The sequence below is a fragment of the Schistocerca nitens genome, chromosome 8, assembly GCF_023898315.1.
Source record: "Schistocerca nitens isolate TAMUIC-IGC-003100 chromosome 8, iqSchNite1.1, whole genome shotgun sequence".
NCBI classification, from domain to species: Eukaryota; Metazoa; Arthropoda; class Insecta; order Orthoptera; family Acrididae; genus Schistocerca; species Schistocerca nitens.
Window position 1 is genome coordinate 36,467,269 of NC_064621.1, and position 144,179 is coordinate 36,611,447.

At 43.1% G+C, this 144,179-nt stretch overlaps 1 protein-coding gene across 1 annotated transcript; it reads left to right on the forward strand.

Annotated features, from left to right (window-relative positions):
* The first annotated feature begins 23,744 nt into the window (after window positions 1–23,744).
* On the forward strand, window positions 23,745–106,901 carry LOC126199124 (uncharacterized protein DDB_G0286379-like). The gene is made up of 3 exons (XM_049935879.1): window positions 23,745–23,870; window positions 27,448–27,682; window positions 106,816–106,901. Exons 1-3 carry the CDS (start codon window positions 23,745–23,747, stop codon window positions 106,899–106,901), a joined length of 447 nt encoding a protein of 148 aa, XP_049791836.1.
* Window positions 106,902–144,179: the final 37,278 nt, after the last annotated feature.

Consider the following 144,179-nt stretch of genomic DNA (forward strand, 5'->3'; position numbering starts at 1 on the left):
AAATCTATGTACTAGGTGTACATTCAGAATTTGTGATAGATTCAGGAAATGTTGTCAACCACCACCACAGAATGCACCAAATACAACAATAGACTCCACAGAACACCCGAAGTCAAAATAGTACGCATCTGAACAAACATGGCGGCACAATGCCAAGAAAACTGGTACTGCACATTGGAAACTTCTGCAACTTATTCAAATTTGCCCACTCAATGGCAAGTCCTGATCAGAGACTGTGGTAACATAGGAGTGATGCAGGGAACAGTGACAGAACTGTTGCTATTTTCTATATACATCAATGATCCAGCAGACAGGGTTGGAAGCAATCTGTGATTTTTCACTGATGATGCTGTGATGTACAGGAAGGTGTCAAAGATAAGTGACTGTAGCTTCATACAAGACGACCTATACAAAATTTCTAGCTGGTGTGATGAATAGCAGCTGGCTCCCAATGTTGAACAATATAAGTTAATGCAGATGAGAAGGAAAAACAAGCCCATAATGTTCATATATGACTTTAATAGTGTTGTTCTGACTTGCCAAGCGAAAGCACTGGCAGGTCGATAGACACACAAACAAACACAAACATTCACACAAAATTCAAGCTTTTGCAAACAATGGTTGCTTCATCGAGAAAGAGGAAAGGAGAGGGAAAGATGAAAGGATGTGGGTTTTAAGGGAGAGGGTAAGGAGTCATTCCAATCCCGGGAGTGGAAAGACTTACCTTAGGGGGAAAAAAGGACAGGTATACACTCGCGCGCACACACACATATATCCGTCCGCACAAACACAGACACAAGCAGACATTTGTAAAGGCAAAGAGTTTGGGCAGAGATGTCAGTCGAGGCGGAAGTACAGAGGCAAAGATGTTGAAATACAATCTGTTTTTCAACAACATCTTTGCCTCTGTACTTCTGCCTCGACTAACCTCTGCCCAAACTCTTTGCCGTTACAAATGTCTGTGTGTGTGTGTGTGTGTGTGTGTGTGTGTGTGTGTGTGTGTGTGTGTGTGTGTGTGTGTGTGTGTGTGTGTGTACCTGTCCTTTTTTCCCCCTAAGGTAAGTCTTTCCGCTCCCGGGATTGGAATGACTCCTTACCCTCTCCCTTAAAACCCACATCCTTTTGGCTTTCCCTCTCCTTCCCTCTTTCCCGATGAAGCAACCATTGGTTGCGAAAGCTTGAATTGTGTGTGTTTGTTTGTGTGTCTATCGACCTGCCAGCGCTTTCTTTTGCTAAGTCAGATCATCTTTGTTTTTAGATACATTTTTTCCACATGGAATGTTTCCCTCTATTATATTTAATAGTGTTGTGTTTGACATAGTCACATCATCTGAATATCTGGGCACAATGTTGTGAACCAATATGAAATGGAATGAGCATGAGAGAGAGAGGTATATGGTAGGGGAGACGAATGGTCAAATTCAGTTTACTGGGAGTATTTTAGAAAAGCATAGTTCATCTGTAAGAGACTGCATATAGGATGCTTGTGTGTCCTATTCTTCAGTATTGCTTGAGTGTTTGGGATCTGCACCAGGCTGGATTGGAAGGTGAAGCAATTCAGATGGGCACTGCTAGATTTGTTACTGATAGGTTCAATCAGCATGCAAGTGTTATGGATCTGCTTTTAGAGCTCAAGTGAGAATACCTGTAGGGAAGAAGCCATTCATTTCAAAGAACACTACTGTGAAAGTTTCCAGAACCAGCATCTGAAGCTGACTCCAGAATGATCCCACTGCTGCCAACATATATTTCACGTCAGGACTACAAAGATAAGGTACAAGAAAACACGTTTCATATGGAGACACATAGACAGTCAAAGTGGTCACAAGGATACAATTTTGTATCTTGGAGGTAAAGAACAGGTGGACACTGCAATTCCAAGGGCAGTCTTAATTCCTCCTTTTTGGATTTAATGCTGCGTACATTCCTGAGTCGAAACAAGGCCCCGGGAGTAGACAACATTCCATTAGAACTACTGACGGCCTTTGGAGAGCCAGTCCTGACAAAACTCTACCATCTGGTGAGCAAGATGTACGAGACAGGCGAAATACCCTCAGACTTAAAGAATATAATAATTCCAATCCCAAAGAAAGCAGGTGTTGACAGATGTGAAAATTACCGAACTGTCAGTTTCATAACTCACAGCTGCAAAATACTAACGCGAATTATTTACAGACAAATGGAAAAACTGGTAGAAGCCAACCTTAGGGAAGATCAGTTTGGATTCCATAGAAATGTTGGAGCACGTGAGGCAATACTGATCTTACGACTTATCTTAGAAGAAAGATTAAGGAAAGGCAAACCTACATTTCTAGCATTTGTAGACTTAAAGAAAGCTTTTGACAATGTTGACTGGAATATTCTCTTTCAAATTCTAAAGGTGGCAGAGGTAAAATACAGTGAGCAAAAGGCTATTTACAATTTGTACAGAAACCAGATGGCAGCTATAAGAGTCGAGGGGGGCATGAAAGGGAAGCAGTGGCTGGGAAGGGAGTGTGACAGGGTTGTAGGCTCTCCCCGATGTTGTTCAATCTGTATATTGAGCAAGCAGGAAAGGAAACGGAAGAAAAATTTGGAGTAGGTATTAAAATCCATGGAGAAGAAATAAAAACTTTGAGGTTTGCCGATGACATTGTAATTCTGTCAGAGACAGCAAAGGACTTGGAAGAGCAGTTGAACAGAATGGACAGTGTCTTGAAAGGAGAGTATAAGATGAACATCAACAAAAGCAAAATGAGGATAATGGAATGTAGTCGAATTAAGTCGGGTGATGCTGAGGGAATTAGATTAGGAAATGAGACACTTAAAGTTGTAAAGGAGTTTTGCTATTTGGGGAGCAAAATAACTGATGATGGTTGAAGTGGAGAGGATATAAAATGTAGACTGGCAATGGCAAGGAAAGTGTTTCTGAAGAAGAGAAATTTGTTAACATCGAGTATAGATTTAAGTGTCAGGAAGTCGTTTCTGAAAGTATTTGTATGGAGTGTAGCCATGTATGGAAGTGAAACATGGACAATAAATAGTTTGGACAAGAAGAGAATAGAAGCCTTAGAAATGTGGTGCTACAGAAGAATGCTGAAGATTAGATGGGTAGATCACATAACTAATGAGAAGGTATTGAACAGAATTGGGGAGAAGAGGAGTTTGTGGGACAAATTGACAAGAAGAAGGAACCGGTTGGTTGGACATGTTCTGAGGCATCAAGGGATGACAAATTTAACATTGGAGGGCAGCGTGGAGGGTAAAAATCATAGAGGGAGACCAAGAGATAAATACACTAAGCAGATTCAGAAGGATGTAGGTTGCAGTAGGTATTGGGAGATGAAGAAGCTTGCACAGGATAGAGTAGCATGGAGAGCTGCATCAAACCAGTCTCAGGACTGAAGACCACAACAACAACAACAACAACATTCCATTTTAGAAGAATCATAATGGGGATTGGGGAGAGGGAACAAAGGAAGGCTAGTCACCTTGACGGCTGCCTTAAAGACTTATTGCTACTGGGAGATCCTGTTCCATGAGATCTACAGAGGTGCCAGTATTCTCATTGGCCCAGTCTGAGGATTTGAGGACAGAACTGGTAGGCGATGCACACCAGCAAAATTGAGCTTGGCTGGATGAGGGTATCATGTGACAAAACTGAGGTTGTCCATGTGAAGGTGTCATGTGGCAATACAGTGGAAGAGGATCTCCAAAGTTGGGGAAGGTGAGGACCGTTTATTTGATTTCTTGGAGCCTTTGTAGTTGGCAGATAAAAACTCGGGTGTTTGTTGGCTCGAGCAACAAACAAGTCTTCATAGGGGGTATTCCTTCTGTCTTCTCTGGCTGTTCAGTTGTATATCAGGTCATTTTATCGCTTGAGTGAGGATTTGGTGGCTTGTTGCACAGCAGGTGTAGGAGTAGGAGGAGGAGGAGGAGGAGGAGGAGGTACTTCGATACAATACAATTTTACAACTGTAGTGCTGAATTTGAGGTCACAAGTTTGCATGGCCATGTCCTTCAGGGAGTGCAGAAAGAATGGTAAGGTGGTTAGCCCCAGGTGGTAAAACATATGGGTTTTGACTAATCAACAACTTACGAATGATGAGGTAAGGCACTTTCCCCTTCACCCAGATCTCTTGCATGGCCTGTTCATTGAGGTACAATAGACATTCTCAGAATGAGATTGCCTGGTCACCATTTCAACAGATACAACAGGGAAGAAGGAAAATGTTTACATCTCAGTCTACATCTTGTAAAAGTCAACAGAATAAGGCTAAGATTCTTGGAATCTCCCAGATGCACCTCATTTGCTAATGGATCACATACTGGAGGAGGTCTATCCTATGCTACAGTTAATCCCTTTATTATTCAGAAATGTGTTGATGCAATTGCAGGCACTGTAAAATCCTGCTTTTGTTTGTGTGATGGCACTTTGCTTATGGAGACCAATTGTGATTTTCAAACCCAATAGCTAATTGCAACTTCGCTCCTAAAGGGCTATCCTATTCACTTTAAGGCCTGTTGAACACTGACTTTGTGACCTTATTCAACAGTCAAATTCCTGTTATTACTAATAGCTTCAAGTCATGTGCCTTGCACTTGTCCAGGCCACTTCCTCTCCACCCTGTCACCTCCCTCAGTGCCACCCGCACCACACAGTGGCAACCATCACCCACATTTCCCCCTCACGTGAAACTTCATTCTCTTACTGCCAGCTGTATTCCCATTCCACTAGCCATGTAGGAGTCACTATTACACTTCTAGCAACATTACATGCCTCATCTGGCCAGCATACACCCACATCTGTTTATCTGTTTTGTGTGCATTCATGTTGCCTGAAGTCACACTCTGGACATGACATTCCTATGCTTGATGCATTCTCTCATGTCCTCAGTATGATGGCATTAATTATAACAAAGCAATGTCTGACCATGTCACTGAAGTAATACTGGGGTGGGAGTGGGGCTGCCGGCGGGGGTGGGGCGTGCCAATGTTGGTGGTGGGGGGGAGAGGTGGGGGGGGGGGAACAAGTGGGGTGTGGGGTTGAAGGGAGAAGTAGTGCATGGGTGAGGAGAGAAGAGCACTGTCTGGCTGAGTGTGCAGGTACCAGGCACAGTGTTGGGAGCTTTTAGCTTGTGGGGCAGGGAGGGAGGGGGCAGAAATGAGCAAGAATGGAGTGGAGCAGGGAAGCAGAAAGACAGCAGGTGCACTGGCAGACGGTAGCACATGAGAGGGCGGGAGATAATAGTGAGGAAATAATATGATAGAGGAGATGGAAACTGTTGGATGGAAGGTTTGAGTACAGTAGATTATCACAGATTGAGGCCACAAACTTTCAGGAGCTTATAGCCTTTAGAGAGCCATCTACGACTTAACTACTCCATCGGGTGTGCAGGATTTATGGTACTCATGAAATACCCTCAGACTTCAAGAAAAATGCAGTACTTTCAATCCCAATGAAAGCAGGTGCTGACAGTTGTGAGTATTCCTGAACTGTCAGTTTAGTTACTGAATACTGAACAAACAATTTATGAAATAATGGAAAACTTGGTAGAAGCCATCCATGGACATCAGTTTGGATTCCAGATGAATACACTGACATGCAAGGCTATACTGACGCTACAACTTCTCTTGGTAGAGAGGTTAATGAAATACACACCTACATTTACAGCATTTGTAGACTTGGATAAAGTTTTTTTTGTTTTTTTTTTTTTTTTTTTTTTTTTACAATGTTGACTGGAATACTTTGAAATTCTGAAGGTAGTAGGGGGTAAAACACAAAGAGCAAAAAGCTTATTTAAAATCTGTGCAGAATCAAAATGGCAGTTACAAAATCAATGGTTGAGCAGGGAGTGAGAGAGGTTCTACATTTACATCCACATGAACAAACATACTCCAGAAGCCACCATACTGTGCATGGAAGAGTGTACCCTGTGTCACTACTAGTTGTTTTGATTCCTGTTCCACTCACAGACAGTTAGAGGGGGGGGGGGGGGGGGGATGAATTACTCTACTCTCTATATGCCTTCATATGATGCCTAGTTTCTCATATGTTGTTATCTTCATGGTCCTTCCCTCCAGGAATTCTCATTTGGGTTACCAAACCATGTCTGTAACACGTACACTTGCATGTGTTTGAGCCTACTGGTAAGATATCTGGCAGCCTGCCTCTAAACTTCTTTGATGTTACTTCCTATACTTTGACCTGGTGCAGATCCTGAACACTAGCAGCACTTTATAACCAGTCGCATTAGCACCCTACATGCTGTATCCTTGCATTGCCAGATGCTGTCTGCTTTGCCGGAACATCATACCTGTCCTGCAGGAGAGACATACTGAAATCAACAGTTTTAATACAAGATGTGGCCCCACTGCACATGCCTCATGAAGTTCATATGATTCTACAAAACGCATTTGAAATGATCAAATTATCACCAATTGTTTCCAAATGCTTTGTCGGCATGATCAGCTGCTCTCACTCCCTGTGATTTATGGTTGTGGGACTACCTGAAGGACAGGGTTTACACATGTGCTGATCTGAAGCACAGCACATTGAGACAGGTAGCGAGTATACCTAAGAACATGCTTTGTTTTGCTGTGCAGAATACAATCCTGTGCTTTCTGACTCTTCTGGACACTGAGGGGTGCCATACTGAGCCCCCTTTCATAGCAGTAATGGTGCTGATCTGTAATGGTAGGATGTACCATAGCAGCACATGAAGTCTGTTTCAGTTGAATTGATTCTACATTATTTCTCTTCCCCATGTGCACGCATGCACGCACGCGCACGCACGCACGCATGCGCTCTTTAATAATGGAAGTTGCCACACCACTATGGAAAATACAGCAGGAAAAATACAGAAGCCACTAGAGGTCTGTTGCAATCTACAAAAATTGTGCCCCAGTGGTGGGTTTAAAAAGCAGAAAAAACTGCCCGTATGTGGAATGCCATTTACTAGGAGCAGCTACTCCTGTCAAGTTTGAAATAAAATATCACTGACAAGGCATGATACACACCTCAAGTTTCTGCTGGTTAGGTATTTTTAGAGTCATTGTTCATATGCTGTACTACAGGGCTGTAAATGGTCAGCATACTGTGGACACATTAGAGGGGACAGACTCCTTTTAACTACTTTGATTTACAGAAAACTATTTGGTTATTACTTCTCTTTATCTTCTATCAAATATATTTCATAACTATGTATTGATTACTGGACTTGCTCAAATCTGTTTTCACATTTGTCTTGATCCTTCATATCCAATGAAGCAAAGGTATACTACTTGTTTATGTACAACTTGCCACTACTCGAGTCAAATCATTGATTCACATGGAAAATACATTACACAGAAGTGCTCAGCCCGAGTTCTTTTTGAAGACTGATGACTTTGAACAATAATATACAGTGCTTTTCAATGACATTTAAGTACGGCATAGGGTTAGCTGTAATTTTAACATGTGTTCATTTATGAGTGCACTAAAGGTTGTGTTCTAAGCCACAATAGATTCTCATTTTTGGTGATGTTTAATTTCATCCTCACCAATCATATGTATAGATTTTTGTGTGGTTCCAAACTGGACAATGTTTATTACTTTTAATCATATATCTCATCACCTTCTTTACAACAATTGTATATCAGGTGCAAGCTGACTACATTATGGTTCCAGCACTATGTCTCCCCCAAAACAGTTTGCCTATCCTCACCCCAAAGGCATCTCTCCACCAGTAAATACTTATAAATACCTCAAAGGCATCGTATGTTGTGGACATGATACAGTACAAACAGTTTGTTGATATGCTAGTAGATACAGGCGCGCCCTGGTTGCACCGGTCAGGTTTCCGAGTAGCACAGGCTTCAGGAAACAGGTGGCACTGCTATTGAGGAAGCACACTCCTTCTGCATGTGACTTTGTAATGTACATACTTCCACCTGATGGATACTTAAGGTGAAGTGCAAGCTCCTGTGACAGTATTCAGTTGTTTCCTCAGTGCCAGGCCATGAACAGGCTATACCTCATAACCATCAATCTCAACTGCCAGGGACCAGCCCGGATGCTCCATTTTACATTGCACTACCACCACACTACTTCACAGTAAACCACACAGTGTGCTCCAGCACCCCTGCCCCACCCCGTGGACACCTCACCTAACAGTGACTCAGGATGAGGCTTCCCTCAGGATTCACATTACTCTCAAGTGATCATGAATGATCTTTCACTGGCTATCCAAACAAAATTTCATTGTGAAATTGTGCCATGAACAAATCATTCTTAAATTAAACATGGAAATTCTCATTCACTACCACATCTATTACCCACAACAAGTCTTTGTGATTATCCAATGTAATAAGCTTTTCACAAAAAAATAAGATTGAGTAAAATATAACATAGAAGTTACCTGCTGGTTCATTTAGGAACTATACCATTCAAGTGAATCTAACATAGCTAAAGTTTTACATTATTGTTTGCTATGATATGATATATGTTGACAAATTATAAATTATATACCATTATATCTGTGCAGTATTCATTGACCCAAACAAATTCTTAAACTGCAAGTGTCTGGGAAAAGACGGCCTGCACTTGAATAGATTAGGCTCTGTGAACCTTAGTAAAATGTTCATAGACGTGTGTAAAGTCCTAAGAAGCAAGGGAAACTAATTGATTGTGATAGGGGTGACAAAGAAAAAATTCAAACTGAAAATAAAAAGTTTAGGTACCAAACAAAGGATGCACACGGAATAACTGAAAGAAAAAATGATCTATTGATGCACTTGAATATAAATGGCTTAGGGGCAGAACTACCAAATCGTAAATTCTCAAAAATCGATGAACTAAAAATTCTGCTTTCAGAATCCGTAAATATTAAAATAATCTGCCTAAATGAACACTGGTTAACAGAAGATAGTATAAAAGTACTAAATAGTATTAATAATTTTAAGGTAGCTGCTAGCTTTTGTAGAATAAGCAAATCTCGTGGAGGCTCCTGCATTCTTGTCAATTCTTCCATAAGTTATACAGTAAGAGATAGTTTTAATTATTTAAATGAAGAGAGCGTGTTTGAAAGTTGCTCTGTAGAGCTGAGTGATCTGAATACATTGGTTATAGCAATCTACAGAATTCCTGGATGTGCGGTAACAAAAGTGTTTTTAACCAAATTCGAATGCCACCTGGAAAAACTCCAGAAAGAAAGTAAGAAAAAAGTTGTTATAGCAGCAGGCTTCAACTTAAATGTCTTAGTTGAAAGCAATGATTCCACAAAATTTTGTGACTTAATTCAGAAATCTGGTTTCAAGCTAAATTTTTCTGAAGGCACTAGGGAAAACAGCAGATCTGTGACCTGCATTGATAATATTATTACTAACTACATATTTGACAGTGGAAATAAGCACAAATACTGCTTAGACTTGGGTATTTCAGATCACTCAGCTCTGTTTATTGAGCTCCCAAAAGCAAATAACCTAAAGCCTCCAGAAGTGTGTATAAAAAGGGATCTCAGTAAAAGTAAAATGGATTTATTCCGCAGTAAACTAAGTATAATAAGCTGGCCTGTAGACTGCAATAGTTCAAGCTCAATTAACTATGACAAATTCTTAAATTGTTTCTTAGAGGTATTTAATGAATCATTTCCTCGTAGATATAAGCAAAAGAAGGTTAATGGTAAACTCAAATGGATTACAACAGGAATAAAGATCTCTAGTGCCAGAAAGAGAGAGCTCCACAATCAGTTAAAATCAAACAGAAATCCAGATTTTGTCATTTATGTCAAACAGTATAAAGCTGTATTTAGGAAAGTTGTAGCGGCAGCTAAAAAAATGGCAAATAATAAATTCATATGAGAACACAGAAATAAGACAAAAGCAGTGTGGTCAGTTGTTCAGTCTGAACTAGGAGCCAAAGTAAAAATTCATGAGATTTTGAAAATTAGACATGAAAGTGAAATTATAGTAAACCCTGTTCAGATGTCAAGTTGTTTCAATGAATTCTTCCTAAACATAGTAAAATCGGATGTGGATATAACATTCTATCAGGGCATCACAAATTTGGAAAACAGCCAGAACACATCTTTTAAACAATTTGAAAAAATAACCCAAAGGGATATGGAAAAGGAAATATTGTCTCTAAAAAACAAAACCTCACATGGGTGGGATGAAATAACAACATCTGTAATCAAGTATGTGTATGATATTATTTCCCAACCACTGTCAACTATTATAAATCAATCTTATGAACAGGGATGCTTTCCAGAGGTATTGAAATATGGTGAGATCAAACCTCTATTCAAGAAAGGATCAACAGAAGATATGGGGAATTACCGCCCTATCTCTCTCTTGCCGGTCTTCTCTAAAGTGTTTGAAAAGATTGCAGCAAAACAAATTAATAACTTTCTTACTGTAAATGATATAATTTTTAAAAACCAGTTCGGATTCCAACAGGGTAAAAGCACTGCGAATGCTATAAATGAGTTTATCCAAAAAATATGCTCCACGTTAGATAAAGGTAGAAAGGTCACAGGTATATTCTGTGATCTGACTAAAGCTTTTGATTCAGTGAACCATGCATTACTCCTCCACAAATTACAGATGTATGGAATCAGAGACACTGCTCTAAAATGGTTTAGCTCTTACCTGTCAGGTAGGAAACAAAGAGTAATTTTAACTTCAAATGGAACCAATTATTCATCAGACTGGAAAACAGTTCCCCAAGGAGTCCCACAAGGTTCGATATTGGGTCCCTATCTGTTTCTTTTTTACGTAAATGACCTACCACTTGCTATTGATGTTCATTCAGTCTTATTTGCTGATGATACATCAGTTCTAATTGAAAATGAGGTATCTGAAAATATTCCAGAAAAAGCCAAAAACACTTTAGCAAAACTTGAATCTTGGTTCTATCAAAATGGACTAAAACTAAATGTAACTAAAACCAAAATGATGCAATTTGAAGTTAAATCAGTAGAAAGGAGTGAAATAAAGATAACTTGCAATGATCAGGATATCACAGAAGCAAACCACGTGAAGTTCTTAGGCCTAAATCTTGACAAAAATTTAAATTGGAAGGTACACATAGATTACTTAGCAAATCAACTGAACAACTTAGCATTTGCAATGTGCATTTTGTCAGGTGCCACAAACATAGATACCAGAAAGTTAGTTTATCACTGCTACTTTGAGTCAGTTATTCGTTATGGCATAATCTTCTGGGGAAATTCAGCAAATGTCACTAGGCTCCTAGTATTACAAAAGAAAGTAATTAGAAAGATGTGTGTTGCAAAAAAACGGGAATCCTGTCGACCACTGTTAAAAAATTTAAAAGTACTATCTATCCCCTCACTTTACATATATGAGATGGTGGTGTTCCTATATAGAAATCAACATACACTAGACAATTTCTGTTTTGACCACAACTACAGCACTCGCCACAGAGATAACTTCAAACTTCCAACACATCGTTTAAAACTTTATGCCCAAACGCCAGAGTATATGGGGTTAAAAATTTTCAATAAAATAAAAGGCAGTAATATATTTAAAATGGAGATTGGTTCACTGAAAAGATTGCTCTTTACTCTCCTGGTGGAAAAGTGTTATTATTCTGTCGAATTCATTGAGGACAGCTTCACAATCTGAACACAGGGATTGTAATACATTTATTATTTTATGTACATGTGTAGCTGTAACTTAGAAATGTAAAATATAATGTAAACTTTTGTATTTCTCTTAAAAAAGTGAAAAAAATTTCTTTTGTAAACCTTGACATGTCTCCTGTACATCAAATCAAATGATTTGAAAATTGTATGTAATGAGATGAATAAACCACATAACATAACATAACATAACATAACATAACATAACACATATTGCAAGAACAGCATCCAGAAGCAGTATGGAATGGTGAAATGTTTTTGCTGCAGTGGTTTCTTTTTGTTCCTGATTATAGATTTTTCACCCTGATTTGCCAATTTCTAATGTAGGTCTTAATAGAAACAAGAACTAATACTGATCATGCTCACTTCTTTCTCCATCCCATAAATATTACCATATGGCTGTTGATAAAGGAAGACTGCTCCTACAAGAGCGTGTTCTTCAGTAATCAAAGGACTACTGAGTTAGCCTCCAAAATGGAGAGTGCCTCATATGTATGCACTATACTAATAGGCAAAGATATTACACACAAAGAAGGTAGATTTGAAAAGTTGCAGATGCAAGAGATCCAATGCGTACCTTAACACTTGCATACACACCATCGGTCTCCTTGTTCTGTTTCAGTGATGAACAAATGATAATTTCCCTTTGTAGTCAAGTAATGGCAGTTATTGTTAAATCTAAGATATTGCCAAACACTGTAAAATCACACCTGTATTTTTATTATCAGTTTGGATGTAAACAGACAAATGGGTACAGTGGAATTCCATAACAACAGACTCTTCTCCTTGCTGTAAGTAAGTGTTAGAAAAATCACAATATTCCAGAAAATTAGAAATATTTTTCCTTTTTTTCCCATGTTTTGACCTGAATATCCATAACTAATTATTCAAACATATTCATTTTGGTATGCGAATTACTTTTTTAATAGGTGGCATCAGTATTCATCATGGAACCCCAACAACGTGTGAGGCTCCTTTTGAAGAGAGATTAAGATTGTGATCAACTCAATTTTATTTTTGTCCACACAGCATCACAGTTATTTGTGATCTTTTTGAACATTGAAGCTAATCAGCAAAATTGACTGGAGGTAAGAAGAAAAACAGCAAGCATTTCTAAATACACATCTGTATCTAAGGGGAAAAGCAAATTTAAAAAAAAAATAATAAATGAAGAATGGTCATTATCAGATGTAGTGTCCTTTAACTATACCTGATTCCTTCCAAATGGAGTTGTCCCTCTATTAGCACTGGGCACCAATCCTGGAGGAGGATTTCGTATGTCTGAAACAAATTGGTTCTATATAAGTTATATGAAAAAAATTAGAAAACTTACAAAAATTACTTAATATTATACTATGTCACATTCAAATCAATTTGACAACCATTGCATCACTTCAAAAGTTTACTAACACCCGACAATATTTATGCAGTACATCACAGATAACTCACCAGTGAAAAGACAATGTCTATTAATTTTGTTTCTCTACTCATTACCATAAAATTTGAGGATCCTAACACATTCCCTTCATGCAAGCCAGAACTTATTTCCTTAAAAATGGTTCAAATGGCTCTGAGCACTATGGGACTTAATATCTGAGGTCATCAGTCCCCAAGACATGGAACAACATAAACCTAACTATTGTTAATTGTGATTTATTAGTCTCATAACATACACTTACAAATCATTTGATTATGGTACAGGAAACATATCAAAAATAAACTATAATCTAATATTAATTTTTAAAACTATATTTAGTCTATGTAGCAGTATCTATGTTTTCTTATTTTCCAGCTTGGGTAAATATCTTTCTTGATAATGGACAATTGTTTTTCCCCACTATATAATGCTAATTTGTGGTTGGATTCTCCTCAAATTATCAGTTCATCTTCCATGAATTCTTCTAATGAGTAATATCATTTGTGTAAAAGAATTTCATGTAACTTCTTTTTTAGTATTCCTAGTTCCATGTTTAGAATGTTTTTGCCTTTAAGTTCGTTGTAGACTTTCATGCCCTTATATCATGGGGTCTGAGCATATAATTTCAATCTATGGGCAGGAAGCATAAAATATCTTTATTCCTTGTACTGCATGGATGATCAAATTGGTTTTTAATGAACAATTCAAGTTTGTTGTGTAAAAATATCATTAGCTGGTATATGTATAGGGAGGGGACAGTCAAAATTTTTACTTTCTGTTATAATGGACGACATGACCCTCTTTGCTGTGCAGTGCACATATTTCTGATCATTTTCTTCTGGAGCTTCAGTACATGAGATATATTATTGGAGCTCCCCCAGAAAATAATGCCATATCTTATCACTCATTCAAAATAACTTAGATATGCTACTTTGTGAGTGGACATGTCAGTAGCACTTGATAATACATGCATGGCACATGCAAAGCTACCCAGTTTGCTGCACAGGTACTCAATATGTGTGTTCCAGTTTAAATTCTTATTGAGGTGTAGACCTAGAAATTTGGTGGAATGCACTTCTGTTAACTCTTCACTTTTATGATTTATACTAATTTCCTGGTATTTTAACTGTTTGGTTCTGAATTTAATCAAGTTTGTTTTTGATATGTTATGCTTCAGACCATTTAAATGGAACCATGACTCTAGCCTATCTAATGTACCAGTGACTATCAGGAAGTGTTTGTTTCTTCACTTTCTATCAACACAGTTTTTTTTTTCTTGTTGTGGTTTTAGGGCGCACAACTTCAATGGTCATTAGCGCCCAGACTACGTTAGGAATGCACCGCGAGGCACAAGTTTAAAACAGCAACTAAAAGGGAAAATACGATAAAAGATCAACAGGCATACAATTAAAAAAAAAAAAAAAAAAAAACAGCATAATTAAATGTCCTTAGACAGGTTGGTCAATTTGATAAAACGAAGAACACGAGCAGCTGCTCCTGGGTCATCTGTTAAAATGGCATCGAGAGTACATGGCAGGCCAAGATCAAGACGCAGTATAGTAAAATCCAGACAGGACGTTAAAATGTGGCGGACCGTCAGCAAGTGCCCACATGGGCAGAACTGCGCCGGCGCAGCCATCAGCAGATGGCGATGGCTGAACCAGCAGTGTCCAATTCGTAACCGGGCCAAAACTACCTCCTCCCGCTGAGAGGGATGTAAGGAGGACGTCCAAGCCGCGGGAAGAGGTTTCAAGGCCCGAAGCTTGTTGTCTGTAAGTGCAGCCCAATCGGCATGCCACAGCGATAAAATGCGCCGACAAATGACCCTGCTACAATCTGATGAAGAGACACAACAAAAAGCTGTCTGAGGCTGGAGGACCGCAGCCTTGGCTGCAACATCTGCAGCTTCATTCCCAGGGATACCGACATGGCCAGGAACCCACATAAAACTAACCGGAGAACCGTCGTCCACCAGCTGCTGAAGAGAGCGTTGGATCCAGTGCATGAAAGGGTGAACTGGATACGGATCACTGAGGCTCTGGATGGCGCTCAGGGAATCAGAGCAGATGACATAAGCTGAATGTCGGTGGCGGCAGATGTAAAGAACAGCCCGGTAGAGGGCAAAGAGCTCAGCTGTGAAGACCGAACAATGGCCATGGAGCCGGTATTTGAAACTTTGTGCCCCAACAATAAAAGAACAACCGACCCCGTCATTGGTCTTAGAGCCATCTGTATAAATGAAGGTCATATTAATGAACTTCGAACGAAGTTCGACAAAACGGGAGCGGTATACTGAACCGGGGGTAACCTCCTTTGGGACCGAGCTGAGGTCAAGGCGAATGCGAACCTGAGCCTGGAGCCAAGGTGGCGTGTGGCTCTCTCCCACTCTAAGGGTTGCAGGGAGTGAAAAATCAAGGTGTTGAAGGAGGCAACGACAGCGAACTCCAGGGGGCAGCAGGGCAGAGACATACAACCCGTATTGACGATCGAGGGAGTCGTCAAAAAAGGAACGATAAGGCGGGTGGTCGGGCATTGACAGTAGCCGACAGGCATACCGACAAAGCAGTATATCGCGCCGGTAGGGCAGTGGCAATTCACCGGCTTCAGCATGAAGACTCTCGATGGGACTAGTATAAAATGCTCCGATCGCAAGACGTAAACCCCGATGTTGTATGAAGTTGAGGTGGTGTAAGATAGACGGCCGTGCAGAGGAGTATACGAAACTCGCATAATCCAGCTTTGAGCAGACGATCGACTGATATAGGATGGTTCGAACCGCTCCCCACAACATACCACTGAGAACACTGAGGACATTTAGTGAACGGGTACAACGGGCAGCCAAATATGACATGTGGAGACTAGCTAAGTTTCCTGTCAAATGTAAGACCTAGAAATTTTGTTGTCTCCACGAATGGGAGAGCAACGGGACCGCGTCGTAAGGATGGTGGGAGAAACTCTTTATAGCGCCAGAAGTTAATACAGACCGTCTTCTCGGCAGAAAAACGGAAGCCATTAGCGACACTCCAGGAGTAAAGATGGTCAAGAGAATGCTGAAAACAGCGCTCCAGGAAACATGTACGCTGCATGCTGCAATAGATGGTAAAATCATCCACGAAAAGGGAGCCTGATCCATCAGCTGGGAGGCAATCCATTATTGGATTGATCGCTATGGTGAAGAGAGCGACACTCAAAACTGAGCACTGTGGCACCCCATTCTCCTGGCGAAAGTTGTCGGACAGGACAGAACCCACACGTACCCTGAACTGTCGATTAATTAAAAAGGAACGAATAAAAAGAGGGAGGCTACCGCGAAGGCCCCATGTATGCATGGTGCGGAGAATGCCCGCCCTCCAACAGGTGTCTTAAGCCTTCTCCAAATCAAAGAACACAGCCGCGGTCGGGCGCTTCCGCAAGAAGTTATTCATAATGAAGGTTGACAAGGTAACCAGATGGTCAACAGCAGAGCGGCACCTACGAAATTCACATTGTACATTGGTAAGTAGGCGCCGAGATTCGAGCAGCCAAACCAAACAAGAGTTAACCATTCGCTCCATCACCTTACAGACACAGCTGGTAAGCAAGATGGGTCGATAACTGGAAGGCAAGTGCTTGTCCTTCCCTGGCTTAGGAATCGGTACAACAACACTCACACGCCAGCATGTGGGAACATGTCCCTCAATCCAGATGCGATTATAAGTACAAAGAAGGAAACATTTACCCGCAGGAGAAAGGTTCTTCAGCATCTGAATAGGCATAGAATCAGGCCCTGGAGCGGAGGACCGTGACTGGGCAAGTGCATTTTCGAGTTCCCGCATGGTGAAAGGGGCATTATAACTTTCACGATTCGAGTAGCAGAATTTAGGTGGCCTAGCCTCCTCTGCCTGTTTTCGGGGGAGGAAGGCAGGGTGGTAATGAGCGGAGCTCGAAACCTCTGCAAAAAAGCGGCAGAAGGCATTGGAGACATCCTCAGGGGCCACAAGGACGTCATTCTCGACCGTCAAGCCAGAAACTGCTGAGTGGACCTTAGTGCCTGATAGACAGCGCAGGCTACCCCAGATAACAGAAGAAGGAGTAAAACTGTTTAAGGTGCTTGTGAAAGCAGCCCAGCTGGCTTCCTTGCTTTCTTTAATAATACGATGGCATTGCGCACGTAATCGTTTATAAGTGATACAATGCGCCACTGTAGGGTGGCGTTTAAAGGTGCGCGAAGCACGTCGACGAGCACGTAAAGCGTCTCTACATGCTGCAGTCCACCAGGGGACCGGTACGTGACTTGGAGAAGAAGTGGTGTGAGGGATGGAATATTCAGCAGCAGTGAGAATGACTTCCGTGAGGTGTGCGACCTGACTATTGCAGCTTGTGAAGGTTTGATCCTGAAAGGTCGCCCCGGAAGAGAAGAGCCCCCAGTCGGCTTTGGAGATATTCCAACTAGCTGAGCACGGAGAGGGGGGTATGATGCAGGAGATGGATAACACACGGGAAGTGGTCGCTCGAATATGTATCAAGAAGGGCATACCACTCAAACCGGTGTGCAAGTTGGGTAGCACATATAGAGAGGTCTAAATGGAAACAGGTGTGAGATGTGTCCGAAAGAAAATTAGAGGCGGCAGTATTGAGGCAGACAAGATTGAGCTGGTTGAAAAGGTCTGCTAACAGGGAGCCCCTTGGGCAGGATGCTGGAGAGCCCCAAAGGGGATGGTGGGCATTGAAGTCTCCAGTTAACAAAAATGGTGCAGGTAGCTGAGCAATAAGTTGAATCATGTCTGCCCTAGTAACGGCAGATGACGATGGAGTGTAAACGGTACTAATAGAAAATGTAAAAGTGGGGAGAGTAATTCTGATGGCAACTGCCTGCAGGCCGGTGGACAATGTGATGTGATCGTAGTAAATATCATCCCGGACCAACAACATAACCCCTCCATGAGCCAGAATACCTACCACAGGGGGTAGGTCAAAATGCACAGAGGTGTAGTGCGCCAAGGCAATGTGATCGCATGGGCGGTGCTTCATTTCCTGGAGGGCTACGACGAGGGGACAGTGCAAGCTGAGCAGCAACTTCAAGTCCTCTCGGTTGGAGTGAATGCCGCGAATATTCCAGTGAATAAGTGCCATCGTGAGAAGAAAAGAAAGATGAAAAAAGTGGTCACCTCGAAGGCCGCTGAGGGCCTGGCTTCGAGCGAGTACTGCCGCCGCTATCAGTAGGCAGACAGTCATCGTCCATTGGTTCTATAGGTTCATCGGCTATCTCGTTAAGATGGCCGGGAGGAGAAGCTTCCTCCGCCGATGGACGGCCAGATGTTCGGCTACCAGCGGTGCGGCCAGGCGAAACGGAGGACGGCCTGGGGCGGCAACCGCTGGGTGGCGCAGGAGAAGAAATGCGCCATGGAGGAGAAGGAGAACTCTGCTTCCTACGAGCCTTCTTGGAAGGTCGTTTGGTGGAAGTACTGGTCGATGGCTGGGAGGTCGAGGTACTTAGGAAGTCTGCATGGGACGGTTCCTTCTTGAAGGCCCCTGCATCTGATTTCTGGATCTTCGTCTTAGCAGAAGCTGATGAAGGCGCTTGTGTTGGAGGGGTGACAAGAGGAAGAGGAGACGTCGACCGCGCGATCTTAGCACTGCCCGAACGGACGACCGTGGTGCCGAATGTCAGATCGCATGTCTGCGTCGCCACCTCCCTGGTAGTCCGAGGAGAGAGAGGACAGTACTGTACTTTCCCGCTGGGAGCAGTGCGGGCTTCCTACTAGCAAATAGCTTGCGAGCAGCCAAGGTGGACACTTTCTCTTTGACCCGAATTTCTTGGATACAGCGTTCTTCCTTGTAGATGGGACAGTCGCGGGAGGACGCTGCATGGTCACCCCGACAGTTCACACAATGAGGAGATGGAGGTGGACAGTCACCCTCATGGGCATCCCTGCCACAAGTGACACATTTAGCCGCACTGGAACAAGACTGGCGAGTGTGATTAAAACGCTGACACTGGTAGCAGCGCGTAGGTGTCGGGACATAGGGGCGAACTGAAATGACCTCGTAGACCGCCTTGATGCGCGATGTTAGCTTAACACTATCGAAGGTAAAGAAATGTGTCCAGGTCGGTATAAGGTCATTGTTGACCTTTTTCATGACCCTATGGACAGCGGTCACGCCCTGCTCAGCGAGGAAAGACTGAATCTCCTCGTCAGTCAATCCGTCAAGTGATCGAGTATAGACCACACCACGAGATGAACTCAAAGTGCGGTGAGCCTCCATCCGGACAGGAAACGTATACAGGAGTGTGGCCCGAAGCAGTTTTTGTGCCTGAAAGGCGCTCTCAGTTTCTAGTAACAAGGTACCACTACGCAACCTGGTACACGACTTGACAGATCCGGCTATGGCATCTACGCCCTTCTGGATAACGAAAGGGTTGACAGAGGAGAAATCCTTTCCGTCCTCAGATCGAGAAACGATGAGGAACTGTGGGGGCAGGCGGTAGTACTTTTGTCACTGGTGGCTGGTCAAGTTTCCGTTTTTGGGCAGAAGTCGAGAGAGATGGAGAGAAATCCATTGCAGAGGAATCCCCCATGATTGCCAGCATCTCCGACGGCACGATCCTTCCTTGTGGGGACCCTCTCAGAGGGCACTCCCGCCTTAGGTGAATGTTTACACCTCAGGTCACACCTCCCAAGAAACAGACGGAGGGACCAATCGGCATGATCAGAAGGTATCAGCTCAGGCAACACCCCTCCCTGGGCCTGGCCTTTACCAGGGGGTACGTGCGTGTTTTACTTGTCTACCCAGGGCAGGGAATTACGAGTTACCCCATCACCGGCTACACGAGCCAACATGTGGGTTGGCCTTCAGGCATGCACAGGGAGGAAAGAAGAGGAAAAACGAAGGGAGAGAGGGAGAGAAAGGACAGACTGTCTCAAACGCCGAGGCGGAGACCAGAGGGTGAATAAGAAGGCAAGGAGAAGAAGGCAAGGAGAAGAAGGCAAGGAGAAGAAGGCAAGGGAAAAATTAAGGAAGACAGTGAGAGGGAGAAGGACAAAGAAAGGAACCAAACAAAGGAAGGAAGAAAGCAGAATAAGTGAAAAACCAAAATGACCACAAATATAAGTCGTGGAACCGTCCGTCTCCAGACGCAGGCGCAAACTACCCCCTTGAGGGGGAGGGACTCCTTTTAGTCACCTCTTACGACAGGCAGGAATACCTCGGGCCTATTCTAACCCCCCGACCCATAGTGCGGGGTAGAAACAATGTCGGTGGTGACCGAGTGTACCACCCCATTAATGGCATCATCGGAAAGAGGCTCAATAGTGGCAATGGATGTGAACAAGTCCCAGTCAGCCTTTTTCATAGTCCATCTGCAGGGGTGGCCAGAAGAGTGATGCTGTGGCAGTGACAGAAGGATAGGGAAGTGGTCACTACCACACAAGTCATCATGCACACCCCATAGGACAGACAGTAATAGGCTAGGGCTGCAGATCGGAAGTTCGATGGCTGAGGACGTGCCACGCACCGCACTGAAATGTGTGACGGCACCATTATTTAAGAGAGAAACGTCTAGCTGTGCCAATACTTTGTCAGCAATGCTGCCTTGACCTGTTGCCACTGACCCACCCTACAGAGGTTTATGGGCGTTGGAGTTGCCCAGTAACTGAAAAGGTGGTGACAATTGGGCTATCAGTGCATCTAGGACATGTTGTGGGACATCACCTTCTGATGGAAGATAGAGACTGCAGACACTAACGGCCTGAGTCATCCACACCCAAACACCGACAGCCTCTAAAGGTGGTTGTAGAGGGGCAGACTTGCTGTGAAGGGAGTGATGGAAACAGATGCAGACGCCACCAGATACCCTCTCATAAGTTGCCCCGTTCCTGTAATAATCCCGATAGCCACGGAGGGCAGGGGTTCACGTCACCAGAAACCAAGTTTCCTGAAGAGCAATTCTGAGGAAAGGGTGAAGGCTGAGAAGTTGTTGGAGCTCAGCAAGATGGCGGAAAAAATTGCTGCAGTTCCACTGGAGGATGACATTGTCCATGGCCGAGAAAGGCATGAAGGACCGAGGAGCAGATTACGCCACTGGGTCATCTGCTCCCACTGTTTGAGTATCTGTGTGAGTGACAGCCATTGCGTCAGATTCCAGCGAATCCTAGGTCCACAGCAGACGCCAGAATCTCTACCGCGCCCTCAAATGCAGAGCTTTTAGGTTGCAGTGGAGTGGGTGCCTCTGAAAATTCCTTCCTTAGAGGTCTTATTCTTGGTCTTTTCTCACTGCTCCTTGGGTTTCATTGGCTTGGAGGACTTCACGGATTCTGTCTCAGAGACAGAGGAGGATCGTGAAGCCCCACGACCAGCTGCTTGTGGGCTCTTATACCACTGCCGGGCATCATCCTACCCACTTGTGGAACTTGGCAAGGGAGTGACCCAAGGGTCCCCTCCTTAGCCTTAGCATTGGTCAGTCAGTCCAGGGTCTTATATTATCAGATGTAGTGTCCTTTAACTATACCTGATTCCTTCCAAATGGAGTTGTCCCTCTATTAGTACTGGACACCAATCCTGCTCCTTGCTCTTTCTGTAAGATCCTGCAGTCTGGTGAGCAATGTGAATGAGGCTCTCTGCAGTTGACACAGATGGGAGGCAGGGCACATAGAGTATTGGGATGTGATGGGCATCCGCAATCTCTACATGCGAGGCTGGAAGTACAGCAGGAAGACATATGGCAGAAGTTCCAGCACTTCAAGCACTGTATCAGGGGAGGGATATAGGGCTTGACATCACAGTGGCAGACTATCACCTTGACCTTCTCTGGTAATGTATCACCCTTGAATGCCAAGCTGAAGGCACTGGTAGCAATCTGATTATCCTTTGGACCCCAAGGAAAGCGTCAGACAAAAGGAACACCCTGATGCTCTAAATTGTCTATCTCGTCATCAGACTGCAAAAGAAAGTCCCTATGGAAAGTAATACCCTGCACCATATTTAAACTCTTATGGGTTGTGATGGTAACTGAAACATCCCCAACTTGTCACAACTAAGTAACCTTCATGACTGGGCAGAGGATGCTGTTTTTATCAATACTGATCCAGAGCGCATTTTGGACAAGCCCTCCACCTCCCCAAACTTGTCCTCTAAATGCTCCATGAAGAATTTAAGCTTTGTTGACATGAAAGATTTCCCATCAGCTCTTGTACAAACTAGGAGCCTGGGCGAATAAGTGTCACTGCAATCCTGAGCCTTACACTCCTCCCACGGTGTGGTCAGAGAAGGGAACGATTTGGGATCATATTTCTGAACATTGAATTAACTCGAGGATGCTTAGAGACTGCTGGTAGCTGGCCACCAGCAAGAGATGATATACCACCCTTCAGTTCAGTTCATCCGCCATGATGCAACCCACTCTGAACAAGGGCCCTCCCCATGGGTGCCACCCAGCCTGAGCAAGGGCCACCTGGCAGGATGGCCATTGCCAAGTGTCCGGATGCCCCAAGGAGATAGGCATCTACTCCTTGGCATATGTCGGGAGTTAACAGCACAAGCATCAGCAGATTAATCCCTGTGTTGTCAGTGGGCTACAACCAACAGGGCACATTGTGGTCCCACCACAACTGACTGGCTACCATGCTGGATATTAGGTGCAAGAGAGTCCATTATCGTCATCTCTGCAAGCAACACTGCACAGTGCATGGTGAAAATCGCATCCAGGAATGCATCCTTGCCCAAGAGATGGTGAATGAGCGGGACTACAATGAGATGACGAGAGAAAGCTGGCTAAAGGTCTGAATGCACGATGGACACAACACATCATGAAAGGTGCCCCTCGCCAATTGGCTCGCTCTTTGGAAGTATTTGGAAAAATGGGGGTCAAACCCGAGAGCGGACCATCACATATAACCCAAAACATTTGAGACTCCTTTTAGTCACCTCTTACAACAGGCAGGAATACTGCGGGCCTATTCTAACCCTGAACCTGCAGGGGGGCGTTCCAGTTCTCGGTGGTACTGAGACATGAGGGGAATGCTCCTCTGTGGCTGTACAGTGGGAGTTTGGGAACTGGTGAGCGACTGGAGACATCATCTTTACTACATCTCTTCAGTCACCCACCACCTCTTTGAGTCTCAGGAGCATTCACCTTGTTACTCAGTACCACACAGGACCAAAACAACTGAGCCTCATCCTCCAACATGACCTCTCACCATGGCTTGAAATGAGCTATGTCCTACCCACTATTCTTCCCAGCCCTCTAACAGCGGTATTCTGCCACCCACCAAACCTACAAAATACCTCCATCCATCCCTATGCAACCCCTGCTCCCAAACCCTTGTCTAATGGCCCATATACCTATAATGTAACTGGATGCTGGACGTGTGCCATACATCTTCCCACCACCACCTATTCCAGTCCTGTCAGAAGGATCACAGGCAAGGCTACCTGTGAACCAAGTACTGTGATATACAAGCTAAACTGCAAGAAATGTGCTGTGTTCTACTTGAGCATGACAACCAACAAGCTGTCTGACAGATGACCAACTGTGCCAAAAAACAACTGGATCACACAGTTGTTGAGCATGCTGCCCAACAATGTGTTATTTATTTTAAGGACTGCATCATAGCATTTGACATGTGCTTCCTACCAACTCTAGGAATGGCGATCATATCAGAAGCCACAGGCTGACTGGCCAAGGGTGCAGACAGTGAGGGCCACAAACCCATATTAAGATAGATATGGATGACAACCAGGACAATGACAGCAACCACAGACAGAAATGGCAAATGATAACAACAACCACCATGAATGCACATGGCAGTGGACAAGTCTATAGAGTAAACCAGATCGAGAACCGAAACATGGTGAGGTTCGAGAACAAACAACAGTGTGTAAGGTATACAAGACAAGAGCTCAGTCAGAACTCAACTGACAGAGCCACTGCATTGCCAGCATTACAGAGCCGCTGCGAGTACCAATAGGTCGGCACGGAAGCCGTGGCTCGCACACAGTATTGTGGCAGTGACAGAAGCACTCACTGGTTATGAAGGTGGCCCCTAGTGGCTATCATTTATGTCCTTGCCTTCTGATAGACTGTCCAAATTGTCTAAACAGGACACCATAGGCCCCCTCTCAAAATGGGTGCATAGGGCCCAAAGGGCCCCAGTGAATACTTTTGGAGGTCAACAGTTGGTCTCCCATCAATGGAAGCCACCAGCTGGGAGAAGGAACACTAGACATTAAGCACTGAGCTGGGGTATTGCAGTGTGGTTGGTGACCGAGGTGCAGAGTGATGCAGTGGTGATGTTTTAACCTCCATACTCATGCCTACGGGAGCTGCTAACACTGTTCTGGAGTGCAAATAGTACTCATGAGGAGAAGGGACGTGTGAGGGCAGGGAGACCAACTCAAAATTATCCTCTGTTGAAGGTGTAGGCTGGAGGCAGGGCAAAGGTGGTCCATGTGCCGACTCACCAAACCTCTCGGGGTATCAATCATTTCATGGTGCTGCACGTGAGTCACCACCACAGTAGCTGGCATCCATGAGGTATTTGTCCCATACGAACATGCCTTAGCAGATGAACCAGGAGGATGTCATCCAGTATGTCAGGTTTGGGGTTCCTTGATTTGTAGTGCTACGAGATGGAGGAGTGTACACATCTGTCAATTGTGAAGGAGTTCTGCTGCGCTGTGGTCATGGATAGGAGTGGACCTGTAGGTGGCTTGGGAACATTGTGAGAGCTGCTGCCTTGTTATATGCACCCATGGCCTTCAACATTTGTTGCATAAGTGTGTGCGTCAGCCACTCTGCTTTGCCATTCGAGAAGGGGTGAAATGGAGGGCTACACAGATGTTTGATGCAATTAGCAGTGCAGAACTGTTCCCATGCTGTAGATGTAAAACTGGGGCCCATTGTCTGCGACGATGGTGCAGAGAAGCCCTTCAATGGTGAGAATCTGTGGAACGGCATTGAGTATGGCCGCAGTGGTGGTGGCCACCGTGCTGACCATGTAGGGTAGTTTCAATAAGCATCTACAATAATAAGTCACATCTCGCCAAGGAAGAGGCCAGCAAAATTTAAATTAATGCAATCCCAAGGTGCCACTGGGAGTCAGCCAGAGGCTAAAGACTGGAGTGGAACAGCCTATGCTTAGCACAGACAGAACAGTAGCTCACCATAGCCTCCACATCCTCTGTCAGACTAGGACAGTGGTCATGTCACCTGGCACAGGCTTTCATCTGGGACATACCCCAGTGTCCACGATGGAGGAAGTCCAAGACGTGTGTATGTAAGGTAGTCAGGATGACCGCATGAGGGATACCTGTCCCTGCATCCAGCAGGAGGCCATAAGAGAAGATGGGAAAGCTGTGAGAGAGGCGAGCCCTCCCCACAGCTAGTGAGCAGCAGACTTTGAAAAATAAGTTGGATACCCATGCAGGACATAGTGTACGAAAAACTGCAAGATAGGGTTGTGGCATGTATTTGCCACCACATGAGTAGTGGCAATGGGAAACTCTCTCAAGTTATGTTATTGATCCATGTTGATGTGAAAACAGGAGAGTACCAGTTGGTCAAATGCCGGGTCTCATCCTGAGGGCAATTGTAAAGGGCATCTGCATTTGCAAGTTGTTCTGTGTGCTTGTAGCTGATAGTGTAGTTGTAGGAGGCAAGGAAAAAAGCCCAACACTGAAGCCTCTGGGCCATCCACTTGGGAAGCCAAGAGCAAGGCCCAGAGAGCGCTAAGAGTGGAATATGGTCTGCAATGAGTAACCATGGACCCAAATACACACACATGGAATTTCTTCACAGTTAAGTTGATTGCCAGTGCCTCTTTCTCAATCTGGCAATTATTGTGTTACACAAGCATCAGTGTTTTGGATACATAGGTGATGGATTGCTCCATACAATCATCATTACGGCACTGCACCAATGCCATAGTGAGGAACACACGAAGCCAAAACAAGGGGGCACGACAGAGAAAAAGGCAGGATGTGGAACTTAACATATGCTTCAGCTGTGTGAAGGCCTGCTCACAGGACGCTGACAGTGAAACAGAATGCCTTTCTTCCACAACTGGTCGAGAGTGTGCCTCATATGTGCTGCTTGTAGAAGGAACTTTGAATAATAATTCACTTTCCCCAAAAAATCCTGCAACTGCTGGAGATTTTTTGGATGCAGGAGATAATTAGCAGCAGAAACATTACCATCAGTGGGCTGAACCCTTTCTTTGGTGAGAAAATGTCCCAGGTAGTCCTGGAAAAACTGTAATTTGTGCAAATGGTACTTTAGCCCTTCATCACGCAGTGTAGTAAAGAGGGTATGGAGGCTATGGAGTTGGTTTTGGTGCATAGCACCCATAACAGTTAAGTCATCCAGGTATTTTTAACAAGCTGGGATGGACATAGTTATCTGTACCAGGAATCTCTGAAAGAGCACTCAAGCGGAAGAGATTCCAATAGGTGAACACTTGTAACTGTATAAGTCAAAAGGCTTATTGATGACGACAATGTATTGCAATTCCTCATCGAGTTGAATATGTAAGCAAGGATCAGTGAGGTTTATTGTAGAAAAGAATTCACCTCCAACAAGCTGAGAGAAGATGTTCTGTTGATGGAGTATGGTGTAGGTTTCCACGAGAGCTTGCGCATTGATTGCCAACGTAAAATCTCCACAAAGCTAGAGGGAACCATTTGGTTGCTGGACTACAGCCAGATGTGTGGGCAAAGCACTGGTTTTGATCAATTATATGACCCCAGCATCTTTAGGGCAATGAAGCTCTAGCTTAACGGCCGTCCATAAGGACACAAAGAGGATGGACATGACAGGATGAGGGCACTGCATCTGGATGTAAAGAAATGTGTGGCGCACCCAAAACCAGGCTCAAACATGTGCGAAAGCAGCGCAAAAGTCACTAAGTTCCTGGAAGGGAACAATGTCAAAGATGATGTGTCTTTATCTGTGATGGAGAACCTGTACACTGAAAAAGCATCCAGGCTAAAAATGTTGCCATTGGAATGAACTTTGACAACTTACAGCATTGGCAGCCATGTAACCATCTTATTTGTGGCTGTAGTGATGAATTGACCTTCTGAGGGGCATACAACTGTCACCATACACAACCAACTTGCAAAAGGGTAGGGCCAAAGCCTGGTAGCCCAGATGAGTACATTGTGAGATTGATCATATAAATACCCATGTAGACTTTGAAATCAATGCCCTGAAAGGCAATCCTGAGATCAATAAGAAACTTGGGGGTGCAAGGAATTCCCTGGTGAACCATGGCCCAAAGCTCATGCACTGTAATGTGTTGCAAGTTAGGAGTAGGGTTAGTCTGATCTGAAGGCCAATGGCAAACAGTTCAGTGATGTCCATCCTTGCCATAAGGTGTTCAGTGTGCAGAATGATCAGGGTAGCTTGCCCATTGGTGCTACACAAAACAGGAAGTGCAAGAAGGCAGACCTGCTGGTTGCACTGACGTGGCAAGACTGGCTGCTCAGGTGTCACTGATGCACCTGAAAGTGACCAATCACAACACCGTCATCAAGAAGAAGGCTGAACAGTTTGACTCAACAGTGGTGGTTGAACAGCATCGATCACTGGACAGTGCAGACAGGCTGGTGCAGGAGGTACAGCCAGCATGCAGTGCTTTGGTGGTTACAGCCAAGCTTGCACTTTGTAAGGGCACTGCCTCGCAACTGTTGTCTGGAAGGCTGTCCAAACTTTCAGACCAGGACACCAGACCAACACCAGTTTTTTGAATTTTACATGTGGGAACCCTCCCTCCACTATAGCCTATGTTTCCATAACTCTCCTGCAATCAACCTTCATTCATTGGTCATTATCCTTCACACACTTAACTGCTCCCCTGTTCCCACTCCATCTCCACACAACCTTCTATTTCTCAAGAGCACCCAAAGTATCTTGCCTTCTCTCCTTCCCCGCACCCCCTCCCACCCACCAGCTAAACTTCCTACTGCACCTAACTGCCCTACCCCCTCATCACCTTATTTTTGTGTGCTCCTACAAATAGCACTTTACCATCCAACACCTGTACTCTGCTCTCCCTCTTGCCCTACCTGCCCCAGCCTCCTCCTCATGCCCACCACCCAGACTGATTCACCCATCATGAGCAGTTACTCGCAGTATGGTTCAGCAGCCAGAGACGGGTGTGACCAGCATTTGCAGAAACAGATACATGCATGCTTATGCATGTGGTCTACTTCACAAGAAGGCCTTCTGGTGGAAGCTTGTGTGTTTAGTAGTCTTTTTCTTGTGCATATCTGTGATTCAGCACCTCAATTGCATGGTGAGTAGCAACCCATCCTTTACATAACATAGTTGCTACCCAGTCCTGGATTACCATTGTCTGAAAAAAGTTTTCTACCTATTTTTGTTACCCTTTGTAGTTTGCTGACCATTGTTTGTATTACTGCCTTGTAATCACAGAGACTAGTTTCAATGTAGGTACTGTACAAAGTGTCAATAGTAGAAGACACTATCACTGTAGTAATAGTGAATAAAAAATAATTTTCAAACTTGTCACTGTATCTGTATAACTCAAACCATTGTTACAATGCTTACAACACTTTGGCAAATATTTATTATTGACCAACTTCATAAACTCTCTTCAAGATATCTCGCTCTTTAGTAAAATGAAATGTTAGTATTATATGACACATTCTCTTTCTGTTAGAATAGGTTCCTTTGCATCAGTGTCTCCCAAAGAGCGGTTTTGATAACATTGAACTGTTTTAGTCAAATTATACCATTTCATTTCCTCAATGCAATTCAATGCTTCATTTGTTATTTGATCTATCCATCTAATTTTTAGCATGCTTTTGTAGCACCACATTTAACAACCTTCTGTTCACTTCTTGTCTTAACTGCCTATCATCCTCATTTCCATTTACTCCAGAATATCTGCATGGAAGTCCCTAACAGTGAAGCTCACATCAGATGTGAATAAATTCCTCTTTTTCACAAATGCTTATCTTGCTATTGCCAGTCTGCATCTTATATCCTCTCTATTGTGGTCATTTATTTTTCTGTCAAAATAGCAAAAAAAAAAATTCATACGGGGAAAAATTCACTAATCTCACTCACTCAACATCACCTCATTTCCCTTGTTTAACTTTTGTGGATGTTCAACTTTCAATCTCTTTTCAAGGACCTTAATATTCCATTCAACATCATCTCTAAATTCTTTGCTATCTCCGACACAATGACCGCGTCATATGCAAACCTCCAAATTTTTATTTCTTGTCTCTAACTTCAATTTTTTTTTTTTCAAATTTCTTGTTCGTTTCCTTCACAATTTGCTCAATGTACAGCCATTTGTCAATCTTAGAACATGTTCTGACTTACACAAAAATTATCTCTAATAGACTTGTCTCCTCCATGAAAATCAACACAGATTCCAGAAACAGTGACCATATGAAACCCAACTCTCAATTTATGCAACCAACATACTGCAAGCCAAGGATCAAGAAAGTCAGGTAGATGCAGAATTTCTGAGAAGTTATTGACTCGATACCACATCTAAGCTTAATATCAAAGCATGAACATGTGAGGAACTGAGCAAAATTTATGACTGGATTAGGGATTTTATGGTAGGTACAACACAGGAAGTTAGCTCGCTGTTAATGTTGTATTCTAATGAACTGTCACGTGTTATCAGTATTAACCTCAGATTGTGCATTTATCTATAGTTAAGTAGTCTGAAAGAAGCTGTAGAAGTATTCAGTCATATGCTGAAATCTTTTCAAAATCATGAAACCTTTGGTACATACTTTGAATGTTCAGTAATGTAAAATTATGCACTGAACAAGTAGGAAAAACATGGTATTCTGTAATATCAATGACTCAGTTGGATCTGTCAACTCTTCCAGACATCTGGGTGAAACAATCTGAAGGGATATGAAACAGAACCTGTCAGAGGTAAAGCAGGTGGCATAATGCAGTTCATTGGTAGAACAACAGAGGAAATGAAATCAGTGCAGAAAAGAGACTGCATACAAGAAACTCATGTAGCCCATCCTAGATTATTCCTCAAATGCATAGGATGAACAGTAAATATGACTACAGTAAGATACTGAATGGATATGAAGAAGGGTAGCACAAATAATCACGGGTTTGTTCAACCCACTGGAGAGTGTCACAAAGATGCTGAAAGAATTGAACTGGCTGATGCTTGAAGACATATAAGGACTACCTCATAAAAACCCTCTTAAAATGTTGCTAGAAAAATGTTACAACCTCTTACATATCACTACCATAGAAATCATGAAGACAAAGTTAGACTAGTTAAAATAGATGCATATGATTTAAGCAATCATTGTTCCCAAGATCTATACATGAATGGAACAGGCAAAAGCCATAAACCTGGTATAATGGAAAGTACCTTCCACCATGCACTACCCAGATTTTTGCAGAAAGAATAACTGTGGATGTATACTGAACAACATTAGGAGTAGGCTCTCTTATAATGTACAATGCCCCTCTTTACCTCCTTCTCTCATAACTACTGTTTGTTTCTGAAGTTGCAAATCAGTATTTGCTTGCTGTATTTTATCCCTGATACCTTCCAAATTTCAAGGAGTCTAGTCCCATCAACATTTTTTAAAGCTTTCTCTAAATCTATTAATGATAAAAATGTAGGTTTGTCTTCCTTCAAGTTACTTTTTGGGTAAGTTTTAAGGCCAGCACTGACATTTATTCAGTAACAAAGTGATCCCTCCCAGAGATAATGTTCTATCAGCTTTTGATTATTCTGTACTGTGACAGAGTGATGGTTCAGTATTATTGACATCTGTAAGCACCTAGCTAGCTCTCCTACGGGTCTCAATAATTTGGGTTGACTCACCTACTCCATGAACTTTGTTTCCATTTAGGTATTTCAGTGCCTTGTCAAATTCTTCTAGCTTCCGCATATACCTCATATCATGTTCACCTCCTTTCTTCTCTCTTTCTATAACATAATCCTCAAGTTTCTTCTCTTATGTACACACTCTTTTTGTCCCACCTGGAGTGGGGGGGCCACACGCTCCACACCAAGGTACTCAAGCAAATGCTTGGCACGAATCCCAAATGGTCTCGTTGCCCTGGGACAACTGTAGAAGAGACGTTCCATAGGCAGTCGGGTAATGGTAGGGTACGCAGGGGAGGTAGGACAGGCAAGGAATTGACACACCTGTCACACCATGAGGAGTTTCTGCCGGATGGCGAGTGGCAGTTCCCCTGCCTCAGCATACAGGCTGGGGATGGGACTGGTACGGAAGGCACCAGTGGCCAGCCTGATACCCTCATGGTGTACTGCGTCAAGGATCTTCAGATATGAAGGCCTTGCTGACCCATACATGGTGCAACCATAGTCAAGACGCGATCGGACGAAAGCCCTATAAAACTACAGCAGACGCGCCCGATCCGTTCCCCAGGACCGATGGCTCAGACACTTCAAAATATTCAGTGCCTTCAGGGCCCGCACCTTGAGGTCTTTAAGGTGAGGCAACCATGACAACTTGGAATCAAAAGTGAGGCCCAGGAACTTCACAGTGTCTCTAAAAGGAAGAATGGTGGCCCTCAGACGCAATTCAGGGGAGGTAAAAAGACGCCGAGAACAATTAAAATGCACACACACACACACACACACACACACATTTGTCTGCAGAAAAGGTAAAACCCGTCTTCGCAGTCCATGCCTCTAATCGCTTTATCGTAAGCTGCAACTGCTGACTAGCAGCGACAAGACTGGAGGAAGAACAGAAAACAGCAGAATCATCCACAAGCAAGGAGCATTGGGCAGGACTCCAGATAGTGGACGTGATACTGTTAAGGGCGACAGCAAAGAGGGTGACACTTAAAACACTTCCTTGAGGAACACCATTCTCCTGCACGTACAAATCAGATAGCACATTACCAACCTGATATCGAAAGAGGCGGTGGGAAAGAAAGGACCGAATGAAGATGGGGAGACGGCCACGAAAGCCCCACTGATGACGTTGATTGAGGATAAGGCGGTGCCAGGTAGTGTCATACACCTTATTGATGTCAAAGAATACACCTAGACAATGCTGGTTACGCAGGAAGGCCTGCTGGATGGCCGCCTCAAGCAGGGTCAAGTTGTCTATAGTGGAACAACATCTCCGAAAGCCACACTGAGAGGGGCTAAGGAGCTGCCTGGTCTCTAGCAGCCAAACCAGGTGACGATTGACCATGTGTTCCAACGTCTTCCCGACACAGCTCGTCAAAGCAATACTTCGATAATTACTGGGATGCATTCGGTCCTTCCCCGGTTTGAGGAGGGGAATCAAAATCGCCTCCCTCCACGAGTCAGGGTACGTGCCGGATAACCATATCATATTAAAACAATTCAGGAGAACTTCCTTGGATGGCAGCAACAAGTGCTGCAGCATGCTGTACCGGATTTGATCATGACCAGACGCAGTATCATGAGCCAAGTCCAAGTGAACCCGCTTGATGGCAGTGCAGTAGCGGCAGAAATCTGGATCACAGTTAATAGATTCCGCAAAACGCATGGCCAGTGTCTGGGCAATGTCTCTTGGCGCCGTGAGGAGACATCCTTGATGCAGCAATGCCGTGACAGGTAGCTGGCCGAGTTTCCCGGAAATCCTCCTGATGGATTCCCATACTTTCGTAGAACTAGTGGAGCGGGAGATGGAGTTCAAGAACGATTGCCATGACCATCGTTTGCTCTCTTTAATCACTCGCCGCGCTTGGGCCCTTGCCACCCGAATGGCCGCAAGATTGTCAGCTGAGGGACGGCAGAGTGGCACGGCAGGCTCGGATGGCTGAGCGGCACTCAGTGGTCCACCAAGGGACAGGACACCTCTTGGGATGATCGGATGAGCGTGGGATTGACAATTCAGCAGCATGGGAGATCACAGCTGTAACATGATCTACCCATTCGTGGACACTGGCACGGTGTTCCAAGACAGCCAGTTGGCTGAAAAGTGTCCCGTCAGCTCTGCAGAGGTGCCACTGGGGCGGCAGTGATAATGCCACAGCCTCATCCAGGAGGTGAATCCAAAGAGGGAAGTGGTCACTAGAATGGAGGTCAGCAGCAACCTCTCACAGAGCAGAATCCACGAGTGCTGGAGAGAAAAAGGAAAGGTCAATAGCTGATGACGATCTGGAAGCAGTACAGAAAAGAGTAGGAGCACCAGAGTTGAGGATGCACATTTCTTCAGACATCATGAGGCTTTCCAGAATGCGACCCCTGGGGCAAGTAGTTGAAGATCCCCATAAGACATTATGAGCATTGGAGTCCCCCAAAAGAAGAAGAAGAAATGGGCGGGGGAGTTGGCTAATAAGGTCTGTAAGAGCCTCAGAGTCTATGCATCCTGAGGCGGTAAATAAACTGAACAGACTGTGAGCCTCTGACCCACAAGAAGGTCAACTGCAACTGTTTGCAAGCCTGTAACGAGAGGGAGCTCAGATGAGTGGTGCATGTCACGGACCAAAACCACACCAGCACCCTTTGCCCTTTGTTCCGTCAGAGCATCTTTTCGATATACGGTATAGCCCCATAAAAAAGGAGCAGCAGTGGCCCGAAAATGTGTCTCTTGGAGACATAAGCACAAAGGGCACTCTTGTACAAGGAGTTGTAATTCGGCCACATGTGTCCTGAACCCATTCAGGTTCCACTGTAATATGGGCGCCAGTGATCAGGATCGCTGAACTTTCACCCTGCCTCTGTGCTTTGGAGGAGAGCCCGTACTGGCCAGAGATTTATCCCTGGGGCAAGAAGATCACCCCCGGTCGACATCAATGTCCATCAGCTCCGATGACGACCCACCACGGGAGATGTCAGTCAGTATGATGGCCTTGTCATCGGACCTACCCTGACTAGTCTCCTCGGGTGACAAAACCTTCACCTTCGGCATCTTTGTCTTGGGGGGCTTAGAATGCAGAGCCTTGTAAACAGTTGGAGTTGTACTCGCCTGGGCAGAGGGTGCCACATGGGGAGAGGCAGGAAGTACCCCAATGTCAGCAACCACGGCCTTCTCCGACGTTGCGGGGAGAGCCACAGGTTTCAAAACAACCGCAGCAGCACAAGTGCACTGGCAAATGCACATATTAGTGCTAACACTAGCAACCTCCATTTGCATAGCAACAGTGGCCATTTGCACCGGTTTTTTCAGAGCGGAAGCGAAAGATGTTGTAAACACAGGAGGTTGCATGGCCTTAAAGAGCTTCTTGGCCTCACCATAGGGGATGCGCTTAGATGTTTTAATCTCCTTTATCTTCTGTTCTTCAAGATAGATGGGGCAGACCCAGCTCCAGACAGGGTGACTCCCAGAGCAATTCAAGCACTTCACAGGCGATGAACAATTGGCTCCTTCATGGGCAGGCTGACCACATTTACCACAAGTGGCTATCCCATTGCACCCCAATGTAGTATGCCCAAAGCACTGACACTTAAACAGTGCATTGGGTTGGGGAAATATGGTCATACTGGCAAATGTAAGAACCCCGCTTTAACATGCTCTGGGAGTCTCGGGCAACTGAACGTGAGAATAAACAAGTCGGATTTGACGAGGTCCCCATTGACTCTTTTCATAATATGCTGCACGTCAACAACACCGTCGTCAGGCCACTCAGATTTTAACCCATCTGTGGGAATATCCACAAAGTCCCTGCATGTCACAACACCCTTACTATAATTCAAAGTGGAGTGGAGCTCGGTCTCGATAGCATACTCTTCGAGACCGGTTGCTTTCCGAAGAGAAGTGACTTGACAGAAACTAGAAGTCTCAACTAACAGAGTCCCACTGCACAGTCGCTTCACAGATTTCAGTGTTCCTGCAATTCCCTCAAGACCCTTGTGGATGTAAAAGGGAGAAACCCTCTCAAAGCTACCCTCCTTCTGTTTAATAATCAAAAACACATTCTGATTATCAGCATGTGCTCTGTTACGACAGTCTGATGAATCTCTAGCAACACCGGGCGCTGGAGGACTCTTAGCACGAAGTCGCTTTTTTGATGGGGTGTGTTTTCCTACCACTGGCCCACCCAATCCACTGGTAGGGGAAAATGTAGAGGTCGAGGGGGTCCATTGCGGTCCCACAAGCAGCTAGGGAACTAAAGGTCCGCTCAGACAGAGCCCCGTGTGCCTGAGTAAGCCTTATACAACTGGGGTGCGGCAGGTGCCCCAGACGTTACCCGCTTGCTACTGTTCCAGCCCAACAGCCATGCATCTTATAGGTGCGGAGCACACCATAAGATTGAGGGTTTTTTATAGAGGTTGGCCTTCCTCGCAATCCAGTTGGACAAGCCAGGATTACCATTCCCCGCAACACACAACATTCCACCGCCGCACCATACGGTGGTCGCTGAAGCATGTCCGGGGGTTACAGTGACAGGAGACTGACAGCGCTGACCAGTCCCCAGCTCAGGACCCCGGGGTCGCCAAGCCCGTACTCAGCAGATGAATGCTGAGCCCCTGGGGGCCACAAATTATGTGAAACATTGATTTCCAGCAACTATAAATACACATTTTATGTCCCAAAAAGAGGAGACACCATTCAGTAATACGCCAACAGTTTTTCTCCGATTTATGTTTTACACAAAAAACTGCAACTGAAGATACTGAAAAAATCAGATGCATAATCCACAAACAAGGCTAAAATAAGGAAAGACCAAACAAAGGCAAATGGAAGATAAGAGCTGGATAAAAATTTGGGAAAAGGAATTGAAGTGAAACAGGAGGCAATTCATTTCAGTTGATAAAACCAGACTCTGGCTGAAAATTTTGAGAATGATGAAATTACACATTTTATTGCACATGCTACCAAACAACATTTCACAGTATCTCTATCTACTACAGTATCACTACCAACATTACCAACATAGATCAACAATTTCTGTTATCAGCAAGACATGTCGGTATATTCGTAAGCAAATATTTGAACAATGGAAAATCCAGGATGGAATAATGATGATATTATGAAAACAGTAGATTGCTACTCACTAGAGAGTAGAGATGAATCAGACAGTCACCACACAGACTGATAAACATGTGAACTTTCAGCAAAATGGCCTCCTTCTGGAGCACGCGCACACACACACACACACACACACACACACACACACACACACACACACACACACACACACACACACACACAACTTACTTTACTCAGCCCCGAGATCATACTGCAAGCAGCTGTGCAGGATAGGAGAAGCAGTCTCGGTGGTAAAGGTACAGAGGAGGCTGAGCTGGGGTAGAGGTGGGTGACTGAAGTGCTGGTTGTGAGAGCATACAGAGATGTGCTGGGGACAGGGTAGGGCTGTTGAGGGGGGGGGGGGGGGGGGGGGGGGAGACTGTGGGTGCACTGGTGGAATAGAAAGTTGTGTAGTGCTGGATTGGGAGCAAACAAAGAGGTAGGTGGATGAAAAATTTTGGGATCATGGGGTAACACAAACACAGGATATATTGCTGACAACAGTGAAGTCTTTGAAAATGTGATCTTTGATGTTTTGGAGAAAAACATAGCAATGAAGATCAATCATACCAATGCATGTGACAAGGTTTCATTCGATGGTGGATCTGACTGGAGTACTTCAGAAGTACCATCAAGTTGCCCATCACTTAATTGCCACAATTTTATGATGATGTAATGCAGTTCAGCCATTTGTACAACATTTTTGTGTCTTGTGGTAAATAATGTGGAGTTACAGGATATTGCTAAGTATTATCACTCGCTTACATAAGTATCACATGCAGCTCCCAACATAACTGCTCATCTTTTAGTGACTAGCAATTATTTTAATGTGGCCTTTAATATGGTTTGCAACAGATACAATAAACCTCAATTTCTTGCATCAACACATGGGAGGAAACTTAGCACTCCCATCAATGACAAGGGCATGTGCAAGTGAACTTCATGCACTGCTTAACAAGGCTCCAAGCAACTGTGCATGCACTGGTGGCATAACAACTAGATGCATCCACGCAAGACATGATTATGTTACAGCCCCTGAAAGAAATAGTTGACCAGTCTGTAAGAACAAAATCTGAAGCTAGTTTGATCCCAATAGCTCCCTGTCATCTGAAGAGAGAGTGCTTTCCTCAAAAATAAATGTGAATCGTTGCAAATCACAAGACTACAGTACCACCATGGCACAGCACACCTGGGAACAAACAGCAGTCTCCCTCCAATGCCAAGCACTTAGGTCCTTGGAGACAAATCTAAGTTGCTATTAGAAGGCAAGGATTGTCTCCATAGGAAGTGATCATCCTGTGCTTCAGAATATGTCAGGGCAGTATCAAATGGTAGAGCACATTTCATCAGGGTATTCAGTCATGTTATGCTTTGCAAAAACTTACACTGATGCTCAAACTTCCTTGAACAGATTCTTGGAGACAGAAGAACTAAATCATGTTGTAATGATGAGAAGAGCAGCAATGCAAAAACACACAAATATAGATTCCACAGGCAGGTTCATTGTTTGTCTTCTGTTTTGGGAAGAGATGAGTCAGTACTCAATTCTTTTCACACTGCAGCAAAATGCTTCTCTCAGACTGAATAGAAACTAGTGAGACAACCACAGTTTAAAGAAAGCTATGCAGAGTTTATGAGGGTGTACAAAGACTTAGCAACCATTAGTCATTACAGATGCCATTTCGTATTACATGGTACATAGTACTATCTCTGAGAAAGGTAGATCGACTACTGAATGAGGGTGTGTATGATTTTTCTACCATATTGAACATGGATTAGTAACTGAACAGTTTGCTAATGACAGGACCAATCATTCAACAGGACTTCTAATCCATAATATTGTGTTCCTGCATGCACTGCATTGCCTTCACAGCAGATATAGAGAAGAAATGTTGACAAGTTCTGGTAGCAGGTGAAGATCATGCTTACCAACAAATATTGTGGAAGAGTGATATGTGCAACACATCAGCAATACCAATTGAAGACAGTCACATATTAAATGGCTTGTGCAACATTTCTTGCAGAATGGTGTCTGTTACAAGCAGCTCACAAAGAGAGTGACCACAGTGAAGCAGCAAACATTATCACTAATTGTTTCTCTGTGGACGATCTTTCGTTGTGATACTGTAGGGGCGGCAGTCAAGCTCCAGCAAGATCTCACAAGGATATTAATCAAAGGTGGATCCTCACTATGGAAATGGTGCAGCAACAATGTGACTACTTGAAAATATCCCCTCAGTGGTGCAAGGAACACAATTACCTCTACTGCTTGATAACAATGATGATGTTAAAACTTTAGGCTTCTCTAGTATCCAGCATCTTGTGAACAGCGTCAAACCAGCCCCTGCTGTCTATAGCTTCACAAAATGCACTGTATTGTCTGTCACTTCATCACATGTTTATTCATTTAGATTAATTAGGCCCTTTGTAACCACATACAAGATATTTTGCAATGACTATGGCAATGGAACTTAATGTGGAATGAAGCCTCACCTTAAGAGTTGCACTCATTGTGGCAGACACTATAGAGTGAAATTTGTATGACAGACAGTAGTTGTGTTGATCATAGAGTCATTGCTGGAGGGACACCTGTCAGCATAAAGAAATCAGTACAAGAACTGGCGGATTGTCAAAAGAATCATCATTTGATTCTGTTTCATGTACCAGAGACCTATCTGAATATTACATAGCCACAAAGTTACTTTTACATTACACTGCACAAGCTGTGATACATGAGCTTAAAACCATGAAGGCAGTTTTATTGAATTACTAAGCAACATGTGTGTGAAACTCTTGATACCCAGAGACAATAAGACCTGTCTATGAAGTGTGTGTGACATTGATTTAAAAACCAGTGAAGTATTTTAAGAAGATATTAGGAAGTTCATCTGGCACAATTGTAACAACAGAAGTGGCTCTTCTATCATTTTAGAATGGTACTTGGATGTGTAACGGCAATACATAGGCAATTTTTCGGAAGCAGACAATGATTGACGTGAGCTGTAGAATGAAACCTGTGCTGCTTATAGGAACAATGGTAGTGAGTATAAAGAAGCTAATTGAGAAGTGTCTATTAATCATGTTTGTCATTTGGTACAACCGCCTGCCCTTGACAATAAATGGTGTGATTTTGATGCCCTCCCTGAATTACCTCCAGTTGAAAAAGTGACGGATTCTGTTTGTTGCAATTATTTGATCAAAGAATGTTTGTAAAAGTAAAGTCAGAGACAAATATTTATGCTACTGATACTGTTTCTGAACTTCACTGTCAGAACAGAATCAAACTAAAATCTTTATGGAAGAAATGGACAGTAGAGGGGATACATGAAGTACATCAATTTTTTGCAATCATTTTAAGAAACCTAAATGTAGGGATTATTTGTCTGAAGACCCTGTGCTGCTGCATCATTTGCTTCTCAGCCAATGTCACAAGACAGAATTTTTGCTATATTCAGGAAGCTGCATGTGAATAATAATGCACTATGGATATCTCAAGTACCAGGAGATGACCCTCTGCATAAAATAAGATCTGTTTGGGACTTTTTCACAGAAAGATGCATAAAATTCTTACCATCTCAAAATCTGACTGTGGATGAAGCAGTATGTCCTTTTTGAGGAAGAATTGGGTGTCATATTTATATGAAAGACAAACCAGAAAAATAGGGGATAAATCTGTATCTTTTAAGTGATGCTCAAACAGGTTACATGTGCAATGTTGAAGTTTAAATGGAGGAAAAGGAAATGTTGATGATTCTATCAAATCCCTGCTGCAGAGGCTATGTTCCTCTTACTTGGGAAAAGGACATGTGGTATACATGGACAGATTTTATAAAAGTCAAGCAGTTCATGAACTATGGGAAAGAAATACATTGGGAGACAGAACTGTCGTGATGAACAGGATGGGCTTGCCTAGATATGAAATAAATCAAAAACTAAAGAAAGGAGAAATGACATTTTGTTGCATAGGACACCTTTTCTGCTTGAACTGGAAGAAAGATGTGATGTACAGATATTGTCAACACAGCATAAAATGACTGCTTTGCATGTCAGTGTAATATCCAAGAGAGGATATGTTACGGTATTAAAGCCAGACATTGTACTAGACTACAACTTGTCTGAAAAACATGTTGACAGAAGACCAGCTGATGAGTTACTATCCCTTCGAGTGAAAGACAAAAATGTGGAAGAAAATCTTTTTCCACCATTTTACAGAGGGCAGTAGTGGATGCCAACATTATTCACAATATCGAAACATCAAAAATTTGCAGATTTTGTCTGTAAATTAGCAAAGCAATTGGTCCAATAAAGAGGGGGGAAACTAAGAGACACACATTCAGCATCTGGAGTTGCAATGGCAAATAAGCTCACAACATGACATTTTCATTAGATACTGCCACCAACAGAAAAGAAAACAAACCCTGATAGAAGATGCAATGTCTGTTGGGAACAAGGGAAAGCTGCAGGAAAGGTAGTGACTAAAGAGACCAGATACTACTATAGCCCATGTAAAAGATGCATTTGTATTATAGTGTGTGTGGAAAGGTTTTATATCTGAGTGAAGTTCTCTCTACTTCATAAAAATGAGAGAAGTACTTCACAACAAAACACTTTACATATAACTGAATTACTTAGTATTTCCTGCTGACAAATGATTTTAAATCAATAGCCTATTATTTCCTATGAATTATGAAAATTTTGTCCACCTCTCAGAAAAATGAAATACTGAAAATTTGGTATCTTTAGACTAATATCTACAAATCCCTGTGTCATTTATTTGTGCTAACCATAGGCCTATACACATCCATAAAGAGGAAGGATGGTAGGTTAAGCTGATATACTGCCTAAAGAGGTAAATGGATTAGTAAATTTGAAAGAAAAAAAAAACGTATAGCAAATTTCCTCACTATATGGGTATCAATTGGCTTGCCAACACATTAGTCTCCAATGGGAAGCCTATCTCCTAAATGAAGAGTCAGTTTGTGGGTATTCTTTGAGAAACATTTTGGATTGTTCATAGAGAATTAAGGCATTAGGTAACATTTCAGTTACCAGTGCAGAAGGAGTTGCAAAGGTTGTGGGGCCAGGAAACCAACTGGAGTGCAGGACATAATGGTAAAGACATCGTGGTAAATAGGATGTGTAGGAAGGAGTTTACTTCATTAAGTAAGTTGGAAGTGTGCAGGGCAGCACACAAAATGAGGAAGTATTGTAATGGCTGAAACCCCTGGGCTGATGAAATTTGTGAGCACCCTGGAAAGAGGCCAGGAAGGAATTGAGGTGAATTATATGCTACAAAATCTAACTTTCTTTCTCCTGGTGAAACTCACATGTGCTCTGCCAGGCTCAGGGGTGCTGTTTGAACTTCCACTCTCCTCCAGTATTGGGGCCAGCTCCTCTTGAAAAGGTCCTGATTGACAGAAAAAGAAATTTTGAGTTATGTAACGAACATTTTATCTGCAAAAGTAAAACAACCAAATAAAATAAGATTGTTTCAACATGAAATGAAAGAGAATGTAATAAATTATTTCAGTATTTTCAAATCCCTACTGATAAGTGAATAATGAGCATATAATTACTCAATTATGCACAAGAATCAACATTACTAACAAACTTCCAGAAAGCCAGAACTTTACTCCAGTTGGAGGCTGGCTATCTGAAGACCTTCAGTGGCAAACAAACATTTACCGTCAACATTTCAAAACATTACTGAACAAATTTTAAAATTTTAAATCCTGTAGTCATCTGCCTATTAAAACATACAACCTTATGTTACAGTGTTAACTCACTGTGGCATGTTCTAAAGTTACAAACTGCGAGGAGGACTGTATATGCAGCCTCACTCACTGCAGGCATATACCCCCACTATATTAATCCAGTCTCTTGCAAAGAGAGCACATAGCAAGTACCAAAAGGCTTCACCCATAATTTCAAACTATCATGAATTTTTCTCAGGAATACCTGACACAAAGTTATAGGGAAAATGTTTATCGCTTACAACATTTTTGCTGTTCACTCAGTAAAATTGCCACACCAAACACATACAATGTAACTCTCCTTTCTTTACTTATAGATAAGTACATGCAGCCAGGAGAATGAGTGGCAAATGGGTGGGGTATATCTCAGCTGGATTGTTTGTAGATGTGGGGCAGGAAGAAAAGCAGATGGTTATGGCAACATGACGGAATAGGAGACACAATTGGATTAAGGTGCAAGTGGGTGATGTGGCATCTGGCTGCTGCCTTAAAATCCATCCTTACACCACACAACAGAGGGCTGTCTGTTGCTGCCATGTTAAGAAGCCTGAAACCCAAACTCAGTGCATATCATCTTGCCTGTGACAGCCACGGCATAGTTCCCATCCATGAGCCATGTGACACTGGACAACTTTCAAGCATTCCTCCAATGGTCAGTCTTTATAGGTCACTGCAGAGTGGAGCACCACCCAATCCAAGTTCCAGACATGACACCAATTATCTACTTTGGAGTGTCTTGACTATATTCCTAGGAGTGCTTAACACAATATTGGTATTTCAAGTCCAACCTATAATGATGGTGCCTACAGCAGTGATTGTCAGTTGTTAGATGACAGAGTGTGGGACTGTAAGCTTCAGCAATAGATCTCATATTAGTGCCAATCTTTTAGTGTATCAGGATAATGTCTACCTTGCCTTCACTAGAAAGCTGTTTCATTTGCTGCACTTCACCATGTACAATGTGTGTTGCAATGAAGTTCTATTCTTCTCCGCTACTCAGCAACATCTCTTCTTGTGCATTTTTCTTTACTTTTCCATCTCTGAAAATCTATTATCAGTGTCTTGTATTCCATCAGGTAACCTACTTATCTGTGTTCATGTGCTTCCACACCAAGTTTACATGGTTCTGCTCCATGTTTTAAAAACATTGCTTTTGTTTCCTTTGGGTTGCAGGTGACTATACACTTTTGTTTTCTCATGTTCTGTGATTCTTTGCCTCATTCTCACCTGTTTTATCTTGTGTCTGTCTTGTGCCACTTGATCCCTTTATTCTGGTATCTTTCTGCCAGTGTCATTCCACCACATAATCCCTCCTTCAAGATGTCCTGGCCTGATTGCTGTATTTTTCTTCCAGGTCTGTACCTCCTTGATGGCACTGCCATCTCCTCCATGGGGATAACAGTTTTCAAAGTTTTTGCTGCTGTTATAGTCACAACATTTCCTCTGAGTACAGCACACAACATTGGAATATAGGACACAACCAGTGCACATTGCAGTGCTCAACTTGCACCTTCAAGAATGATTCTCATTAGTGACAACCTTACAGCCTGTCTGGAGTATTCATATATTGCTTTCATTAGGAAGCAATTTCACTTGCTGACTATTATCATTTACCTTCCATCATTCCATGTAGGCTTTCACGGCCGGCGTCTTCACCAGTAAACACTTCCGGGCTAAGTTGCTGTGGTCGATCTGTTGAACTTCTTCTCCGTGACGTTTCGTTCTCAACTACGGGGAACATCTTCCGAGGTGAGTCGACTCACCTCGGAAGATGTTCTCTGTAGTTGAGAACGAAACGTCGGGGGGAAGAAGTTCTACAGATCGACCGTGGCAACTTAGCCCGGAAGTGTTTACTGATTTACCTTCCATATTACAATAAAGTTCTGATGTTCATGGCTACCTGAGCACATTTCTGTTCTTGTGCATGGATCATCCACAATTGGTGGTACATAGGACCATGAGTGTAGGTGACAGGTTGGGCAAAGGAGTTCCCTGTTGGACTCCTTATAGGAAGATGAGGCAGGATGACAAATACATTGGTCTGGTAACAGACTGTAGTGAAAGGCTGCTGCCGTTGGATAAGCAGCTGCCAGCAGCCACTCTTATACTCTTAGCTCACTAATTTGTTACATAGTTCAATTCTTAATTTCTTTGTGTGTTTTTTGGTACTTGCATTGTTTAATTCATAAATTTCAGGTGTATTATAGTATTTGAGAGTTGTAGCATCACGTTTTTGTACCTGAATAGTGTAAAATTGGGAAGTCTCCTTCTGCCACAAGGCAGTGTGTCAGCAGTGCTCAAGTAGCAGCATTACTGCATTCACTAGGCAATCTTGTATTTTGATAACCGTTTAAATTTTGTGTCGAATTGTTTGTGCTCTCTGTAGATTAGTTCAGATGTTCTTAGCATGAATAGGGACTGTAACTGCTGTGTTCGGATGCGGGCTGATTTGCCATCCCTTCGCTCCCAGCTTCAGGCAGTGTTGGCTTTGGTCTCACAGCTTTAAGCTGTTGCCAATGGGCATCACTGTAGGGGTCCAGATGGGAATTTGTCTGGGACGGCCAGCTCGTCCAATGCATCCCCCAATTTGACTATTGCTGTAGCTCAAAATGGCTCTGAGCACTATGGGACTTAACATCTGTGGTCATCAGTCCCATAGAACTTAGAACTACTTAAACCTAACTAACCTAAGGGCATCACACACATCCATGCCCGAGGCAGGATTCGAACCTGCGACCGTAGAACCGTAGTAGTCGCGCGGTTCCGGACTGAGCGCCTAGAACCGCGAGACCACCGCGGCCAGCGACTATGGCTGTAGCTGCCTGGGATACTGCCCACATTGAGGTTGACCCCTCACCCATAGTAGAGTGGGAGGTCGTCTCGAGGTGTGGCAGAGGGGTGAAAGACATTCCGGAGGGCTGAACGGAAGGCCTCTCCAGTTTGTCTGGCGAACTGGTTTCAGGCTCTGTCTCCAGCTGATACTGATCTTCAGCTGAACATAGCTGCTTGTCCTGTTCCAGAGGTTGCCCCTCAGTCTGCAAGATCTGGGCGGTCACATAGGTTGGGCTTACTGGTAGTTGGGTGCTCCAACATCAGGTGCATAATTGGGCCCCTTAGGGATATGGCAGCAAGAGAGGGGAAGAAGACCAATGTGCACTCCCTGTGCATACCAGGAGGAGTCATTCCAGATGTGGAAAGGGTCCTACCAGGTACCATGAAGGGTACAGGGTGCAGCCATCTTCAGGTGGTCGCTCATGTCGGCACCAATAATGTGTGTCGCTATGGATTGGAGGAAATCCTCTCTGACTTCCGGTGGCTATCTGATTTGGTGAAGACTGCCAGTCTCGCTAGCAAGGTGAAAGCAGAGCTCACCATCTGCAGCATCGTCGACAGGACTGACTGCGTACCTTTGGTACAGAGCCAAGTGGACGGTCTGAATCAGAGGCCGAGACAGTTCTGCGACCGCCGTGTGGGCTGCAGATTCCTCGACTTGCCCCATAGGGTGGTGGGGTTTCAGGTTCTGCTGGATAGGTCAGGAGTCCACTACATACAGCACGTGGCTACATGGTTAGCAGGGGTTGTTTGGTGTGGATTGGGCGGTTTTTTAGGTTACATGGCCTCGGGCAAGTATAGAAAGGGCAAGTATAGAAAGGGCAACAGCCTCAAACGGTGGGGGGCAAAGTCACGACATGCGGGGACCAAGCAGAAATCGGTATTGTAATTGTAAACTGTTGAAGTTGCATTGGTGAAGTACCAGTACTTCAAGCATTGATAGAAAGCACCGAAGCTGAAATCGTTATAGGTACGGAAAGCTAGCTGAAGCCAGAGATGAATTTTGCCAAAATTTTTACAAAGGCACAGACGGTGTTTAGAAAGGATAGATTGCATGCAACCAATGGTGGCATGTTTGTCACTGTTAGTAGTAGTTTATCCTGTAGTGAAGTAGAAGTCGATAGTTTGTCACAACAATGACGCTGTACTATTGTACATATAAATTATTTTTCTTCTGATTTTTCGACAAACTTGTGTAATTGATGTTCTGATTTCATTTCTGTTTTTGTTTCATGTCATTATGTTAAGAAAACTGTAAATAAGTTTCAATGTGAATATTAATGTTTATTTCAAATGTCAAGCAATATTGTAATAGAATTGAAATGTTACAAATGTTGAGACTGTTGTAAGATGTTTAAAATTGTAACTGTGCATCTGGTCCATATGTAGGCAATGTGTTAGGATATGTAGAATGCAAAACCTTGGGTGAATACCCTGTCTGTAAGGGAGCGGTAAAAGGTGGATGGCAGGCGAGCGCGGGTAAATGCACACGGGCACTGCACGCCACAACAGGCTTAGTTGGAGTTTAGCACCAGTTTGAGCAACTCCTCCTGGAGTGAGGAGGCTCTCCTGGAAGATCTAGTATCACTGAGCCTCGGGTATGCCATTCCAATGCTCACACAGCATGGTCAAATTCCATAGGTCCTAAATGGAAAAGTATTGCGACGCTATAAAGAATTAAAGTGCCGATACGTCAAGAGCCATAGCTGTGGTTGTATGTGTGCTCCATGCCTGGCCATTTCGCTGTCCGCCAACTGCCACATCGATACAAGCAGGTTGAAACTTTTAGTACTGTATTCGTATGGACCAGAGAGTGAACGGTTCAATAATAACCTAAATTTTACCAGAACTTTCCCATCATTTAATTATCCTCACAACTAACCTAGACAGGGTCCTTTCCAAATGTTGTGCAATCCGAGTGTCCCGAAATGAAAAATTGAATTTTGTGTTAATAATAATTACTTTGAGACTTAGCTATGTTAGAATGGTGTTTAAAGAACTGTTTTGTTAATGAACCAGTAAATGAATAACGAAGGTCTATGGAAATTGAAAGATAACTTTAATATTGATACAGTAATGAAGTTTAATTATTTCGAGACAGATATAAAGGTATTTAAATGAGCAGTAATTAAGATAAAAAGACTAGTAACTCATATACTGGAAATCTTGAATGCATAATAATTTCAGTAATCAATTTTTTTAAATACAGTTCCAGAAGCAGCGATCATGTGAGACCCAACTCGCTTTATTTGTTCACGAGACCCAGAAAATATTAGATACAGGCTCCCAGGTAGATGCCATTTTCCTTGACTTCCGGAAGTTGTTCGATACACTTCCACACTGTCGCCTGATAAAGTAAGAGCCTATGGAATCTCAGACCAGCTGCATGGCTGGACCGAAAAGTTTTTAGCAAACAGAACACAGCATGTTGTTCTGAATGGAGAGACGTCTACAGATGTTAAAGAAACCTCTGGCGTGCCACAGGGGAGTGTTGTGAGACAATTTCTTTTGTCTGAAGGTCCATGCAGCTTTTCGCGGATGATGCTGTAGTATACAGAGAAGTTGCAATATTAGAATATTGCAGAAAATGCAGGAAGATATGTGGTGTCACCGCCAGACACCACACTTGCTAGGTGGTAGCCTTTAAATCGGTCGCGGTCTGCTAGTATACGCTGGACCCGCGTGTTGCCACTGTCAGTGATTGCAGACTGAGCGCCACCACACGGCAGGTCTAGAGAGACGTCCTGGCACTCGCCCCAGTTGTACAGCCGACTTTGCTAGCGATGGATAACTGACAAATTACGCTGTCATTTGCCGAGACGATAGTTAGCATAGCCTTCAGCTACGTCATTTGCTACGACCTAGCAAGGCGCCATTATCAATAGATATTTAACTTGTGATGCCTGTACAGTCAGACTGATGTTCACCAATTGTGGATTAAAGTTAAGTATTATACCAGTTACCTCCTGTTTTGCTAGTCTTATTTCTCTGACCTGTTCCAGACCACACGTCAGTCTGCGTGTAATTAAACGCGTGAATTTCGGTCTCCTCTAGCAACACGGTGTTGGCTCTTCTGCCAACACATCAAGATATGCAGTGGATAGGCACTTGGTGCAGGGAGTGGCAACTGACCCTTAACATAGACAAATGTAATGTATTGCGAATGCATAGAAAGAAGGATCCTTTATTGTACGATTATATTACAGTGGAACAAACACTGGTAGCAGATACTTCTGAAAAATATCTGAGTATGCGTGCCGAATTATTTGAAGCAGAATGATCATATAAAATTAATTGTTGGTAAGGTGGGTGCCAGGTAGGGATTCATTGGGAGAGTCCTTAGAAAATGTAGTCCATCAACAAAGGAGGTGGCTTACAAAACACTCGTTTGGCCTATACTTGATTAGTGCTCACCAGTGTGGGATCCGTATCAGGTCGGGTTGACAGAGGAGATAGAGAAGATCAAAGAAGAGTGGTACATTTCATCACAGGGTTATTTGGTAAGCATGATTGCATTACGAAGATGTTTAGAAAACGCAAGTGGCAGACTCTTCAAGTGAGGCGCTCTGTATCACGGTGTAGCTTGCTGTCCATGTTTCAAGAGGGTGTGTTTCTGGATGAGGTATCTAATATATTGCTTCCCCCTACTTATACCTCCCAAGGAGATCATGAATGTAAAATTAGAGAGATTCGTGGACGCACGGAGGCTTTCCGGCAGTCATACATCCCGCGAAACATACCCGAGTGGAAGAGGAAAGGGAGGTAATGTCAGTGGCATGTAAAGTGCCCTCTGCCACACACCGTTGGGTGGCTTGTGGAATATAAATGTAAATGTAGATGTATATGAAAGGCATAATTGGAAAAATTTTATGAGCAAATCCAGTGGCATCCCAGATAAATCAAGATGGCAAGAAGTGTTACTGTATGTACATTATCTTTGGATACTTTTTATCAGTCATTCTCTTCTCATGTGTGAACACTTTTATCCTATGTGCGTCAGTTGTTACTACTATACTACTTACTCCCAACATCTTCATTTCAGAGGTGATGAGCTCTCATGAATCATAAGGTAGATCATAGATATCTTATTTCTTGTGATTGGATTCTTCATAACCCCTACCCATTATTCAAAAGACTGCTCCATAAAGGACTGTCAAGACTGATGCAATTCCAAGAAACTACCATGACATCCAAGACAAAATAATGGAAAAATACAATTGTCTCCACTACACCATCTCATAAGAAGAAAGAAAAATAGTACATTGGAGTACAGTATCCATACATTTGAGAGGGCTAATCTAAAACTACAGTCAGGATTTTCACATGGTTTTCATTAATAGACACATGGGTTAATTAGCAAGGTTGGTTTTTATAACCTATTACTGCAATGCCAGACATGTCCAGCCATTGTTACTTAGTGTTAGCTGTGGTAGCTATGAGAAATGTAGAAACAGTTTTGGATGTAAAGAAATGGTCAGAATGTTAATTTTTCTGAACAGTCTACTTACAAGACACAGACATAAATTCTCTTCCATAATAAGTCATCAGTGAACATATACATCCATGACTAGAAGTGTAGCAAATATTGTAGTATAATACCTTCACTGACTTTGCCACCCACAAAGAAGGGAAAGATAAGAAGCTCCTTCCACAAAACATACAGTGCTCGGTTCTGTAGAAATACAGCAGAAATATACATTTCTAACACCAACTGTCAGCCTGTGTGGTCAGAGAGTACGCAAACTTAACAACACATCACAGTACCACACAGAAATTGGACATTCCTTCAGATGTAGGGACTCAGAAACAAACATTCTGGCAGGTCCCTTAAGTCCAATGGTTCACAGAAGGTTTAAGGGAGCCTCTGAAAATCTTAGTAGCAAATAGTTCATAGGATAGTGCTGAAATTATCAGCTACAGCTTGTGATAAACTAGATTCACACCCCAATATTTCATTTCAGTTTCTACTCTAATAGGCTTTACAAAGGCATTCAGTTTTGAAATTCTAATCATCCCCAACGAATGAAAAACAAGTACATAGAATATATTTTTCATTCAAGAGCATGGAATACCTGCATTTGTAAATACTTTTCATGGAAGAATCTTGAAAGTGAAGGTATGAAATGACATGAAAGAGTGCTTGGTAATGGAGAGGTAATGTTTTCTGTTCATCTGTAAAATAGCCAACTTGCATTGGAGCTCTCATGTTACTTGATGCGATATTATTTCTTGGTTGAAGAGGCCTGGCATGCAAAGGTTCAGCTCAGAAAATTGAAGATACAAACAATAATCCAATACGTAAGCATGGTCAGATACCAACAAGTGCGTGGAAAGTGTTTACATGTGCATTATCTGATATGTGATGCTCACAATGAACTTATTTCTAGTTGTCATGTCACTGGTGCCATATTGGAACAGAGAGAAAATAAAACATATTTCTCAATTACTGTTGCTGCCATTCCTGATTCAAATCACACTGGAAAACAATATTCACCCTGAATTACCTTTTCTGTGATAAGGAGAGTGATAAATGTCAAACACTTGACTGGTTTTTGGAATTTGTAGATTGTAATCAGAAAACAAGAATTACAATTCCACACATATTTCAATCAACGCATGTGGAACATTCAATTCCTACTAATGAATGCCACAGACATGATTGTTTTGTTTTGTTTTAGGAAACTTAAAACACCTGAGGTCATAAGCACCCACGTTGAAACTATGAAACGCAAAAACAGAGGAGTTGCACCACTGAACATCTATTCCAAATGACATAGAACAAGACAGCCAAAAACATGGGCATGGAGAATGGGCTACAGAAGACACCTTACAGAAACAGAGGCCCTTCACCATATTGCTTTGATGGATAAAAAGTGAAACTCTGTTGATAGCCTGCACCTCATTTGCTAAAACGTCTTGGATGGGAAACACAAACGGGAACATAAATTGTTCAAAAATGAACATCCCGTCAGTAAGTAGGAGACAGCTGTACATAGTGGTGGGGCAGCAGTGCTTATCATATGACTATGACTAAAACGGCAGTGCCCAATATGAAAAGCAGGAAAGCTAGAGAATGCAAAACAGGAGATGAAAGCAACAGATTAGATGCCCTTTATTTGTGTGAAATGAGATGGGGAAAGAATGGGGAGTTTGGAAGTGGAGATTATAAGCTCTTTTACTCAGGGGAAATCAAGAGTGATGAAAACTAAATAGAAATATTGATAGGACAAAAGGTGAAAAACGTAAAGAAGGTACAATATATTGATGGAAGTCTGATGATGATATGACTGAAGGGTATCTCAAAAAATTTGGGGTTAATACAGATATATATTTCAACCAGCCAGCATTAGATAAAGTTGAAGAATGTTTTTGTTGTTGTTGTTGTGGATTTCAGTCCTGAGACTGGTTTGATGCAGCTCTCCATGCTGCTCTATCCTGTACAAGCCTCTTCATCCCCCAGTACCTACCTCAACCTACATCCTTCTGAATCTGCTTAGTGTATTCATCTCTTGGTCTCCCTCTACCAATTTTACCCTCCATGCTGCCCTCCAATGCTAAATTTGTGATCCCTTGATGCCTCAGAACATGACCTACTAACCGGTCCCTTCTTTTTGTCAAGTTGTGCCACTTATTCCTCTTCTCCCCAATTCTATTCAATGCTTCCTCGTTAGTTATGTGATCTACCCATCTAATCTTCAGCATTCTTCTGTAGCACCACATTTCAAGAGATTCTATTCTCTTCTTGTCCAAACTATTTATCGTCCATGTTTCACTTCCATACATGGCTACACTCCACACAAATACTTTCAGAAGCGACTTCCTGACAAATCTATACTCGATGTTAACAAATTTCTCTTCTTCAGGAACACTTTCCTTGCCATTGCCAGTCTACATTTTATATCCTCTCTACTTTGACCATCATCAGTTATTTTGCTCCCCAAATAGCAAATCTCCTTTACTGCTTTAAACGTCTGATTTCCTAATCTAAATCCCTCAGCATCACCCGATTTAATTTGACTACATTCCATTATCCTCGTTTTGCTTTTGCTGATGTTAATCTTATAGCCTCCTTTCGGGACACTGTCCATTCCGTTCAACTGCTCTTCCAAGTCCTTTCCTGTCTCTGACAGAATTACAATGTCATCGGCGAACCTCAAAGTTTTTACTTCTCCATGAATTTTAATACCTACTCCAAATTTTTCTGTTGTTTCCTTCACTGCTTGCTCAATATACAGATTGAATAACATCGGGGACAGGCTACAACACTGTCTCACTCCCTTCTCAACCACTGCCTTCCCTTTCATGTCCATCGACTCTTATTACTGGTATCTGGATTCTGTACAAATTGTAGCCTTTTGCTCCCTGTATTTTACCCCTGCCACCTTCAGAATTTGAAAGAGAGTATTCCATTCAACATTGTCAAAAGCCTTCTCCAAGTCCACAAGTGCTAGAAACATAGGTTTGCCCTTCCATAATCTAGCTCCTAAGATGAGCCGTAGGGTCAGTATTGCCTCACGTGTTCCAACATTTCTATGGAATCCAAAGTGATCTTCCCCGAGGTCGGCTTCTACTAGTTTTTCCGTTCTTCTGTAAAGAATGTGTGTTAGTATTTTGCAGCTGTGACGTATTAAACTGATAGCTTGGTAATTTTGACATCTGTCAACACCTGCTTTCTTTGGGATTGGAATTATTATATTCTTCTTGAAGTCTGAGGGTATTTCACCTGTTTCATACATCTTGCTCACCAGATGGTAGAGTTTTGTCAGGACTGTCTCTCCCAAGGCCGTCAGTAGTTCCAATGGGATGTTGCCTACTCCGAGGGCCTTGTTTCAACTCAGGTCTTTCAGTGCTCTGTCAAACTCTTCACGCAGTATCTTATCTCCATTTTATCTTCGTCGACATCCTCTTCCATTTCCATAATATTGTCCTCAAGTACATCGTCCTTGTATAGGCCTTCTATATACTCCTTCCACCTTTCTGCTTTCCCTTCTTTGCTTAGAACTGGGTTTCCATCTGAGCTCTTTATGTTCATGGAAGTGGTTCTCTTATCTCCAAGTCTCTTTAAATTTCCCGTAGGCAGTATCTATCTTACCTCTAGTGAGATAAGCCTCTACATCCTTAAATTTGTCCTCTAGCCATCCCTGCTTAGCCATTTTGCACTTCCTGTCGATCTCATTTTCGAGACGTTCTTTCCTTCTTTCCTGCTTCATTTACTGCATTTTTATATTTTCTCCTTTCATCAATTAAATTCAATATATCTTCTGTTACCTGAGGATTTCTACTAGCCCTCGTCTTTTTACCTACTTGATCCTCTGCTGCCTTCAGTACTTCATCCCTCAAAGCTACCCATTCTTCTTCTACTGTATTTCTTTCCCCCATTCCTGTCAATTTTTCCCTTATGCTTTCCCCAAAACTCTCTACAAGCTCTGGTTCTTTCAGTTTATCCAGGTCCCATCTCCTTAAATTCCCACCTTTTTGCAGTGTCTTCAGTTTTAATCTACAGGTCATAACCAATAGTTTGTGGTCAGAGTCCATATCTGCCCCTGGAAAGTCTTACAATTTAAAACCTGGTTCCTAAATTTCTGTCTTGCCATTATATAGTCTATCTGATACCTTTTAGTATCTCCAGGGTTCTTCCATGTATACAACCTTCTTTCATGATTCTTGAACCAAGTGTTAGCTATGATTAAGTTATGTTCTTCGCAAAATTCTACCAGGTGGTTTCCTCTTTCATTTCTTAGCCCCAATCCATATTCACCTACTTTGTTTCCTTCTGTTCCTTTTCCTACTCTGTAATTCCAGTCACCCATGACTATTAAATTTTTGTCACCCTTCACTATCTGAATAATTTCTTTTATTTCATCATACATTTCTTCAATTTCTTCATCATCTGCAGAGCTAGTGGGCAAATAAACTTTTACTACTCTAGTAGTCATGGGCTTCGTATCTATCTTGGCCACAATGATGCATTCACTATGCTGTTTGTAGTACCTTATTTGCATTCCTGTTTTCCAATTCATTATTAAACCTACTCCTGCATTACCCCTATTTGATTTTGTGCTTATAACCCTGTAGTCACCTGACCAGAAGTCTTGTTCCTCCTGCCACCAAACTTCACTAATTCCCACTGTATCTAACTTTAACCTATCCATTTCCCTTTTCAAATTTTCTAACCTACCTGCCCGATTAAGGGACCTGACAGTGCACGCTCCGATCCATAGAACGCCAGTTTTCTTTCTTCTGATAACGACATCCTCTTGTGTAGTCCCCACCCGGAGATCCGAATGGGGAACTATTTTACATCCGGAATATTTTACCCAAGAGGACGCCATCATCATTTAACCATACAGTACAGCTTCATGCCCTTGGGAAAAATTACGGCCGTAGTTTCCCCTTGCTTTCAGCCGTTCGCAGTACCAGCACAGTAAGGCCATTTTGATTAGTGTTACAAGGCCGGATCAGTCCATCATCCAGACTGTTGCCCCTGCAACTACTGAAAAGGCTGCTGCCCCTCTTCAGGAACCACATGTTTGTGAAGAATATTATGAGGAAACACAAGAACTCATCAATAAAGAAAATAGAAATGCCTGCTTCATCATCAAGGATGGACTGGAATGCAGTGGTAGGTAGAGGAAGAGATGAATATACAGTAGGAAAATTTGAATTAGCAATGTGAAATTAGAGGTGAGTGACTTATGAGTTTCTGTAAAGATAATTCATTAGTAGTGGACTAACACATTATTTGAACACCACAAAAGGAGATGTTACACATGGCTATCAAATTTGAATAGGGAAAGATATCAGTTGGACTACATCCTGACACAAAAGAGTTTAGGAACTGTTTGAAGAATGCCAAAGCTTATCCAGGAGCGGATATAAATTCAGACCACAACCTAGTAGTGGGAGAAATGCAAACGAAGTTGATAAATGTCTAGAGAGGTAAAGCAAAAGGTAAAATAAACATAGAAAGATTCAAAAACGTAGGAAAGGAATCAGATTTAAAAAACAGATTGATGGAAAAATATGAAAGAGGTAGTGTTGATGAAAGTGTTAATGACAAATGAATAAAAATGAGGGAAGGACTCATGGACTCTGCCTAAGAAGTACTAGGATTAGAGCATCCCAAAGTACCAGGAAAGAATGGGTAACAGAAGACATGTTGAAAAAAGATAGAAGAACGGAGAATGTGGAAAAATGTAGGGACTGAAATAGGTACAGGAAACTGAAGAAGCAAGGAAAAATGGATAACACAGAAATGGGACAAAATAGAGAAAATGGAGAAAGAGGGAAGTATAAAACGATGTATAGACTGGCTAGTGAGAGAGGTTTTGAACATAAGAGAAAGAGGAATAAGATGGAAATAGAAAGAGCAGATGGTACTCTAGCAGAAGAAACGCAGGAGGCTTTGAACAGATGGCAAGATTATATTGAATGTCTGTATAAAGGGTATGAAAAACAAAATGAAATTAAGTTAAAGAGGAGCAATATATGCCAGAAGATTGAAAGGGATTCCCAGTCTTAGAAGTGGAAGTAGCAAAGGCACTGAAGGAGATGAAGAATAGGAAGGCATGTGGAATTGATGATATGCCATCAGAACTGTTTAAGATTTTGGGAAACAAGGCAAGAAAAGAAAAGTTCTACGTCTGTAATGAGATATATGAGAAAGGGGAATGGCCTGAGGACTACCTTGCAACAGTTATGATACTAATAGAGAAACAGTAAAAAATGCAAAGAGCATAGGACAATCAGTCTAATTTCTCATGCAGCTAATGTGTTGCTGAGAGTGTTTAACAGAAGGGTATACGGCTAGCTGGATAAAGGGACAGCAGAGGAGCAATCCAGATTTAGAATAGGAAAAGGAACAAGAGATGCTATTGGTTTGTTAAGAACTATAGCGGAAAGATATATGGAGAATGGTAGAGAAATCTTTGCTGTTTTTATAGATTTAGACAACAACTTTTGACAGAGTTCAGTGGAACAAGTTGTTGGACATCTTCAAGAAGAAAGGAGCAGATTGGACAGACAGACAGACAGACAGACAGACAACTGATAAAGAATCTGTATTTACACAAGAGAGTAAGAATATGGATTGGAAATGAAATGTCAGAAGGAAGCAGCATTGGACAAGGTATTAGACAAGGTTGTTGCCTTTCCCCACTGCTGTTTAATTTATACCTTTAAGAGATTTTTGCATAAGTCTTAAATACGAAAGAAGAATATGTATTGGTGGAAAGAGAATAGAATGTGTAAGATTTGCTGATGACATGGAATTAGTTGGTTGGTTGGTTTTGGGGAAGGAGACCAGACAGCGTGGTCATCGGTCTCATCGGATTAGGGAAGGATGGGGAAGGAAGTCGGCCGTGCCCTTTCAGAGGAACCATCCCGGCATTTGCCTGAAGTGATTTAGGGAAATCACGGAAAACCTAAATCAGGATGGCCGGACGCGGGATTGAACCGTCGTCCTCCCGAATGCGAGTCCAGTGTCTAACCACTGCGCCACCTCGCTCGGTCATGGAATTAGTGGTAGACAGCGAGTGGACAGTGAATAATATGCTGAAAGATCTGTATGAAGCTTGTGTGGAATATGGGATGCAAATGAACACAGAAAAAGCAATGAGTATGGTCATCAGTGCAAGACACAGACTGTCAAATATTAAAATAGGACACTACTATTAGCCAAGTAAGTGCATTTAAATATCTTGGAAGCACAATAACTGAAGACTTCAGCTGTCACCAGGAGATGAAAACTCTAATTGCCATAGTGAAGGATGCATTCAAAAGAAAATGGAGGCTTATGTGGCAAACTAGGTACAGGTCTAAGGAAAATGCTTGGCAAATGTTTTGTCTGGAGTATGGGGCAAAAACATGGACACTGAGATGGGAGGATGAAAAAAGGTTATAAGCATTTGAGATGTTGGTGTGGAGTAGTATGGAGAGAAAAAACTGGATGAAAGAGTGAGTAATGAAAGAGTATTGGAGAGGGTTAGTGAGAGAGGATGTCTGCTGAACGTTATAAGAGAAAGGAAAAAGAACTTGTTGGGACAGTGACGTAGAAGGGAGCACTTGCTAGCAGATGCTTTGGAAGGACTAGTTTGTGGGAGAAGACAGTGGAAGGAGGAGATAGAAGATGATACATGACGAACGGGAAAAGAAGTAATGCGGACTTGAAGAGGAACACAGAAGACCGGACAGCTTGGAGAACTACAATGTGAAAACCTTCCTTTTGGCACAACACTAATGATGAATATGAAACCTACTTAAAATGATCTCCTCCTGTAGGAGGGCTGGGAGGTGGTTGTCCAAGCTCCTGGGAGAGGCTTACTAATACTGAGCTTATTCCCATGAAGGGAGGACCAATGGAAAAATCACCGACTGATTGACAGCAACACAGATATCATTGGAAAGAATACGGGAACTAGTGGGCTGAGGCATGAGGACTGCAGCATTGGCAGCAGTGTCAGCAGCTGCATTTTCTGGCAGACTAAGATGACCAGGAACCCACATAAACATTACAGTGGCTCCACAAGGAGTGAGGAAGTGACAGTTACCCTGGACCCATTGCACTAAGGGATGGTTGGTGTACAGGGCACAATATGTGCCAGAAGATCGGAAGGGATTCACAATCTTGGAAGCAGAAATAGAAAAGGTGCTGAAGGAGATGATGAATAGGAAGGCATATGGAATTGATGATTTGCCAGCAGAACTGTTGAAGAGCCTGGGAAAAATTGAAAGAAAAGAAAAAGGGAACTGAGATTGTCTGAGCAGAGAACAATTGAAAGCCCGTGTCACTGGATGTACTCCGTCACCTGATATAGGGCAAAGAGCTCTGCTATAAATACTGAGAAGTGTGCCAGAAGCTGATATCTAAAGATGTGGGTGCCAATAATGAAGGCACACCCAACACCATGGTCTGACAGAGCCATCAGTTTACGCAATGGAACTATTGCAAAATTCCATGCATAGGTCATAACACTGAAGCTGATAGAACGAGGCTGGAGTAGTGACCTTTGGAAGTGAATGAATGCCAAGGTTAACATGGGCCACTTCATGAAGCTGTGGTGGCGAAGGGTTCACTCCAACTGGGAAAGTTACAGGTAGTGTCAAGTTAAGCTAAGCTAAGCTGACTAAGCAAGTGCCAAAATTGGACTCCGGGATAGGGACCCAACCAATACTGGTGATCAAAGATATCATCAAAGAAGGAGGCATAGGATGGGTGGCCACACATAACAAACAATCGGCACGCATACCTGCTGAGGAGAAAGTAACGGCGGTAGAACAGTGGTACTTCAGCTGCTTCAGCATACAGACACAATTGCGCTAGTGTAAAAGGCATCACTGGCCAAATGAATGTCATGGTGGTGGATAGTGCTGAGAAGGCATAAGACAGATGGATGTGCAGATGCATAAACAAAACACACATAGTCGAATTTTGAACGGACAATGGACCGGAACAAGTGGAGGAGGGTGTTTCGATCAGAACCCCAGGAAGTACCATAGAGGACTTTTAGGATACTGAGGAACCACACACAGCAGGCTGCCAGTAAGACACATGGGAGGACCAAGAGTGTTTCCTATTGAGCATGAGCCCCAGGAATTTCACAGTTTCAATGAATGAAAGGACAAGAGGCCCAAGATATAAAAATTGACGGAGAAACCATTTTTTCCGACAGAAATTCGTGCAGACAGTTTTGTCAGTTAAAACTTAAAGCCATTAGCAATACTCCAGGAGTAAAGATGAACAAGACATCACTGAAGACACTGCTCAGTGACCCAACTCAGCGGAGAACTTAAACAGATGACAAAATCGTCAACAAAAAGTGAGCTGGAGATGCCCAGTGGGAGGCAGGCGATTATAGAGTTAATGGCAATAGCAAAGTGGACGACACAAAGAATGCGACACTGTCCTGGATAAAGGTGTCCAACAAGGCAGGACCCACACTCACCTTGAAAACACTGTCTTTAAAAACTTACTGTAGGAAACAGGGCAGGTGGCCATGGAAGCCCAACCTATGAAGTGTGTGGAGCTGTCCTAGGCCATCTCAAAATCTAAATACATGGCCACAGTCTGGGATTTCTGCAGAAAACCATTCATGACATGGGTGGACTAAGTAATGAGATGGTCAATGACAGAATACCATGCTCAAAATCCACACTGGGCAATCATAAGTAAATTGTGAGACTCTAGCCACCATACCAGCCATGTATGAATCCTATGTTCCATCACCTTGAAAATGCAGCTGGTAAGAGAGATGGGGTGGTGGCTAGAAGGGAAGTGTTTGTCCTTACTGTGCTTACGTATGGGTATGACAGTGGCATCACACCACCATCCGGGAAATGTGCCATATGCCCAGATGCAATTGTATGTGTTAAGCAGAAAGGGCTTGTCCATAAGAGTAAGGTGCTGCAACATCTGAATGTGGACAACTATTAAAATATCTAGTGAATTAAATCAAAGTTTATTTTGCTATCCTAAAGAATGTGACAACAGTCTGCACACATTTGTTTACAATGAACAGTTAGCCATCGTAGGATTACTTTCAAAAAGGCAGAGGATACGTCTCCGTGTGCAAATTGCATTGCAGCTTGCCTCAGTTCACCAAGGGAGTAGGACACGACGAGATAAAGACGAAGTGTGAGGAATGGGACATTCTGCAGCAGTAAGGTTAATGTTTGTAAGTCCTTATGGTAATCACATCTGGGAATTCCTGTTCTTCATAGGTCGGCAGGTAGGTGTGAAGACTCCAGTTGGCCTTAGTAAGCTGCAATTTGGGTGTGCACGCAAGTGGGGTAGGATTCAACAAATTTATAGCACATGGGAAATTGGGCTTGAGTAGGTGTCAGAAAGAATGTACCACTCAAGATGATGGGCAAACTGGGCAGTGCAGAAGGATAGGTCCAAATGGGAATAGATGTGTGAAGAGTCAGAAAGGAATATGGGTGCTCCAGTTCTAAGGCAGAAGAGGTTGACTTTATTAAGATGATCAGCCAAGAGGGCACCCCTCTGACAGGTTCTGTGAGAACCTCAAAGATGATGCACATTTATGTCACCAAGTAGCAGAAATGGGTGAGGTATCTGCCCAACAAGCTGAAGGAAGCCTGCCCTGATGACATTAAATGACGGAGGGTCATAAATGCTAGAAGGGAAAGAGTCAGGTGAGGAAGGAAAAGGTGAACTGCAACAGCTTGAAGATGGGTAATCAGTTAAATAGGTTGACTATGAACATCATCCAGTATGACCAGCATGACACCCAGCGAAACGTCAAAAGGAAATGGGAAGAAATGTGAAAGCTCAAAGCAGTCGTGAGGACACAATTGTGTTTCCTGAAGGCAGAGTACAAGGGGATGCTGTGTTGCTAAGAGTAGCCACAAGTCCTCTTTGTGGGACAAAAGGTCACAAACTTTTCATTGGAGGAGAGTCATGATAAAGGAGAGATGAAAGGGCATAACCTCAGTGACTACCGAGTGACAGCCTGCAAATAGTCGCTGCCACAGGGCACAAAAGCAGGAGGATCCTGCTCCATGGGGTCCACCGAAGCATCAGTATGCTTGTGATGTCAGTATGTAGAGTGCAACACAGGAAAGCATTTGGCAGTGCGCACCAGCAACACAGTGACCATCTGGACAAAGACATCATGTGGCAACACTGTCAAAGAGGATCTTTGAGTCTGAGAAGGATAAGGCCATTTGCCTTTGGTAGACTTCAAGCCTTTCCAATTAGCAGAAGAAGAACAGTTGTTGTCTGGCTGGAGGGACGGAGGAAGTCTTCACGGGAGAGTACTCATCCAGTCCCTCCGAGCCTACTGGTTGTGTAGAAGGTGAGTTTGATGGCTTGATGCACAGCTGGACAGCAGATGGGGATACTACCTTTGAACTGGGCGATTTCACAACCCGATAGCTGAACTTGACATCTCATGTCTGCATGGCCATGTCCTTCATGGATCGAGGGGTAAAAAGAAAAAACTGTAGGTACCAGATGGGAGACTGTACAGTTTCCGATTAGCCAAGAACTTACAAGCAACTGAGTAAGACACTTTTTCCATTACCCAGATCTCCCAGATAGCCCACTCTTCAAGATACATGGGACAATCTAGAGAGTAGGTGGCATGGCCACCATTGCAGTTTATACAGTGGGGAGAAGGGGGCAGACAATTGCCCTCATGCACATCCCTGCCACAGGTTACACATTTTGCTGGGTGATGGACAGCTATGATACCATGATCAGAAACGTAAGATTGGATTTCAGCCTCAATTAGACCACAGAGCAGCCTAGTGTAAATAGCACCAATGGAAGTATTCAGTTCTATGGGCCTGGACATGAACAGGATAGGTGTGGAGAAGTGAGGCGGAAGCAATTGTTGTGCTTCAAAATCAGAATTAGTCTCTAAAAGCAAAGAGCCATTCCATAAATGATAGCATGATTCACAGGGTTAACAACTGCATAAATACCCTTATGAATAATGAACAGATCTACCATGGCAAAGGGCTGATTGTCTTCAGTATGCGAGACCACGAGGTACCGTGGTGCAGCTGGCAAGGTCATTGAATCATTAGCCTCATTCTGTCTAGGTTTTTGTATACACTTATTGTGAAGATGACTGGCGCATTGTGACAAAATCCTGAATGACTGATAGCGTCTCCAATGGCATGCTCCTTCGAACTGGGGGGGCCACCTTCACAAGGGAGCACACCCGCCTTAGGTGATTGGTTGCACCTCAGGTCACACCTCCTGAACACCTTACAGATGGCCCAATCAGCAATTTGGGAAGGTTGCAACGCAGGCAATCACCCCTCCCTGGGCCTGGCCTGTACCAGGGTTTATGTGTGAACCCTTCCTGTCGACCTGGGAATTATGCAGTACCCAGTCACATGTTACATGTCGGATGCATGTGCTAGCGATCAGGAGCACACACAGGAGGAGGAGGATGAGAAGGAGAAGAAGAAGATTAACCTCAAAAGCCAAATCAGAGGAACGAGAGGGGGGAGGGAAATGAAGAAATGGAAAGGAAATGAAAAGCAGTGGTGAGACGGTTCTTATGTCAGCGACAAGCAATGAGGAACATTCCCAGTAACACGAAATAAATGTTCCCCAAGGGAGAGTGCAAAGAATAACAAGACAAGAGACATGCAGAACAGAAGGGAAAGAGACATTGATAATGCTGGGGCCCCGTGGTAGCGAAGCACAAACCCGCCAAAGAGTGGCGAGCCCCCTGGGCAGAAGACATGGTTATGGCAAGGGAAGTAATATTAGAGGATCGTATGAAGTTGCTCTGACATTTTCTTCAGTGAAATCCTCTTGTGAAATTTTCTTTATGTGCTTTTCTTAACCTTATGTGACTGAGTGTTGCCATTACCGTATACTTCATTTGGAGAGATCTGACATTTAAAACAAGTTCAGTAGCAGTTCACATTATTAGGGAATTCTGAAACACTATATGCCACATTTGATATCCACTGGAATGCTCAGTTTGACACTGCAATACCAATTGATGCTCACTTTGGTACACTTTCCATTGCTGTTTAAACTCTCAGTAAGCTAAATTTGTCAGCTGAAACATCTTGTGGTATGGGGAGTTCTATGTGAGATCTTTCAGGTGTTTGATCATGCCATCTGTTTAGCTAAAGTTTTGGCATCAACTGAGTGGAGAAGCTAATTACTAGAAGCTCAAAACATTGCCACTGATGTTGAGGTGAGACACTCCGCTCTTATTAATTGAATTTCAGTATCTTTGTGGAAACTTGGGCACCATTTCCCCTGTTCTAAAGTCGTTGCGAGTGCAATTCCTATCAATCTTGAATTACATTAGGCGTGCATTAAAGAAAGGAAATTATTTCTTGATAAAACCAGAAACTTATTTATTCAAGTTAAATATATTTTATGTCACTATTGACAATCTTCCCTGAACCCAATATGAGACAGTGTAAACTTTAGATTAAACATTTCCTGAAAACTTATCACCACTACTTTTCACATACATGTATTATTATTCTTTCTGACTCCTGCTACATGAAGGTATCATGGTGCTAGTATTCTTTGTCACCATATTTAACCTTTGCACATACCACAATTTATCCAGTGTGTGTTTTTGTCTAAACTGGAGATATGGTTTATGATTTTTTTTTGTTTTACTAAATTCCAAATATTTCTGATTGTAGTAACACATTAGACAAGACATATCACAATAGCTCTTACTAGTTTTCTCAAATGATGGGGGCATAAAATTAAACAATTTGTTTAGTAACACAATGTTAAATAGTGGCAACTATTTGTTCACAACTGATACGAAAGGGTTGCGTGTTTGCACCTGACCTAAGTAGTCACCAGCATCGTGTATCACCTGTTGCCAGCTATGCGGAAGGCATAGTATACTGTTTGAAGAGCCTGTTCTGTTGATGGTGTGAATGGAGTGGTCTACTGCCTGTCTAATCGCTGTAACAGTTCTGAAGTAAAAGCCACAAAGTGGTTCCTTCATCTTCAGAATCAAATCAAAGTCACAAGGACTTGTGACTGGGGAGTATGGTGGATGGTACAGTAGGTCCGAGTTCCACCGACTGAACAGAGCAGCCTCAACTTGCACCCTATGTGCCTGTGCATTGTTGTGCAAAATTATGGTTGGGTTGTGTAGAAAGTGTTGCTCCTTCTTTAGCAATGCTGGCTGCAGGCTATGCTCCAAAAATGAACAGTACTACTGTTCATTGATGGTCTGTTTTGGATGAATGTAATGCATTAGTGTCTCCACAGTAGTGTTGCCACTGTAAGTACCAACCCTCGCACTTACACTGGGATGTGATGAAAGGGCCTTAAGTACTTCACTGCAAAACAAATGTGAAATTTAGAGTGTGTCCTTAGCAAGAGCTCATCACAGATATGCTAGTTTTTTTTTTGTTCTTTTTTGTTTTTTTTTTCAGTGAATTAATTATAATTAAATACAAGGAAAATTGCAAATATACTTATAAATGTTATTTAAATTTGTAGATAGCACAGTGTACTCAAATTCTGACTGAAAATGTGTGTGGAGTACCACAAATGTGATTTCAGAAAATCTGCTTGGGGAATATAATATTATGAGGCAGCAAATTTAACTTGCTGTGTCAGTTCTGTAATTTGGAATCCTCTATTTCCTTACTTTCATAGAAGAACATTGTTCTGTATTTTAATGCCTGAAATGAAGTAAACAAATTTCATGGAAGAGACTAATATCAGTAATCCTTTTTTCTGTGGGACGAAATGCAGGTGAAGCAAAAGCATCTAAAATGAGGGTGGTGAGCACTGAATTTAGCACAGAAAATGAAGCATTAGGAGAAACTGTATTATTGGTAAGTAATGTATTCATTCCTGTCCTCTATCCAATGGGGGAAGTGACAAACTTCAATGTTCACATGTTCTGCAATACAGGAGAGCATTGCACGTAACACACAACACAAGTTAGTACTGTTAAGAGTGGGTTGATGACACACATTTGTATACTACCACATTCTCTGAATCAACCTACTGCAACACAAACTGTTAATGCTGGCAAAATTAGAGCAAATTATCTCATGCAAAAAATACTGTCTCTCTCTACCACTTTCTAATTTTCTCCCACTGATTTACAGTTTATCCCACTGTTACTATCACTGTCAACTCTCTCAATTACACTGTCTCCTTTTGTCTTTCTTTGATACTCCCACACTCTCCACAACACATTAACAGTCCAAAAATTCTGGGGCATCCAAGTTATTTTTCCTCTTAAGCACTAGTGTGTGAAGTTTCAGCCGAAAATATGCTCTCCGACAACGGTGTGTTAAAGCCCCCTGATCTTAGAGGGTCCCGAATCTGCCCCTCCATCATCCACACAGCCTGTATATTGTGTCCACACACATCTTTTGTTTTGTCTACACTGTCTCGTATCTCTCTTTCTCCCACTGACTGTCTTCATTTACCTCTCCTCCGTGTTTACTGCCACTGTCACACTGACCACTAATATCTCCTTTTCCACTTCTCTAAAGAAATTTCCATCACTTGAATGTTAATTGTTCATTTGTTTTACACAGTCATGATTTCAGCTTCATAACCTTTTTCAAGATCATGTTGAAATGTTAAAATATCTGACCTGTCTGTGACTTATCGAAAAAATATTTTTTGTCTTAAAAGATGAGTTTTATTGCAGGATGTCAGTACTGGTCTAAGATATGAAATCTGGATGACATTGTGCACAGTTGAAAACCACAACTGGCCTATGTAGCTAGAAATATGTTTTTTCAGTGATGACATGTCACAGCAGGACAGACATTTTTTAACATTTCAACATACACACAAGAATGGCTATAAACCCAACATCATTATTGTGCAAAATAAAAGCACACTCAGGAGTCAAATGAAGGACATTTGTTACAAAACATTTTATCATTTGTTTGACTTTTTCCAATATTTTGCTCATCAATTGCGATTCATTGAAAATATCTGGCTTGTGATTTGTACCATAAAAGAGTAAAACTGTTAGAAATATTTTATGGAATTTCCAGTCTTTCCAGTTTTACAAGATTTTTGCCATCTTTTTCTTTCCAGATATATTAAGATCCTAGTTACCCTAATTTTTACTGCAATACCACTTTGACCATATCTGTATAGGTATCAAGTGACCATTGTTTAGAGCAAGTGATCATAAAGCTTCATGGTGAAAAAAGTCTGACTGAAATCATAATTTTGTGACCTGAGAAATCATTAATTGGCCCTAGAACCCTTGCCACATGCAATGGCATCAGAAAAAACTACATTTATGCGTAAGACCAGTAATTACATGCATATTTTGCAGCAAAAGTAAGACAACTTTGAACCAGTGGTTCTTAGTAACAGGTCATGTTATAAATAAATGTTTTGATGTTCCCGGCTGGCTAACATTTACTTTTTTACCCTGTACTGTAGGATAGTTGCAGTATCACAATTTTTCCTACAGGTATAGGAAATGTCACTAGAGTGATGTTTGTCAAAAACACAGGACCATTAGTTCACTGATCAACATAACCTGAGATATGACCCACAAAAATTGCATTTTTACACACAGCTTTTTCGAGCATACGGGTGCAGCACACAGTCATGCATTAACCAATTACAATTTTAAAGATGTGATTAGTGTTTAATAAGAAACTACATTTACTCTGTATTTTATCCCAATGAGCACATTTTTTTTTATCTCCAATATTCTAGTTGGGGTTGTTTTGGGGAAGGAGACCAGACAGCGAGGTCATCGGTCTCATCGGATTAGGGAAGGACGGGGAAGTAATCGGCCATGCCCTTTGAAAGGAACCATCCCAGCATTTGCCTGGAGCAATTTAGGGAAATCACAGAAAACCTAAATCAGGATGGCCGGACGTGGGGTTGAACAGTCATCCTCCCGAATTCGAGTCCAGTGTCTAACCACTGCGCCACCTCGCTCGGTAATATTCTAATGTTTTGGAGTGAAGTGACAAATTATTCCCTCCTCCATGGCAATCTGATGGCTGGATTCAGTTTGCGAAACCCTATGTTTACTTTACCTGCCATCATCTTAGTGCCATCAATGACGTGCACAGGAGGCATGTCATACAAGATGCCAGTCCTCCTCGTTAACTTGTTCTCCCCTTATTGCACTTTCAAAAATGCTAAATGCAGAAGGATAAGCATATATTTGGCAGTACTGTGTACTGTCTACAGCAGAGGAAGATTGCAGAGACAATGACCATTTGAATCAGTTCAACAATGTCACCTGTCATGAAGCGGAATTGCGAGGAAATTATTTATGGACAGAGACATTCCTGAAGTGTGCCTGTTTGCCCAAGTTCCAGCCTGAAAGCAATGGTTGATCTTAGGGATGAGATATAAAGGTGGCTCCACGCCAAACCCTATGTCCACTATTTCCATCTTCTCCAGTATCGACTATCGAGGAAGAATGGATGAAAGTTTCCCCACATGAGTTCAATCATTAAAGGAGAAGTGTGGACACACCCCATCTTGAAGTCCATTAATAGGTGCCCATATACATTAGATTCCAGAGTAGGAGTAGGAGTAGTAGTAGTAGTATTAGTAGTAGTAGAGTAGAGTAGAGTAGGAACACCAACCTCCAACTGTGGGCTCTCACTCACCTGGTGAGTCTGCAGCTGGAGACCTGGTACTGGGGCCGGCCTCCGGTTCCCGATCACGATGACTGGCCTTACCCCCAGTACCTCCAGCTGTAAATACACAGAGAGGAAAACTACTTTTAAAAATCTTTATCTACTGCTTTAATGCTGTGTTCCTATTATAACTGCAATGACTGGCATATAAGGGTATTTTAACATACACAGAGCTGTACGGAACCCACAACAGATTTCAGCAGCCATTATTAAGAAACAGAAACCCATGTTCATTGCATGTTTGTACAACAGAAAGAAAGGAAGAAAGAAAGAAAGCTTCCGGCATTGTCCTTGCGACAGAAATTTTATGAACTGTGCTTATACATGACACTCCAGAGGAGTGATGCACAGACCTATGCCCTCTTAAAAATAATTTTTTTTTTAATATTATGATTACAGTATGAAAATAGTGATATTAAACAATATATCACACATAAATGTACATATATTTGTCATTAGATTTATTTCTATTTTGTATGTGGTGACGTATGTCAGCGAATAATGTGCACAAATTGCACTGGACAGCTATCGCAGCATTTTTGTGTGAGAAAGAGTGAGTGTGTGTGTCAGTAGTGTGTGTGTCAGTGTGTGTGTGTGTGTGTGTGTGTGTGAGTGTGAGTGTGAGTGTGTGTGTGTGTTTTTGAGGGAAAGTATAATTTGTTAAATCAAAAGTAATATAGTAAGTTATTTATAAAAATGTGGTGTAGCAAAGACATTAATTACGAATTTTAAAGTAATTATAAAAGAGTTTCAGAAAACTATAGAAGATAAGGTATAGAAGATAATTTGTCATTTGATTAAATAGCTACACTGCAACATCTGGCTGTAGTGTTAGGAGAAAGAAAGACATGAAACAGAAGCTGTGGTTGACAGGTGTTGAAGTCTTCCACAACTCAACAAGGAAGCACAAAAAGTGAGATTAAGTGACCAGAGGGTAAATTTATAGTTTGCCCACACCACTTGTCATAGCCAAGAACAGAAAATGTGACGAACCTAGAAAATTTATAAATATAGTGCCTGTTCTTTTGGTCCAACATCCATAACAACAGACACCATACCTTTATAAATACAGATGCCTAATGGCATATTTGCCTTTCAGTCCCAATGCATTATGTTGTGTGCTATTCCGCAGAAATACAGTAGACCTGCAAGCAAAGAAGAAAACATACTGGGTACGTAATATGGAGATTTGGGCTAGATAGGAAACATGCTCCGACACCAACAGCGATTAAGGTGACCACTCATGTAAAGTGAGAAATCTCTATCCAAATCCCAGTACAGAAGAAATTTTCACTTCCACTATTGAATAGTATCAATGCCATATTCACATAGAAGTCAAATTTCTTTTGTCAGTCCTGGATAATGGTTCATTCCGAACATGTTGAATGTATCTACAGTCCTTAACCATCACCATCCCTATCTTCGCATTTGTGTGCAAATAATCCTGCAGCATGAGAAAAAAATGCTGTGAAAAGACTGGTATCAATACATACACACTGATGAATTATATTGGGAGCATCTGAACAGTGAAGTTTGGAATACATTATAATTGGTTGTGGATGAAAGCAGGAAGTCAACTATGTGCGTATACTGTTTTGCATTATTCTGTTTCCAGTCAGGAACTACTCACTTAAAGCAATGCATTTGTAAGAAAACCCAAATTGACACAGCTATTTCAGTGATACTGAACATATTAAACAACAGTATAACAACAAAGTTTGTAGCCATGTGTGCTGAAGGTACAGGTCCTTCTTATGCTGTTTCTGGTGAAGGTTTCAAAGCACTAGGCCAATGATTAATGGATGTAGGTGCATATTCAGCACTTCATATGTACTGAATACATCAGCACAACACGACAAATATCAATGGTGTCTACCATGTCTTATGTTTGGAAACAAATCTGTTCCATTCATTAACAGTAGTTACTGTTAGCAACATAATGCATATCTTACTCTTCATCTTTGAGCTTGCATTCAGTACTGCTCAGTTCTGTCTCAGGATTGTTCTTCCATCCCTATTAGTTCTACATGAACAGTGACACACACAACTATGGATATCATAGCTCACTTAGAATTGGCCGATATGTAGTTTTGGTATGGGTTCATTGAATGCTGTGGAATGATTACACTGTGCTGAATTATTCCTGCAGCAAAGGCTGCCACACCACAGTTTCATCAATGTGTAGTGGCATTAACCTGAGTTTTGTGTTTTGATGTTTACATACGCAAACTCTGCCATTTTTGCAAAAGTTTTTCATAGAAACCATTGTAATATGGGTAACAGACTAAATCAATTAAACTTACTGTGTGACAAGCTGCTGTAGACAGTGTGTTCCTTATACCAAAATACTTAGGGACCCCTGAACAATGTCTAGACATTTGTCTGTGGAGTTCTGGTTCACTATATGTACTTTCTACAACCCTGCATATTTTGTGACATTGTTTTCCAGTTTTGTTAATTAGTTCATCCCAAATGTTGTTGTTGTTGTAGTCTTCAGTCCTGAGACTGGTTTGATGCAGCTCTCCATGCTACTCTATCCTGTGCAAGCTTCCTCATCTCCCAGCACTTCCTGCAACCTACATCCTTCTGAATCTGCTTAGTGTATTCATCTCTTGGTCTCCCTCTACGATTTTTGCCTTCCATGCTGTCCTCCAATGCTAAATTTGTGATCCCTTGATACCTCAGAACATGCCCTACCAACCGGTCCCTTCTTACAGTCAAGTTGTGCCACAAACTCCTCTTCTCCCCAATTCTATTCAATACTTCATTAGTTATGTGATCTACCCATCTATTCTTCAGCATTCTTCTGTAGCACCACATTTCAAAAGCTTCTATTCTCTTCTTGTCCAAACTATTTATCAACCATGTTTCACTTCCACACATGGCTACACTCCATACAGATACTTTCAGAAATGACTTCCTGACACTTAAATCTATACTTGATGTTAACAAATTACTATTCTTCAGAAATGCTTTCCTTGCCATTGCCAGTCTATATTTTATATCCTCTCTACTTTGACCATCATCGGTTATTTTGCTCCCCAAACAGCAAAACTACTTTACTACTTTAAGTGTCTCATTACCTAATCTAATTCCCTCAGAATCACCCCGACTTAATTCGACTACATTCCATTATCCTCATTTTGCTTTTGTTGATGTTCATCTTATATCCTCCTTTCAAGACACTGTCCATTCCGTTCAACTGCTCATCCAAGTCCTTTTCTGTCTCTGACAGAATTACAGTGTCATCGGCAAACCTTGAAGTTTTTATTTCTTGTCCATGGATTTCAATACCTACTCAGAATATTTCGTTTGTTTCCTTTACTGCTTGCTCAATATACAGATTGAATAACATCGGAGACAGGCTACAACCCTGCCTCACTCCCTTCTCAACCACTGCCTACCTTTCATGTCCATCGACTCTTATTACTGCCATCTGGTTTCTATACAAATTGTAAATACACTGTTGCTCCCTGTATTTTAGCCCTGCCACCTTTAGAATTTGAAAGAATATTCCAGTCAACATTGTCAAAAGCTTTCTCTAAGCCTACAAATGGTAGTAACGAAGTTTTGCCCTTCCTTAATCTTTCTTCTAAGATAAGTCGTAAGGTCATTATTGCCTCATGTGTTCCAACATTTCTACAGAATCCAAACTGATCTTCCCCCGAGGTCTATTTCTACCAGTTAGTATTTTGTAGCCATGACTTACTAAACTGATAGTTTTGTTATTTACACATCTGTCAACACCTGCTTTCTTTGGGATTGGAATTATTATATTATTCTTGAAGTCTCGGGGTATTTCGCCTGTCTCATACATCTTGCTCACCAGATGGTACAGTTTTGTGAGGACTGATTCTCACAAGGCCGCCAGTAGTTCTAATGGAATGTTGTCTACTCCCGGGGCCTTGTTTTGACTCAGGTCTTACAGTGCTCTGTCAAACTCTTCACGCAGTATTACATCTCCCATTTCATTTTCATCTACATCCTCTTCCATTTCCATCATATTGTCCTCAAGAACATCGCCCTGTATAGACCCTCTGTATACTCGTTCCATCTTTCTGCTTTCCCTTCTTTGCTTAGTTCTGCGCTCTTGATATTCATACAAGTGGCTCTCTTTTCTCCAAAGGTCTCTTTAATTTTCCTGTAGGCAGTATCTATCTTACCCCTACTGAGATAACCCTCTACATCCTCACATTTGTCCTCTAGCCATCCTTGTTTAGCACTATTGCATTTCCTGTCGATCTCATTTTTGAGACATTTGTATTCCTCTTTGCCTGCTTCATTTACTGCATTTTTATATTTTCTCCTTCCATCAATTAAATTCAATGTATCTTCTGTTACCCAAGGATTTCTGCCAGCCCTCGTCCTTTTACCTACTTGATCCTCTGCTGCCTTCTCTACTTCATCCCTCATAGCTACCCATTCTTCTTCTACTGTATTTCTTTCCCCAATTCCTGTCAATTGTTCCCTTATGCTCTTCCTGAAACTCTCTACAACCTCTGGTTTAGTCCATTTATCCAGTTCCCATCTCGTTAAATTCCCACTTTTTTGCAGTTTCATCATCTAAGATACAATTTCAGTATACTGTACATTCATTAATAAGTAAAAATACATGTGTCGCAATTTAAACTTACAGAGCAATAAACTAGTCAGCTTTGTAGACCAGTTGTTCCAGACACTGAATAAGTAATTATTTATACATTATTTATGTGGTTCAAAATCATTAATTACTTAAGATACTATTTCGTGACACCACTTATTCCTGTACACTGTCACACTTGTCTAAAATTCTCATAACTGACAGTCTGAAATTTTCTGTACATGGTGCCATTCTTAAGTTCCCTAAATAATTTAGCTCAAAGGAATTATTGAAAATTAAAATTTCTTAGTTACTTGAAAACAGTGACTGTTGGAAATCAGGGATATTTTGTTGAATATCAACAAAGAAGCGCCTTGTGGTGTAAAACAAGGATACAAATCATTTGGTACATGAAAGAGTTAGTTCTCAAACTCATCTGTTTGCCACTATAATCATCATCATCATCATCATCATCATCATCATCATCATCAACAAAGATAGCAGGAAGAATGTGTCAGAGTAACCTTTGTAGTCTTCCAAATTCAAGTTCAAAAGGAAACTCTTCACAGACACCTTGAATGTGAACTCATTATTAAAATTTGGTAAACAAGAAGAACTTTAAATTCTCTTAGACAAGCATGACATACAAATTTTAGCAGTACAAGAAAATTTTTGGAGAAAAATGATACAGAATCGAAAACAAACACTAAATTTTTTGAGGAGAAACCAGCAATAAAAATTATAAAAGGAATGCCAATACTTGCTACTGCCCTCTAAATTCATAAAATGTTTGAATATAATGTGATAATTTCAATCTCATTCAGAAAGAGACACTTCTGACAGTGAAATTGCAAAAATAAACAGTATACCCTTTAATTGCCACATTCCTTTTAATGATGATGATAAGAAAAATATGAGTGCAGTAGCAGTATCTGATAACTTTTGGAAGACAAAATATCAAAAGCTACAAAAGCCAATTTTGTGATGCTACTAGATTATTTTCAGAGAGTATCCATCGCATAAAAGAATGAACAAAAATGGCTCAGGACTTACTCATCTTCATAAAACAATTCAGTTGAAGTTTATGTCAACTTCTTTCATAAAATGCCAAGGAAAGCAAAATGGTGGATATCTCCAAATATAATACTAGATGCACTGCAATGAGATCAAGTGGCTATTTCTCAAAGCAATACTAAAGATATAACGAATGTGGAAGTAACAATGAGGGAATTTGTCTCTGATTATTACATGACAAATTAAACTGTAACTTCTCCCTAATAAAAACCACAAGAGACAGCAAAAATTGATTAAATATAACACAGAGAGGCTCAACATCAAAAGAGAGACAATACAACATTTTCAAGAAGAAATTAAAATATAAAAATGAGGAAAATGGGAAGAATTATCCAAAGCAATCCAGAAGGAAGTGAAGAATGTATTGGAACAACACAAATGAAGATAGTCTGGTGGAATGAAACGTGTGAAAAAGCAGTTGCAGAAAGAACAAAAGAAAGGAAAAAAGGTATTGTTCTCAGAAGACTAAGCACTTTGATGAATTTGAAGTGCAAAGGAAAGAAACTGAAAGAATAATAAAGGGTGCTAAATGGTCTTTTGGGAAATGTAAACTTCTTGACATACAAAACAACTTTGTTAGAAATCACACCCAGAATTTCTGTAGGATTTTTAAAAATCACCTAAAGGGCAACCAAGCTTCAAGTATTTACACTACTGGCCATTAAAATTGCTACATCACAAAGAGGACATCTTACAGACGTGAAATTTAACCGACAGGAAACTGATGCTGTGATATGGAAATTATTAGCTTTTCAGAGCATTCACACAATGTTAGCACCAGTGGCGACACCTATAACGTGCTGACATGAGTAAAGTTTCCAACTGATTTCTCATACACAAACAGCAGTTGACCGGCATTGCCTGGTGAAATGCTGTTGTGATGCCTTGTGTAAGGAGGAGAAATGCGTACCATCATGTTTCTGACTTTGATAAAGGTCGGTTTGTTGCCTATCGTGATTGCGGTTTATCGCATCGCGACATTGCTGCTCGCATTGGTCGAGATCAAATAAGTGTTAGCAGAATATGGAATCAGTGGGTTCAGGAGGGTAATATGGAATGCTGTGCTGAATCCCAACAGGCTCGTATCACTAGCAGTCGAGAGGACAGGCATCTTATCCACATGGCTGTAATGGATCTTGCAGCAATGTCTCGAACCCTGAGTCAGCAAGACAACAACCATCTGCACAAACAGTTTCACAACATTTGCACTAGCATCTACTATCAGCCCGGAGAGCATGGCTGAAATTACCCTTGATGCTGCATAACAGACAGGTGCACCAGTGATGGAGTACTCAATGATGAACCTGGGTACACGAATGGTAAAATGTCATTTATCGGATGAGTTCAGGTTCTCTTTATAGCATCATGATGATCACATCCATGTTTGGCGACACCGCAGTGAATGCACAATGGAAGCATGTATTTATTAGCACCATACTGGCTTATCATCCGTCATGTTGGCATGGGGTGCCATTGGTTACACATCTCAGTCACCTCTTGTTCGCATTGACAGCACTTTGAACAGTGGACGTTACATTTCAGATGCGTTACGACCCATGGCTCTACCCTTCATTCGACCCCTGCAAAACCCTACATTTCAGCAGGATAATGCACGACCGCATGTTGCAGGTCCTGTACGGGCCTTTCTGGATACAGAAAATGTTCGACTGCTTCCCTGGCCAGCAAATTCTCCAGATCTCACACCAATTGAGACATCTGGTCAATGGTGGCCGAGCAACTGGCTCATCACAATACGCCAGTCACTACTCTTGATTAACTGTGATATCGTGTTGAAGCTGCATCGACAGCTGTACCTTTTTTTTTTTTTTTTTGTGGTTTTAGGGCGCAAAACTGCTATGGTCATTAGCGCCCGGTCCGTGACTGAGGAAATAATAAAAACCCGAAAATGGAAAACAGCAAAATTGGGAACGAAGCTCAAAGAATTGGAGACACTAAAAGCAGAAACAAGGCTTAAAAGTCCACTACAGAGAGGGCTTGATGGTCCCCCGATAAAACTTCAAATGACTGACGTCATTTCACTGTCACTAATAAACTGGAGAACGCGGTCGGCTGAGCGCGTGTCATCTGCTAAAATCAACGATAGATCAGGCGATAGCTGTAGACGGGAGCGTAACGGATTAAAATAGGGGCATTCAATTAAAAGGTGTCTGACCGTCCACAGCTGAGAGCAGTGGGGACAGAGTGGGGGAGGATCGCTGCTTAAAAGATGTCAATGGCTAAAAAGACAGTGCCCTATCCGGAGTCTAGCTAAAATTACCTCCTCCCGACGACGCGTTCGGGAGGAAGAGGTCCAAGCGCAAGGAAGGGCTTTCACTTCCCGCAATTTATTGCGGGGAAGTGTTGACCAATGCGCATGCCATAAATGAGCAACTTTGCGACATAAACCGCTCCGTAGATCGGTGAAGGGAAGCGACTGAATAGCTGGCCGAGGAAGAGAAACTGCAGCCTTGGCTGCTATATCAGCCGCCTCATTCCCACAGATACCAGCGTGTCCCGGGAGCCAGAGGAACGCCACCGAGACGCCCCCCAGGTGGAGCAAGCGCAGACAGTCCTGAATCCGGTGGACCAGAGGGTGCACAGGGTAAAGAGCTTTGAGACTGAGGAGAGAGCTGAGAGAATCTGAGCAGATTACGTACTGTATCCGCTGATGGCGGCGGATGTAGTGGACAGCCTGGAGAACAGCGAAAAGCTCCGCAGTATAAACCGAACACTGGTCGGGAAGCCGAAAGTGATTTGGGGCGTCGCCAACAATATAGGCACTCCCTACACCCAACGATGTTTTTCGAGCCGTCGGTGTAAATAAAGGTGGCGTCCGTCATTTGTGCACATAGAGCAGCAAATGCCCGACGATAAACAAGTGAAGGTGTACCATCCTTGGGAAATTGACAAAGATCACGGAGCAGACAGATCCGGGGACGGAGCCAGGGCAGTGCTGTACCCCAAGTTGTCAAGAAGGTTTTAGGAAAGCGGAAGGAAAGAGAATGGAGCAGTTGACGGAAGCGGACTCCCGGGCGTAGTAGGGAGGAGGAGCGGCCAGCATACCCTACATCAAAGGAGGCGTCGAAAAAAGGGTCATGGGCTGGATTAGCAGGCATGGAAGACAGATGGCTAGCATAACGGCTCAGAAGGACCGCTCGCCGATTGGACAGCAGAGGTTCAGCAGTCTCAGCATAAAGGCTTTCCACAGGGCTAGTGTAAAAAGCTCCAGACGCTAAACGTAATCCACGGTGGTGGATAGAGTCGAGACGCCGAAGAATAGACGGCCGAGCAGAGGAGTAGACTATGCTTCCATAGTCCAATTTCGAGCGCACTAAGGCGCGATAGAGGCGGAGAAGGACCACTCGGTCCGCTCCCCAGGAGGTACCATTCAGGACACGGAGGGTGTTGAGCGTTCGCAGACAGCGAGCCGAAAGATAGGAAACGTGGGAGGACCAGCACAGTTTTCTGTCAAACATAAGACCCAAGAATTTAGTGACGTCTGAAAACGGAAGGTTGACAGGACCTAGATGTAAGGAGGGCGGAAGAAACTCCTTACGTCGCCAAAAATTAATACAAACGGTCTTACTGGGAGAAAAACGGAAGCCGGTTTCGAGGCTCCAAGAGTGGAGGCGATCGAGACATCCTTGAAGACGTCGTTCAAGAAGGCTGGTCCGTTGAGAGCTGTAGTAGATCGCAAAATTGTCCACAAAGAGGGAGCCCGAGACGTCAGGAAGGAGACAATCCATAATTGGATTTATAGCGATGGCAAACAGGACAACACTCAGCACGGAGCCCTGGGGTACCCCGTTTTCTTGAGAGAAAGTACGGGAGAGAGTAGTGTTCACCCGCACCCTAAATGTTCGCTCTGCCATAAATTCGCGAAGAAAAAGGGGCAGCCGGCCTCGAAAGCCCCAAGAGAACAGTGTGCGGAGGATGCCTGTCCTCCAACAGGTATCGTATGCTCTCTCCAGATCAAAAAATATTGCTACCGTTTGGCGTTTCCGGAGAAAATTGTTCATGATATAAGTGGAGAGAGCAACAAGATGGTCAACTGCAAAGCGATGCTTTCGGAATCTGCATTGGGCAGGTGTTAAAAGATCGCGTGATTCCAGCCACCAAGCTAAACGGTAATTCACCATACGCTCCAAAATCTTACAGACACTACTCGTAAGAGAAATGGGGCGATAGCTAGAGGGGAGATGTTTGTCCTTTCCAGGTTTCGGAATGGGAACGACGATAGCTTCCCGCCATCGTCTGGGAAAAGTACTGTCGGTCCAAATTCGATTATAAAGGCGAAGGAGGTAACGCAGACTATGGGTTGATAAATGCATCAACATTTGGACATGGATACCATCCTGGGGCGGAGGAGCGAGAAGAAGAAAGGGCATGTTGGAGTTCCCGCATGGAGAAAACAGCATTGTAGCTTTCGTGATTTTGAGAGGAGAAAGCAAGAGGTCGCACTTCCGCTGCACGTTTCTTCGGGAGAAATGCTGGCGGGTAATTTGAAGAGCTCGAGACCTCAGCAAAGTGCTGACCCAATGAGTTAGAAATTGCGACGGGGTCCACTAAGGTATCATGCGCGACAGTGAGCCCAGAGACCGGGGAGAAACTAGGCGCGCCTGAGAACCGTCGAAGCCGACTCCAAACTTCCGAGGAGGGAGTGAAGGTGTTAAATGAGCTAATAAAGAATTTCCAGCTTGCCTTCTTGCTATTGCGGATGACACGACGGCATCGCGCTCGCAGCTGCTTATAGCGGATACAGTTGGCCAAAGTAGGATGGTGGCGGAAAACGTGGAGAGCACGTCGCCGCTCACGTAGTGCATCACGGCATGCCTCGTTCCACCAAGGAACTGGGGGGCGCCGGGGCAATTCGGAGGTGCGTGGTATTGAATGTTCCGCAGCTGTAAGAATAACGTCGGTAATATGTGTGACCTCATCGTCGACGCTGGGAAAGCGACGGTCATCGAATGTCGCTAGAGACGAAAAAAGTGTCCAATCGGCTTGGGCAAACTTCCAGCATCGCGGGCGCATATATGGCAGTTGAGGCTGCAGCCTAAGGACACATGGAAAGTGGTCACTCGAGTGTGTATCATCAAGGGCGAACCATTCGAAGCGCCGAGCTAGCGGAACAGTACCGATCGCAAGGTCCAAATGAGATAAATTTGTCGTGGAGGCAGACAAAAACGTGGGGACCCCAGTGTTGAGGCAAACTAGATCCGCTTGGTGGAAGACGTCTAGCAATAGGGAGCCACGTGGACAAGGATGTGGAGATCCCCAAAGCGGGTGGTGGGCATTGAATTCCCCAACCAGCAAATAGGGGGGTGGAAGCTGACCAAGAAGATGAAGGAGATCAGCTCGCGCCATTGGTGTGGACGATGGAATGTAGACAGTACAAAGAGAGAACGTGTATCCAGAAAGGGAAAGACGGACGGCGACAGCTTGGAAGGAACTGTCTATGGGGATTGGATGATAATGGAGAGTATCATGGAGAAGTATCATGAGTCCCCCATGGGCTGGAGTGCCTTCCACAGAGGGGTGGTCATATCGGACGGACTGAAATTGAGGGAGAACAAAGCGGTCATTAGGACGCAGCTTTGTTTCCTGAAGACAGAAGACGACCGACGAGTAGGATCGTAAGAGGATCAACAATTCATCCCGATTGGCTCGAATGCCGCGGATATTCCAGTGGATAATGGACATAGGGTGAACAGAAAATGGAGGAATGTGACCAAGGGTGCTGTCAACTCAACAACTGCTCAGAGCTTGCGACCGACAGCATGGAATGGCATTCAGCCGAAGGCGGAAGATCCTGATCCATAGGTTGGTCAGGAGCAGCTCCTGCCACCAGCGATCGGCCGGTTGACCGGCCACCAGCAGTGCGCCTCGGCGACACAGAAGACGGCCGAGGGCGATTTCCGCCAGGTGGCGCTGTGGATGGGACACGCCTTGGCGGAGAAGGAGAGGAACTGGGTTTCTTTGTAGCCTTCTTGGAAGTATGAGGTTTAGAGGAAGGAGGAACCGATGGTGGTGAAGTTGCCGTACGTAAAAACTCTTCACGAGTATGCTCTTTCTTCGAAGACTTGGTATCTGACTTGTGGGCTCGAGATTTAGCAGAACCCGACGAAGGGTGAGCCAAAGAGTGGGCAGGCGAAAGTGGTGAAGTTGAACGGGCGATCTTTGCGCTGGCCGATCGGACGACCGTGGCACTAAAGGTGAGGTCGCAAGTCTGCGTGGCCGCCTCCTTTGTTGGCCGAGGAGAAGCAAGGACAGTGCTGTATTTGCCTGTCTGAGGCACGGTGAGTTGTCGACTGGTGAATAATTTCCGAGCAGCAAAGGTAGACACCTTTTCCTTCACTCTTATTTCCTGGATGAGCTTTTCGTCCTTAAAAACGGGGCAATCTCGAGAGGAAGCAGCGTGGTCACCCATACAGTTGATGCAGCGAGGGGATGGAGGTGGACAAGCACCCTCATGGGCATCCCTGCCACACGTAACACATTTGGCCGGATTAGAACAGGACTGGCTGGTGTGATTGAAGCGCTGGCACCGATAGCAACGCGTAGGGTTTGGGACGTAAGGACGAACGGAAATTATCTCATAGCCTGCTTTGATTTTCGATGGGAGTTGCACGTTGTCAAATGTCAAAAAGACAGTGCGGGTTGGAATGATCTTCGTGTCAACCCTTTTCATAACCCTATGAACAGCCGTTACGCCCTGGTCTGACAGGTAGTGCTGAATTTCTTCGTCAGACAGTCCATCGAGGGAGCGTGTATAAACGACTCCACGCGAGGAATTTAAGGTACGGTGTGGTTCCACACGGACAGGGAAAGTGTGTAGTAGTGAGGTACGCAGCAATTTTTGTGCCTGGAGGGCACTGTGTGTTTCTAACAACAGGGTGCCATTCCGTAATCTGGAACAAGACTTTACAGGACCTGCAATTGCGTCGACACCTTTCTGAATAATGAAGGGGTTGACTGTGGAGAAGTCGTGACCTTCGTCAGACCGAGAAACAACAAGGAACTGTGGCAACGATGGAAGAACTGACTGTGGTTGAGACTCAGTGAACTTACGTTTGTGAGCAGACATAGTGGAAGATGAGGAAACCATTTCGGAAGAATCCCCCATGATTACCGGCGTCTCCGATGGCGCGCTCCTCCCTTGTGGGGGCCCTCTCAGAGGGCACTCCCGCCTTAGGTGATTGTTCATACCTCAGGTCACACCTCCTGACAAACGGACGGAGGGACCAATCGGCACTTTCGGAAGGTATCAGCTCGGGTAATCACCCCTCCCTGGGCCTGGCCGTTACCAGAGGGTACGTACGTGTCCTACCTGTCTACTCGGGGCGGGCAATTACGCGTTACCCCGTCACCGGCTACGCATGGAAGTGCGTGGGTCGGCATTCAGACACGCACAGGGAGGAAGAAAGAGAAAGGGAAAAGGAAAGGAAAGAAGAGGTCTCAAACGCCGCAGCGGAGAAAGGGGTAGAGAGAAGAGGTAAGGAAAAGAGAAGGACAAAGGAAGGACGAAGACTTACAAGTAAGGAAGGCGAAGAATGTGGTGCATTTACAAGCGTCCGTCTCTGGACGTAGGCACAAACCATTCCCCCAGAGGGGGAGAAAAGGAAGGAAGGAGCCAGAGGTGAGGGGGGGGGGGGGGCGAAGATGGGGGATGGGGAAGGATGCGGAAAGGGAAGGTATGCAGCCCGGAAAGGAAGGAAGGCCACATCAGCTCGGGGTCCCGTGCTCGCTACGCACGTATCCACAAAAGAGTTGTGGATCCCCTGGGGGGGACAGCTGCACCTGTACATGCCATCCAAGCTCTGTATGACTCAATGCCCAGGCATATCAAGGTTGTTATAACGGCCACAGGTGATTGTTCTGGGTACTGATTTCTCAGGATTTATGCGCCCAAATTGCGTGAAAATGTAATCATATATCAGTTCTAGTATAATATAGTTATACAATGAATACCCATTTATCATCTGCATTTCTTCTTGGTGTAGCAATTTTAATGGCCAGTAGTGTACTTCAGAAATGAAAATGGTAAAAGAAGCAAATAACCAGACCTGTAAATTAATAAGAAAGTTTGCTACTTTCAACAACTCTGCAACTGTGGACAAATGAACTATTAGCTAGGATTTCCAGATCTTCATGGAAAAACAGAAGCAAATCTACCTCCCACAGCTAAGGAAATTTTAAAAAACTTAATAAATACTGTGGAAAACAACAAAGCCAGTGGACAAAATTATAAAATGTCCCAACCAAAAATAACAACTTCAGACCATATTTTAAGAAATATGGGAAACTGGAAAGTGACTCTTACCCATCCTGTGCACAAAAATGGCGATGAGCATGATGTAAACAGTTGCAGAGATATATCTCTACTGTCAGTGAGCAGGTAGAAGCAACACTTGATAGCTACCTGTGAGAATATCAGAGTGGATTTAGAAAGGGCAGATCTTCCTCAGAACAGAATTTCAACATCAAGTCCATAATCTGCCACACTTACAAACTCTAAGGGCATAGCTTTAACATTTATATATTTTAAAAAGGCAATTAAATTTTTGGGACAAATGATACATGGAGATACCATGTGGTATAACCATGAATGTTTACAAAACAATGTCTCTGTCTAACAATTTGAAAATATAGCACTACAACCCAGTTGCAGAGCCAGGTGAAGGTTTAGTGTCGAATAACAAATTACACAAATTTTAAGTCATAGATAAAAGAATCATTTGAAACATGCTCACTGTGCTAAGAAATATGGAGGTGTAGATATTGGGAAGTAACAAATAACTAAATCACAACATAGAAAACATAGTTAAAATGCTACAGAAGAGGTGATCGCTATTTTTGGACACTTATATTGAATAAACAGCAGCAGCTTCACCAAATAGATTTTTAAATATATTTGTAACAAGAAAGCAACAACAACATGGATTCAAGAAGTTGGCAAAGATTTGCAAAGAAGCATAAGTATAAAGATGCAACATAAAGACAGTCTTAAGAAGAAATTGTTGCAAATGAAAGGATACAAGGCAGGAGGGAGAAGAGAACAGGGTCATAATTGTCTGAGGAGATAAAAGGATACGTAGTGAGAAGATGAAAGAAACCAGGAGGAAGAAGAAAGAAGAAGAAAAAAGATGGAAGCATTAAGACTGCATGTGGTCACTGGCAGACCCAAATGGAAAAAGAAAAGTGGGAGAATAATGTCTGCCAAATCATTAATATACATCCACAGCAAGGGCCACACACTTCCCTAGAGCACATCTAAAGTTACTTCTACTACGTTCTGTGAAGCTCTAGGCTGTGTCTTACCTACCAATATATCCTCAGTCTGGTCACAAATTGTATTTCCTTTGTACATATCTTAGTGCAAAAAAACATCAATATTTTATGATGCTGGTACACCATTAGATTGACAAGTTTTGGAACACAGAAGAGATACATCTTTAGTGCATCCTGTTAAATCTGTTATTGCTATATATGCAGCTGATACCAATAATGGTGAGCAAATTATTCTTGCCTGAAGTCAGCCTTTCCATTCTTTGTGCTTTTATTGTTAGGGGCATTACACATGATCTAACAAGTTCATATGCCTACAGTCCAAAGGTTACAGTGTGCTTTTCCACCATTTTTATAAATTACATTACCTTGTTCTCACATAATGTGGGCAAACACTCTTCAGCAAATAGTCAACCTATGGATGTTATGTTGACACAAGGCACTGCTAGATTTTAACTGAAAATGGCTGAATGGGTAAAACAACTTTAAAATGTTAATTGCCTTTGAGTTACAGCCTCAAAAAAAATTAACAATATTAGGTTGGTACATAAGTTCATAGAGTTTCTGTTTTGCATGCTGGTGTTCTGGTTGCTATGGGTGGCCGTATGTGACCTATCCACTTGCTTGTTATTGATTAGAATGTGAATAGCACTGACCATTCCTATCCTCTACCATTAATGGTGACTAAACATTTTGTCTTTATGCTTAATGTAAGTGGAAGAATGGAAAGGAATGCTCGAGTCTGAGCAAAGGAGAAACTCCCCATACAAAAACAGGTGTGCATCCACAAAAGATAATGTTATGCATCTGGTGGAACAGAGATAATGTTCTTTTCTACAAATTCCTTCCCTGAGTTGTAATCTTCACTGCTGACATTTATTGTTTACAACAGACCTCCTGCAGATGCAATCAAGAACAACAACCAGGAAGACTATTAGCTAGTCCACAATAACACCCACCAGCATTCTACTAGACTGACGAACACTATACCAGAGTTGGGTTCAGAATTCATTCTGCACCCACCTTTTTCACCTGATTTTTTCACCTTTTCTGCTCCGTCAAATGACCTTCACCAAAATTCCTTTTTAAGTGAAAATACACTGTGAACATCATTGTACGAGTTCTCCACTACAAAACCACATTACTTCTAGAGTTGCTAATTCAGAATGTTACCCCAGTATTTATAGACTGTAGTAAACAGTGAAGCAGATTATGTTACTGATGATGACAGAAGCCTCCATTATGCATAACCATGTTTATTGAACTTTAAGACAACACTATATTCTTGTGCATCAACTTAGTATGTTCCATTGGTCATGAAAGGGTTAATCTGGAAACAAGCAGTAAAAGGCTAAGCCTGGAATAACATTTGCCACTGTGTGTCCATCTGCAAATCAGATATATTGTCTTAGACCTTCAGGCCAACTGGGTGAGGACCTGTGTTGGGCAGATCAGGTGAGAAGGTCAGGATGGAGCTACGTACAGGAAAGGTCAGGATAGGTGCTAGTGAGTACTGAGGCAAGGAGGATTGTGTAACTTAAGGATGAGTTAAGGGGAATTCCCATATGTTTAAATAAGGAAAGCTGGTATGGGAGTGGAGTCTCCAGGCCACAGGTTGTGAAGCTGCCAACAAGTCAGGCATCTTGTGCACAACAGCATGTTGTCACGGCGTAGTCAATTGCATGCTTGCCGTATGCGGATTGAGAGCAATTGTGGTTCCGAAATGGGCCAGGCTATTTCAGACATCAGTCACATGGCAAAATACTGGTTTGGGGGAGAGGAGAAGGATTACAGGGACGCTATTCTTCATTTCAAGACATGACAATGAGGTTTCAAATCACTGGCTATGAATGTGGTTGACTTTTTCCAGTCCCCAATAATATTGGAAATTTTCCTCTTCAAGAATCTCAGCTATGTTGAGTGGCAGTTGTATGCTTAAATATATTTACCTCAAGATGATGAGCTAAATATGTGCCATGACTACACAATAAAGTGTGTGGGGTCTAAACATTGTTGGTGCTTATCGTACTGTGCCAATTGGCAATGATTACTTACCTTCATCCTGGGCTACTTTTAAATGTCTGTCTGGTACTTAAAAATTTGCCTTCCTTTATCTTTGATCACATTTCCCCTACAGTCTACCACAGTACACATTTTGAACACAACTGCAACATCTGTAGCCACTGCCAATTATACACTATGAATTATGCACTACATAATTAACATCCAGTGTCAAGTTTAAGTATAAAATTTTGAACAACTGTTTCACTAAACTAATTTAGTAAAAGAAGAAGACTAAAAAGGAAGTACCACAGAAGAAAACATTTACATGCAATCATTAATGTATAATTAAGCTACTGAAGAAAGCAAAAAGCCTCACCTGCCAACAGCTCCTCGAGCCTTATCTTTTTAGGGAGCTGAAAAAAAAGGATAATAATAATAATAATAATAATAACAACAACAATAACAATAATAATATATATGAACTGAATTTAAGTGTAAATCAAACGCCTTTGAACATGGCAGTAGTATGTCATGTCACTGCAATGCTCATCTCTGTATTAGTAAGATGGTAAATTAAAATAGTATTGGAGATAACAAATCAGGTGCAGATACAAGTAGATAGATGTGAAAGTTTATTGAAGTGACATTTATGAAAACTGCATAATGATCTAAGTAAATAATCACAAAATATTTGAGTTTCAAGTGAGCTCAATTATGTGAATTCACTAGAGCAGCCAGCTGCCACGTACAGCCACTGTCACAGAGCAGACAAAGGTGGCCAGGAAATGCAAGTCAGCATGGTGGGAATGCAGACATCAGCTGCCAGATGTTTGAAGGTTGGTGTAAGCATCCTCCCAGTGACAAATACAGTATAGTTTGCAAAAATGAACACTACCTCAGCTATGACCTGGTGAAATAGTCCAAGAGATCATGAAAAGGGAAAGGAGTAACAGACCATTATAAAATTACAGGTTGTCAGTCAGGAGGTAGGAAGCAGGAGATGATATATCACATAATTGTCTCCATTGTATTCCAGGTTACTGATCACCAACAGATCCCTAACTTTTGAGGCTTGGTGGTTCTAGTCCCATTTAGCAGACATCACAAGACATACGCCACACAGTGTAGCAGAGTTGTGGTAGCTTAGAAATGTAACTTCATATATGAATCCCTTTCTTTTTCATTGGCAGTGTGATGCTGAGAAGAAGCACTAAAGGTCACATGATCACTGAATCCCAATCATAGCAATGTTATCTTTTTGCAAATATTGTAATGACTGCATACCTATGCAACTGGAGGACACTGGCCTCAACAGTACGTTATTATTTAATAAGATTTGTCTATTTGTGGACAGACTGACCTGTTCCATAGTATTGCATCTTAGAATAATTCATCATCAGAGTTCATATGATTGATTCCAGCATGCTCCAGCATGCTCCCAGAGCATGTTGAAGATGTGCTCCTGGATACTTAAGATGAGGGTCATGCAACCATGTTAGGTTGCTTCTTACTGATGCACGCACTGTTCAAGGTACAGTGTTGGTTCGGATCCAGAAAGTTATTTTCCCGCTATGTGAAAATATGTATTTTGTGTGTGTGTGTGTGTGTGTGTGTGTGTGTGTGTGTGTGTGTGTGTGTGTGTGTGTGTGTGTTAGCACACAGTCTGTTAGCCACCATACTACAGTCGTGAATTACTGCAGTTCAAGTGGCTACAGCAGACTGCAAATGTGACAAACATAGCACTGTGGGCATCCAAATAGCTGTTGATGGCATTCATCTGTGGCCACTGGCATCAGTGAACCAGCCTCACTGCATTGTAGCTGTACACACAGACAAGTGAGACTGATGTGTTTCATAACAAACACTTAATACTGTGGATGGCGTTAAGGTGCTATGAAGAAATGTATGTCTAATTTACAAAGAAAATACTGTACATGTCTGAGTTGACTATGTGACAGTGGGATCGATGATATAGGCATCACAATGCAAAAGTATTGTGACAGCTTAACATGTATTCATATTGACACTGCAGAGAGGAACAGTGGGAGTGAGGAAACAGCACACCAGTATGGGAGTGCCAACATCTCCAAAATTTTATATCCTGCAACGAAATGAACCACATGTCCATGTGGATACACAGCTTATCCAGCAAATTACCATGAACAAGTGTGGTACTCAGTAGTCATGATTTAACATTAGGCAGTCCTTATATGTAGTTAGAACTATTACAAGTAGCTAATTAAACATTTATACAAAATCCAACTGCAATGTAATTTTGGATTCTGTGATGTGCAAAAGGGAAATCTAACATCACCTGGAGGAGATACAATGTGTCAAAATGGAAGGCTTAAAATAGTCTGTAAGATCACTGTTCGATAGAGCTACAGACAATGCATCCATACTCCATTTTTGATACACTGTAGCATTTGATCAGGAAGATGCTAGAGCAGTTGATGTGGGCAATTTCGAAGCTTCTTTGTATTTTGGCCTGGTGTATCCTCTGTGATCATGACTAATACAGATGGAAGGTGATGTGACAGCAGCAGCACAATGTGACCAATGTGAACATGTCCAATAAACACAAAACTGCAAGTAAGAAATGCTTGTGGAGTAGTGGCATGAGCAGGGGCATAATTTGACTGGGGCAGGCAAAGGGCTAGGGGTCTCAATGACATACACAATAAATAAAATAAGAAAAATTAAAAGTGGAACAAAAAGTGGAAAAATAGATAAAAGCAACATATCTTAATCAGGTCCATGAATGTCCACAGTTTGCCATGGGGTTGCAGCAGTGGTAAGTTATTAATCCTCTGAATGGGAAGCATATCCATTTTGGTTGCAACAGCCTGTTTTGTTATGGTTTTAGGATGCAAAACTGCTACGGTCATTAGTGCCCAATCTGTGGCTTAGGAAAAGGTAAAGAACCAAACTGGAAATCAGGAGCAATGAGAGTGGAAACTCAAAAAAATGGGTAAACTAAGAAACAGAAGGGAAGCTTAGGAAACCACTATACAAGGGGGGTTGTTTGTCCCAAAAAGAGCTTCAAATGGCTGATGTCATCTCACTGATACTAATAAACTCGAGATCGCAATCAGCTGAGCTCGTGTCATCTGCTAAAATGGAAGACATATCAGGTGACAGCTGTAGATGGGTGCATAACAGAGTAAAATGGGGCACTCAAGTAAAAGGTGTCTCACCGTCCACAGTTGAGAGCAGTGGGGACAAAGCACGGGAGAACCACCACTTAACAGATGTCGATGGCTAAAAAGACAGTGCCCTATCCAGAGTCTAGTTAAAATTACCTTCTCCTGATGATGAGATCTGGGGGAAGAGGTCCAAGCACAAGGAAGAGCTTTCACGTCCCACAATTTATTATTGAGAACTGCAGACCAATGTGAGTGCCATAAAAGAGCAACACAATGACATAAACCCTTCTGTAGATCGGTTAAGAGAACCGTGCGAACAGCAGACTGAAGAAGAGAGACTGCAGCCTTGGCTGCTATATGAGCCACCTCATTTCCATGGATACCAACGTGTCCTGTCATCCAGAGGAACACCACAGAGATGGCCCTCAAGTGGAACAAGTGAAGACAGTCCTGAAACTGGTGGACCAGAGGGTGGACAGGGTAGAGGGCTTGGAGACTGAGGAGAGAGCCGAATGAATCTGAGCATGTAATATACTGTATCTGCTGATGGCGACAGATGTATTGGACAGCCTGGAGAACAGCGTAAAATTCCACAGTTAAAATTGAACACTGGTCGGGAAGCCGAAATTTATTAGGGGTGTCACCAACAATATTAGCACTCCCTACACCAAATGATGTTTTGGAGCCGTCAGTGTAAATAAATGTGGCATCCTTCATTTGTACACATAGAGCAGAAAATGCCTTATGATAAACGAGAGAGGGAGGGGTACCTTCCTAGGGAAACTGACAAAGGTCACTGAGCAGGCAGGTCCGGGGCGAAGCCAAGGTGGTGCTCTACCCCTAATTGTCAACAAAGTTTTAGGAAAGTGGAAGGGAAGAGAGCATAGCAATTGACAGAAGTGGACTCCTGGTGGTAGTAGAGAGTAAGGGCGGCCTGAATACCCTAAATCCAAGAAGTTGCCAAAAACAAATGCCATGGGCCAGATTAGCAGTCGTGGAAGGCAGATTGCTAGCATAATGACTCATTGTCAGAAGAACAGCTCACTGATTGGACAGCAGAGGTTCAGCAGTCTCAGCATAAAGGCTTTCCACAGGACTGGAGTAAAAAGCTCCAGATGCTAAACGCAATCCACAGTGGTGGACAGAGTAGCGACGCCGAAGAATAGACGTCCAAGCAGAGGAGTAAACTATGCTTCCACAGACCAATTTCAAGTGTACTAGAGTGTACTAAGGTGTGATAGGGGCAGAGAAGGACCACTCAGTCCGCTCCCCAGGAGGTACCATTCAGGACACAGTGGATGTTGAGAGATCACAGACTGCGAGCCATAAGATAGGATGTGTGGGAGGACCAGCTCATTTTCCTGTCAAACGTAAGACTCAAGAATTAGCGACCTCTGCTAATGGATTGTTGACAGGACATGTACAGAGGTTCTCTGGCATTCACTACATATAACGGCAGAAATTGACAAACGGTCATACTGGGAGTAAAGCGGAAGCCGGTTCCAATGCTCGAAGAGTGGAGACGATTGAGACATCCTTGAAGACTTCATTCAAGAAGGCTGGTCCATTGAGAGCTGTAGTAGATCGCAAAATAGTCCACAAAGAAGGAGCCCGCGACATCGGGAAGTAGACAATCCATAATTGGATTTATGGCGATGGGAAACAGTACAACACTTAGCATGGAGCCCTGGGGTACCCCGTTTTCTTGGGAGAAAGTACGGGTGAGCGTAGTGTTCAATTGCACTTTAAATATGCGCTCTGCCATAAATTTGCGAATAAAAAGGGGCAGCTGAAATCGAAAGCCCCAAGAAAACAGTGTGCGGAGGATGCCTCTCCTCAAACAGGTATCTTATGCTCTCTCCAGATCAAAAAATATTGCTACTGTTTGGAGTTTCCTGAGAAAATTTTTTCATGATGAAGTGGAGAGAGCAACAAGGTGGTCAACTGCATAACGATGCTTTTTCAAACTGCACTGGGCAGGTGTTAAAAGACTTCAGGGCTCCAGCCACCAGGTTGAATGGCAATCCACTATACGCTCTGAAACCTTATTTACACTACTCGTGAGAGTAATGGGGGATAGCTAGAGGGGAGATGTTTGTCCTTTCCAGGTTTCAGAACAATAATGACAATAGCTTTCTGCCATCTTCTGGGAGAAGTACTCTCCGTCCAAATTCGATTATAAAGGCGAAGGAGGTAGCACAGACTGTGGTATGGTAAATGCAGCAACATTTGGATGTCGATACCATTTGGTCCCGGGGTGGAAGAGAGAGAGGAAGAGAGTGCGTGCTGGAGTTCCCGCATGGAGAAAACAGTATTCTAGCTTTCGCCATTTTGAGAGGAGATAGCAAGGGGTCGAACTTCTGCTGTACATTTCTTCAGGGGAAAGGCTGGCGGGTAATTTGAAGAGCTTGAAATCTCAGCAAAGTGTTGACCCAATGAGTTAGAAATAGCGACTGGGTCCACTAAGGTATCATGCATGACAGTGAGCCCAGATTGGGGAGAAACTAGGTGCACCAGATAACTGTCGAATTTGACTCCAAACTTTAGAGGAGGGAGTGATGGTGTCAAAAGAGCTAGTAAAGAAGTCCTAGCTTGCCTTCTTGCTATTGCGGATGATGCGACAGAATCACACACAGAACTGCTTATAGTGGATACAGTTGGCCAAAGTAGGATGGTGGCGGAAAACCCAAAGAGCATGTTGCCACTCACGCCTCGTTCAACCAAGGAATTGCTAAGGGGGGCAGATAAATCAGACGTCTGAGGTCTGAGGTATTGAACATTCCATGGCTGTAAGAATAACTTCTTTAATATGAGTGACCTGATCGGCGACGCTATGAAAGTGACGGTCATCGAATGTCACTAGAGTGAGCAGGTGATAATGGGGAGGTTGAACGGATGATATTTGCGCTGGCCGATCTTATGACTGTGGCATCAAAGGTGAGATCACAAGCCTGCCGGGCTGCCTCCTTAGTAGGCTGAGGAGATGCAAGGACAGTGCTATATTTACCTGTGGGAGGCACCGTGGGCTTGTGACTTGTGAGTAACTTACGAGCAGCAAGTGTCAACACCTTTTCCTTCCCTCTGATTTCCTGAATAAGATGTTCATCTTTGAAAATGGGGCAATCTCGAGAGGAAGCAGCATGGGCATCCTTGCCTCATGAAAAGCATTTGCCCGGATTTGAACACAACTGGCTGGTATGATTAAACCACTGACACTGTTAGCAATGCCTAGGTTTGGGATGTAAGGGTGAAATGAAATTATCTTGTAGCCCACTTTAATGTTTGATTGAAGTTGAACTCTGTCAAATATCAAGAAGATAGTACAGGTTGGTACCAAGTCCTTGTCAACCCTTTTCATGACTATGTACAGTTGTTACGAAACTACCCGTCTGACAAGGTCGTATTTCCTCATTGGACAATCCATTGAGTGAGTGTGTATAAACCACACTGCATGATGAATTTAAAGTGCATTGCACTTCCACCCAGACAGGGAAGGTGTGTAGCAGTGAAGTTCACAGCAATTTTTGTGCCTGGATGGCACTGACTGCTTCTAACAACAAGGTGCCATTTCGTCATCGGGAACAAGACTTTACAGGAACTGCAATCATGTCGACACCTTTCTGAATAATGAAAGGGTTGACCGTGGAGAAGTCGTGACCTTTGTCAGACCGAGAAACAACAAGGAACTGTGGCAACGATGGAAGAACTGTCTGTGGCTGTAACTCATTCAATGTTCGCTTGTGAGCAGACATAGTAGATGATGATGAAACCCTTGCAGAAGTATGTCCCATGGTTACTAGCATCTCCAATGGTGTGCTCCTTCCTTGTGGGAGCCATCTCTGTGTGCTGTGATGTGATCATACTATGCCTCCTGCCAGATTTACATATATGATAATCAATTTAACAATGTTTGTGGAGAGACGAGGGTATGAAGTGTCGAGACAAGTGGCATTATGGTTACTCCCCATATCATTTGCTCCTATTGAAAGGTGCAGGAATGAAAGACAGATTGCCACTTAACAAGGAAATTTAGTGCCTGCTCTTGCTATTGTTATGTAGCACTAACTAGGCAAAATGGTCAATTGTTGAGATCAGATAGCCTCTTAACAATGATGTGCTGTATCAGGCTATGAAGCAAGCACGATGGAAATTACATGTTGCAGTGTCAATAGTTTCATTTGGTCTCCATTTACAGGAAGAACAATTTCAATGCTGTAGTCCACCCCTCAGAAAAAAATTTGTCCAATGCAAACAAATATGACATTCTTTATTATCCTAGCCCACCATAGGAAGAACAGCACACTCCATCAATTAACTACAGCACACAGACCAGTTTCAATATTTGACCACTATTTAGAAACTACAAGCCATTCTCATAGCCTGGTTCCTGAGAGAGATATATATATATAATGTTAGAAGAAATGTTTTGATTATTTTTGGGCAAGTCCAGTGGATAGCAATAGAGTGGAAGGCGGGCAAATCAAAAATAACAAAAAATAGCTTTAAAACAGTGCTCTCTTGATTTATATCTATTCATGTATGTCGGCACAGATTAAGTAAACAGAATGTAATAATCAAAACTTAACTGGAAGTAGTTTATTTCAGTTACAAGAATGAAGTGAACTAGAACTAGCTCAAATTTTCTCATCTCATGTTTGATTTTTTCCGGTCACCAAGGGATTTTCCACTGGCCCTCGGACAGAAAAGTAAGCAGCAGAAGATGAAAAATCATTAGATACCTTATGTGTGAAAATACATCTTCCCATGCTGCATTCAGACAGAACTCTGCAACTGCCAGCCAATGTAGCACATTTTCCTCACTGAGTTCCTGTTTTACAGTTGATCTTTGGGCAAGCAGTACAGCTTTCCTCAGCCGTCAGTTAACTGTGTCATTCGAACTGAAGTTGGTCACTCACTTCAACTGCTTCATATTTAGGAAACGAGAGGACAGCTCTTACACACAAGCTCCATATGGCCCTGCTTTGCACTGTCTCTTCCTGCTCGAGCAAGGAATGCTGCTGGTAGTGCCTGTTTCAACATAATTCTTCCAATATCTCTACAGTAGTCAGTGGAGTGCCATATCTCCCACATGCATCTGAAACCAAAAACTTGTATTATTGAATCAGAGTGTCAACTGTCTCCAACTGAATGCTACCAGTGAGCCATTGCAACTACTTGCTCACAATGTTATTTCTTCTTGTCACTTTCATGCTGACACCTGGGGAAGAAGTAAATATGCTGCCATGAAAAGGTGTGACTGTGGTGACAGGCTGATCACCGTCTGGGCATAACCGCTGTGGTGCCTACCTGTGGAGGCTGTGTAGGGCAAGACAGATGCTTTCCCAGGGGTTGTAGGTCTTAATCCCACCTCTGACAGAGGTGATGCTTCCTTGAGTTTTTGCACATCTATTCGTATCTGTGTCCCTAAATAAAAATTTATGAACCAGTTCTTAAGAAACTTATCTTACCTTGAACAATTACTTGATAACCGTACTGATGACTCTCTGAATGCCAGTGACTATAGCAGATATGTCAGAGTCTGATGTTTCAGAAGATATACAGATAAAGGGAAAAGTTTGTCTGGTTGACTTGTTGCAAATGGAACTAAGTTGAGAAGACATAGGCAGCTAGTTTGAATTTGATCCAAGTATGAACCATTTTAATATACATGTGTCCAATTTTGAATTCTTAAGCAAAAGGAAGAACGGAAGCAGCTACAGCAGATACACATGTAATGTAACCCATGTAATGTATGTTAGTTGCTGATGGCTTGTCCTTAATACCATCCATTTATTGGGTCACGAGTCTGACATTCCAAAGATTCATCCATCACACAAGTTGATATTAATCTACAGTTCCCAATACTCCAGCAACTTCCATTCCTATTGTCATCCTTGAGATGATTGGTTGGTTTGTGGGATTGAAGGGACCAGACTACTAGGACCATATGTCCCTTTATCCATGAACTTGAAACCACCACAAGGAATAAAAACAAACAATGGAGATGACAAGAGACAACAACACAGGACAAGAAAGACACAGACAGATACCTGACAAAAGGAATTAGAATCACACGGAGTGGGACAGTGGTTGGCCGACCATAAAAACATATAAAAAAACAAAAAAAAAAGGAAAAGCCAACCACCAAGAAACCCACTAAAAACCCCAGTCTAAAATCGTTGACCAAATGCCAGACTCTACACAAAAAAACAATGACACACACTTAGATCAACCGATAAAAACCCCCTGCATCAATTAAACTCAAAACTAAATCTGCCATCGCAACATCATCTGATAAAAGTTTAGGAAGTGTGTCAGGAAGTGCAAACATCTGCCTGAGCAGCGTTAAAAGCGAGCAGTCCAACAAGATGAGGACCACAGTCAAAGGTGACCCACAGCGACAAAGGTGGGTCCTCATGCTGTAATAAATAGCTGTGCGTTATCCAGGTGTGACCAATGCTGAGCCAGCAGAGGACAACAGAGTCCATGTGAGAGACCCGCAAGGAGTGCCACGCACCGGTAGCCTCCTTGATGGCCCGAAGTTTGTTGGGTGAAGGAAGGGTGCGCCATTCTTCACCCCAGGTGCGAAGTACCTTCTGCCGCAAAACTGACCAGAGGTCACACTCCAAAAAGCCAATCTCCATGGCTGGTGCACCGACAGCCTGTTTGGTCACTGTGTCAACACATTCATTTCCCAGCATGCATACAGGACCCAGGGTCCACACAAAGACCACAGAGCGGCCACTACTGGCAAGTGTATGGAGGGACCCCTGGATAGCCATCACCAGACGAGAGTGAGGGAAACACTGGTCGATAGCTCGTAAACCGCTCAGGGAGTCACTACAGATAATGCAGTACTCACCTGGGCAGAAGCATAAATACTGTAGAGCACGAGAGATGGTGACCATCTTGGCAGTGAAAACACTGCAGCCAGCTGGCAGTGAGTGTTGTTCATAATGATCCTGTAGAATAAGAGCATGACCGACATGACCAGCAACCATTGAACCATCAGTATAGACAATGACACAGCCTTGAACCGTGGCAAGAATTGAGAGAAAGCTGCAACAGAGGGCCTCAGGAAGGACTGAGTCCTTCAGGCCCAGTGCCAAATCGAGCCAACACCATGGGTGGCACACACATCCTGGGGGTATACACTGGGGGCCCAGAAAAGAATGGAAGACGGAAAACCTAAAGCCCAGAGAGAAGAGCTCTGACGGAAACTGTGAGCATACACCCTGACCTGTGCTACCATTCCAGAAGGTGGATGATTGAATGAGGGAACAGAAGACGATAAGTGGGATGCCCGGGCAAGCTACAGATGTGTGTAGCATAAGTGGCCAGTAATTGTTGGCGCCAGAACCACAATGGAGGGACAACTGCCTCCACAAGTACACTGTTGACAGGGCTTGTTAGGGAAGCACCAGTGGTGAGTCAGACCCCGCTGTGAAATATTGGGCCCAGCAACCACTATGCGGAAGGTGTTACCGAACCATAAGCCAGGCTTCCATAATCTAGGCAGGACTGAATTAACGCCTGGTACAGCCGCAGAAGGGTAGACCGATCGGCACCTCAGTTGGTGTGACTCAAGCAATGAAGAGCATTAAGATGCCGACAGCACATTTGTTTAAGCTGCCAAATATGAGGCAGCCAAGTCAACCAGCTATCGAAAACCAATCCCAAAAACTGATGCGTCTCCACAGCACGAGAGGTTTCGTGTCGAGATAAAGCCACGGCTCACGTTGAACAGCGTGTTGCTGACAAACGGATAACGCAGGTCTTGGCAGCCGAAAACTGGGAGACATGTGCTACAGCCCAAGACTGCACATTTTGGGTAGCACCCTGCAGCTGCTGTTCAGCAGCTGCAATGCCAGTGGAGCTATAGTACAGGCAGAAGTCGTCAGCCTACAAGGAAGATGAGACAGGCATTCCACCGCCACAGCAAGCCCATTAATTGCTATCAAAAAGAGGCAGCCTCTTAATACAGATCCTTGTGGGACCCCATTCTCCTGAACTCGGGGAGGAACTATAGGAGGCCACAACTTGCATACGGAAGGAACCAAGCGACAGAAAATTGTATTAAAATTGGGAGGGGACCCCAAAGATCGTAACCATGAAGCATAGAGAGGATGTGATGTTGCAATGCCTTCCTCTTGTCAAAAATGATGGTGACCAGATGCTGATAGTGGGCAAAGGTTGTACAGATGGCAGACAACAGGCATACCAGATTATTGGTGGCAGAGCGGCCCTTACGGAACCCACCCTGAGATGGAGCCAGAAGCCCCTGAGACTCAACTAGCCAACTCAACCTCTGGCTCATCATGGGTTTGAGCAACTTGCAAAGAAAGTAGGTGAGGTTAATGGGGCGGTAGCTGTCCAACTCCAGTGGGTTCTTGCCAGGTTTCAACATGGGGATTACGATGCTTTCTCACCATTGTGACAGGAACTAACCCTCAATGCAGATATGATTGAAAAGGTCTAGGAGGAATCGCTGGCAGTCCACCGAGAGGTGTTTGAGCATCTGACAGTGGATGCCATTTGGCCCAGGAGCCGTATCAGGGCAAGTGGCTAAGGTACCTTGGAATTTCCTTTCACTGAACGGAGCATTGTACGATTCAGGGTGGCGCGTGTGAAATGAAAGGCTCCGACATTCCAACGACTCCTTCAGGGAGTAAAAGGACAGTGGGTAATTCACGGAAGTGGAACTCTGAGCAAAATGCTCTGCTAAGTAGTTTGCAATTGTGTCCGAGTCAGTGCAGACTGTTCCAATCAGTGGAAGTGCAGGTACACTGACGAGGGTATGATAGCCACAGAGTCTCCTAATCTTGGCCCAAACCCACAATGGAGAGGTACGGAGGCCAATGGTGGAGACATACCTTTCCCAGCACTCCTGCTTGCATCGGCGAATCAGGCAGTGAGCTTGCGCACAAAGCTGTTTAAAGGCGATGAGGTGTTCCAATGAGGGATGCCACCTGTGATGCTGGAGTGCCCGCCTGAGATCTTTAATCCCCTCAGCCATCTCGGGCGACCACCAAGGCACAGTCCTCCACCAAGGGGCCCCAGAAGAACACAGAATGGCACATTCTGAGGCAGTAACGATGCCGGTGGTGACCGAGTGAACCACGGCGTCAATGGCGTTATTGGAATGAGTCTCAATAGTGGCAATGGAGGTGAACAGGTCCCAGTCAGCCTTATTCATAGTCCATCTGCAGGGGCACCCAGAAGGGTGATGCTTTGGCTGTGACAGAAATATTGGAAAGTGGTCACTACTACACAAGTTGTCAAGCGCACTCCATGGGACAGATGGTAATAGGCTAGAGCTGCAGCTGGTAAGGTCGTTTGCTGACTATGTGCCATGTGCCACACTGAAATGTGTGAAGGTACCACTATTTAAAAGAGAAAGGTCGAGCTGTACCAATACTTGCTCAACGATGGTGCCTCAGCCTGTTGCCACTGATCCACCCCACAGAGGTTTATGGGCATTGAAGTCGCCGAGTAACAGAAAGATGGCAGCAATTGGACTATCAGCGCAGCCAGGACATGCTGCAGGTCATCACCATCTGGTGGAAGAGAGAGACTGATGATAGTAACAGCCAGAGGCATCCACACCCGAACACTGACGACCTCTAAAGGCATTTGTAGAGGGACAGACTCACTGTAAAGGGAGTGATGGAAATAGATGCAGACACCACCAGGTACCCTCTCATAAGCTACCCTGTTCCTATAATAATCCCTGTAGCTATGGAGGGCAGGGGTACGCGTCACCAGAAATCAAGATTCCTGAAGAACAATGTAGAGGAAAGGGTCAAGGCTGAGAAGTTGACTGAGCTCAGCAAGATGGCGGGAAAAACCACTGCAGTTCCAATGGAGGCTGACATTGCCCCTGGCTGAGAAAGGTGTGAAGGGACCGAAGAGGCAGATTACGCCACTGGGTCACCTGCTGCCACCGACTGAGCACCTGTGTGAGTGAAATCAATTGTGTCAGAGTCAGGCCAGATCTAGGTCCGCAGCGGACGCCAGAGTCTCTACCTCGCCCTCAGATGCAGAGCTTGTACGTTGTGGTGGGCTAGATGCCATCACAAATTCCTTCATCTTAGAGGTGGTCTTCTTGGATTTTTCTCTCTGCCCCTTGGGTTTCACTGGCTGGGAGGGCTTCACCAATTCAGTCTCCGGCATGGAGTAGGATCACAAAGCCCTACAACCAGCTGCTCGTGGGCACTTATGCCATTGCCGGGCGTCATCTTTCCCACTTGTGGAAACCTGGGAAGGGAGGGACCCAAGGGACCCCTTGCAAGAGAGAGCAGCTGAACAAGTTGGACATTTCTCTAGCTTAGAAGTGGGGACAGACATCCCCAATACCCAATAGGTGTGTGGGGAGGGGATGGTTGCTCCCAAAGTAGGTGGAGCAGGAGCAGCAGGGTGGGTAGTGCCCCCATGGTCAAGGGGGTGTTTGGACTTGATAGACTTTGTGAGCCGACTGAAATTCTCTGAGCTGATAGGGCCATCACGGTGGTGGTTGTGGTGGCATATGAGGATGCCATTCACACAGGATGGAGTCATTCATATTTCCTCTTAGCCCCAGTACAAGTCAGTCGGTCCAGTGTCTCATGTCCATGATTTTCTGCTCCTTCTGTAAGATCCGGCAGTCCAGCGAGCAAGGTTTTTTTTTTTTTTTTTTTTTTTTTTTTTTTTTTGTGGTTTTCGGGCGCACAACTTCAATGGTCATTAGCGCCCTGACTACTCTAAGAATGCACCGCGAGGCACAAGTTGACAACAACAACTAAAAGGGAAAACACAATAAAAGACAGACTGACAGGCATAGGATTAAAAAACATCATCAAATGTCCTTAGCGAGGTTTGTCAAATTGATAAAACAAAGAACACGAGCAGCTGCTCGTGGGTCATCCGCTAAAATGGCATCTAAAGTAGTAGGCAGGTTAAGATCGAGGCGCAGTGTTTTAAGATCGGGACAGGACATTAAAATGTGACTAACCGTCAGCAAGTGCCCACATGGGCAGAACGGCGCCGGCGCAGCCGTCAGCAGATGGCGATGGCTGAACCGGCAGTGTCCAATTCTTAACCTTGCTAAAACGACCTCCTCCCGCCGAGAAGGGCGTGAGGAGGACGTCCAAGCCACGGGAAGAGGTTTTAAGGCCCGAAGCTTGTTGTCGGTAAGTGCAGCCCAATCGGCATGCCACAGCGACACAACGCGCCGACAAATGACCCTGCTAAAATCGGACGAAGGGACACAACAAGAAGCTGTCCGAGGCTGGAGGACCGCAGCCTTGGCCGCGGCATCTGCAGCTTCGTTCCCAGGGATACCGACATGGCCAGGAACCCACATAAAGCTAACCGGCGTACCGACGTCCACCAGCTGCTGAAGAGAGCGTTGGATCCGGTGTACGAAAGGGTGAACCGGGTACGGATCACTGAGGCTCTGGATGGCGCTCAGGGAATCTGAGCAGATGACATAAGCAGAATGTCGGTGGCGGCAGATGTACAGAACAGCCTGGTAGAGGGCAAAGAGCTCAGCTGTGAAGACCGAACAATGGCCATGGAGCCGGTATTGGAAACTTTGTGCCCCGACAATAAAGGAACACCCGACCCCGTCATTGGTCTTAGAGCCATCTGTATAAATGAAAGTCATGTTGTTGAACTTCGAGCGAAGTTCCAAAAAACGGGAGTGGTAGACCGAACCGGAGGTGACCTCTTTTGGGAGCGAGCTGAGGTCGAGGTGAACGCGGACCTGAGCCTGGAGCCAAGGTGGCGTGCGGCTCTCGCCCACTCGGAAGGTTGCAGGGAGTGAAAAATCAAGGTGTTGAAGGAGGCGACGAAAGCGAACTCCAGGGGGTAGCAAGGCAGAGACATACAACCCGTATTGAAGGTCAAGAGAGTCGTCAAAAAAGGAACGATAAGAAGGATGGTCGGGCATTGACAGTAGCCGACAGGCATACCGACAAAGCAGTATATCGCGCCGGTAGGTGAGTGGCAATTCGCCAGCGTCAGCATGAAGACTCTCTACGGGACTGGTATAAAATGCTCCGATCGCAAGTCGTAAACCCCGATGTTGTATGGAGTTGAGGCGGCGTAAGATGGATGGCCGTGCAGAGGAGTATACGAAGCTCCCATAATCCAGCTTGGAGCGGACGATCGACCGATATAGGCGAAGGAGGACGGTTCGATCCGCTCCCCACGACATACCACTGAGAACACGGAGGACATTTAAAGAACGGGTACAACGGGCGGCCAAATATGACACATGTGGAGACCAGCTAAGTTTCCTGTCAAAGGTAAGGCCTAAAAATTTGATTGTCTCCACGAGTGGGAGAGCAACGGGACCGAGTCGTAAGGACGGTGGGAGAAACTCTTTGTAGCGCCAGAAGTTAATACAGACCGTCTTCTCGGCAGAAAAACGGAAGCCATTGGCGACACTCCAGGAGTAAAGACGGTCAAGAGAACGCTGAAGACAGTGCTCCAAGACACGTGGACACTGCGCGCTGCAATAGATGGTAAAATCGTCCACGAAAAGGGAGCCTGATACATCAGCTGGGAGGCAATCCATTATTGGATTGATCGCGATGGCGAAGAGAGCGACGCTCAAAACTGAGCCCTGTGGCACCCCATTCTCCTGGCGAAAGGTGTCGGACAGGACAGAACCCACACGTACCCGAAACTGTCGATCCATTAAAAAGGAACGAATAAAAAGAGGGAGGCGACCGCGAAAGCCCCATGTATGCATGGTGCGGAGAATGCCCGCCCTCCAACAGGTGTCGTAAGCCTTCTCCAAATCAAAGAACACAGCCGCGGTCGGGCGCTTCCGCAAGAAGTTATTCATGATGAAGGTCGACAAGGTAACCAGATGGTCGACAGCAGAGCGGCGCCTTCGAAATCCACATTGTACATTGGTAAGTAGGCGTCGAGACTCGAGCAGCCATACCAATCGAGAGTTAACCATTCGCTCCATCACTTTACAGACACAGCTGGTAAGCGAGATGGGTCGATAACTGGAAGGCAAGTGCTTGTCCTTCCCCGGCTTAGGAATCGGGACAACAATAGACTCGCGCCAGCATGCGGGAACATGTCCCTCAATCCAGATGCGATTGTAAGTACGAAGAAGAAAACCTTTACCCGCAGGAGAAAGGTTCTTCAGCATCTGGATATGAATAGAATCAGGCCCTGGAGCGGAGGACCGTGATCGGCCAAGTGCGTTTTCCAGTTCCCGCATGGTGAATGGGGCATTATAACTTTCACGATTCGAGGAGCGGAAGTTAGGTGGCCTCGCCTCCTCTGCCTGTTTGCGGGGGAGGAAGGCAGGGTGGTAATGAGCGGAGCTCGAAACCTCGGCGAAAAAGCGGCCGAAGGCATTGGAGACAGCCTCAGGGGCCACAAGGACTTCATTCGCGACCTTCAAGCCAGAAACTGGGGAGTGGACCTTAGTGCCAGATAGCCGGCGCAGGCTACCCCAGACAACAGAAGAAGGAGTAGAACTGTTGAAGGTGCTGGTGAAAGCAGCCCAGCTGGCTTTCTTGCTTTCTTTAATAATACGACGACACTGAGCACGTAATCGTTTATAATTAATGCAATTCGCCACTGTAGGGTGGCGTTTAAAGGTGCGTAAAGCACGTCGACGAGCACGTAAAGCGTCCCTACATGCTGCGGTCCACCAGGGGACCGGTACGCGACGTGGAGAAGAAGTAGGGTGAGGGATGGAATATTCAGCAGCAGCGAGAATGACTTCTGTGAGGTGTGCGACCTGACGATCGCAGCTTGTGAAGGTTTGATCCTGAAAGGTCGCCCTGGAAGAGAAGAGCCCCCAGTCTGCCTTGGAGATGGTCCAACTAGAGGAGCACGGAGAGGGAGTATGCTGCAGGAGATGGATAACACACGGGAAGTGGTCGCTCGAATATGTATCAGCAAGTGCATACCACTCACACCGGCGTGCAAGTTGGGGAGTACATATAGAGAGGTCTAAATGGGAATAGGTATGAGATGTGTCCGAAAGAAAAGTAGGGGCGCCAGTATTGAGGCAGACAAGATTGAGCTGGTTGAAAAGGTCTGCTAACAAGGAGCCCCTCGGGCAGGATGCTGGAGAGCCCCAAAGAGGATGGTGGGCATTGAAGTCTCCAGTTAACAAAAATGGTGCAGGTAGCTGAGCAATAAGGTGCGTCATGTCTGCCCTGGTAACGGCAGATGACGATGGAGCGTAAACGGTACAAAAGGAAAACGTAAAAGTGGGGAGAGTAATGCGGATGGCAACTGCCTGCAGGCCGGTGTGCAACGTGATGGGATCGTAGTAAATATCATCCCGGACCAGCAACATAACCCCTCCATGAGATGGGATACCTACCACAGGGGGTAGGTCAAAACGCACAGAGGTGTAGTGTGCCAAGGCAATTTGATCGCATGGGCGTAGCTTCGTTTCCTGGAGGGCTACGACGAGCGGACGATGCGAGCGGAGCAGCAACTTCAAGTCCTCTCGGTTGGAGCGAATGCTGCGAATATTCCAGTTAATAAGTGCCATCGTAAGAAAAGGAAGATGAGAGAAGGGGTCACCTCGAAGGCCGCTTAGGGCCTGGCTTCGAGCGAGCACTGCCGCCGCTAGCAGGAGGCGGACAGTCATCGTCCATGGGGTCTATAGGGTCATCGGCCATCTCATGAGGATGGCCGGGAGGGGGAGCTTCCTCCGCCGGTGAACGGCCAGATGTTCGGCTACCAGCGGTGCGGCCAGGCGAAACGGATGACGGCCTGGGGCGGCAACCGCTGGGTGGCGCAGGAGAAGAAAGGCGCCGCGGCGGAGAAGGAGAACTGTGCTTCCTATGCGCCTTTTTAGAAGGACGTTTGGTGGAAGTACCGGTCGAAGGCTGGGAGGTCGAGGAACGGAGGAAGTCTGCACGGGATGGTTCCTTCTTGAAGGCTCGTGCATCTGACTTCGGGGTCTTCGACTGAGCAGAAGCTGAGGAAGTGGCTGGTGTCTGTGGGGTGATGGGAGGAAGAGGAGACGTCGACCGCGCGATCTTAGCACTGGCCGAACGGACGACCGTGGTGCTGAAGGTCAGATCGCAAGTCTGGGTTGCTACCTCCCGGGTAGTCCGAGGAGAGGCGAGGACAGTGCTGTATTTCCCCGCTGGGAGCAGCGTGGGCTTCCTACTAGCCAATAGCTTGCGAGCAGCCGAGGTGGACACTTTCTCTTTGACCCGAATTTCCTGGATACAGCGTTCTTCCTTATAGACAGGACAGTCGCGGGAGGATGCGGCATGGTCACCCTGACAGTTCACACAACGAGGAGACGGAGGTGGACAGTCACCCTCATGGGCATCCCTGCCACAAGTGACACATTTAGCCGCATTGGAACAAGACTGTCGAGTGTGATTGAAACGCTGACACTGGTAGCAGCGCGTAGGTGTCGGGACATAGGGGCGAACTGAAATGACCTCGTAGCCCGCCTAGATGCGCGATGGCAGCTTAACACTATCGAAGGTTAAGAAAAGTGTCCGGGTCGGTACAAGGTCATTGTTGACCTTTTTCATGACCCTATGGACAGCCGTCACGCCCTGCTCAGAGAGGAAAGATTGAATCTCCTCGTCAGTCAAGCCGTCGAGGGATCTAGTATAGACCACACCGCGAGACGAATTCAAAGTTCGGTGAGCCTCCACCCGGACAGGGAATGTGTAAAGGAGTGTGGCCCGAAGCAGTTTTTGTGCCTGAAAGGCGCTCTCAGTTTCGAGTAATAGGGTACCGTTACGCAATCTGGTACAAGATTTGACAGATCCAGCTATGGCATCGACGCCCTTCTGGATAACGAAAGGGTTGACAGAGGAAAAATCCTTTCCTTCCTCAGATCGAGAAACGACGAGGAACTGTGGGGCAGGCGGTAGTATTTTTGTCACTGTTGGCTGGTCACGTTTCCGTTTGTGGGTCGAAGTCGAAAGCGATGGAGTAGAATCCATTGCGGAGGAATCCCCCATGATTGCCAGCGTCTCCGATGGCGCGCTCCTTCCTTGTGGGGACCCTCTCAGAGGGCACTCCCGCCTTAGGTGAATGTTTACACCTCAGGTCACACCTCCCGAGAAACAGACGGAGGGACCAATCGGCATGGTCAGAAGGTATCAGCTCAGGCAATCACCCCTCCCCGGGCCTGGCCTTTACCAGGGGGTACGCGCGTGCCTTACATGTCTACCCAGGGCGGGGACTTACGCGTTACCCCGTCACCGGCTACGCGTGCGAACGCGTGGGTCGGCCTTCAGACACACACAGGGAGGAAGGAAGAAGAGGAAAAAGAAGAGAGAGGGAGAAAGAGGACAGACTGTCTCAAACGCCGAGGCGGAGACCAGAGAAGGCAAGGAGAAGAAGGCAATGAGAAAGCAAGGAGAAGGAGGCAAGGAGAAGGCAAGGAGAAGAAGGCAATGAGAAGGCAAGGAGAAAAAGGCAATGAGAAGGCAAGGAGAAAACACCAATGAGAAGGCAAGGAGAAAAAGGCAATGAGAAGGCAAGGAGAAGTCAAGGGAAAGAGTAAGGAAGACAGTGAAGTGGAGAAGAGCAAAAAAAGGAACCAACAAAAGGAATGAAGAAACGAGAAGTGAAAAACCAAAAAGACCACGATTATAGGTCGGGAAACCGCCCGTCTCCGGACGCAGGCGCTAACTACCCCCGTGAGGGGGATGGTCTCCTTTTAGTCGCCTCTTACGACAGGCAGGAATACCTCGGGCCTATTCTAATCCCCGGACCCGCAGGGGGGAGCGAGCAAAGTGAATGAGGCTCTCTGCAGTTGACACAGATGGGAGGTGCGGCACATGGAGTATTGGGATATGATGGGTATACACAATCTCGACATGTGAGGCTGGAAGTACAGCAGGAAGACATATGGCCGACATTGCAGCACGTAAAGCACTTTGTCAGGGGAGGGATATAGGGCTTGATGTCACAGTGGTAGACTATCACCTTGACCTTCTCCAGTCATGTATCACCCTTGAAGGCTAAGACGAAGGCACCAGTAGCAATCTGATTATCCTTCAGACCCCAATGTATGTGCCAGATGAAATGAACACCTTGATGTTCTTAATTGGCGCACAGCTAGTCATTAGACTAAAAAGGTGGTCCCTACGGAAAATAATATCCTGGACCATATTTAAACTCTTATGGTGTGTTATTGTAACTGAAACATCCCCCAACTTGTCACAAGCAAGTAATCTCCAGAACTGGGCATAGAATGCTGTTTTTGTCAATACTGACCAAGAGCGCATTTTGGACAAGCCCTCCACCTCCCCAAACATGTCCTCTAAATGCTCTATGAAGAATTTAGACTTTTTTGACATGAAAGTCTTCAGCTCTTGTACAAACTAGCAACCGGAGAAAGTAAGTGTCACTGCCATCCTGAGACACTCCTCCCACAGTGTGGCCAGGGAGGGGAATGATTTGGGATTGTATTTCTGAGCATTGAACTGAGCCCAAGAATGCTTAGAGACTGCTGGTAGATGGCCACCAGCAAGAGATGATGTACCACACTTCATTGTGGGTCATCTGCACTGATGCCACCCACTCCGACCAAGGGCGCTCCCCACGGGCACCACCCAGCCTCTACAAGGGCCACCTGGCAGAATGGCCATTGCCGGGAGTCCCTATACCCCAGGGAGATGGGCCTCTACTCCTTGGCATACGTGGGGAGTTGGCGCAGGCATCAGCAGAGTGATCCCTGTGTTGTAAGGGGGCTACAACCAACAGGGTACATGGCAGCTCCACCACAATTGACTGGCTACTATGCTGGATATTAGGTGCAAGGAAGTCCTCGGTCATCAGCTCCGCAAAAAGCAACAATGCACAGTGCATGGTGGAAATTGCACCTAGGAATGTATCCTCACCCAAAAGATGGGGAACGAACAGAATGGCAGTGCGACAATGAGAAGGCTGGCTAGAGGTCTCTATGCACAATGGGCACAATATACCATGTAAGGTGCCCTTCCCCAATTGGTTCGCTCTTCAGAAGAATTGGAAATATGGAGGTCAAATCTGAGAGGGGACCATCACATATAGGTTGAAGCATTTGAGACTCCTTTTAGTCACCTCTTATGACAGGCAGGAATACTGTGGGCCTATTCTAACCCCCGTACCTGCAGGGGGACCTTGAGATGAATTTGTATAGCTTTAACATTACCTGTCCCCACAAAATAATAGTATTTGTGTGAATGGAGGATACCTAGAAATTCATTAATGTGCCAGATACATGACCTGCATTGATCGAAAGTCAATTCATCTGCATACTTCAGATGTTTGCCGAATCCTTAACAGCTTACACTGGAGGTCAAGCAATTGGGCAAGAAAATTTCTTTAATTGTTTTCAACATTATTAGCATGATGCGAGGAAAATCAAAACTGGATCAATATGCTATTTGTTGTATGTAAGTCAATCACCTTTGACAATACCTCAGTTACAATCATCCATTCACCATCAGCACCAAAAGAATATCGCAGTGAAGCAGACATCAGCAGTTTGATTTGTACCCAAGTCATGAGTGATGACAGCCAATGGTGTATTTGTTCATCTATGTTTATTTGTTATGTTTGTCACTAGTAATTAGGGCCTTGCAGGTGTTCAAAGCCCTCCCATGACATCTTCACTCCTCTGTGCCCCAAACTATTGTTGCTATGATGGTCCATCGCAAGACTGCTCACCTCACCATCATCTTCCTGATCTTCCCTTTCTCATCGTTTCTTTTTGGAGCAATTAGTCTGTTGTTAATTTGCTTGTAAATAATTGCACATGCATCCACATGATATAAAGTATGCTAGAACGCTCGTTCAGTACAAACCATGTGTGACCTGAATAATATTGTAAATCCTGTGAAGGAATTGGACATTTTTTGCCATAAAATTGTCTGTGGATCTGCACTTCACAATGTCTACATTGCACTGGGTCATACACAAGCATGGTAATGGAAAGTAAACTAATAGTTTGGCACTTGTGACAGATGAGACCTGTTGGAATATAATCAAGTATTTTGTTGCATCATTTTGCTTAATTAGGCCAGCGACTGAATGATACTGTGAATTATTGGTTTTAGTGTTTCTATTCTTTACCATGATGTTTGGTTTGTGTTCAACAAGTTATATAAAAGTGAAAATCCATTCTATGTCTACATCAGTAATTGCACTTCAAACCTTAGTCTTGGACTTGACTGGAAACTTGTTGCCTTGTTGGATGAGTCATCTCAAGCTGTATCAAGTGGATGAAGGTGTATGGGTATGGAGACAACCTCACGGATCCATAGACCCCACAAGACAGGAGGTGGAAGCTCTGTAATGGTGTGGGGCATGTGCAATTTGAGTGATATTGAACACCTGATATGAAAATGCCACGTAGCTAGTGCCTCCCATCAAGTAGACAGTTAGCCTGGTGCAAGTCTTGCGAGTTGACACCACTTTGGTGACTTGTGTGTTGATGGGGATGAAATTATGAATGTAAGGACAACCCAACATCCAGTCCCTGAGCAAAGAAAATCCCCGACGCAGCCAGGAATCGAACCTGGGCCGTTAAGTATGATATTCTGTCGAACTGACCACTCAAATACCAGGGATGGACACCCCTAGTATGTCTAGATGTGATAGACAGGTGACATGTACTTAAGAATCCTGGCTGATCACTTGCATCCATTCATGTCCATTGTGCATTCCAACAGACTTCAGCAATTACAGCAGGTAAATGTGACACTCCACATATCCGGAATTGCTGCTGAGTGACTCCGGAAACACTCCTTCGAGTTTGAACACTTACTCTGGTCCCCTCATGTGTGCGAATCTTATGGGTGCCCAACAATGAGGTCATCATGATAGAAAGTGTTACTGGTACCTTTTTGCGAGGACACAGTTTCCCAAAAATACAGAATATATAATGACTAAAAATAAATTGGGTTTGATGGGTTAAGACACACAGAAGAGCTACACAGCAACAAGAAAAGAATGGCTGTAGTTTCTCCACGATTTCAGCTGTTCATGGTACCAGCACATCAAGGCCATATTCACAGATGTTACAAGAACAAACTTGTGTTACAGGCAGTTGCCACTACAACTACTGAAAAAGAATCTACACCACCACCACCACCACCACCACCACCACCACCACCACCACCACCACATCTCTAGCTGCTCAGGCCAGACCAATATATTAAACAGAACTAACAATCCATAGTGGAGCAGAGCAGGTAGAGGGACATCCCACACAGGTTGAAGAGGAGGAAACAGTGCAACGTAGCAGAGCGTGCAGGGACTAGAGGTGGCAGATGAGACTATCTGGTTTAGAATCGGGAGGGAGTTTGGGTGGCAGGGCGGGAGGGAGGGAGGGAGGGAGGGAGGGAGGAAAGGAAGGGGAGAAACTGAGCAGAAAGGAAAGGAGCACACAAAAGGAGAAGGGACTGGTTGGTGCACTTGCAGAGAGCCGTGCACAGAGGGGATGTGAATTGGGAGATGATAGAACAGTGGGGTGAGGGTGGGAGGGAACATTTTGGCAGAAGAAGGGAGACAGTAGGTTGCTGTAGGTTGAGGCAGGGATGGTTTCAGGAGCAGAGTATGTGTTTTAAGGGTAATCCAGTCTCCAGAGTTCAGAAAAGCTGGTGGTGTATGCGACAACACAGATTGCCTGGGTTGTGAAGCAGCCATTGAAATTGGGCATGTTATGTTTATCTCCATGTTATGCAGGGTGTTCCACTTTCCTGTAGTAGGTCATGTGTCACATTTACAATGAGCAGCAAACTATCCCTTCTGTAACTCTCGTCATTATACAGCAAGGAACTTTCAGGCCAGTACATTCTGACTCTTTAATTTAGAAATTCACGGCAATCCTCCTACAGTACTAGCCAGTCAATTTCTCTCTCTCTTTAATGGGTAGAGAAGGTGAATTATGAACTTCATAGTTGTTCCAGTACAAATAACTGAGTTATTCATCACATGGCCCTTACTTAAAGAATACTAATTTCAGTTAGAATTTACAGAAGAAAATCATTATGCAAGCAGAAAAATGAAAGTTCCAGTTTAAGTTGATAACGCAAAGTGCAACTTTATTTTATAGGTCCTCCTCATTATCAGGAGAAGTGAAGTTATCTGTCATCCTTTGGTAGGCCTGGGAGATTACTTGGGCCGATCATTGCTACAACCTTGTGACTCTGGCTGAAAATGGGGGTGAGATGCAATTACAAGAACGCAACAAGAGTGTTCTCTTAGCCTCTCTCACCTTAATTCTCCACAATCCTACCTACACATCATGGTCCTGTTAAGCTGAGCAACCCAGTGGACGGTTGGGTAACCAACCCCAGTGGTGAACTGGGTCAGCAAGCTGATAGGATATGGAGGACAGTGGAAGGAAATGGGAAACCACTACTGGAATTACTTCCCTAGATGTTCATGGGCTTGATCTCTTTGTAAAATATTCCAGAGGTAAAGCTTCCCCTCAATCGGTTCTCCAGGAGACGAATACAATGAGGAGTCCAGAGATTTGGGAAAATGGAAAAGGAAGGAAGGAGAAGAAGGAAGACTTATTGAGGATTGGTAGTTGGAATGTTTTAACCCTTCTCCAGGAAGGGAAATTAGAAAACGCCAAACATGAAGTGACAAGAAACGAATTGGGTATACTCTGTATGTGTGAGCTGAGATGGGGTGGTTGTGGAAAACTAGAAAGTGATGACTTCTGATTGTACTATTCAGGTGAAGATAAAAATGGAATGAATAAGGTTGAAATTTTGACAGGTGGAGGACAAGGTGATCAAGGTTAAATATGTTAGTGGAAGAATATTGATGATGAGACAGAGAGAAAAAGAAAGACTTACTTATCATCCAGGTCTATATGCCAACAAGTAATCATTCAGATGAAGAGGTATAAGAATGTTGTGAGATGATAGAAAACTTAGCAGAGAGAGAGAAAAGAAATGCATGTATTGTTATAATGGGTGATTGGAATGTGGTAGTTGGTGAAGGACCAGAAGGAGGAGCTCTGGGAAAATATGGACTGGGTGAAAGAAATGAGAAAAGGCAAATGTTTTTGGAATACTGCAATCAAAATTTCATGGTAGTTGGAAATGCTCTATTTGGTAACCACAAAAGATGACAGTGTACTTGGATACCTCGATTTGACAACAAAAGATATCAAATTGATTACATAATGATACAACAAAGACACCAAAATTGCCTAAAGAGTCTCAAAAGCTATCCAGGGGCAGATACTTATTCAGATCGTATATTAGTCATAGCTGATGTTCTAGTTTAATTGAAAGGAACCTGGGAAGGACAGAAGAGAGAGCACATTAACTTTGAGAAACAAAGACAAAGGCAATTGTGAAAAATTGGAGAATGCATATTGTGAAATCATAAAGAAAAGTCAGGAAATGGAATTCACAGAAGGAAGGCAGGATCATTTTAAAAATAGGATCAAAAATGCAGCTAAGGAAACACTGAGTCAAGGAGAGGAAAATAATAAAAAAAGAACGGGTAACACCAGTTATGATAACCAAGATCGGTGATTGCAGGAAATGGAAAACTGTAGACACAGAAGAAGGGAAGCATAACTACAGAAGTTTAAATAATGAATTAAGAAGGGAGACAGAAGAAGCAAAGGACAAATGGCTGACAGGAGATTGTGACAAGACAGTGAAATTAGAGAAAGAAGGAAAATATGATTTCATGTACAAAGAAGCAATGGATTTGACATTCAGGGGAAAAGAGAAACGACAATGGACTGAAGGAAGTAGACGCAGCAGATGGTAAAATGGTGAGTGAACCCCAAGAAATTATGATAAGATGGGAAGAATATATAAAATGGCTATATGCTGTAAACAGCCGACCAAGTGAAGAAGACATTGGGATAGAAGAAGAAGAAGAAGAAGAAGAAGCAGATGATGACAAAGGAAATGCAATACTAACTAGTGAGATTTAAGAGTCTATAAAGTCATTGGAGAAAGAAGGGAAAAGGGAGTTTATTGAATTGTGTAATCAAATATTCATGACAGGAAAATAGCCAATGGACTTTACAGAAAGAATCTTAATACCTGTAGAAAAGAAAAAGAACAGCAAAAAGTGTGAGAAACATAGAACAGTGTGCCTGATACACATGCAGCAGAAGTCTTGCTGAGGATGCTCAGCACAAAGCTATGTGGACAGTTGAATTGCATACTAGGAGATGAACAATTTGGTTTCAGGTGAGGAGTGGGGACTACAGGTGCCATTGGGCTACTAAAGGTGATAGGGAAAAGGTACATGGAGAGGAAAAGGAAGGTGTATATTGCATTCATTGATCTTGAGAAGCCTATTGACACTGTCAGATGGAACAAACTGATGGAAATCTTAAGGAAACATGGAGCTGGCTGAATGGATAGATGGCTAATTGAAATCTATATTTGAACCAGAGAGCAAGAGTAAAAGTAGGACGTGTGATGAATGAAGAAATTGAACTCTGAAGAGGTGTAAGACTAGGTGGTTGCTTATCACAAACACTGTTCAGTATATACCTCAAGGAAATTATTAATGAAAGTTTTGATGGAAGGGGAGGAGTTTATATAGGGGTTCAGAGAGTGGAGCATATAAGATTTGCAGATGACATGGTTGTGATGGCAGAGAGTACAAGAGAGATGGAACAAATGTTATATAATCTAAACACAAAATTAGAAGAATAGTGGAGGGAACAAGGGGAAGAGGAAAAAGAAGATATCAAATGTTGGACAATATGAAAGGAGGCAAATATTCAGAAATGAAAAGACTGGCTATGGACAGACAAAAGTGGAAGAGGCTTAATCCACGATAAGAGCTGCTGTAAGGCAGAATACCATACTACTACTACTACTACTACTACTACTACTACTACTTTGGTAGTATTCCCTGCGTGATTCTATTGAGTACCCCCTACATTAGATCCATAGCTTAGGGAGAACTGTCAACTGCTGAATCATCACATGGTAGGTTAGATGCATCTTGGCTGAAATTTGTTTCAATAGAATGCTCAGCAAAAACTGAAGGTGCAAATCTAGACTTGTGAATCACTTACGAGATTGGAAGGAAAGATTTCTGTTTCTTCGAAACAGCAGTCAGGCTCATTTGTGTAGTTTCTCTCAGCCAGGCACTTACAAATATCACATCTATAACTCTTAACTTTTCCAGATGTCCAGGAATTAGGTCAGCAACGTCCCAGAATATTCACATGTTTTGAAAACACATTTATCAATTGGCATACATTCACATTTAATTCCTTTATAGGCAATAGAATATTTTGTTTTCTTAAGCAGCAGCAACAATACTAGGCATCCTGATGTGATTTAGCTCCATTAAGAAGTAGGAAGGTTTTGCAAGGATACTGGCTGTCATTGAGCTTTTTCTGTTATTTTGAAACAAGTGTCATCACAGAACTTTTAATGCTTTTCATCTTTACACAGCATTCCTCTGAACAGAATTATAGGTGGGATGCTTGCAATTACAGCATCTCCACATTCAATACCGTTACATTCTCACCATGATCACCAGCAATAATCTGAACTCTTTTTGTCTCTGAAAAAGGGTCAAGTGGCAATCCACCTTGTCCACACTAAATATATTTTAGTGTTTACCAATAAATCCTTTATTTAATTTGCAACTTGTGCCAACGTTTTGGCAATATCAGTGAAATAAATATTGTCAGCCATGTCCTGCAAGCTAGTAATTTATCGTTTTGAATGTTATTTAAATATTATTCATTTAGCAAAAGCTAAACAATCTGCCAAAAGATATGTCCTGGTTCCAGGGTTTATATTGTGGATCTACCCATATGAACCTGCTAATGAGGTGTTCACAGGTGTCACCTGTCTCAAAAACAATAATTAATTATGGCAGAGCACAATATGAAGAAATCCTCACTAAAAGAAACATAATTCTTCTTATTACAATGAACCATTGGGGTCTTATTAGAGACCTACATTCAAACAATGAAAATCCAGGGTAGGATGTAATGATGTGAGAGTGGTCTCAGTTGCCCGAGACTGCAGTGAGTGTGTTGTGCCAATGCATGTGACAAGGTTCCGTTAGATGGTGGATCTGACTTGAGTACATCGAAAGTACCATCAAGTTGCCCATCACTTAACTGCCACCATTTAATGATGATGTAATGCAGTTCAGGCATTTTTATGGCATTTTTGAGTCTTGTGGTAAATAATGAGGAATTACAGAGCACTGCTAAGCATTATCATTTGCTTAGTTAAATAATGTGAAGCTCACAATGCCACAGCTCATATTCTAGTGACTAGCACTTACTTTAATGTGGCCTTTAATATGGTTTGCAACAGATACAATAACACTCAGTTTCTTGCATCAACACGTGGGAAGAAACTTAGCACTCCCATCAATGACAAGGGCATGTGCAAGTGCATTTCATGCACTGCTTAACAAGGCTCCAAGCAATTGTGCATGCACTGGTGGCATTACAACTAGATGCATCCCTGCAAGACATGATTATGTTTCAGCCCCTGAAAGAAAAAGTTGACCAGTCTGTAAGAACAAAATCTGAAGCCAGTCTGAGTCCCAATAGCTCCCAGTCATCTGAAGAGAGAGTGCTTTCCTCAAAAATAAATGTGAATCATTGCAGATCACAAGACTACAGTACCACCATGGCACAGCACACCTGAGAACAAACAGCAGTCTCCCTCCAATGCCAAGCACTTAGGTCATTGGAGACAAATCTAAGTTGCTATTAGAAGGCAAGGATTGTCTCCATAGGAAGTGATCGTCCTGTGCTTCAGTATATGTCAGGGCAGTATCAAATGGTAGAGCACATTTCATCAAGGTGTTCAGTCATGTTATGCTTTGCAAAAACTTACACTGATGCTCAAACTTCCTTGAACAGATTCTTGGAGTCAGAAGAACTAAATCATGTTGTAATGATGAGAAGAGCAGCAATGCAAAAACACACAAATATAGATTCCACAGGCAGGTTCATTGTTTGTCTTCTGTTTTGGGAAGAGATGAGTCAGTACGCAATTCTTTTCACACTGCAGCAAAATGCTTCTCTCAGACTGAATAGAAACTAGTGAGACAACCAAAGTTTAAAGAAACCTATGCCGAGTTTATGAGGGAGAACAAAGACTTAGCTACCAGTAGTCATTACAGATGCCATTTTGTGTTACATGGTGCATAGTACTGTCTCTGAGGAAGGCAGATCGACTACTGACAGAGTAGTGTTTGATTTTTCTACCATATTGAACATGGATTAGTAACTGAACAGTTTGCTAATGACAGGACCAATCATTCAACAGGAATTGTAATCCATAATATTGTGTTTCTGAATGCACTGCATTGCCTTCACAGCAGATATAGAGAAGACATATTGACAAGTTCTGGTAGCGGGTTAAGATCATGCTTACCAACAAATATTGCGGAATAGTGGTATGTGCAACACTTCAGGAATACCAACTGAAGATAGTCACATGACAAACGGCTTGTGCAACCTTTCTTGCAGAATGGTGTCTGTTACAACCAGCTCACAAAGAGAGTGACCACATTGAAGCAGCAAACATCATCACTAATTGTTTCTCTGTGGACAATCTTTCGTTGTGATTCAGTAAGGCCAGCAATCAAGCTCCAGCAAGATCTCACAAGGATATTTATGAAAGGTGGATCCTCACTATAGAAATGGTGCAGCAACAGTGTGACTACTCGAAAATATCCCCTCAGTGGCGCAAGAAACACAATTACCTCTACTGCTTGACAACAATGAGGATGTTAAAACTTTAGGTTTACTCTAGCATCCAGCATCTTGTGAACAGTGTCAAACCAGCCCCTGATGTCTACAGCTTCACAAAATGCACTGTATTGTTTGTCACTTTGTCACATTTTTATTCATTTGGATTAATTAGACACATTGTGAGCACATGCAAGATATTTGACATTGACTATGGCAATTTAAGTTAATGTGGAATGAGCCCTTGCCTTTAGAATTGCACTCCTTGTGGCAGACGCTATACAGTGTAATTTTTATGACAGACAGCAGTTGTGTTGATCATAGAGTCATTGCTGGAGGGACACCTGTCAGCATAAAGAAGTCAGTACAAGAACTGGTGGATTGCCAAAAGAATCATCATTTGATTCTGTTTCATGTACCAGAGACCTATCTGAATATTACATAGCCACAAAGTTACTTTTACATTACACTGCACAAGCTGTGATACATGAGCTTAAAACCATGAAGGCAGTTTTATTGAATTACTAAGCAACATGTGTGTGAAACTCTTGATACCCAGAGACAATAAGACCTGTCAATGAAGTATGTGCGATATTGATTTAAAAACCAGTGAAGTATTTTAAGAAGATTTTAGGAAGTTTGTTCGGGCACAAATGTATCAAGAGGAGTGGCTCTTCTGTCATTTTAGAGAAGTACTTGGATGTGTAATTGCAATACATATAAATATTTTTGTAAACTGTAAGTGGCAATTGGCATGTTTAATGAATACTAACTGTCGTGATGTGCACAGGCACACAAACACAACAGTTGGCTACCGCAGCACAGTTAAGTGGCGCCTGCAACTTACTGCCGGCACCTTCCGCCAGCCAGCACTACAGGCGTTCCTGCCAAACATTCAATCAGCCGCCAACTAAGCATGTGCACGAGCCTTTTTCCAGCGCAGATGGTCACACTATGATATGACCACCTGCCAGTCAGGGATCACCAACAGTTGCCAATCATCACTCTGGAATCAGCAGAGGAAGACTGGAGCTGCTGGGTTAAATAGCCGCAAGAAAGGGAAACCGGCATCCTTCAACCTGCCGCAGACTGCCACCTGGAATATACTTCAATGCAGCCAGAACATCCAGGTGCCACGTCTTTACTATGCCAGCCACCGACCCCAGACACTGCACCCCTGTACTTCCTTGTCATCTGCCAGGAAACATTGTGAGAAAACCCCAACAAAAGAATGTAAATTCAGTTCAGTTGCTAATATTTCGATTCAATAAGGTGGCATATTCTTTGGCTTGTTATAAAATTTTGGTAGGAGAAGAAACCTTTTGGTTTTTAAGAAAGTTTATCTTTCTGTAAAATTAAGTGGTGGCCTAGTTCCACCTAATAAAATTTTTTGTTCGCTCATGGGTTGTAATCTTTGTATATATAACACAAACTGTCATATAACCTATTACTTTGGTAACATTATGTATTTCACAATGTGTATAGTATGTCTGAATGAATGACAGTGGCTACCATAAAGTTATTTTTAAGTTCAAATAAAGGATTTACACTTTTATATGCTTTCGGAGTTCTCTCTCTCTTGTGCATGAAATCTGGTGCAGGTGAATGAAGCATTTCTGCAAGGTGGGACAGTAGCTGCTTTATCGTGCTTCACTGTATCTGCTGATTTGAGTTGTTTATTCCATGCCGTCTCAATCTGGTTCAGTTATGTGCCATGCCCTTAGACCTGTGAGCACTGTGAGTACTGCCATTACATCAATAGAATGAAAATGAAGTTGATTGTCATTAAGATTCCATATACTATGTACAGCCTTTAGTTATTAAGGAGAGATTCTCTTCTAGATGAAGATGCAGTATGTCAGTATTCTTTGATAAACATTTTGGATTGTTCATAGAGAATTTAGACTTTAGGTAACATTTCAGTTACCAGTGCAGAAGAAGTTGCAAAGGTTCTGGGGTCAGGAAACCAACTAGAGTGCTGGACATAATGTTACTGAAGTTGTGGTAAATAGGATGAGCAGAAAGGAGTTTACTTCATTAAGTAAGTTGGAAGTGTGCAGGGCAGCACACAAAATCAGGAAGTATTGTAATGGCTGAAACCTCTGGGCTGATTAAATTTGTGGAAAGAGGTCAGGAAGCAATGTGATGTGAATTATATGCTACAAAATCTAACTTTCTTGCTCCTGGTGAAACTCACATGTGCTCTGCCAGGCTCAGGGGTGCTGCCTGACTGTCCCCTCTTCCCCAGTATCGGGGACAGCTCCTCTTGAAGAGGTCCTGATTGACAGAAAATGAAATTGGCAGTTAATGCAACGAACATTTTACCTGCAAACCTAAAGCAACCAAATAAAATAAGATTGTTTCAACACAAAATGAAAGAGAATTGAATCATTTATGTCAGTATTTTCAAATCCCTACTGATAAGTGAATGATCAGCATCTAATCTACTCAATTATACACAAGAATCAATATTACTAACAAACTTCCAGAAAGCCAGAACTTTACTCCAGTTGGAGGCTGGCTACCTGAAGACCTTCAAGGCAAACAAACATTTACCATCAACATTTCAAAACATTACTGAACAAATTTTAAAATTTTAAATCCTGTAGTCATCTGCCTATTAAAACACACAACCTTATGTTACAGAGTTAACTCACTGTGCCAAGTTCTACAGTTACAAACAGTGAATAAGACTGTATAAGCAGCCTCACTCACTGCAGGCATATACTCACACTATATTAATCCAGTCTTTTGCAAAGAGAGAACATAGTGACTAGCAAAAAGCTTCACCCACAATTTCAAACTATCATGAATTTTTCTCAGGTATACCCAACACAAAGTTATAGGAAAAATGTTTTGCTGTTCACACAGTAAAATTGCCACACCAAACACATGCAATGTAACTCTCCTTTCTTTACTTACTGATGAGTAGATGCAGCCAGGAGAATGAGTGGCAAATGGGTGGGGTATTTCTCAGCTGGATTCTTTGTAGAAGTGGGGCAGGAAGAAAAGCGGATGGTTATGACAACATGACGGAATAGGAGACACAATAGGATTGAGGTGCAAGTGGGTGATGTAGCATCTGACTGCTGCCTTACAATCCATCCTTATACCACACAACAGACGGCTGTCTGTTGCTGCCATGTTAAGGAGCCTGAAATCCAAACTCAATGCCTATGATCTTGCCTGTGACAGCCACAGCATAGTTCCCATCCATGAGCCATGTGACACTGGACAACTTTCAAGCTTTCCTCCAATGGTCAGTCTTTATAGGTCACTGCAGAGTGGAGCACCACCCAATCCAAGTTCCAGACATGACACCAATTATCTACTTTGGAGTGCTGTGACTATATTCCTAGGGATGCTTAACACAATATTGGTACTTCAAGTGCAACCTATAATGATGGTGCCTACAGCAGTGATTGTCAGTTGTTAGATGACAGAGTGTGGGACTGTAAGCTTCAGCAATAGATCTCATATTAGTGTCAATCTTTTAGTGGATCAGGACAATGCCTACCTTGCCTTCACTAGAAAGCTGTTTCATTTGCTGCACTTCACCATGTACAATGTGTGTTGCAATGAATCTCTATTCTTCTTCGCTACTCAGCAACATCTCTTTTCCTGTGCATTTTTCTTTACTTTTCCGTCTCTGAAAATTTATTACCAGTGTCTTGTATTCCATCAGGTAACCTACTTATCTGTGTTCATGTGCTTCCACACCAAGTTTACATGGTTCTGCTCCATGTTTTAAAAACATTGCTTTTGTTTCCTTTGGGTTGCAGGTGACTATACACTTTTGTTTTCTCATGTTCTGTGATTCTTTGCCTCATTCTTACCTGTTTTATCTTGTGCCTGTCTTGTGCCACTGCATCCCTTCATTCTGGTATCTTCCTGCATGTGTTGTTACACCACACAATCCCTACTTCAAGATGTCCTGGCCTGATTGCTGTATTTTTCTTCCAGGTCTGCACCTCCTTGATGGCACTGCCATCTCCTCCATGGGAATAACAGTTTTCATATTTTTTGCTGCTGTTACAGTGACAACTTTACCCTTGAGTACAGCACACAACATTGGAATCTAGGACATCACCAGTGCACCTTGCAGTGCCCTACTTGCACCTTCATGAATGATTCTCTTTAGTGACAACATTACAGCCTGTCAGGACTATTTACGCATTGCTTTCACTAGGAAGCTGTTTCACTTGCTAAGTATTATGTTGTTCCTTCCGTGTTGCAATGATATTCTAATGTTCATGGCTACCTGTGCACATTTCTTTCTTGTGCATGGATCATCCAGAATTGGTGGTACATCAGACCATGAGTGTGGGTGGCAGGTTGGGCAAGGGAGTTCCTTGTTGAACTCCCTATAGAAGATGAGGCAGAATGACAAACACATTGGTCTGGGAACCGACTGTAGAGAAAGGCTTAGTGGGAAAAATTTATGAGCAAAGGCAATGGCATCCCACATAAATCAAGAGGACAAGATGTGTTTTTGTATGTACATTATCTTTGGATACATTATCTGTACATTTGTGAGGGCTAATCTAAAACTACAGTCAGGATTTTCACATGGTTTTGCATTAATAGACACACGGGTGAGTTAGCAAGGTTGGTTTTTATAGCCTATTACTGCAATGCCAGACATGTCCAGCCATTGATACTTAGTGTTAGCTGTGGTAGCTATGAGAAATGTAGAAACAGTTTTTGATGTAAAGAAATGGTCAGAATGTTAATTTTTCTGAACAGTCTACTTACAAGACACAGACATAAGTTCTCTTTCATAATAAGTCATCAGTGAACATTTACATCCATGACTAGAAGTGTAGCAAATATTGTAGTATAATACCTTCACTGACTTTGCCACCCACAAAGAAGGGAAAGATAAGAAGCTCCTTCCACAAAACATACAGTGCTTGGTTCTGTAGAAATACAGCAGAAATATACATTTCTAACACCAACTGTCAGCCTGTGTGGTCAGATAGTACGCAAACTCAACAACACATCACAGTCCCACACAGAAATTGGACATTCCTACAGATGTGTGGACTCTGAAACAAACATTCTGGCAGGTCCCTTAAGTCCAATGGTTCACAGAAGAGTTAAGGGAGCCTCTGAAAATGTTGGTACCAAATACTTCATAGGGTAGTGCTGAATTTATCAACTACAGCCTGTCAAACTAGATTCACACCCCAATATTTAATGTCATTTTCTCCCCTAAGAGGCTGTACAAAAATATTCTGTTTTGAAATTCAAATCATCCTCAATGAATGAAAAATGAGTACATAGAAAATATTTTTCATCCAAGAGCAAACTTCAAATGGAATACTCCCATTTCTAAATATTTTTGATGGGAGAATCATGAAAGTGAAGGAGTGAAATGACAAGGAAGAGTGCTTGGTAGTGGAGACGTAATGTTTTCTGTTCATCTGTAGAATAGCCAACTTGCATTGGAGCTCTCATGTTACTTGATGTGATATTATTTCTTGGTCAAAGAGGCTTGGCAGTCAGAGGTTCCGCTCAGGAAATTGCAGATACAAACAAAGAAAATCTCTTGTGAATATTAGTACCCTTATTTCTACAATGATCCAATACATAAGCAAGGTCAGATACAAACAAGTGTCTGGAAAGATTTTACATGTGCATTATCTGATATGCGATGCTCACAATGAACGCATTTCTAGTTGTCATGTCACTGGTGCCATATTGGAACAGAGAGAAAATAAAACATATTTCTCAATTACTGTTGCTGCAACTCCAGATTCAAATCACACTGAACAAACAACATTCATCCTGCATTATATTTACTGTGATAAGGATACTGATAAATGTCAAACACTTGACTGGTTTTTGGAATTTGTAGATTGTAATCAGGAAACAAGAATTGCTATTCCACACTTATTTCAATCAACACTTTTAGAACATTCAGTTCCTACTAATGACTGCCACAGACATGATTATAGTTTTGTTTTGTTTTGGGACGCATAAACCCCCAAGGTCATAAGCACCCATGTCAAAACTATGTAACACAAAAACAGAGGAGTTAAACTACTGAATATCTATCCCAAATGACCCAGAACAAGAAAGCTAAAGGCAGGGGCATGGAGAGAGGCCTACAGAAGATACCATACAGAATCAGAGGTCCAAAACTAAAATTTAAAGGTCCTTCACCATATTGCTTTGGCATTTACTCTAGCAGAACTGCACTAGGGTTTGAACAGATGGCAAGAATATATTGAATGTCTGTATAATGGGGATGAGATACAAAATGAAATTAATTTTGAAGAGGAGTAATATGTGCTGGAAGATTGAAACGGATTCACAGTATTGGAAGCAGAAGTAGAAAAGGCACTGAAGGAGATGAACAAAAAGGCATGTGGAATTGATGATTTACCAGCAGAACTGTTGAGTCATGGAAACAAGGCAAGAAAAGAAAAACGGCACTGAGATTGTCTGAGCAGAGAACAATTGAAAAGCCTGTGTCCCTGGATGGATTCCGTGGCCTGATACAAGGCAAAGAGCTTGGCTGTAAATACTGAGAAGTGTGCAAGAAGCTGATATCTAAAGATGTGGGTGCCAATAATGAAGACACACCCAACATCATGGTGAGACAGAACCATCAGTGTACACAAACGAACTATTGCGATATTCCATGCATAGGTCTTAACACCGAAGGTGCTAGAGCAAGGCTCAAACAGTGACCTTTGGAAGCAAATGGATGCCAAGGCTAACATGAGCCACTTCACAAAACCATGGTGGTGAAGGGTTCACACCCACTGGGAAAGTTGCAGGTAGTGTCAAGTTAAGCTGACTAGGCAAGCGCCAAAAGTGGACTCCAGGATAGGGTCACAATCAATACTGGCGATCAAAGGTATCATCAAAAAAAGGATGCATAGGATGGGTGGCCACACATGGCAAACAAATGGCATACATACCTGCTGAGGAGGAAGTAACAGTGGTAGAACAGTGGTAGTTCAGCAGCTTCAGCATACAGACACAATCAGACTAGTGTTGAAGGCACTAGTGGCCAAATGGATGCCACAGTGGTGGATAGTGCTGAGAAGGCATAAGACAGATGGATGTGCAGATGCATAAACAAAACACCCATAGCCAAGTTTCGAACGGACAAGGGACCAGTACAAATGGAGGAGGGTGGTTTGAACAGAATCCCAGGCAGTACCATAGTGGACATGTAGGACACTGAGGAACCACACACAGCAGGCTGTCAGGTAAGACACATGGGAGGACCAAGAGTGTTTCCTATCATGCTTGAGCTCCAGGAATTTCATAGTTTCAATGGATGGAAGGACAAGAGGCCCAGATACAAAAATGGATAGAGAAACCATTTCTGCCACCAGAATGTCATACAGAGGGTTTTGTCGGCGAAAACAAAGCCATTAGAGATACTCCAGGAGTAAAGATGATCAAGACATCACTGAAGACACTGCTCAGTGAGACAGGTCTGTGGAGAACTGCAATAGATGGCCAAATCGTCAACAAAAAGTGAGCTGGAGGTGCCTGGTGGGAGGCAGGCGATTATAGAGTTAATGGCGATAGCAAAGTGGATGACACACAGGATGGAACACTTTCTTGGATAAAGGCAGGACCCACACACACCCTGAAAACTGATTCTTAAAAATTCCTCAAGGAAAGAGGGCAGGTGGCCATGGAAGCCACACCTGTAAAGAGTGTGGAGCTGACTTAGACCTTCTCAAAATCTAAATACATGACCACAGTCTGGGATTTCTGCAGAAAACCATTCATGACATGGGTGGGCAAAGAAACACGACGGTCAACGACAGAATACCATGCTCAAAATCCACACTGGGCAATCATAAGTAAATTGTGAGACTCGAGCCACCATACCAGCCATGTATGAATCCTATGTTCCATCACCTTGAAAATGCAGCTGGTAAGAGAGATGGGGAGGTGGCTAGAAGGGAAGTGTTTGTCCTTACTGTGCTTAGGTATGGGTATGACAGTGGCTTCACACCACCATCCGGGAAATGTGCCCTATGCCCAGATGCAGTTGTGTGTGTTAAGCAGAAAGGGCTTGTCCATAAGAGTAAGGTGTTGCAGCATCTAAATGTGGACAACTATTAAAATATCTAGTGAATTATCCATCAAGCTTTTAGCTATCCTGAAGAACATGACAACAGTCTGCACACATCTGTTTGGAATGAACGGTTTGCCATCTTAGGATGACTGTTAAAAGGTGAAGGGTACAACTCCCTGTGCAAATTGCATCACGGCATACCTCAGTTCACCAAGAACTGGGACATGATATGGTAAGGAGAAAGTGTGAGGAATGGGACATTCTGCAGCAGTAAGGATAATATTTGTGAATAAGTCCTTCTGGTCATTACACCTGGGAATTCCTGTTCTTCGAAGGTCACCAGGGAGGAGTGAAGCCTCCAGTCAGTCTTAGTAGATGTGTGAGGAGTCAGAGAGGAATATGGGTGCTCCAGTTCTAAGGCAGAAGAGGTTGACTTTATTAAGATGATCAGCCAAGAGGTCACCCCTCTGACGGGTTCTGTGAGAACCTCAAAGATGATGATGCACATTTATGTCACCAAGTAGCAGAAATGGGTGAGGTACCTGCCCAATAAACTGAAGGAAGCCTGCCCTGATGACATTAAATGACGGAGGGACATAAATGCTAGAAGGGAAAAAGTCAGGTGAGGAAGGAAAAGGTGAACCGCTACAGCTTGAAGAAGGGTAATCAGTTAAATAGGTTGACTATGAATGTCATCCAGTAAGAGCAGCGCGACAGCTAGGGAAAACGTCAAATGGAAATGGGGAGAAATGTGAAAGCTCAAAGCAGCCGTGAGGACATAATTTTGTTTCCTGAAGGCAAAGTACAAGGGGATGCTGTGTTGCTAGAGAGTAATGATAAAGAGGAGATGAAAGGGCATAACCTCAGTGGCTGCCAAGTGACAGCCTGCAAATAGTCTGAGGAAGTCTTCACGGGAGTACTCATCCTGTCTTTCCGAGCCTACCGGTTGTTCGGAAGGTGAGTGTTTGATTGCTTGATGCACAGCTGGATGGGGGATGGGGATGCTACCTTCAAACTGGGTGATTTCACAACCTGATAGCTGAATTTGGCGTAATGACTGCCTGGCCACGTCCTTCATGGATCAAGAGGTAACAATAACGAACTATAGGTGCCAGATGAGAGAATGCAGGGTTTGCAATTAGCTGAGAACTTGCAAGCAACTGTGTAAGACACTTTTTCCTTTACCTGGATCTCCCAGACAGCCCACTCATCAAGATACATCGGACAATCCAGAGAGGCAGCGGCATGGCCAACATTGCAGTTTATACAGTGGGGAGAAGGAGGCAGACAATCGTCCTCATGCACATCCCTACCACAGGTTACACATTTGGCTGGGTGTCAACAAGAAATTCTAATGTGTTTGAAATGACGACACTGGTAGAATAGCATCAAGTTTTTATGTACGGTTGGACTACAATAATTCCATAGCCTGCTTTGATCTTTGATAGAAACACCACTCTGTCAAAGGTGAGAAAGAGTGTGGGTGGTTACTAAGGAGGAATCTACCTTTCCCATCACCCAATGGACAGCTATGATACCTTGATCAGAGAGGTAAGATTGGATTTCGTCCTCTGTCAGACCATTGAGCAGCCTAGTGTCAATAGGATCAAGGGAAGAATTCAGAGTTCTATGGGCCTTGAAACAAACAGGATAGCTGTGGAGAAATGAGGCATAAGCAATTGTTGTGCTTCAAAATCAGAATTAGTCTCTAAAAGCAAAGAGCCATTCCATAAATGAGAGCAGGATTCACAGGGTTAACAACTGCATAAATATCCTTATGAATAATGAACAGATTTACCATGGCAAAGGGCTGATCTTCTTCAGTATGCAAGACCATGAGGTACCGTGGTGCAGCTGGAAAGGTCTTTGAATCATTAGCCTCATTCTGTCTAGGTTTTTGTATGCACTGATTGTGAAGATGACTGGCTCATTGTGAGAAAATCCTGAATGATTGCCAGTGTCTCCAGTGGCAGGCTCCTTCGAACTGGGGGTCACCTTCACAAGGGAGCGCACCCACCTTAGGTGATTGGTCGCACCTCAGCTCACACCTCCCGAACACCTCACAGACAGACCAATTCGGCAATTTGGGAAGGTTGCAGCTCAGGCAATAACTGCTCCCTGGGCCAGGCCTGTACCAGGATTTATGTGCGAACCCTGCCTATCGACCCTGGAATTATGCATTACCCAGTCACCTGTTACACGCCAGATGCATGTGCTAGCCACCAGGAGCACACAGAGAGGAAGAAGAAAAATATTAACCTCAAAAGCCAAAGCAGTGGAATGAGAGCAGGAGGGAAACAAAGAAAGGAAAATGGAATGAATAGCCGTGGTGAGACAGTTCTTATGTCAGCAACATGCAATGCGGAACATTCCCAGTAACATCACAGACATGTTCCCCAAGGGAGGGTGCAAAGAATAGCAAGAAGATAGACATGCAGAACAGAAGGGAAAAAGACACTGCTAATGCTGGGGCCCCGTGGTAGGCAAGCACAAACCTGCCAAAGAGTGGTGAGCTCCCGGGAACGGGGAAGACATGGTTATGGCAAGGGAAGTAATATTAGAGGATCATATGAGGTTGCTCTGACATTTTTTTCAATGAAATCCTCTTGTGAAATGTTCTCCATGTGCTTTTCTTAACCTTATGTGGCTGAATGTTGCCATTACCATATACTTCATTTGGAGAGATTTGACATTTAAAACCAGTTCAGTAGCAGTTCACAATATTAGGAAATTCTGAAACACTATATTCCACATTTGATACCCACTGGAATGCTTAGTTTGACACTGTAATACCAATTGATGCTCTCTTGGGTACACTTGCCATTGCTGTTTAAACTCTCAGTAAGCTAAATTTGTCAGCTGAAACATCTTGTGGTATGCGGTGTTCTGTGCGAGATCATTGAGGTGTTTGATTATGCCATCCATTTAACTAACGTTGTTGGCATCAACTTAGTAGAGAAGCAAATTACTAGAAGCTCAAAACATTACCACTGGTGTTGAGGTAAGACACTCAGATCATATTAAGTGAATTTCAATATCTTTGTGGAAACTTGGGCATCATTCCTCCCGATCTAAATTTGCTGTGACTGCAATTACTATCAATCCTGAATTACATTGGGTGTGCACTGAGGAAAGGAAATTATTTCTTGGTGAAACCAGAAACCAATTTATTAAAGATAAATATATTTCATGTCATTATTGACAATCTTACCTGAACCCAATATGAAACAGTGAAAATTTTGGATAAAACATTTCCTGAAATCTGTTATCACCACTACTTTTCACACCAATTTATTATTATTCTTTCTGACTCTTACTACATGAAGGCATCATGGTGCTAGTATTCTTTGTCACAATATTTAACCTTCACATACTCCACAACTTAGCCAGTGCTTGTGTCCCTTCCAGACCACTGTGGGAAACTGGAGATATGGTTTATGCCTTTTTTGTTTTACTATCTTCCAAATAATTTTGCTTGTAGTAACACATTATACAGGACATATCATAATAGCTCTTACTAGTTTTCTCAAATGCTAGAGGGCATGAAATTAAACATTTTGTTTAATAACACAATGTTAAATAGTTGCAAATATTCATTCTGTTGATGGTGCGAATGGAGCTGTCTACTGCCTGTCTAATCTCTGTAACACATCTGAAGTGAATGCCACAAAGTGGTTCCTTCATCATCAGAATCAAGTCAAAGTCATAACAACTTAAGACTGGGGAGTATGGTGGATGGTACAGTACAACCAAGTTCCATCGACTGAACAGAGCAGCCACAGCTTGCACTCTATGCACCTGTGCATTTTGTGCAAAATGATGGCTGGGTTGTGTAGAAAGTGTCGCTCCTTATTTAGCAATGCTGGTTCCAGGCTATGCTCCAAAAACTAACAGTAATACTGTGCATTGACGGTCTGCCATGGAGGAATGTAATGCGTTAGTGTCTCCACAGCAATGTTGCCACTATAAGTTCAAACCCTCGCACTTATACTGGTGTGTGTCGAAAGGGCTCTATGTACTTCACTGCAAAACAAATGTGAAATTTAGAGTGTGACTTTAGCAAGAGCTCATCACAAATATGCTAGTTTTCTATCAGTGAAATTATTATAATTATATACAATGAAAGTTGCAAATATTTTTATAAATGATATTTAAAGTCTTAGATAGCAAAATCTGCTCAAATCCTGACTAAAAATTGTGTGGAGTAGCAGAAATATGATTTCAGAAAATGTGCTTGGATAAAAAAAAAGTGTTGGAGGCTGCAAATTTAACTTGCTGTGTCAGTTCTGTAATTGGGAATCCCGTATTTCCATCATTTGACTATTAATTGTTCATTTGTTTTACACAGTCATGATCTCTCTTCATAGCCTCTCTCAAGATCATGTAGAAATATTAAAATATCTGTGACCTGCCTCAAAGATATGGAATCTTGATGACATTGTGCACAGTTGAAAACCACAACTGGCCTATGAAACTAGAAGTATGTTTTTTCAGTGATGACATGTCATAGCAGGACAGACATTTTTCAACATTTCAACATACACTCAAGAATGGCTATAAACCCATCATTGTGCAAAATAAAAGCACACTTAAATTAAGGACACTTGTTACAAAACATTCTATCATTTTTTTTTTGCTTTTCCGATAGTTTGCTCATCAATTGCCATTCATTCATGGAAAATATCTAACTTGTGATTTGTACCCTACAAGAGCAAAACTGTTAGAAATATTTTACTGAATTTCCAGTCTTCCCAGTTTTACAAGATTGTTGCCATCTTTCTTTCCAGGTATATTAAGATCCTTGTTACCCTATGTTTTGTTACTGCAATACCACTCTGGCCATATCTGTATAGGTATCAAGTGCCCATTGTTTAGAGCGAGTGATCGCAAAGCTTCACTGGTGAAAAAAGTATGACTAAAATAATTTAGTGACCTCAGAAATCATTGATGACCTTACAACCCTTGCCACACAACCACGGCATCAGACAAAACTATATTTATGCATCAGACCAGTAATTACATGCATATTTTGCAACGAAAGTACGACAACTCTGAACCACTGGTTCTTAGCAACAAGTAATGTTATAAATAAATGTTTAGATGTTCCCTGAGAATATCATCTTTAGAACACACAGTAATATTTTCCTTATTTCCAATCAAAAGGAACTGCTAAAGTGGGCATCCCCACAATTTTTTTCCTTTTTGTACAGAAGAAATTGTGGATTTTGGAGCTCCTCAGGAATCCCACATGGACAGAAGATGGCATATTACAGCAACCTTAAGTCCCCTCTATACCACACCTAAGGCAAAAGAACCAACCAATTTGATCTCCTGGTTTTGAGGAAGTGCATAACGTTTACATTTTTACCCTGTACTGTAGGATAGTGGCAGTATCACAATTCTTCCTACAGGGATACAAATCATCATGCATAAACCGATTGCAATTGTAAAGGTGTAATTAGTGTTTTAATAAGAAATTACATATACTCTTTATTTTATCCCAATGAGCACATTTTGTTTATCTCCAATATTCCTCAAACTGTCATGTTTCATGTCAAACCACCTTTAAAATAACAATAAAATTGGGTTAGTATAACAATACCATGAAAATCAATTTTTAACTTATGCAAGCTTCCAGAGCCACACCAAGTATGTTACATTGTCAATAAAATTCGGTTGCTATATTTCTAGATAGCGGCCAGCCCTGTATCATGCTCCATGGCCAGTCCTCACTCTCAGCAGCCCTGATTACAATGGCTAAACAGCTTCTGGATACTGCACATTCCTGTTCTTAATGTTAAGCAATGCTGAAGTTCATGTAATGAGCAATATCCACTCGATAGTGGACAACTGGAAGCTAGGGTTTTGGAGTGAAGTGACAAATTATTCTATACTCCATGGCAATCTGATGGCTGGGTTCAGTTTGAAAAACCCTATTTTTACTTTACCTGCCATTATCATAGTGCCAACAATGACATTCACAGGAGGCATGTCTTACAATATACCAGTCATCCTTGTTAACTTGTTCTCCCCTTATTGCACTTTCAAAAATGCTAAATGCAGAAGGATAAGCATATATTTGACAGTACTGTGTACTGTCTACAGCAGAGGAAGATTGCAGAGACAATTACCATTTGAATCAGTTCAACAATGTCACCTGTCATGAAGAAAAATTGTGAGGAAATTATTTATGGACAGTGACATTCCTGAAGAGTACCTTTCTGCCCATGTTCCAGCCTGAAAGCAATGGTTCATCTTAGGGATGAGATATGAATGTGGCTTCACTCCAAACCCAATGTCCACTATTTCCATCTTCTCCAGTATCGACTATCGAGGAAGAATGTATGAAAGTTTCCCCACATGAGTTCAATCATTTAAAGGAGAAGTGTGGACACACCTCATCTTGAAGTCCACTAATAGGTGCTCAAACACATTTGATACTAGAGTATACGTAGAGTATATACTAGAGTATACGTAGAGTAGATTATATACTAGAGTAGATTATATACTAGAGTAGAGTAGATACTAGAGTAGAGTAGATACTAGAGTAGAGTAGATACTAGAGTAGAGTAGATACTAGAGTAGAGTAGATACTAGAGTAGAGTAGAGTAGATACTAGAGTAGAGTAGAGTAGATACTAGAGTAGAGTAGAGTAGATACTAGAGTAGAGTAGAGTAGATACTAGAGTAGAGTAGATACTAGAGTAGAGTAGAAACACCAACCTCCAACTGTGAGCTCTTATCGTTACTCACCTGGTGTGTGTGCAGCTGGAGACCTGGAACTGGGGCCAGGCTCCGGCTCCAGATGACGCTGCCTGGTCTTAGCCCCAGCACCTCCAGCTGTAAACACACAGAGGAAAACCTCTTTTAAAATCTTTATCTACTGCTTTAATGATGTGTTCCTATTATACCTCCAATGACTGGCATATAAGCATATTTTATGATACACAGAAGTGTAGTGAGCCTACAACTCATTTCAGCAGCCATTATTAAGAAAGAGAGACCCATGACCATTGCATGTTTGTAAAACAGAAAGAAAGAAAGAAAGAAAGCTTTTGGCATTGTTCTCCGGGACACACATTTTATGAACTGTGCTTATACATTATACTTCCGAGGAATGATGCACTGAACTATGCCCTATTAACAATATACTTAAAAAAGTAATATTATTAATACAGTATGAAAATAGTGACCTTAAACAACATATCATACATAAATGTACAGATATTGTTCATTAGATTTATTTGTATTTTGTATGTGGTGACATATGTCGGGGGACAATATGCACATTCAGCAGTGGACGCCTATTGCAGCGGATTCGAATGAGAAAGTGTGAGTGTGTGTGTGTGTGTGTGTGTGTGTGTGTGTGTGTGTGTGTGTGTGTGTTTGAGGGAAAGTATAATTTGTTAAATCAAAAGTAATACAGTAAGTTATTTATAAAAATGTGACGTAACAAAGACATTAATCATGTATTTTAAAATAATTATTAAAAGGGTTTCAGGAAAGTATAGAAGATAAGGTAAAGAAGATAGTTTGTCATTTGACTAAATAGTTACACCACAACACATCTGACTGTAGTGTTAGGAGAAAAAAGACATGAAACGGAAGCTGTGGTCGACAGAGGAGTCAGACAGGTGCTGGCGTCTTGCACAACTAAGCAAGTGAGCACAAAATGTGATATTAAGTGATCACAGGCTAAATTTATAGTAGCAGGCAAAACGCAAGGGGGGAACAGCAATATTAATGTGCTAATGGTAAACTGCAGGAGCGTCTATAGAAAGGTCCCAGAACGGCTCTCATTAATAAATGGTCATAACGCCCACATAGTACTAGGGACAGAAAGTTGGCTAAACCAGATGTAAACAGGAATGAAATTTTAAACTCAGATTGGAATGTATAATGCAGAGACAGGCTCGACAGTGAAGGGGGAGGTGTGTTTATAGTGATAAAAAGTACAAAAGTATCGAAGGAAAGACAGAGATCTGAAATGTGAAATAATTCGGGTTAAGTTCACGGTTAAAGTGGGCTCAAACATGATAAATGGATGTCTCTACAACCCCCCTGGCTCAGCAGCTGTTGTGGCAGAGCACCTGAAGGAAAATTTGGAAAATATTTTGAGTAGATTTCCTGACCATGTTGTAGTTCTGGGTAGAGATTTTAATTTGCTGGCTATAGACTGCGAGACTCAAACGTTTGTAATGGGTGGCAGGGACAAAGAATCCAGTGAAATGTTTTTACGTGCATTATGTGAAAACTACCCTGAGCAGTTAAACAGAGAACGTACTCGTGGCAGTAACATATTAGACCTTCTGGTGACAAACAACTCCGAACAATTTGAAACAGTTAATACAGAACAGGGAATCTGTGATAATAAAGTGATTACTGCATCGATGATTTCAGCCATTAATAGAAATATTAAAAAAGGTAGGGGGATTTTTCTGTTTAGCAAAAGTGACAAAAAGCAGATTTCAGAGTACTTGACAGCTCAATGCAACAGTTTTGTCTCGAGTAGCGATAGTGTTGAGGATCAGTGGACAAAGTTCAAAACCATTGTACAGTATGCATTAGACGAGTATGTGCCAAGCGAGTCATAGGAGATGGAAAAGAACCACCATGGTACAACAACCGAGTTAGAAAACTGCTGTGGAAGCAAAGGGAACTTCACAGCGAACATAAACATAGCCAAAGCCTTGCAGACAAACAAAAATTACGCGAAGCGAAATGTAGTGTAGTGTGAGGAGGGCTATGCGAGAGGTGTTCAATGAATTCGAAAGTAAAGTTCTGTGTACTGACTTGGCAGAAAATCCTAAGAAATTTTGGTCTTATGTCAAAGCGGTAGGTGGATCAAAACAAAATGTCCAGACACTCTGTAACCAAAATGGTACTGAAACAGAGGATGACAGACAAAAGGCCGAAATACTAAATGTCTTTTTCCAAAGCTGTTTCACAGAGGAAGACTGCACTGTAGTTCCCTCTAGATTGTTGCACAGATGACAAAATGGTAGATATCAAAATAGTTGACAGAGGGATAGAGAAACAAAATCACTCAAAAGAGGAAAGGCTGCTGGACCTGATGGAAAACCAGTTCGATTTTACACAAAGTATGGAAAGGAACTTGGCCCCCCTTCTTGCAGCGGTGTACTGTAGGTCTCTAGAAGAGCATAGCGTTCTGAAGGAGTGGAGAAGGGCACAGATCACCTCAGTTTTCATGAAGGGACATCGAACAAATGTGCAGAACTATAGACCTATATCTCTAACGGCTATCAGTTGTAGAAGTATGGAACACGTACTATGTTTGAGTATAATGACTTTTCTGGATACAAGAAATTTACTCTGTAGGAATCAGCATATGCACTATCAGCCAAACTGTGTGATTGGATTGAAGAGTTCCTACATAACAGAATGCAGCATGTCATTCTCAATGGAGAGAGGTCTTCCGAAGTACGAGTGATTTCAGGTGTGCCGCAGGGGAGTGTTGTAGGAATGTTGCTATTCACAATATACATAAATGACCTTGTGGATAACACCGGAAGTTCACTGATACTTTTTGCAGATGATGCTGTAGTATATTGAGTGGTTGTAACAATGGAAAATTGTACTGAAATGCAGGAGGATCTGCAATGAATCGATGCATGGTGCAGGGAGTGGCAATTGAATCTAAATGTTGACAAGTGTAATGTGCTGCGAGTACATAGAAAGAAAGATCCTTTCTCATTTAGCTACAATATAGCAGGTCAGCAACTGCAAGCAGTTAATTCCATCAATTATCTGGGAGTAGGCATTAGGAGTGATTTAAAAGGAATGATCATATGAAGCTGTTCGTTGGTAAAGCAGATGCCAGACAGATTCATTGGAAGAATCCTAAGGAAATGCAATCTGAAAACAAAGGAAGTAGGTTACAGTACACTTGTTCGCTCACTGCTTGAATACTGCTCAGCAGTGTGGGATCCATACCACATAGGGTTGATAGAAGAGATAGAGAAGATCCAACGGAGAGAAGTGCACTTTGTTACAGGATCATTTAATAATCACGAAAGCGTTATGGAGATGATAGATAAACTCCAGTGGAAGACTTTGAAGGAGAGACTCTCAGTAGCTCGGTACGGGCTTTTGTTGAAGTTTGGAGAACTTACCTTCACCGAGGACTCTAGCAGTATATTGCTCCCTCCTACATATATCTCGCAAAGAGACCATGAGGATAAAATCAGAGAGATTAGAGCCCACACAGATGCATACTGATGATCTTTCTTTCCACAAACAATACGAGACTGCAATAGAAGGGAGAACCGATAGAGGTAATAGAGGTACCCTCCACCACACTTGTGGAGTATGGATGTAGATGTAGATCTAGTCTGCCCACACCACCTGTCATAGCCAAGCACAGAAAATGTGGCAAACCTAGATAATTTAAAGATATAGTGTCTGTTCTTTTGGTCACACATCCATAGCAACAGACACCATACCTTTACAAATCCACGTGCCTAATGCCATATTTGCCTTTCAGTCCAGATGCACGATGTTGTCTTATTTCACAGAAACACAATAGACCTGCAAGCAAAGTAGAACAACATACTGGGAACAACATGCTGTAGTGTCCTTCATATGGAGATTTGGGTTAGATAGGAAACATGCTCTGACAGCCAGAGCAATTAAGGTGACCACTCATGTAAAGTGAGAAAACAGGAAGTCAACTATGTACATATACTGCTTTGCATTATTCTGTTTCCAGTCAGGAACTACTCATTTAAGGCAATGCATTTGTAAGAAGACCCACATTGACACAGCTCCTTCAGTAATACTGAACATATTAAACAATAGGTTAACAACAAAGGGTGTAGGCATGTGTGCTAAAGGTACAAGTCCTTCTAATGCTGTTTCTGGTGAAGGTTTTAAAGAACTAGGCCAATGATTAATAGATCTAGGTGCACATTCAGCACTTCATATGTACTGAATACATCAGCGCAACACCACATATCAATGGTGTCTGCCATGTCTTGTGTTTGGAAACAAATCTGATCCATTCATTAACAGTATGGGCTGTTAGCAACATAATGCATATCTTACTCTTCATCTTTGAGCTTGCATTCAGTACTGCTCAGTTTTGTCTCAGGATTGTTCTTCCACCGCTATTAGTTCTACATGAACAGTGACACACACAACTATGGATAACGTAGCTCACTTAGAATTGGCGGACATGTAGTTTTTGTATGGGTTCATTGAATGCTGTGGAATGATTGCACTGTGCTGAACTATTCCCACAGCAAAGGCCACCACACCACAGTTTCGTCAATGTGTAGTGGCATTAACCTGCATTTTGTGTTTTGATGTTTAAATACGCAAACTCTTCCATTTTTGCAAAAGTTTTTCATAGAAACCATTGTAATATGGGTAACAGACTAAATCAATCAAACTTACTGTGTGACAAGCTGCTGTAGACAGTGTGTTCCTTATACCAAAATACTTAGGGACCCCACAATGTCTAGACGTATGTCTGTGGAGTTCTGGTTCACTATTTGTACTTTCTTCAAGTCTGAATATTTTGTGACAATTGTTTTCCAGTTTTGTTAATTATTTCATAAAAGATACAATTTCAATATACTGTATATTTGTTACTAAGCAAATAATACATGTGTCACAATTTAGTCTTGAGAAACAACAACCTAGTCAGCTTTGTAAGTCAGTTGTTCCTGACACTGAAGTAGTAATTATGTATACATTACTTATGTAGTTCAAAAGTCATTAATTACTTAAGATACTATTTCAAGTCACCACCTATCCCTGTACACTGTCACACTTTCCTAAAATTCTGATAACTTGCAGTCTGCAATTTTCTGCACATGGTGGCATCCTTAAGTTTCCAAAATAATTTGGCTCTGAGCTAAAATTATTAAAGCTAAAGCTAAAGATAAAGCTAAATCTTTGAGCTAAAAGTATTAAAAATTTAAATTGTTTAGTTACTTAAAAATAGCAACTGTTGGAAATCAGGGATAACTTGTTGAATATCAAGAAAGAAGTGCCTTATGGTGTAAACCAAAGATATAAATCATTTAGTACATGAAAGAATAAGTCCTAAAACTCATCTGTTTACCACAACAACATCATTAACAACAACAACAACAACAACAACAACAACAACAAAAACAACAAAGACAGCATGAAGGATGAGTCAGAGCATCCTTGGTGTTCTTCCAATCTCAAGTTCAGAAGGAAATTCTTCACAGGCACCTTGAACGTGAACTCATTACTAACATTTGGTGAACAGGAATAAATTTGAATTCTCTTAGACAAGCATGACATACAAATTTTAGCAGTACAAGAAACAGAATTTTTCGACAAAAATGTTACATAATCAAAGAAAACAACAAAATTTTTTGAGGAGAAACCAGCAATAAGAATTATAAAAGGTATGCCAATAATTGGTACTGCATTCTATATTCATAAAAAGTTTGAATATAATGTGGCAATTTCAATTCCATTCAGAAAGACACTTCCCACTGTGAAATGCAAAAATAAACAGTATAGTTTTTAATTGACACATTCCAATTAATGACGATAAGAAAAATATGAGAGAAGTAGCAGCATTTGATAACTTTTTAAAGACAAAATATCAAAATTTACGTAGGCTCAAAAGGGACAATACAACATTTTAAGAAGAAATTAAAATAGGAAAATCAGGAAAATGGGAAGAATTATCCAAAGCAATCAATAGGGCAGTGAAGAATCTATTGGTACAACAAAAGAAGAAAGTCTGGTGGAATGAAACCTGAGAAAAAGCAGTTGCAGAAACAAAATGGCAATGTTCTTGGAAGACTAAGCACTTTGATGAATTTGAATTGCAAAGGAAAGAAACTGAAAGAATAACAAAGGGTGCTAAATGGTCTTTTGGGAAGTGTAATCTTCTTGACATACAAAACAGCTTTGTTAAAAATCATACCCAGAATTTCTATAGGATGTTTAAAAATCACCTAAAGGGCTGCCAAGCTTTAAGTATTTACTTCAGAAAATAAAATGGTAAAATAAGCAAAATAAGCAAATAACCTGTGAATTAATGAGAAAGTATGGTACTTTCAACAAATCTTGAACTCCGGAGAACTGAACTGTCAGCTATAATTTCCACATCTTCATGGAAAAACAGAAGCAAATCCACCACCTACAGCCAAGGAAATCTAAAAAAAGGCAGTAAATAACTTGAAAAACAACAAAGCCAGCGGAGAAAATTATAAAATGGTCTCAACCAAAGAAGATGAATTCAGACCGTATTTTCAGAAATATGGGAAACTGCAAAAATGCCAAAAGGCTCTAAAGTGGCTCTTAACCATCCTGTGCACAAAAAAGGCAATAAGCATAATGTAAATAGCTCCAGAGATGTATCTCTACTGTCAGTGAGCAGGTAGAAGCAACACTTGATAGCTACTTGTGAGAATATCAAGGTGGATTTAGAAAGGGCAGATCTTCCTCAGAACAGAATTTCAATATCAAGTCCATAATCTGCCACACACTTACAAACTCTAAGGGCATAGCTTTAACATTTATATATTTTAAAAAGGCAATTAAATTTTTGGGACAAATGATACATGGAGATACCATGTGGTATAACCATGAATGTTTACAACACAAGGTCTCTGTCTAACAATTTGAAAATATAGCACTACTACCTAGTTGCAGAGCCAGGTGAAGGTTTAGTGTCGAATAACAAATTACACAAATTTTAAGTCATAGATAGAAGAATCATTTGAAACATGCTCACTGTGCTAAGAAATATGGAGGTGTAGGTATTGGGAAGTAACAAATAACTAAATCACAACATAGAAAACATAGTTAAAATGCTACAGAAGAGGTGATCGCTATTTTTGGACACTTATATTGAATAAACAGCAGCAGGTTCACCAAATAGATTTTAAAATATATTTGTAACAAGAAAGCAACAATAACATGGATTCAAGAAGTTGGCAAAGATTTGCAAAGACGCATAAGTAAAGAGATGAAACATAAAGACAGTCTTAAGAAGAAATTGTTGCAAATGAAAGGATACAAGGCAGGAGGGAGAAGAGAACAGGGTCATAATTGTCTGAGGAGATAAAAGGATATGTAGTGAGAAGATGAAAGAAACCAGGAGGAAGAAGAAAGAAGAAGAACAAAGGCGGAAGCATTAAGACTGCATGTGGTCACTGGCAGACCCAAATGGAAAAAGAAAAGTGGGAGAATAATGTCTGCCAAATCATTAATATACGTCCACAGCAAGGGCCACACACTTCCTAGAGCACAACTAAAGTTACTTCTACTACGTTCTGTGAAGCTCTAGGCTGTGTCTTACCTACCAATATATCCTCAGTCTGGTCACAAATTGTATTTCCTTTGTACATATCTTAGTGGAAAAAAACATCAATATTTTATGATGCTTTTTTTTTGTAGTTTTAGGGCGCAAAACTTCTATGGTCATTAGCGACCAGCCCGTGACTTAGGAAATAGTAAAAAACCGAAATTGAAAACCAGCAGCAATGGGAACAAAGTCATAAAATTGGAGAAACTAAAAGCAGAAGGAATGCTTAAAAATCCACTACAGAAAGGGGCGGTTGTCCCCAAAAACAGCTTCAAATGACTGACGTCATTTCACTGTCACTAATAAACTGGAGAACGCGGTTGGCTGAGCGCATGTCATCTGCTAAAATTGACGATAGATCAGGCGATAGCTGTAGACGGGCGCGTAACGGATTAAAATAGGGGCACTCAATTAAAAGGTGTCTTACCATCCACAGCTGAGAGCAGTGGGGACAGAGTGGGGGAGGATCGCCACTTAAAAGATGTTGATGGCTAAAAACTCAGTGCCCTATCCGGAGTCTAGCTGAAATTACCTCCTCCCGACGACGTGTTCGGGAGGAAGAGGTCCAAGCACAAGGAAGAGCTTTCACTTCCCGCAATTTATTATTGGGAAGTGTTAACCAATGCGCATGCCATAAATGAGCAACTTTGTGACATAAACCGCTCCGTCGATCGGTGAAGGAAAGCGACTGAATAGCTGGCCGAGGAAGAGAGACTGCAGCCTTGGCCGCTATATCGGCCGCCTCATTCCCACAGATACCAGCGTGTCCCGGGAGCTAGAGGAACGCCACCGAGACGCCCCCCAGGTGAAGCAAGCGCAGACAGTCCTGAATCCGGTGGACCAGAGGGTGCACAGGGTAAAGAGCTTGGAGACTGAGGAGAGAGCTGAGAGAATCTGAGCAGATTACGTACTGTATCCGCTGATGGCGGCGGATGTAGTGGACAGCCTGGAGAACAGCGTAAAGCTCTGCAGTATAAACCGAACACTGGTCGGGAAGCCGAAAGTGATTTGGGGTGTCGCCAACAATACAGGCACTCCCTACACCTAACAATGTTTTCGAGCCGTCGGTGTAAATAAATGGGGCATCTGTCATTTGTACACATAGAGCAGCAAATGCCCGACGATAAACAAGTGTAGGGGTACCATCCTTGGGAAATTGACAAAGGTCACGGAGCAGGCAGATCCGGGGACGGAGCCAAGGCAGTGCTGTACCCCAAATTGTCAAGAAAGTTTTAGGAAAGCGGAAGAAAAGAGAATGGAGCAGTTGACGGAAGCGGACTCCCAGGGGTAGTAGGGAGGAGGTGCGGCCTGCATACCCTACATCAAAGGAGGCGTCGAAAAAAAGGTCATGGGCTGGATTAGCAGGCATGGAAGACAGATGGCTAGCATAACGACTCAGAAGGACTGCTCGCCGATTGGACAGCGGAGGTTCAGTAGTCTCAGCATAAAGGCTTTCCACAGGGCTAGTGCAAAAAGCTCCAGACACTAAACGTAATCCACGGTGGTAGATAGAGTCGAGGCACCGAAGAATAGACGGCCGAGCAGAGGAGTAGACTATGCTTCCATAATCCAATTTCGAGCACACTAAGGCGTGATAGAGGCGGAGAAGGACCACTCGGTCCGCTCCCCAGGAGGTACCATTCAGGACACGGAGGGTGTTAAGGGATCGCAGACAGCGAGCCGAAAGATAGGAAACGTGGGAGGACCAGCACAGTTTTCTGTCAAACATAAGACCCAAGAATTTAGCGACGTCTGAAAACGGAAGGTTGACAGGACCTAGATGTAAGGAGGGCGGAAGAAACTCCTTACGTCGCCAAAAATTAACACAAACGGTCTTACTGGGAGAGAAACGGAAGCCGGTTTCGATGCTCCACGAGTGGAGGCAATCGAGACATCCTTGAAGACGTCGTTCAAGAAGACTTGTCCGTTGAGAGCTGTAGTAGATCGTAAAATCGTCCACAAAGAGGGAGCCCGAGACATCAGGAAGGAGACAATCCATAATTGGATTTATGGCAATGGCAAACAGTACAACACTCAGCACGGAGCCCTGGGGTACCCAGTTTTCTTGGGAGAAATTACGGAAGAGAGTAGTGCTCACCCGCACCCTAAATGTGCGCTCTGCCATAAATTCGCGAAGAAAAAGAGGCAGCCGGCCTCGAAAGCCCAAAGAGAACAGTGTGCGGAGGATGCCTGTCCTCCAACAGGTATCGTATGCTCTCTCCAGATCAAAAAATATTGCTACCGTTTGGCGTTTCCGGAGAAAATTGTTCATGATATAAGTGGAGAGAGCAACAAGATGGTCAACTACAGAACGATGCTTTCGGAATCCGCATTCGGCTGGTGTTAAAAGACTGCGGGATTCCAGCCACCAAGCAAAACGGTAATTCACCATACGCTCCAAAACCTCACAGACACTACTCTTGAGAGAAATGGGGCGATAGCTACAGGGGAGATGTTTGTCCTTTCCAGGTTTCGGAACGGGAATGACAATAGCTTCCCGCCATCGTCTGGGAAAGGTACTGTCGGTCCAAATTCGATTATAGAGGCAAAGGAGGTAACGCAGACTATGGGTTGATAAATGCAGCAACATTTCAACATGGATACCATCCGGTCCTGGGGCAGAGGAGCGAGAAGAAGAGAGGGCATGTGGGATTTCCCGTATGGAGAAAACAGTATTGTAGCTTTCGTGATTTTGAGAGGAGAAAGCAAGATGTCGCACTTCCGCTGCACGTTTCTTCGGGAGAAACGCTGGCGGGTAATTTGAAGAGTTTGAAATCTCAGCAAAGTGCCGACCCAATGAGTTAGAAATTGCGATGGGGTCCACTAAGGTATCATGCGCGACAGTGAGCCCAGAGACCGGGGAGAAACTAGGCGCGCCTGAGAACCGTCTAAGCCGACTCCAAACTTCCGAGGAGGGAGTGAAGGTGTTAAATGAGCTAATAAAGAATTTCCAGCTTGCCTTCTTGCTATCGTGGATGACGCGACGGCATCGCGCACGGAGCTGCTTATATCGGATACAGTTGGCTAAAGTAGGATGGTGACGGAAAATGCGAAGAGAACGTCACCGCTCACGTATTGCGTCACGGCATGCCTCGTTCCACCAAGGAACTGGGGGGCGCCGGGGCAATTCGGAGGTGCATGGTATTGAACGTTCCGCAGCTGTAAGAATAACATCGGTAATATGGGTGACCTCATCATCGACGCTGGGAAAGCGACGGTCATCGAATGTCGCGAGAGACCAAAAAAGTGTCCAATCAGCTTGGGCAAACTTCCAGCTTCGCAAGCGCATATATGGCAATTGAGGCTGCAGTCTAAGGACACATGGAAAGTGGTCAATCAAGTGTGTATCGTCAAGGGCAAACCATTCAAAGCGCCTAGCTAGCGGAACAGTACCGACCGCAAGGTCCGAATGAGATAAATTTGTCGTGGAGGCAGACAAAAATGTAGGGACCCCAGTGTTGAGGCAAACTAGATCCGCTTGGTGGAAGACGTCTAGCAATAGTGAGCCACGTGGACAAGGATGCGGAGATCCCCAAAGCGGGTGGTGGGCATTGAAGTCCCCAACCAACAGATAAGGGGGTGGAAGCTGACCAAGAAGATGAAGGAGATCAGCTCGTGCCATTAGTGTGGACGATGGAATGTATACCGTACAAAGAGAGAACGTGTATCCAGAAAGGGAAAGACGGACGGCGAGAGCTTGGAAGGAACTGTGTAAGGGGATTGGGTGACAATAGAGAGTATCATGGAGAAGAATCCTGAGTCCTCCATGGGCTGGAGTGCCTTCAACAGAGGGGAGGTCATATCAGACGGACTGAAAATGAGGGAGAACGCAGCTTTGTTTCCTGAAGACAGAAGATGACTGGCGAGTAGGATCGTAAGAGGATCGACAATTCATCCCGATTAGCTCGAATGCCACGGACATTCCAGTGGATAATGGACATAGGGTGAACAGAAAATGGATGAATGTGATGAAAGGTGCTGTCAACGCAACGACTGCTCAGAGCTTGCGACCGATAGCATGGAATGGCATTCAGCCGAAGGCAGAAGATCCTGATCCATAGGTTGGTCAGGAGCAGCTCCTGCCACCAGCGTTCGGCCGGTTGACCGGCCACCAGCAGTGCGCCTCGGCGACACAGAAGACGGCCGAGGGCGATTTCCGCCAGGTGGTGCTGTAGATGGGACACGCCTTGGCGGAGAAGGAGAGGAACTGTGTTTCTTTGTAGCCTTCTTGGAAGTATGATGTTTAGATATAGGAGGAACCGATGGTTGTGAAGTTGGGGTACGTAAAAATCTTCACGAGTATGCTCTTTTTTCGAAGACTTGGTGTCTGACTGTTGGGCTCGAGATTTAGCAGAACCCGACGAAGGGTGAGCCATAGAGTGGGCAGGCGAAAGTGGTGAGGTTGAACGGGCGATCTTTGCGCTGGCCGATCTGACGACCGTGGTACTAAAGGTGAGGTCGCAAGTCTGCGTGGCCGCCTCCTTTGTTGGCCGAGGAGAAGCAAGGACAGTGCTGAATTTTCCTTTCTGAGGCACGGTGGGCTGTCGACTTGCGAATAATTTTCGAACAGCAAAGGACGACACCTTTTCCTTCACTCTTATTTCCTGGATGAGCTTCTCGTCCTTAAAAACGGGGCAATCTCGAGAGGAAGCAGCGTGGTCACCCATACAGTTGATGCAGCGAGGGGATGGAGATGGACAAGCACCCTCATGGGCATCCTTGCCACACGTAACACATTTGGCCGGATTGGAACAAGACTGGCTGGTGTGACTGAAACGCTGACAGCGATAGCAACGCGTAGGGTTCGGGACATAAGGGCGAACGGAAATTATCTCATACCCTGCTTTGATTTTCGATGGGAGTTGAACTTTGTCAAATGTCAAGAAGACAGTGCGGGTTGGAATGATGTTCGTGTCAACCCTTTTCGTAACTCTATGAACAGCCGTTACGCCCTGGTCAGACAGGTAGTGCTGAATTTCTTCGTAAGACAATCCATCGAGGGAGCGTGTATAAACGACTCCATGCGAGGAATTTAAGGTACGGTGCGGTTCCACCCGGACAGGGAAGGTGTGGAGCAGAGAAGTATGCAGCAATTTTTGTGCCTGGAGGGCACTGTGTGTTTCTAACAACAGGGTGCCATTCCGTAATCTGGAACAAGACTTTACAGGACCTGCAATTGCGTCGACACCTTTCTGAATAATGAAAGGGTTGACCGTGGAGAAGTCGTGACCTTCGTCAGACCGAGAAACAACAAGGAACTGTGGCAACGATGGATGAACCGTCTGTGGCTGAGACTCAGTGAACTTACGTTTGTGAGCAGACATAGTGGAAGGTGAGGAATCTATTGCGGCAGAATCCCCCATGATTACCGGCGTCTCCGATGGCCCGCTCCTCCCTTGTGGGGGCCCTCACTGAGGGCACACACGCCTTAGGTGATTGTTCACACCTCAGGTCACACCTCCCGACAAACGGACAGAGGGACCAATCGGCACTTTCGGAAGGTATCAGCTCGGGTAATCACCCGCCCCTGGGCCTGGCCGTTACCAGGGGGTACGTACGTGTCCTACCTGTCTACCCGGGGCGGGGAATTACGCGTTACCCCGTCACCAGCTACGCATGGAAGTGCGTGGGTCGGCCTTCAGACACGCACATGGAGGAAAAAAGAGAAAGGGAAAGGAAAGAAGAGGGGGTCTCAAACGCCGCAGCGGAGAAAAGGGCAAAGAGAAGAGGGAAGGAAAAGAGAAGGACAGAGGAAGGACGAGGACTTGCAAGCGTAGAAAGTTAGGAATTTGGAACAGTTTCGAGCGTCCGTCTCCAGACGTAGGCACAAACTATACTCCCAGAGGGGGAGAAAGGGAAGGAAAGAGCCAGAGGTGAGGGGGGGGGGGGGGGGGCGAAGATGGGGGATGGGGAAGGATGCGGAAAGGGAAGGTATGCAGCCCGGAAAGGAAGGAGGGCCACATTAGCTTGGGGTCCCGTGCTCGCTACGAACGTGTCCACAAAAGAGTTGTGGACCCCCTGGGTGGATTTTATGATGCTGGTACACCATTAGATTGACAAATTTTGGAACACAGAAGAGATACATCTTTAGTGCATCCTGTTAAATCTGTTATTGCTATATATGCAGCTGATGCCAATAATGGTGAGCAAATTATTCATGCCTGAAGTCAGCCTCTCCATTCTTTGTGCTTTTATTGTTAGGGGCATTACACATGATCTAACACAAGTTCATATGCCTACAGTCCAAAGGTTACAGTGTGTTTTTCCACTATTTTTATAAATTACATTACCTTGTTCTCACATAATGTGGACATATTGTCTTCAGCAAATAGTCAACCTATGGATGTTATGTTGACACAAATCACTGCTAGGTTTTAATTTAAAATGGCTGAATGGGTAAAATGAGAACAGTGGTGTTTATGAATAAGTGGATTTAATGGTAAGAGATAAACATGACTTTAAAATGTTAATTGCCTTTTAGTTCCAGCCACAAAAAATTAAAAATATTAGGATGGTACCCAAGTTCATATAGTTTCTGTTTGGCAGGTTGGTATTCTGATTGCTATGGGTGGCAGTATGTGCCCCATCTGCTTGCTTGTTTTTGATTAGGATTTGAACAGCACTGACCATTCCTATCCTCTATCATTAATGATGACCAAAAATTTTGTATTTATGCTTAAGTAAGAGGAAAAATGGAAAGGAATGCTTGAGTCCAAACAAAGCAGAAACTCCTCATACAAAGACATGTGTGCAACCACAAAAGATAATGTTATGCAACTGGTGGAACAGAGATCATGTGGTGTTCCACAAATTTCTTCCCTGAGGTGTTATCTTCACTGCTGACATTTATTGTCAACAACAGACCTCCTGCAGATGCAATCAAGAACAACAACCAGGAAGGCTATGTGAAGTGATGCTAGTCCACAATAACACCCACCAGCATTCTACTAGATTGACAAGAAACACTATACCAGAGTAGAGTTCAGAAGTCATTCTGCGCCCACCTTTTTCACCTGATTTTTTTCACCTTTTCTGCTCTGTCAAATGACCTTCACTAAACTTCCTCTCAGGGTGAAAATACACCGTGAACATTGTTGCACGAGTTCTTCACTACAAAACCATATTATTTCTAGAGCTGCTAATTCAGAATGTTACCCCAGTATTTACAGACTGTAGTAAACAGTGAAGCAGATTATGTTACTGATGATGACTGAAGTCTCCATTATACATAACCTTCATGTTTATTACTGATCTTTAAGACAGTACTATAGTCTTATACGTCAACTTAGTATGTTCCATTGGTCATGAAAGGGTTAACATGGGAACAAGCAGTAAAAGGCTAAGCCTGGAATAACATTTGCCACTGTGTGTCCATCTGCAAATCAGATATATTGTCTTAGACCTTCAGGCCAACTGGGTGAGGACCTGTGTTGGGCAGATCAGGTGAGAAGGTCAGGATGGAGCTATGTGCAGGAAAGGTGATAGTGAGTACTGAGGCAAGGAGGATTGTGTAACTTAAGGATGAGTTAAGGGGAATTCCCATATGTTTAAATAAGGAAAGCTGGTATGGGAGTGGAGTCTCCAGGCCACAGGTTGTGAAGCTGCCAACAAGTCAGGCATCTTGTGCACAACAGCATGTTGTCACGGCGTAGTCAATTGCATGCTTGCCGTATGCGGATTGAGAGCAATTGTGGTTCAGAAATGGGCCAGGCTATTTCAGACATCAGTCACATGGCAAAATACCGGTTTGGGGGAGAGAAGAAGGATTACAGGGACGCTATTCTTCATTTCAAGACATGACAATGAGGTTTCAAATCACTGGCTATGAATGTGGTTGACTTTTTCCAGTCCCCAATAATATTGGAAATTTTCCTCTTCAAGAATCTCAGCTATGTTGAGTGACAGTTGTATGCTTAAATATATTTACCTCAAGATGATGAGCTAAATATGTGCCATGACTACACAATAAAGTGTGTGGGGTCTAAACATTGCTGCTTATCGTAGTGTGCCAATTGGCAATCATTACTTACCTTCATTATGAGCTATTTTTAAATGTCAGTTTGATACTTAACAATTTCTCTTCTTTATCTTTGATCACATTTCCCTCGCAGTCTACCACAGTATACATTTTGGACACAACTATCTGTTGTAGTTATGATGACACTGCCAATTATACACTATGAATTATGCACTAGATAATTAATATCCAGGGTCAAGTTTAAGTATAAAATTTTGAACAACTGTTTCACTAAACTAATTTAGCATACCACAAATAAAGGATTAAAGTCAAAGAAGAAGACTAAAAAGAAAGTACCACAGAAGAAAACATTTACATGCAATCATTAATGTATAATTAAGCTACTGA

What these genes read in the sequence shown, in the direction of transcription:
- LOC126199124 (XM_049935879.1), top strand. Translation starts at nt 23,745, where the DNA reads ATGGATGACAACCAGGACAATGACAGCAACCACAGACAGAAATGGCAA. An exon ending in AGATCGAGAACCGAAACATG is followed by an intron (nt 23,871 to 27,447) that starts GTGAGGTTCGAG and finishes TACACAAAACAG; the next exon opens with GAAGTGCAAGAAGGCAGACC. An exon ending in TACAGCCAAGCTTGCACTTT is followed by an intron (nt 27,683 to 106,815) that starts GTAAGGGCACTG and finishes TGTTACAGGCAG; the next exon opens with TTGCCACTACAACTACTGAA.